The sequence below is a fragment of the Papaver somniferum genome, chromosome 7 (genome assembly GCF_003573695.1).
Source record: "Papaver somniferum cultivar HN1 chromosome 7, ASM357369v1, whole genome shotgun sequence".
Classification (NCBI taxonomy): Eukaryota; Viridiplantae; Streptophyta; class Magnoliopsida; order Ranunculales; family Papaveraceae; genus Papaver; species Papaver somniferum.
Genome location: NC_039364.1, coordinates 8,634,563 through 8,778,741, shown reverse-complemented (window position 1 = coordinate 8,778,741; position 144,179 = coordinate 8,634,563). Strand labels below are relative to the sequence as shown.

The following is a 144,179-nucleotide window of genomic DNA, read 5'->3' as shown; positions in this document are numbered from 1 at the left end:
TTTCTTGTTGAAGCTCAAGAACAATTGCGTTTTCTAAGTCAAAAATCAAAGATTTTGCATTTTCCGTTGATCAGGATTGAATGGAAGATGTTAGACTCGGTTTGTATCACTCGGTGTATCAAGAAATCGGTCATTAATTACAGAGATAGGTATGTCCGCCTAGAAGTAAATTCAAAATTCGAAAATTCAAAAACCTGTTTCAGATTTAGTTACCTTTTTTCTCTATTATTGACCTTGTCAATATCAATTCCAGCATTAACCAATGCAGATATTTTAGCATAAAAATCCTCATATCTCACCCATATTAGGAAATTTCAAATTTCTACTCTTCACCAAAACCCTAAACCTAATTCAGCTGTTTATATACCCCAAAACAGTTCTACAGTTGAAAATTAAACTTTTATACATCATCAAGAAAACAATATGTTTCCTTTCATGGAAAACCAAACCATTATCAAGAACATGTCTCTAGGAAAGGATGTTTCAAAACTCTCTGACAAGCTGGAAGATACTCGTGTGGAAAAGTATCAAGAGAGTACTGGATTGGCTCCTCGAGAACAAAATATCAATAATAAGATGAGGATGAAGAACAAACGGAATTCTCACTCATTGGGAAAATCATTATTGAAGGAAAAATGAATGATAAAAAGGTTGGGAAAAACATTAAATTTATCTGGGATTTCATTCCGGAGGGAGAAGTGAAGGTTCTTGAAGTGGATCCAAATGTTATGATTTTCACCTTTAAAGATTGGGATACGATACGAACAAAGTGGTTATATGTAGACCATGGAGCATAGAAGTTTTCTTGATGGTTTTGCATGAATAATTGGTACAGGTGTATCTGTACTCCTTTAGGGAAATTAGTTTACCTAAAGCTAAGTTTAGGGAAGAATTCTATTCTAGGCAGGAATCCTTGTTTAGGCAGAATTCCTAGTTAGGTGAAGAGTTTTGTTTTAGGCAATACTCTTAGTTTAGGAAATATATTCCTAATAGAAGTCCTTGGTCGGCTGAGTACGATGAAGGATATAAATAAAGGGCTTTGGCTAATAGCTAAGGACACAGATTCTAGACACTGAAAACCTAGAAGAAGCTTGGAACAATACTTATGCAAGCTAGCAAACAGTTTAAGGTTGATCCACTGTTTAGAGAGATTGTGAGCGTAACAAAGAGAGAATTGTAATTGTTTTCTTGTTCATAATCTAGAGAAGATATTTTTCTTCGAATTACTACTTGTGTTCCGTTTTCTAAGTTTCTCGTCTATTATTATTCTCAATTCCGCCTTTATAGTAATATCTACCAAGGTATAGAGATCAATACGTATCAAGTTGGCATCACGAGCTAGGTTAGTTTTTAGGGTAAATCCCTGTGGTTTATGGTTTTCACTAGATCTGTCTACATAAAGCTTGGTGAGGTACTCGAGAAGCTAGAGGACGTTAAGAAAACAAGGGGATCAAGGATAACAAAGTCAGATGGTGATCCTAAGGAAGGCGAACCACAAACTATGGAACAAAAGGTGGCTACGCTGCAAACATACATGAAGTCTATTCAAGTTACCCTTCAGGAGCTGAGTGAATGTATTCGTTCTCATACACCCAAGTCGAAGACGAAGAAAAACATTACACCTACACCTGAATCTTCGGAAAAATATGATTCGGAAGAAGACGATTTAGAAGAAGGAGAAGATGAGGATGAAGATAAGAAGAAAAGTGAGCTTCTTAAAAGTTCTACATCAACTAAACTTCATGGTAAGAATCTGAAAATTGATTTTCGTGTTAATATTCCACTTTACGATGGGAGTGTCGATGTAGAAAAATTGGATGATTGGATTGAACGTCTAGAGACGTATTTTTGTTTCTTTGAATATGGTTCAAAGGAAAATATTGCTTTCGCGGCATTGAAGCTACAAAAGTATGCTCTAACCTGGTGGAAAGCTTATCAAAGACAAAACCTAAGTAAGGGAGCATTGTCGTGGAAAAGATTCAAGGCAGTTGTAAGGAAACAATTTTATCTGGTTGGCTACCTTGAAGAGAGATGGTTCAAGTGGTAGAACTTGAAGCAATCATACAACCAAACTGTACAAGAGTATACTTTGGAATTTCAGAATCAAGCTATGGTTTTGGATTTGGACTTGGAAGATCATGCTATCTATATGAAGTATATTTATGGGTTCCATGAGTATATACAGAAGGAGTTGAAGATGTTTTCGGTGGATACTATCTCCGAACCAATTATAAAAGCTAATGTCATTGAAGGCAGGCTTAAGAAATCTGATTCAAAGGGAAATACTAAGGTGAAATCTGTAGGTACCACTGTGAAAGGAGGTTAAAGGAGCAAAGAAGAAGGGAAGTCTAATGACAAAGAAGGTTTGTCTTGCACCCATTGCAATCAAACAGGTCACGTTGTCGACAAGTGTTGGGTTAAGAACCCTCATCTAAAACCTAAAGGATTGCAGAGGAAAGAAGCCAAGAAGGAAGCACTAGTCACTCAAACTACAAAAGAAGTCCATGGACTAACGGAACCCAGTTCAAAGCTTTCTCTTATGACAGGGGCAAAAGAAAAACCTTCAAAAGATGATCTTAGGGAGCGACTCTTCACAGTGAAGATGCAAGTCAAAACAACACTAGTTGATGTTGTTGTTGACCTAAGAAGTCAGAAGAATTTACTTTCAAATTCTTTGGTGCATAAGTTAGGATTGAAGACTAGCAAACATCCAAAACCATACCCTTTAGGATGGCTTCAAAAGGAATGAGGCTTACAAGTTTCACAGCAGTGCACATTCAAATTTGCTCTAGATGAGTCATATCTTGACGAAGTTACATGTGATGTAGTTCCTTTGGATGTCTTCCAGGTAGTACTAGGTAGTCCTTACCTATGGGATAGAGATGCAACTCTACACAAGAGGGAACAAAAGTACACCTTTACCAAAGATGGAGAAAGTTTTGTGATTCGGTCTATTGATTCTCCTCTTGAAGGAGCAAGCTTTATCACAACCACTCAGGATAAGCGGTTGGTGAATGCTGGCACAAAGTTCATTCTCCTTGTGATCAGTTCTCTTGAAGATGAGCCGAGTAGAGTATGTTTAGCAGCCTTGACTTCTCAACAAGAAGGCGAACTAGAAAGGTTGAAGTTGAAATACAAGGATTTATTTTCTGATGTCACAGGGTTACCACCAAAAAGGAGTGTGGAACATGAAATCATGTTGACCGGGGAGAGTTCTCTGCCTAATGTAGGTCTTTATCGCACGACCGTTGAGGAATCTGATGAGATCAAGAAACAAGTCCAGGAACTCCTAGAATTAGGAATGATAGTGCCAAGTGCTTCACCTTGTGGATCAGCGGTATTGTTGCTACCAAATAAAGATGGAGGCTGGCGTATGTGCATTGATTATAGAGAATTGAACAAGATTACTATCAAGATTCGTTATCCTCTACCTAGGATAGACGACATGATGGATCGATTGGAAAAATCTCGAGTCTTTACAAAGTTGGATTTCAAATACGGATACCACCAAATGAGAGTCCGAGAAGATGATACATGGAAGACTGCTTTCAAAACCAAACAAGCCTTGTTCGAATGGTTGGTGATGCCTTTTGGTTTGTGTAACACTCCAGCGACGTTTATGCGTTTAATGAATGATTTGTTACGACCTTTTATAGAAGATTTTGTGATTGTTTACTTGGATGATATCCTAATATACAGCATAATTTGGGAAGAGCATCTCGTTCACGTTGAGAAGGTGTTTAAATTGTTACATGAAGGCCAGCTGAAGTTGAACGTAAAGAAATGTGAGTTTGGGAAGGAAGAGTTGGTGTATCTCGGTTTCATTGTTGGTAGTGTACAACGGAAGATTGATCCAAGGAAGGTTGAAGTGATCACTAAGTGGCCTAGACCTAGTACCGTAACTGAAATCAGAAGTTTCTTAGGGGATTGTACCTACTTGCGTAAGTTTATCCGGCATTTCTCAAATATTGCAGGACCATTGCATGGTTTGACGGGAACTAAGGAAAAGTTTGAATGGCAGCAAACCCATGAAGACGCTTTTCAGTTACTAAAAAGTAAGATTTCATAAGCACCAGTGTTGACATTGCTTAACTTACAGCGTACTTTTGAAGTTGAGACCGACGCTTCTAATTATGCATTGGGAGGAGTGTTGTTACAAGATGGTAAACCAGTGGAGTACCATTCAGAATTGTTCTCAGGTGCTATTAAGAACTACGCACCTTATGACAAAGAATTTTATGCTTTATATCAATGTATCAAGAATTGGCGAGTGTATCTCTTAGGTAAAGAAGCAGTGGTACATTCAAATCACAAACCATTGGAGTATCTACACGCTCAGGTGAAACTACAACAAGCCCGACACATGAAGTGGATGTCTTACTTGATGAGTTTCAACATTCTCATTAGGTACAAGAATGGAGTAACAAACAAGTTCGCAGATATGTTGTCTCGTCCACCAGTCCGAGCATTATTGGTGGCCACGAGAATTCAACCGATTGTTCCTCAAGATTATGCAGAGTCATACGCATCTAGAAAGGACTTCAATAAGGTGTTAGAAGGTGTAAAGAGTGGTTTGAAAGGCGAGTTTGAACTTCGAGATGGATTGTTATACAAGGTCAGTTACTTTGCATACCAGAAGATGGAGATCGTTTACAGTGGTTGAGAGAGGCGCACACTTCCCGAGTTGCTGGATACTTTGGGATGAATAAAACTCTACTTAAACTCCGTCGCTATATCTTTTGGCCAAAGATGCAAGATGATGTGGCTAAGTTAGTTAGAGGGTGTAAGTTGTGTAGCACATTGGCAGGTCCGGAAGAGTGTATAAAAATGATGCAATGGAAACGGGCCTACAGTAATACCGCAAGTGCACGGTCGTCAGTTGTAGCTCGTGCAAGTACGGGTCGATCCACAGAGATCGGGTGTGTTTCGGAAAAGTGTCTTAGCTAATTGGGTTCCTAGATTTGCTTTAGGCTTAGAAGCCCTTTGGAAGTATTGGGCTTAATGTACTATTGGGTTTGAATGCCCTTTGAATGGATTGGGCTTAGTGGGTTTGTAAACATAAAATGAACTGAGCTTGGGCTCAGTTGTCTTTAAAGTGCAAATGGGCTTTGGTTTTAGAAACTGGTTTGAGCTTTGGGCTTAACAGTTCAACTGTTACTTGGGCTTAACATTTCACTAGGCTTTGGCCTTGGTCTTACAGTTGGGCTCAAATTGTTCTCTGGGTTTTTGGAAGTGAACTGTGAGTTGGGCTTAGGACCTTGGACTCAGTTGGCCTTGGAAGGCAGCAGCAGCTGCAGAAAGGCAGCAGCAGCAACAGAAATGGATTGGCAGCAGCAGGAGCAAGTGCTGCACAGCAGCTACAGGGGAAAGAAGCAATGCAGGGCAAAGAAAGAAGACAGCAGTAAGGGAAGCAACAAGAAAAGCAACAGAGTTGCAGGGAAGTGAAGCAGCAACCCTGTAGTGCAGCAGCAGAAGTGCAACAGTAGGGGGAGCAGAAATGCAGTAGAAGAAAATGTAGAAAAGCAACAGAGTTGCAAGGCCTGGAAGAAACAATCAAGGCAAAAACAAAACAAAGCATGAACAAAGCCAACAGTTGATGATGAAATTGTGGATGACAGGGAGCTAGGGGTTGAATTCACTCTAATGTTTACTGTGTATTCTCCTATAGGAAGTTAAACACAACTATGGTATAATTTCCAAAGCACTAATTGTCTTTCTACAGCACAACTAGTCAAGAGATTATGAATTCAGCTTGAGTTGCAGCTTATCAGCAGCTCATGATCCTAACTACAAAGTATACATGGCATACATTGTGAAAGTGAGGTGATGATGAGCTAAGTTCAGGTTTTACCTAAACTTGTTTAGCTTTCTAGAGCAATGTGGTCAATATACTGCACAATACAACATAAAGCTTCATCAAGTCCCTAGCAGGGTGATTTAGAACATGATAAGCAGCATAACAGTGAGCTAGGGGTGGCACTAACAAGACATTTGCACATTAACAGGCATAATTACACATGAACAGGAGCACTGAACTAACAATACATCAAAACAATTACACAACATGGCAACAAATGCATATTACAACATCATACACAGTACAATAACAAGAAGAAACATATGCAGATGATTAACAGTGCAGCAAAAATTAACAATCAAACTAACCCAATTAGGGGGAAACTTGGCTAGCCAAGAACAGTTTTTACATCCCTAACACTTCCCTTTTATAGTTTACAAAAAATCCTAATTTTTCGAAACCCTAAATTGAAATTAGGGTTTTCTCAAATTCCCAAAATTACTCACTGATTTCGTTGTCCCCTCTGCCTTTTGTCGACAACCCATGCTCCCAATTGCTCTGCCACTCGTCTCCATCGTGTATGAAAGCCATCTGCTACTCGTACTCAAACCCTAGTTCTCTTAGATTTATCTCATAGGGTGAATGAGATAGAGGTGAGAGAAGTAGAGTGATGAGTGATGTTTATGGGGGAAGGGTAGAGGGGTTGTGTGGTTGGAGAGGCTCGAGATGAAGTGGTACAGGAGTTCGAGAAGGAGAAATTGCAGGGGTCTGCAACTGTCGGGGGAAGAAGGGTTTTTGGGTGAAAACGAATGTTTGGCTCGACTGGTGTAGGTGATGGGATATTTGATGATACGGTGTTGAGCGGAATCATCTGAAGTTGATGCGCAGCGAGTGGATGATGATGGTTCGTCACAACTGGGCTGAATCGAACGACTACGATAGAACGTGCTCTGACTGACCGTTGGATTGTGTAGCACAACAAAACTGATGGATCCAGATGGAGTTAGGTGCTGTAGTATGTGTCGAGAGCAGCAAGTTTGATGTCCAACGAATACGAAACCGTAGGATGCGTAGATGATGGATCAGATCGGACGGATGAGAGCTGAGGCGGGCTTTTGGGCTTGGTCTTGGACTTAGGTTTAGAATTTGAGCTTGGGCCTTAATTTTTCTTAGCCCACTTCTTCTCTTAAGAGTAATTTCTTCCTCTTCAAGCCCACCTCTAGTTGATCCGGCTCTTGCGAACATCATTCTTCGATGCCTTTCTGCGGGGCCTTTGCCGTTTCTTTGCTCTTTTTGCTCCGTGAGTTAACCAGGCTTTATTTGGTACCTAAAAATGCAAAATTAATTAATAAAATAATTATTCTTGAAAACAACGAAAACACAGAATATGGGATAAAATGGAGCGTTAGTGCACAAAAGAGAGTTAAATGCCAACAAAAAGGGATAAATATATACAATATTTGGCACTCATCAAATACCCCCAAACCTGAATTTTACTTGTCCTCAAGTAAAACAAACTAAGGAAATCCTAACTATACCACTGTCGCTGGTCTCTCGAATGCATTTAGCGTATGCACTAAGCCTTTTAAACCACTAAGTGTCCCTAGTGGACGAGTTGAAGTCTCGTGAAGGTTTACCAGAGGTGTGCCTACAAAACCTAAGGACAAAATATAAGCTCATATTCCGTCAAATGTGACATGTGCAAAACAGTTTAAGCTCACAGCAAAATGGAGATGTCAATCTAGCTATCGAAGGCACAATCCTAGCACTGATAACAAATAAGGACATGTGATAAGAGTGTAAAGTGTATCTACACATGTGTAAAGAAAGATCTGAAGTTATGACTACTAATCACCAAGAGATAGTTTCTCAGGCTAAGAACTGAGGTCGAAATCTAGCTAGCTGTCCGGACTTTACGAGAATTGTGAATGAGTTGGAGGTATTTCACAATTACTCGCGTTGTACATCAATGGCATACACCCTCCTTGCTTATTACAAAACAACAAAATAACTCTTATTTACATTGACATCTCTTTTTATTTTTGGAACAAGAGATGATGGAATTGATAAATACTTGATTTTTTTTATTTTTTGATTTTTTTTTTTTTTTTTTTTTTATTTTTTTTTTTTTTTTTTTTTTTTTTTTTTTTTTTTTTTTTTTTTTTTTTTTTTTTTTTTTTTTTTTTTTTTTGAACAAGGAAACACTTTTGATACATAACAAGAAGAAACAAAAAATTACATGACACTTTGCAAGAGGTAGCCCTTTTTGATGCACCCAGTTAAATTCGATGGTTGTCTTTCTTAATGTAACCTCCACCTTCTATCCCAACCAACCAAAGAACAAGCTAGTCAAGTTTCGTTCAGTATTCTAAAGTGATTGGCAATCGTAACTTCCTATCCAACACCTTGAAGATCGAGGCCATACATGTATTGGTAGATCGTGCGCGTGCAAATTTCTTATCACTATGTGAATTGTGCTAGAATCAGGGTGCCTAAATATCTAGACTAAGACTCCTAATAAAATACATATTTGCACAAGAGTCAACATTTCAAGGTAAATGAGCTCCATTTTTTATGATTTTTTTTTTTTTTAATTTTTTTGAATTTTGATTTTTAATTTTTTTTGGAATTTTTCAATTTTTTCAAAAAGAAGAAGGAGTTCGTTTTCAATTATAGCATATTATCGTGGTATCTACTCTATACCCCCAAACCTAAACTAAACATTGTCCTCAATGTTTCAAAATATGGAAAGAATTAAAATGCAACATATGGAAAGGGACATGCTGAGTAGAGTAAAAGGAGAGAGAATACCCGATTTCGGCGAAAGCAGAATTAAAACTCCGTTATTCAAGGCAAAAATCCAACATATTTCAGCCGAGATCATATTGGATTAGCAAAATATATACAAAAGGAACAAAAGGGTTTTTAAAATTTTATCTACTGGATTATATACAAAAAATTCACCATACACTAACAATCTAAAGAGTTGAGGATCAACCCAAAAGACGAAGTGTAGACATTTCAACAGCTTCACACAATAATAACAGGAAAGAAACGCAAGTGAAACTGTGAAACAAAATGAGCTACCCCCAAACCTGGATTTTACAGAAGATATAATTTTGAAAACAAAATCGCGCAGTTTTGGGGGTTCATCATGCAAGGTCTAGCTCAAATGAACTGTGCTAGGGACGGGCAAACATGCTAATTTCCAACTGTGGTTCCTCAAATGTATTATATTTGGAAGCAAAATAGTCCAAGAGGACTTGGGAAGCACACAGTTCCAAACCTAGGTTGGATTTCAGAAAAATTGGTTTTACAATATTGGTACAAACCAAATCTAGGTTGGGTGGAAGGCCATCAGATTGTGACTTAGGTAGAAGAATAGGCATATCATTATCAATCAAATCAAAATCTTCTAACTCATCTACACATGTCACATCATGCTCACAATCATCACTCACATTGGCAAGTTCACACTTAGAATCATCAACATCATCAACAGATTCATTCTCATGCATCGGCAAATCAGGAGAAATATCACAATGTGACCTAGGTAGAGAATCAGACACATCAAATATATTTTCATGCATATTAGTGTCTACAGAAGATTCAACTATTCCTATGTCATGTCATCTTCACAGAATAATTGTACGAATCCCATGTCAATATCAAAATCATATGAATTACAATGAGTATTAGAAAAAACAACATTCATGAAGGTCGAGGGCGAGAAGCCATATGTTATTGAACCAACAGGTTCCACAATATTTTCATGTTCTTCTAACACATCATCATAATCATCATAATCATCATCATGGTAGCATGCATATTGGTCCTCATTAAAAGTGGTGGTGTCGTTAGTCGATTCATGTTCCTCTAAATTAGGTTCATATTCAACATCATTTACATGAATGGGACTAGACACTTCATTAGGGACAACATACATTTCCTCATGAATTTCCTCCTTTTGTAGGTGAAGCAAAATCTGATCTAAATATGCCTGAATTCGTGATGTAGATCTATCGAAGTTTTGCTCACTAAGTCTGAAAGCTTCTGTGGTGGAGTCTAAATTCATGGGAGTACAAAATTCTTCATGTTCAAATTGTGGTGAATGGTACATGTATGCATGGTCATTAGGGTCTACAAAATATTGATCGCAACCCTCAAAGGATTGATTATGGTCCCAATGACTACCATTCTCACAATTCATGGGCATTTCATACCTTGGATTTTCTCTAGATTGCCTAAAATTATGCAAAATATGACAATTCTCAACAGGGTGGTCTAAACTACCACATGCGGACATGCATAGATTTCAGGTTGCCTAAGAAAATTAGATGTGACAGATTCCTCATGTGATTGCATTTCTAAAGCTGCGATTCGAGCTTCTAATTGATCGATCAAGATGATTGTGTGAGTGAGGCACTAGCAAAATGTTCATTTTCACGTTGTGGCGAATGATGCATGTGAATAGTCATTAGGGTTCATGTATTGAGGCTCGGGACTTTGAAAATGTCCATAATAATTCCTATGACTATTGACATCATGGTCCGTGGGAGGTTCATAACGTGAAGTTTGTCCATACGCAAGTTCTCTAAGGGATTTATTGTATTCCCCAACTGTAGAAAAAGATCTATACATGATTGGGCTCAAAAGCTAAGTAACTATGTTACAAAGCCCAAATTTGGTTTTTAAAGGGTTTGGATTTTTGGGAAAAATTTGGTTTTTGGGACATTTGGTTTTTGGGGTTTGAAAAGAAATTTGGTTTTTTGTGGGAGCAAGATAAAATTTGGTTTTAAAATCTGGGAGCAAGTAAAATTTGGTTTTTTTTTTTTTTTTTTTTTTTTTTTTTTTTTTTTTTTTTTTTTTAAAAGAAAATAAAATTTGGTTTTTGAATGGGAGCAAGCCCACTGTTTGTTTTGTATCTGCTTTGGCTCCGCTTGGTTGAAAACTTTTGGTGGAACTGAGTCCAAAATCTCGGCCTAGAATTTGGGTACTCGGCCCACTAACGAGTTCAACTAGCGTGATCGGTTACAAGCTCAGCTGGGTTTAAACCCAGAGTCCAAAATACAAGTCCAATGAAAAATTTAAACAAGCCCACAAAATAAATACAAGCCCACAAATTAAACAACAAGCCCAAAATAAATTATTACAAACCCAAAATAGAAAAATAAAAAGCCCAAAAAATTGGGTTAATTATTACAAGCCCACAAATAAAAAATTGGAAGCCCACAGGTTGGGTTCTCTCAATTGAATGGGTTTAGGCTTACCTTTTTAGCACAGCCCAGCTGCTCTGATATTGTTGCAAAAACCCAGTTGGGTTTTGGTTCTTTTCCTTGTGGCGTCCCAGCAGAGGAAAAACAGGTTCAGAATCAGCAGGTCCAATAGCAAATGAAATGAAGCAGATGCAGATGCAAATGCTATGAAATGAAATGCAAAATAGCTAAGAAAAACACAGATAAAACACAGCACCAATCCCCGGCAACGGCGCCAAAAACTTGGCAGGTCCGGAAGAGTGTATAAAAATGATGCGATGAAAACGGGCCTACAGTAATACCGCAAGTGCACGGTCGTCAGTTGTAGCTCGTGCAAGTACGGGTCGATCCACAGAGATCGGGTGTGTTTCGGAAGTGTTTTAGCTAATTGGGTTCCTAGATTTGCTTTGGGCTTAGAAGCCCTTTGGAAGTATTGGGCTTAATGTACTATTGGGTTTGAATGCCCTTTGAATGGATTGGGCTTAGTGGGTTTGTAAACATAAAATGAACTGAGCTTGGGCTCAGTTGTCTTTAAAGTGCAAATGGGCTTTGGTTTTAGAAACTGGTTTGAGCTTTGGGCTTAACAGTTCAACTGTTACTTGGGCTTAACATTTCACTAGGCTTTGGCCTTGGTCTTACAGTTGGGCTCAAATTGTTCTCTGGGTTTTTGGAAGTGAACTGTGAGTTGGGCTTAGGACCTTGGACTCAGTTGGCCTTGGAAGGCAGCAGCAGCTGCAGAAAGGCAGCAGCAGCAGAAGAAGCTGCAGCAGCAACAGAAATGGATTGGCAGCAGCAGGAGCAAGTGCTGCACAGCAGCTACAGGGGAAAGAAGCAATGCAGGGCAAAGAAAGAAGACAGCAGTAAGGGAAGCAACAAGAAAAGCAACAGAGTTGCAGGGAAGTGAAGCAGCAACCCTGTAGTGCAGCAGCAGAAGTGCAACAGTAGGGGGAGCAGAAATGCAGTAGAAGAAAATGTAGAAAAGCAACAGAGTTGCAAGGCCTGGAAGAAACAATCAAGGCAAAAACAAAACAAAGCATGAACAAAGCCAACAGTTGATGATGAAATTGTGGATGACAGGGAGCTAGGGGTTGAATTCACTCTAATGTTTACTGTGTATTCTCCTATAGGAAGTTAAACACAACTATGGTATAATTTCCAAAGCACTAATTGTCTTTCTACAGCACAACTAGTCAAGAGATTATGAATTCAGCTTGAGTTGCAGCTTATCAGCAGCTCATGATCCTAACTACAAAGTATACATGGCATACATTGTGAAAGTGAGGTGATGATGAGCTAAGTTCAGGTTTTACCTAAACTTGTTTAGCTTTCTAGAGCAATGTGGTCAATATACTGCACAATACAACAATAAAGCTTCATCAAGTCCCTAGCAGGGTGATTTAGAACATGATAAGCAGCATAACAGTGAGCTAGGGGTGGCACTAACAAGACATTTGCACATTAACAGGCATAATTACACATGAACAGGAGCACTGAACTAACAATACATCAAAACAATTACACAACATGGCAACAAATGCATATTACAACACATCATACACAGTACAATAACAAGAAGAACATATGCAGATGATTAACAGTGCAGCAAAAATTAACATCAAACTTAACCCAATTAGGGGGAAACTTGGCTAGCCCACAAACACGTTTTTACATCCCTAACACTTCCCTTTTATAGTTTACAAAAAATCCTAATTTTTCGAAACCCTAAATTGAAATTAGGGTTTTCTCAAATTCCCAAAATTACTCACTGATTTCGTTGTCCCCTCTGCCTTTTGTCGACAACCCATGCTCCCAATTGCTCTGCCACTCGTCTCCATCGTGTATGAAAGCCATCTGCTACTCGTACTCAAACCCTAGTTCTCTTAGATTTATCTCATAGGGTGAATGAGATAGAGGTGAGAGAAGTAGAGTGATGAGTGATGTTTATGGGGAAGGGTAGAGGGGTTGTGTGGTTGGAGAGGCTCGAGATGGTGAAGTGGTACAGGAGTTCGAGAAGGAGAAATTGCAGGGGTCTGCAACTGTCGGGGGAAGAAGGGTTTTTGGGTGAAAACGAATGTTTGGCTCGACTGGTGTAGGTGATGGGATATTTGATGATACGGTGTTGAGCGGAATCATCTGAAGTTGATGCGCAGCGAGTGGATGATGATGGTCGTCACAACTGGGCTGAATCGAACGACTACGATAGAACGTGCTCTGACTGACCGTTGGATTGTGTAGCACAACAAAACTGATGGATCCAGATGGAGTTAGGTGCTGTAGTATGTGTCGAGAGCAGCAAGTTTGATGTCCAACGAATACGAAACCGTAGGATGCGTAGATGATGGATCAGATCGGACGGATGAGAGCTGAGGCGGGCTTTTGGGCTTGGTCTTGGACTTAGGTTTAGAATTTGAGCTTGGGCCTTAATTTTTCTTAGCCCACTTCTTCTCTTAAGAGTAATTTCTTCCTCTTCAAGCCCACCTCTAGTTGATCCGGCTCTTGCGAACATCATTCTTCGATGCCTTTCTGCGGGGAGCCTTTGCCGTTTCTTTGCTCTTTTTGCTCCGTGAGTTAACCAGGCTTTATTTGGTACCTAAAAATGCAAAATTAATTAATAAAAGTAATTATTCTTGAAAACAACGAAAACACAGAATATGGGATAAAATGGAGCGTTAGTGCACAAAAGATGAGTTAAATGCCAACAAAAAGGGATAAATATATACAATATTTGGCACTCATCACACATCTAAACCTTCCAACAAGAAACGTGGGTTATATCTACCATTACCAGTACCATCAAGACCTTGGGAGAGTATTTCTATGGATTTTCTTGGTGGGTTACCAAAGACCAAGTCTGGTTATGATTACTTGTTCGTTGTGGTCGACCGATTCAGCAAGATGATTGCATTAATTCCATGTACAAAAACGGTAATGGGAGACGGTGCAGCAAAGCTCTTCTTTGAGCATACGTGGAAGCATTTTGGTTTATCTACTTCGATTATTTCTGATAGGGATAGTCGATTCCTTAGTCATTTTTGGGATTCTTTATGGAAGATGATGGACACTAGGTTGAAGAAGAGTACAGCTTTTCATCCACAAACAGACGGACAAACAAAAGTGGTCAACAGGACTATGGTTCACATTTTAAGGGGATATAATTATAAGCATCCTAAAACTTGGGACGAGAGTTTACCATATCTACAGTTTGCTTTCAATAGAGCAGTTCACAGTTCTTCGGGAAAATCTCCTTTTCGAGACGTGCTATGGTTACTTACCACCTAACCCTTTCGATCTAGTATTTTCTAGTGACACCACAATGGGGGGGGGGAGGAAGTGGGAGGAAGGAAGTGAAAGACAAAAGACACAAAAGTTCTTGGAGAAGATATCTCATATTCATGCAACTGTTGAAGCACAATTAAAGAAGTCACAAGCCAGATACAAAGCAAAACATGACAAGCATCTTGTGCCTTGTAATTTCGGTGTTGGTGCCTTGGTATGGTTAAAGTTAGTTAAGGAACGACTGAAGGGGGAAGGTAAGAAGTTGAAGCCATTGAGGTATGGACCGTTTCGTATTCTCGACCAGATTGGTGACAATGCCTTTCATCTAGATTTGCCACCTTATCTAGGAATGTACTCGGTTATAAATACCGAATACTTGAAGTTGTTTGAACCACCATTACTTGATGATGATGGCGATGACACTATGATCTTACCAAGAGTAGAAGACTTATGGTTTGATAAAGAGGAACCACTCAAGGAAGACTGCATATAGGAGCGAAGAGTGACTAAAACATGACAAGGAGAGAAAGAATCTTTTCTAATTGGATGTAAAGGTCAAGTTCTTAGCAAGGAAAAAGGGAATCTCGAGTTCCCTAACCTTCATTTTTAACTTTCACAGGAGTTCAAGTTCTTAAAAAGGGGACCCATGATACAGGTGTATCCGTACTCCTTTAGGGAACTTAGTTTACCTCAAACTAAGTTGAGGGAATAATCCTATTCTAAGCAGGAATCCTTGTTTAGGCAGAATTCCTAGTTAGGGAAGAGTTTTGTTTTAGGCAATACTCTTAGTTTAGGAAATATATTCCTAATAGAAGTCCTTTTTCGGCTGAGTACGATGAAGACTATAAATAAAGGGCTTTGGCTAATAGCTAAGGACACAGATTCTAGGCACAAAAAACCTAGGAGAAGCTTGGAACAATACTTGTGCAAGCTAGCAAACAATTTAAGTTTGATCCACTTTTTAGAGATATTGTGAGCGTAACAAAGAGAGAATCGTAATTGTTTTCTTTTTCATAATCTAGAGAAGATATTTTTCTTCAAATTACTACTTGTGTTCCGTTTTCTAAGTTTCTCGTCTATTATGATTCTGAATTCTGCCTTTATAGTAATAGATACCAAGGTATAAAGATCAATACGTATCAATATTGTCCATCAATAATGTATAAGGATATAGATTGGGATACTCAGTAATTTTGGATCCAACTGAAGCAATTAATACCTGAACATATTAACCAAAAAGCAGTGAAGGATATGGGAGAGATCATGGGAGAAGTCAGAGCCAAAGAACCAAAGACTGGTCTCCCTCCTACTAGAGAAGTCTTCGAGGTATGCGTGGGGATTAATTTGTCTACTCCACTGCGCATAGGAGGCTTGGAAGTAACAGCAGCAGGATCAACAAGATGGATACACTTTTACTATGAAAGACAGCCTCATAAGATCTGCAAAGAATGCTACATTCTGAAGCATTCAAAAGATGACTATGAAGATATAAAGTTAAAGCTAGATGATATGCACAATGAACCACAGAAGTTCGGTAATCTAAGACTGGGAAAGAAAAAACTTTATGGTGCAAATCCAGTACCTAGCTCGAATCTGAAAAAGAAGAAGATGGTGAAGCATACTCCTTTCATCCCCCAAAAGATGGTCTCATGATTAAAGGTTTTGAGAAAACCAAAGTAGCTGAAGTGTATGCAGAAGCTAGACTTGGGAAAAGACAGAGAAGTGATAACACAACTGATGCTAACCCTTCCATTTATGATGTTAATCAAGCTGTGATTCCTGCACCAGTAACAATAACCACCAAGGAGAAAGGAAAAGTTTTTGAGATTGAACAATATGTATGAGCAAACGGAGGGAATCGGATATAGTTTCTACCCTGTTTTCAATAACTTCAATAGTATCCTCGTTGTTTTCACAAATTATATTTATAATTTTACTTCTTGTGATTTCCAGTTTTTACTTCAAAATATGAAAATTTTGTCTTGGAATTTGTGTGGCTTTGGTAACAGAGATACTAGACAAAACCTGAAAGATTTGATTAGGTCTAATGACCCTGACATCATTTTCCTAATTGAAACAAAAAACCCAGCTAGAAAGATGATCCAATATATTAATCCGTTGAATTTTCCTAACAACTTCCTGGTTAATCCTATTGGTATTTCTGGAGGTCTCTGCTTTTTATTGAGTCTAAATTGAATATCATCTAATGTAAAATTAGGATTGATACTAGAACAGATTACTCCCTGGTAAGTTTCATTTATGGAGCCTTAGATGATTTTCTTAGGAAAAATCAATGGGGTTTTATGTAATGTATTGCTAACCAACTAAATCTGCCTTGGATTGTTATTGGTGATCTTAATTTTGTTCTTAAGAAAGAAGAGAAAATGGGAGGTAATCTAATATCTCAGTCTAAACTAGATTACTTTAATGATTTGTTAAATTGTAATGACTTGAATGATATTCAATTTATAGGGAATCCATTCACATTGACAAACAAAAGACAAGGACATGAACTTGTTCTAGAAAGATTGGATATGGCAGTTGTTGATATGAGTTGGCTTAGTTATTTTCCAGCTGTTGTCACTTATCATTTAATACCACTAGCTAGTGATCATTGCCCTGTCTTACTTTCTACTAATAGAATGGACTCTAAGACCCATAAGCCCTTTAGAGGGAACAAAATGTGGTTTAAGGATCCTTCTTGCAAAGAACTGATTGCTAATAATTGGTCTACTAATGTTCAAGGTTCTAATGCCTTCAAAATTTCTAAAACTCTATTTCATACTAAGTAGATACTTAGAAATTGGAACTACATGCATTTTGGTATCATTAATACTGAAATTAGTTAGTAAGATTAAATCCCAACTTGAGATTTTGCTTTCTAATAACTCTAACCCTCTAGACTCTGATGTTGTTAGATTGCAGAATGATCTAAATTACTGGTATAATGTGGAAGTTGTTCACTGGAAGCAAAGAAGTAAGAATGGCGAGCTTAAATTAGGTGATAGGAATACTGCTTAGTTCCACCATAAGGCAAACTTTAGAAGGAAGAGAACCCAAATAGACTCCATTCAGAATGACTTAGGTATTTGGCTTACTGATAGAAGTGACATATATAGCTAATAAACTGAAGTCTCATTTGAGTAGAACTTCCTCACCAACCTATGCTACTTCTTACCATAATTTCATATTACCATGTATTACTGATGAGGATAATTCTGCTCTGGTAGCTATCCCAACTCTGGAGGAAGTTAAGAAAATTGTTTTTGACATGAAACCTTGGACCACTCCTGGTCCGGATGGTTTCCCTCCAGGGTTTTATCAAACTATGTGGGACACTGTTGGAGATGACCTTACTAGGATGGTTCAGTCTTTTTTTTCACTCTAGACATATTTTAAAACAAATGAACCATAATTTCATTTCTTTGATTTCCAAAAATAGTTTCCCTATGACTGCCATAGACTTTAGGCCAATTTATCTGTGTAATACTTCTTATAAGGTTATTTCTAAACTGTTGGCTTCTAGAATTAAAACTACTTTAGAAAAAACCATTACATCTAACCAAATTGTTTTTGTGTCAGGTAGATGTATCACATACAATATTGTTATTGCCCATGAACTCGTAGATTATATGAAAAGGATTAAATCAACAAAAGGTTGGATGGCTATTAAATTGGATATGTCGAAAGCTTTTGGCCGAATAGAATGTTCCCTCTTGATAAGTATTTTAAAAAATTTAGGTTTCTGTCGAGAGTTCTGTGATATGATTTATTAATGCATCAGTACTGTCTCCACTTCTATTTTGCTTAATGGATCTCCAGGAGATGTTTTCACACCTCAAAGAGGACTTAGACAAGAAGATCCATTATCTCCTTATCTATTTATCCTCTGTATGGAGTCATTTTCTAGATATCTTCTTGTTGATGAGTATAATAATCAAATTCATGGTATAAAAATCAATAAACATTGTCCTGTAGTTTCTCATATTTTTTTGCAGATGACTGTCTTGTGTTTGCTAAAGCTAATGGAAAGGAAGTTATAAACTTAGTGAATATCATAGAACAGTTTAGAAGCTTCTCTGGTCAGTCAATAAATTACCAGAAATCAGGTATTGCCTTTAGAAAAAAGTTCCTAATCACATTAAGAATGAAATTTCTAGTATTTTAAACATCAAAAAGCTTGGTTTAAATGATAAATACCTAGGAGTTCCTTTGCTCTTACAGAAAATAAGACTCAATCATTTGCTCCTCTTATGCATATATGGTGATAGGTTAGCTTGTTGGCAATCTAAGTTGTTGAACCTTCCTGGTAGGACTGTTTTAGTTCAGTCAGTTCTTAGTAGTCTTTCTTCCCATCATATGTCAGTTTTTCCTATTCCTAAAGGTATGACTGATAAATGGATTATATCCAAATGAGTTTTTGGGGAAATAAGAGAAAAGACAAAAAAGGAGGTAATTTCATAAAATGGAAAAAAGTAGCACATCCTAAGGAATTGGGATGACTTAAGATTAAGCAAAATGAAATCATGATTTGGCTCTTCTAGCTAAGCTTTCTTGGAGAATGTTGCATTATCAAGATACCTTGTGGTATAAGATTATGAAAGGGAAGTACTTTCGTTTCATTGATCCTCTTAATGATATTATGAGTGTTAATGGTTCTTGGATTTGGAATGGAGTGTGCAGGGGGTTGGAGATCTTAAAAAGGTATGCAATTTGGGGGTAGGTGATGGGTCTTCCATTTGTATATGGAAAAAAGATGGGTACCTGCCATTTCTTCTTTTGTTAACTCTCAAAACTACTCTGTTAACAAGCAATATATTTCTCAACTTATTGATAATGATGCTAAATGTTGGAAAGTTCCTGTTCTAAAAGCTTTATTTGATAATCAAACTATAGAAGAAATTCCGAAGATTAGGATTCTCTTCTCTGGTGCTGATTGTCTTAGATGGCAGCCAAGCTCCAATGGTAAATTCTCTGTGAAATCATCTTATAAAGCTATTCTTAACACTAGAAATTAGGAAAATGGATTTACTAATACTGTTCCCATCTCTTGAATAGATTCTGGAAGACTAAACTGCCAAATAAGATCCTATAGTTTATTTGGAAATGTCTGCATGACTGTTTGCCCCTAGGTGAAAAACTAGCTAGACATAACAGCAGTAGTAATCCTATGTAAGTATGTGTCCCTTCTGTGACAATAGTATTGAGAATATGCAACATCTGTTTTTTGATTGTATTTTTTCTATAGCTATTTGGGCTGATATTGATAGTGTTTTTCTACCTATTATCACAAATGTTGTGTTTTATGACTGGTTATGTAGTCTTTTCTAGGGCGCTATCCTGCCAGTGAGTTATGATAAGATCTTTGAATGGTTTGGCTTCATATTGTGGGTGCAGGTAAGTTTTTGAGGGACAGAAAGAAAACATGCAACAAGTATCCTTAATGGTTAAATCTGATATTGCAGACCGGAACATGGAAAATTTCATGAAAAATGACATTGTCATTCTTAATATTAGTCATTCTCCTGGTGTTTGGGAGAAGCCAACAAATCCATTTATTAAAATTAATTGTGATGCTTCCTATAACGATTTAGATCATTCAATTGGTATAGGACTAATCAGTCGAAATTTTGATGGCAATCCAGATGGAGCTAGATGTTGTAGGACAAAGGCAATAGATCCAGAGCAAGCAGAGGCAAATGCTTTCCTGGATGCAGTTGTGTGGGCTAAACAAAAAGGAATACAACATGTGCATCTGGAAGGAGACTGCCAGAATGTTATTAATGCTTTGAATGGTAGCTTAGATTCAATAAAATGGACCACAAGAAATTTGGTTAGAGATTGTGGTAGTATTTTAGATTCCTTCGTTAGTTGGAAATGTTCTCATGTTCCTAGAAAGATCAATCATGTTGCTCATAATATTGCCAAGCATGGCATTGACAATGTAATACCAATTGAATGGTCTACTCAAGTCCCGGCTTGGATAATGCAATGTATCCAATGGGATGAACATCTGTAATCTTTTCATTATAAATTCAATCTTTCTTATTATTAAAAAGAAAAAAGCTCCTCTCCCACAACTTTTAAAAGTTGGGAAATTTTGTAAGTGCTTTGAAAAGCACTTTGAAAATATTTTACCAAACACTAATATGAAAAATAATTACTATATATATTTTTTGAAAAATAAAAGCATTACCAAACCTAGCCATACGTGCCTCCAAATATTGCATATATACTTGTAAATTAATAATACTATTGTTATATTATTAGTTTATCTTATCTCTTTGTCTCTTTTCTTTGAAATTTTTTTGTATCTGACCATTTGTTTAACTTTGCAGGGCAACTAGTAAGTGTAGGCCAACATTTAAATCCAACTGTTTTGATTGGTTTTCTTGAAGCGTTTTCTTCTGTTGTGTCATCACACATGTTATCCTTTTTAATTCACGAAGCTGGACAAGATACAACAACAACTGCTATAAATGTTAATGTGTGGAGCAGTTTAATGTGTTTGGTTCCAATCATACTAAGTTTATATGTTGGGTTCTCAGCGATTAGCATAATATATTTCATGTTAGTTTCCACATTCCTTGGAGTTTTATCCCAAACTCTACTTTTATCAACTATTTATATTACAACCGTGTCTACGATAAGTCTCATATGGATCTTGTTATATACCATGGATTGGGGATCGCCGGTGCAAATGTTTTGCACCGGCTTGCGGTGAAGGTTCATTCTTCGGGTGGTTTGGAGTTAACTTATCAGTTGCGTCAGCGGGGTCCTTGATACTGGAATATTTAGTACACCATATGAGATGGTTCACGTCAATCACATTTTCAAACATGTCAATTATATTTGATTTATTATTTATTATTGTTAAATCTTGCTAAGATTTACGTCCAGTATGGATTTCAAGGGTTTGATTAGGTCACCTATGACACTTTGATAATAATTGATTAAATTAATAGAAATATAAAGTTTTAATATCATTGTTTACATCATTAATTTAAATCACAGTCACTATCTTAGCTTAATTTTATTGTCAATAGAGAAGAAGTAAGTATGCATCATCTAGATGCAGTATAAAAAACCTATCACCAAATTCATCATCACAAAGGAACGGTCTTACTTGAATCTGTATTTTCAAATTCACATTGGCTTATCTATCTCACCACCTGATTCTTCCTAAGCAAATTGACCTAAAATATTTTTTATGAATTTGAGACATAAGCTCATAACTAGATAAAAAGATCGTGACAGTGGAAGCTTGAATAAAGGAAGATAATGAAAGGATTATATGTTTGTTCTTTGCTTGTTATTTTATTAGGAAATGGAATGAAAAGGAAAAAAAAAAGATAAGAAATTGTATGGGTCGTATTTCACTAAAATATATGGATGATTTACTCTAAGAAATCTTGAACATTATTCTGTTTGGATCAAAGGCACCCACACCTTGTTAGATAGTGTAAGATTTTAAATCCTTCCTCTAGAATGAATGCATTTATAAAATATTTTTGACGATATTTTATTTTAAATATATTTTTTAATACAATTATACTTGTATATAATTACACATATACCAACAACGTAAACTTATGGATAATATTTCACATAAAGATAAATCAACAATGTCTTCTTCTTCTTCATTCTTACCAAGTTATTCAAAAATGTATCCACTTGTTACATAAAGAACAAAAGAGATACTTTGTAACAACGGTTGCCATTAGTCGTCTAAACCCTCTACAAACATAACTTATAATTGAGAATATATTAGAAGAAAAAAATATGTGATACATGTGGTATCATATGTGGTACACTTGTTGTTACATGTGTTATAACTACATTATACTGAAGTAACTATATCATATTATATCAAAACTTAATATGAAATGAGTACTCTTTTAAAATTGTTTGAAACGAATGCCTTCATGTTGTATTTATAATTTGCGGATACACATAATAAGTATTAGTTCGTAATTGTGAGATCTTTATTATTCAAGTAATATTAGCAAATCTAGGGTTTAATTTCAAGCTGGTGATGGTGTTGTAACTAGTTGTGAAAGTTGTTGTTGGTAGCGGTGAGGTTGAAGGATCAAATTGTAGGAACTGTAGTGGTTCTTATTGGGGATATTGACTCTAAATATATTTTCTTTTAGACATATTCTTGATTCACTATTGCCATGTTATTGGAATACCATCAACACAGTCGGTACTACTGACCACCTTTATTGGTTTGCTTATTGCTGATTTCCTTATCGAGTTGTAGTTACTTAAGTTCTTATACTGATTTTCTTATTGAATTATGTATTAGTTTCTTCAGTTAGATGATTTCTTTATTTAGAGTTATTGTTTTTAGATCAATAGGCTTTATATACTCTCCTATAGAACTATGTAAGACATTCAATCCTCTTTGATACGTTCCATTGAGTTTTTACATAACTCCGAGGGCTAATTCAAAGGGTTTAGGTGGTTGATCTCCAATTCATTGATCATAGTCGATACTAGGATTCATAGTTAGGAACTTTTCACATAGCATTCTTGTTTGTTTTTTTGTTTCCCCTTGCAATCCAATCCAAGTAGAGATTGATTTTTACTAGAAAGCTAGAAAATTTTAAGGTAAAAAGGGTGTCACCGGAGTGTAAAAATAAGTGGTTGATTTGTAACCATTCCATAACCACAAGACCAGACAAGTCTTCGGATTTACCAATGAAAATCTCCAATCTCAGTTGCCCAACAGCTAACCAAAAATTCAAGTAAACCTCTCTGCTCCAAAGTCCACCAAACCACCATTTGTTAACTTCAACAGCAACCTCTGAACAACTAAACACACCAAACCTTTCATTCTACTCAACTAATAATTTTCTAGATCAGACTGGTTCAGGAATCCAAAGATCTCACTGACTACACCAATTCCACAGAAATTGGAGCTTTGATTGCAGAAATCTACACATCAGGTAAACCCCCCAAGTTTCAATTTTTAATTCAAGATCATAGATATAAGAAGTTAAATCTTGTAATGGGTGTATCTTCATTTTCAATTTCAACTCCATCAAACCCAATAGAAGAAGAAGATGAATCACAGAATTCATCTCTTCTCTCATCAAACAAAACCCAGTCTGTAAATCAATCTCAGAATCCAAAAAAGACAATCCTTTTCATTTCTCTGATTATTATAACTTGTATTTCGTTATCAGTTGCAATTGCTTTTGGTTTCCTTTACTATTCTTCAATTAAAAATGTCTCACCTTCCAAGAATGTCTCACCTTCAATGGCAGAAACAGCTAGACCATTAGTCAAACTTAGTCAACCAGTGGTACTATTGATTTCAACTGATGGGTTTAGATTTGGTTATCAATTCAAAACCCCAACACCTAATATTCATAGATTGATTCATAATGGAACTGAAGCTGATTTGGGTTTGATTCCAGTTTTTCCAACTTTGACATTCCCTAACCATTACTCAATTGCTACTGGTCTGTACCCAGCTTATCATGGTATTATCAATAATCATTTTACGTATCCGGGTACCGGTGAGACGTTTTATATGGGTAGTCATGATCCTAAATGGTGGTTAGGTGAACCTATATGGGAGACTGTAATGAATCATGGTTTGAAAGCTGCAACTTATTTTTGGCCTGGTTCCGAGGTAAAGAAAGGTTCGTGGAATTGTTCTTCGGATATGTGTAAGCATTTTAATGGTTCTGTTGCATTTGAAGAAAGGGTTGATACTGTTTTGAAGTACTTTGATTTGCCAGTTAATGAGATACCGAGTTTTATGACTTTGTACTTTGAGGATCCGGATGCGCAAGGTCATAAAGTTGGTCCAGATGATCCACAGATTACAGCTGCTGTAGCTAAGGTTGATAAAATGATTGGTAGGTTGATAGATGGGTTGGAAAAGAGAGGTGTGTTTGAAGATGTTACTATAATTATGGTTGGTGATCACGGAATGGTTGGTACATGTGATAAAAAGATTATATATGTTGATGATTTATCACCGTGGATTGAAATTCCATCGAGTTCTGTTCAAACGTATACGCCAGTGTTGTCTATGTATCCTCCGCCTGGTATTTCAGCTGCAGATACTGTAGCCAAAATGATGGAGGGCTTGAAATCGGGTAAAGTTGATAATGGGATGAACATGAGAGTCTTTCTTAAGGAGGATTTACCAGCTCGTCTTCATTATGCTGCAAGTGAACGGATTCCTCCAATTATTGGTTTACTTGAAGAAGGATTTAAGGTGGAACAGAAGAAAACGAAGCGAAAAGAGTGTGGAGGATCACATGGTTATGACAATGCATTTTTCTCCATGAGAAGTATTTTTATTGGTCATGGTCCTCAGTTTGGTAGAGGTGTAAAGGTTCCATCGTTCGAGAATGTTGAGATTTATAATTTGATTACTTCAGTTTTGAAGATCCAAGGAGCTCCAAACAATGGGACTGAATCATTTGTGAAATCCATTCTTTTGCCTAGTTCGTGAAATGTCAAGCAACCGAGTACTTCTTGAATGATGTTTCTCCACCGTGAAAATTTTGATATCTCTGTAAACAGGTTCTATTCATTCTAGTTAGATGCTGGTTTGCTGCAATTGCTGTTTCATCTATATATGCACACTATTCGGCGCCAAAATGGTATGCTATCAATTAAGTTTAAAGCCATTCTACAAATACTTGTTACGATAAATGGGTTCTGATTCCTGAAGCATTGGAGAACCCAAATAGAAATGAGATGCGTGTGAAATACTAGATGCATATTTAGTTTTGTTACGAGGTCTATAGGTATACTGCATAATGATTATATTCCCATTTATATTGGCAAGCATCTTAGCCGCCAGCAGGGATATACTTTTGTTGTCCCCTGTAAAATTTTAGCACAATTTGTGTACCAGACTATGAATGAATGAAATCACAATTTGCTGGATTACTTCATGACTTTGTTCTTGTATGTTTGCTTAATCAGCATGAATGAATGAAATAACAATTTGCAGGATTATTTCATGACTTGGGTCTTGTATGTTTTCTTAATTGCGAAATCACCTCTATAGCTTGAGCTTCATGTACATACATTGTTCTAAAACAGCTTCACCCCCACCAAAAAAAAAAAAAGAACTCGTGTCTCGTCAAGCTTGGGGTCTCCTTGTCTTCCAGCTTTCTCACCAGACAAGCCTATGGCACGAGTTGAATCAAGTTTAAGCTTCGGTCCCTCAGATGCAGAACCTGAAGGCATGAACCACCAACCTGAGATATACTGTGGCGAACGCACAAGGATGGTGCAGTATTTCTTTTGGCAACATGTGCAGTTGGCCCACTGATATTTTTGTGCCTGCCAACAGAGGAACACACGCATCATACAAGGTGAGCTGAAACTTCACAAATAAGTTAGGATAAGCCCTGAATATTAGCAATTCTTATCCAAATCGGATTAGGATTTGTTATAGTTTGTTACTTATCATTCAAGTTCTGTTTTCCGGATTTTACTTATCATCCAAGTTTTACTTATTATCCTTATCTGATTATGTTTATCCCTTTTTCGTAGAAATCTTGTGAGCCTATAAATACACCCTTGACCCTTGCTAGTTGATCACAGTTTCATACCTATTCTTGTTCATATTCTTCTGCTTTATTCGTCTGAGTTTTCTGTTTTGCTTGATTAGAGAGATAATGGAGATTGATTTGACACCCAAATCGTCTAAGTCTGTATACGGAAGTGATGGCGGATCATACTTCTCATGGTCACCATCTGATCTTCCTATGCTCAAAGAAGGTAACATTGGAGCATCCAAGATTTCTCTCCAGAAGAATGGTTTAGCTATGCCTAGCTATTCTGATTCCGCCAAGGTTGCGTATGTTCTTCAAGGAAGCGGTACTGCTGGTATTATCCTTTATGAAGCTGAGAAGGAGAAGGTGATTGCAGTCAAAGAGGGTGATGCTATTGCTTTACCTTTCGGTGTTGTCACTTGGTGGTTTAACAAAGAAGATACAGAACTTGTTATTTTGTTCATGGGTGATACCTCGAAAGGTCACAAAGCTGGTGAGTTTACCGAATTCGCTTTAACCGGCGCTAATGGCATTTTCACTGGATTTACCACTGAGTTTGTTAGTCGGGCTTGGGATTTGGAAGAAGACAAGGTTAAGGAGCTTGTTGGAAGCCAAAAGAGCACCGGAATCATTAAGTTGAAAGATGGCTTTCAGATGCCAGAGCCTAGTGAGGAAGACAGGAAAGGGATGGCTTTGAACTGCTTAGAAGCGCCTCTTGATGTCGTTATCAAGAACGGCGGGCGTGTTGTGGTTCTGAACACCAAGAACTTGCCATTGGTTGAACAAGTTGGACTTGGAGCTGATCTTGTCAGGATCGATGCTGGATCAATGTGCTCGCCTGGATTCTCCTGTGATTCAGCTTACCAGGTTACATATATTGTTCGGGGTAGCGGCCGTGCTCAGATTGTCGGTGTTGATGGCAAGCGCAAGATGGAGATAAGAGTCCAAGCTGGTAACTTGTTTATTGTCCCAAGGTTCTTCGTGGTCTCGAAAATTGCAGATGAGGAGGGTATGGATTGGTTTTCCATCATCAGTACTCCAAACCCGATATTCTGCCACTTAGCAGGAAAGACATCAGTCTGGAAAGCATTGAATCCTCAAGTTCTTGAAGCTTCATTCAACGTCGCACCCGAAGCAGAGAAGCATTTCCGTTCCAAGAGGACTAATGCTGAAATCTTCTTCCCTGCACCAAACTAAGAAAACTCTGGGGTTTTCCTCTTTAAAATTTCATATTTAGATTCTGTCTTGCAGACTTTAGATTTTGAATATTTTCCTTTGAATATTTTTTAGAATAGATGTTATTAGCTTGATTGCATGCAGTGTTGTGTGTTGTGTTTTGAAGTTTAGCATCCAAAAATTAAACATAGAAACGCCGACTAAGGGGATCGAACCCTTGACCACGGGATTAAAAGTCACGCGCTCTACCACTGAGCTAAGTCGGCCTTTGTCTTGTTGCAGCATTTCTTGCATTCCAACTTGGTTTCTTTGCCTTGAAAAGGATGGATTACTACCCTCCACCTGAAACATTCCCATGAAAATCTGTGAGTCTCAACAGCACGTTAAATTGCAAAAATTCCCACCGAAAATAATAAAGTGTTCTGAATGTTACTCTACCAACTGTTCAACCAGTATGATTATGGAGTACTCGGTAGACTTTTACAAAGTATCAGCACTGAGTAAAACTTTCTTAAAATAATACTCGTTAAAATAATAATCTCTCTAAAATAATAAAATTCTTTAGTCCCAATTAGGCTTGCACAGGTTAAATTTCTTCTCGCTAAAATAATAATCTCTTTAAAATAATAATTTTTTTCGGTCCCAAAGCTATTATTTTAAAGAAGTTTTACTGTAGTTTTTCCAAAAAACTCATTTTGGGGCAACCTATAATCGGAAGGTTGAGTAACCTATGTGACTTCCGATAATGGCTACATCCAAAACACGAACCAAATGGGTATGGTTGGTCGTGTACCCTCAAAACCTATGGAATTTGGCCAAGGTTGAATCTGGGGCTACTTATACTCGGTTTTATAAGTTAGATTATCTACCGATTATAAAAGGGCATATTAGCCGAAATATCCACACAATAATCGGGAACAACTTACTACATATCTATCTAGCTACCGATTATTGTGTAACTAACGTTTTTTGTGTTTGCTACCGATTGTATAAGGGCATATTGGCCATTTCGAAAAATTGAAGATAAGGGGTAGCTTAGATTTACGTTGGATGACCTTTTTTGTCTTTTTGTGTCGCCCCTAATTCTTTTGGAGTCGCCCCTAAAAATGCCAGGCAAAAAATAACTCACAACTAGCAAGGTTGTTTATTTTCAAAGGATCTAATTTGTCAAGTTTGGGGTTGTGGCTGCGCCGTAGAGAAGTTGAGCACTATTGATGTCATCCAACGCCAAGTCTAAGTATTTCGTTCCATGGGATATGTAAGGCCACATGACAGGTTCCTCAAAAGATGAATGACCCAGCCCTAACACATGCCTGATTTCATGTATCTCCACGCCTTCCAAATCAAAGGCATCTTCAGATTCCTCTGAATTAAAATGAACGCTTCTGTGAAAGTAACAACATGATGCGGAAATCAATACTGGTTATGTTCTAAATGGATGCATTTTTTAGAAGATGCAACTCTCATCAACAAAATCTTCGATTGTGGAAAGGGTTATACCGTCATTCTCAGTCATTAAGAAGAAATCTCTTTCCTTTACAGGCCGTCGTGACATTTTTATCAGACTTGTCGTGAAAAAGGGCTCAGGTAAGCTTTTTGATAGTGTTATTACGAGAAAAGAAGATCATTCTTCAGATCTCGTTCATGAAGCCATACATACTGCCAGAATTAAAAATATTACTCATTGGGTACCCATGGAGAACGAATGCTTCATAGGGTAATGAAGAATTACAAATATTTTGGTTTTATTTGACACTTTAGTTTAGAATCTTCTTTAGGACTCATTGCGTTGTGCTCTTTTCATTCGTCAAGGTTTTATCCTTTTGAGTATGGGTTTTCCTTGTCAAGGTTTTTAAGAAGGTAACACATGCGTGTCCAATATTTTTTAGTAGTTTTATAAAAATTTTTTTTTGTAATATCTTTAATTTGTTAGCTAATTATTCCTTGCAATATGTTGTAGATATATCTCCACTAGTCTTCTTCTATTTTAATGTCGGCTCACTTTGAGTCTTAGAGCTTCTCCAATGTCATGTATGTGGAGATAAATGTCAAAATCCACCTAGGATACACATCCTTTTTTCTAAAATTATTCTCCAACCCTGATGTCTTAAACCAATGTATAGATTATTTTGGGTAGACATTTTCAAGGTGAATGTCACCTTGACATTGTCTACCATCCTAGTCAGTTTTTACTTAATTGAATTGACTTTAATATATTAACTAACTATTTTAACTCTAATAAAATCTTAATTATGGAAAATAAAATTTATACTAGTTAAAAGAAGATGTTACATGCAATATTGTTGGAGATTGATTTTTCTCTCTCCCATTTGTAAGGAAAAATAGATTGAGGATGTCTTATTTGTGTTACCACTTAGGAAACACACACAATGACCATTGGAGAAGCTCTTAGTTTTTAATGAAATACCTAATTTAACACAAAAAAAATAAAAAAAATAAAATAATAATAATAATAAATAAATAAATGTTTTAAAGGGGGTTTTAGCGATGATACGGATCTTGTCAGTCTAAATAGGCACCTTTATTTTCACTTTAGGCCTTCTAGAAAGCTATAAGGCTTAGTTTGGTATTACTGCAGTTTTTGTAAAAGTAGTTTACTGCTGTGCGTTGCTGTACTGTGCTGTGAGAAAAAAGCAGTTAAATGTTTGGTAAAAAATTATTTAAAATTAAAGCTAATCAAAGTGTGTTTGTTAAAATTTGAGATTCAACCATTGTTGTTTTAGCAAATAAAAAAAAACAGACATTTCACTGAAAATAGTTTTTATTCAATTTTATTTGGTTTAAAAATAATTAATTTTTAACTATTAAATAAATATATATAATATCAAATTCACTAATTGTCACTAATATTATGATGATTGTTAAAAAAAATAGTCTACTTAAACCACTTTTTAATATATATTGTTGTAGGGCTTGTAGCCCATTGATGTGCGACCCAATATAGTATCTAGGGTTTTTTCCTACATGTATATATATATGATATTTTTCCATGTAACCTGATGATGCTGATAATAGAAATCTCTCTTTGTCTTTTTACTTTTTCCATATTTTCCACTGCATCATGCACGACGACTCTACCAACTGGTGCAATTTTTTTTTTACGCTCAAGATTGGTTATGCATTATTCCTTGAAGATTAGCGTGGTTCTGATCCTTTTTTTTTATCATCATGGATGCGTTACCAGGTATTTCGTTTGAGCAAAGAAATCTCGTTTTCGCAGTTTATATTAGGATTCCACAAATGTATGATTATAAAACATAAATATTTCACCTTTTGATGGTCATGAAATTTTAATATGTACAACAAAATTAGTTATAACTTACTCTGTAAAATTTCAATCAAATTGGAATATGATGCAATCTTCAAAACTAGATTTTAATGAATTTGTGTACGTTCAGGAAAACCCTAATTTATAACAACGTCGAAAAACCTAAGTTTTAGGAATTACAACCCTTAGATTAAGCTGTATTTTTGTTATGTGTTACATATTGGTCTCCTGGAACCACTGTAAAAATTTCATAAAGATCCAACCATGGGCAATACTCCGAAGTACACGATATTTCCAGTTGTGTCCACAAAAAACGTTAACTGGAACAGTCACACGGCATCATGAATATATTTTTATCTGGACGTTGGATTTCCTTGAAATTGTAATATGTTTAGAGAAACATTGTTATGAAGCATCTGTAAAAATTTCATCATGATCGGACTAAGATGCGTTTTTATGTCGATCAGAACAGAACAGAACAGTTGAAAGAAGATTTTTTCAATTTTTAGGGTTAATGATATGTTTTGGACTCATATGCTAATAGTTTCAAGTTTATTATCAATGGGCCTGAGCACTTCATATATAATGGAACATAGTGGATTTTGTTAACCATGACATAGTCAACCCAATGGACCTGGCATTGACCAATATGTTGACCGGGTTCTGATTAAACCAACTCGATTAATATTTGACCTTTTGGAATCAGAAGTACTTGAGCGCCATTAAAGAGCCTCTGATACAGAAGTTAATTGTGTCTACAAGGTATTTACTTCCATCATGAAAACCTTTAACCAATGACGATGCATTGTTCAAAAGATGAAGGCATAACTTCTACGTTTAAGGCGACATATTGATTTCAGACGATGGAATGTTGAAACATTCATGAAATTTTCCCCCCGAATATTTGAATGTTTATTGGAATTTAAAACACTTGTAATATTGGCTCTAGTAGTAACGATACAAAGTAAATGTATTTACTGAGCATGAGACAGACACGTAATTTTGACTCATTGGAATAAGAGTTGGACGCTTGGTATAAGCATTTACTGAGTATGGTACAAGTGATGGAATGGAGGTATCATATAGTAGCAACCAACTAAGAGATATATAGCGAGTTTAAATGACAACAAACTCACAATATGTTAAAAGAAGGTCATACCCCCGCTTGTCAACTTCAGTGGCAATAAGAAACTTACCCAATTAATACACTTACATTTTGATAATTTTTTTATTAATTATCTTTATTCAACTGAATTTTATATGATTTCATTCTGGACTATTGATTGTATGGTAGCTTAGTAAACATTTTTTTTTAAGTTAAAATAACGAATTTTTTTATGCGAAGAACTAAATTCATAGTTTGTACTTATGAAATGAAAAGTATACTATTTTCATAAGACTGAAATACTCTAAAGCACTTGATATATACTCATAAGTACTTGAGTTGAAAGGATCATTCGTACATTATGATGAAAAGTATATCATCCTCATGAACTGTAACACTTTAAAGTAAATGAGATAAATTTTCTTTCGTTACGTAATAAGGCCACACCACTTATTACACGAAGCTGTTAAGGAAATATATTAAATTGCTTGTTGAATTGTTTCCTTATGTAATACCATGCGATGATTGGATCATTACATATAATAGCCGAGCGAAGAAATGCTCAATCTTTTTTGCCTAATTAGTATAAAGATTAAAAGTTACATGAGCTCTGCAAGAACCAAGAGCTAGTCATACTTTGTTAAGTTTCTACGAAGTCTGTGCAAACGGTTATTGAACGAAAACTAACCGTGAGAATGGGAATGCATCTACAAATTACCTCCAATGAATGTGAAAAGAATCACATTTTAGAGAAAATAATGAGTCAATTAGTCTAGTGAACTTTAAATCATTAATACTTGGATAATTGACAATGTAATGTTAGGAATTGACTCACTCAGGTTTTGACATAACCATAAAGACACTTTGGTTGTGATATGATGTTCTGTTTTGAAAGAACTCAAATTGACATCCTTTTATTTGAGTTTACAAAAAAATGGGAATCACAAAGATTGAAAGAACGAAGTGACGACATCTCTCACAATCAACTCTTTCTAAAGTACCAGAAACGCCACCTCCCCCCATTATGCTTTTAAGGTAATAAAGTATGTCACTTATTTTACAAAGTCATTCTTTAGTAAAAAGAATTGAGACCATCATAAAATGAAAATGGTAAACAACCCATTTTTGAAAAAAAAAGAAAAAAGAAGAAGCAAGGTTATATATGTGGACATATCCATACAGAATGCGGTCCATTCAAGTGCTTTATGGCTCTGGTGGATAATTAAAAGAGTTGAATTAATTATTGTTCACAAGAAATTATGCGTTTTTGAAACAATTCTAGAATATATTATACAATCTAAGGTCTCACCAACCTTGTAATTTCTAGATATTTTACATAAAAAGGATTTGATGGATATTGCGTGTTTAATAGGATCATTGTAGAGCATCCTATACCCCGTGGTCTCGCAGAGGCTACCATCAAAGGTTATATATGGTGTCTAAGGATAGGTTATGCGTAGCAACCTTCTTATAAATGCTTGGTATTACACGCATATTTACTTAATTCATTTTAGAACCCAATATTAGTCAACCTTGTATGTGTACTAGTTTGTAACTGAATTTAAGCCTGACATTCGTGTTCTTACGCATTTTTGGTTTCACTATATATGTGCTACTACGAATACACATAGTACTATGATGGATCTTCAAAAAATTTAAGTAGTTATGTTAGAAATGAGTTCCCAACAATTATCCGCGTTTCAAACCTTTTTGCATCTCTTATCGCTAGATTTGCGGGTTATCACTTTAACGAGTCAGTCTTCCCATCATTAGGGGGAGCCAGTCTTCCCGTGGAGCTTGTTTGAGTCCCTACAAAGATTTGTGCCATTTGAACACATGATTCGGAAAGTTAGGATCTACATAACCTGCTGGCTGCTTCATGTAGACTTCTTCCTGCAAATCCCCATGTAAAAACGCATTCTCCGCATCCAATTGTCGCAACTCCCAGTTATGCATTACAGCAATTGACAATACCAGTCTAATTGTGCATGGTTTCACCACTGGGCTAAAGGTCTCACTGTACTCAATCCCTTCTAGATGATTATAGCCTTTGGCAACTAAACGAGCTTTGTCACAATTAATGGTTCCATCTGGATTTCTTTTGATGCGGAAAACCCATTTTGAACCAACAATATTCATCCCGTTCTCATATTTTACAAGTGAATACTTACCATTTCGTAGCAAAGCATTGATTTGTACATCCATTGTATTTCTCCATTTAGGGTCTAAACGCGCCTTGGAGTAGCAGGTTGGCTCCATGAACTCTGAATCTTCTAGTGGATATTTTGTTGCTGTCAAACACAGTCGCTGCACAGGTTTTGTGATTCCAGATTTGGCCCTAGTTCTCATGGAATGTTGCGGAGGTTGAAGTTGAGAAGCGAAAGTATTACTAGGCATAGTAATCTCGAGTTGACTATTCTCGGAGTTTGCACTGTTAACAACATCTTGTGCAGTACTGATGGTTGCTGATTGCATCGAATTTTCTAACACTGGAATGTGAACATCTGACGCTGTAAATGCTGGTGAAGGCTGTTGCTGAGCTGTGATTGTTGGCAGGACTGGAACATTTGCTGCTGCTCTTAATTGTCTGAAAATAGGGGATGAAAACAACCTTGTGCTAGGAGACGGAGATGGTAGACTGCTCAAGGGACTTTGTTGCTGCTGTGGGTCGAATAAAAATGTGTTTTCTTCGAACCTGACATGACGAGAAATGTATACGCAATTTGTTTGTCGATGAAGACACATATATCCCTTATGAGAACTATTATAACCAATGAACACACAAGCTACAGACCTTGGTTCTAATTTATTTGAATTGTAAGAACGTATACAAGGATAAACCAAACATCCAAATACTTTCAGAAATGAGTAATCCGGTGTTTTGTTAAATAATAGCTCTAGTGGAGTTTTGCAGATATTCTGTGATTTAGGTAGCCTATTGATTAAGTAGCATGAGGTTTGGAAAGCTTCAGGACAAAATTTTTTCGGCATTTGAGCATGAAAGAGTAGAGCTAAACCTGACTCATTTACATGGCCTATTCTACGTTCAGCAAGACCGTTTTGTGGAGATGTGTGAGGATATGAAAAACGATGCAAAATACCAGAATCATTGAGAAAGGCAGTGAACTTTTTGTATTCACCTACATTATCAGATTGGAAAACCTTTATTCTGTGGTTTGTAATATTTTCCACCTGTTTTTAAACTGTGCAAAAGTTGCTAAAGCATCTGATTTTTGGACAAGAGGAAAAACCCATGTATAATGTGAAAAAGCATCCATTAAAAGCATATAGTAACGGAATCCATTCCTAGACATATGAGGAGAAACTCAAATGTCAGAGAGGACCAAACTTAATGGTTTATCAAAGATAGTACTACTAATTGGAAATGGAAGTTTCTTGCTCTTACTAATGTGGCAAGAATGACAAAAATCAAAAGTTTTATTTGACAACGTAAGAGAGAAATTATTGATGACTCGATGGACAGTCCTCAGCATTGGATGTCCTAATTTTTGGTACCAAACTGGCAGAGAATTGGTTATGAATGACTGTGGTTGTAGTTGAGTCTTTCCAGTGCAAACATCATCAAACACATATAGTCCATTGTTATTCCTCCCCCGCAGCAGCGTTGTCCCCGTGCTTTTGTCCTTTACAACAAAGAGATTTTTGTGAAATTCAAAAAATACATCATTGTCTTTACAAAATTGATGTACTGAAATAAGATTTCTTTGTATTGTTGGCACATGATAAATATTATTGAGATGAAAACTTCTTTTGTCATGAGTAAAAGTTGTTTTACCGACATTTGCAATTGGGAGAGCATTACCATTTCCAACATGGACTTGTTCAGTGCCATCGTACTCATGAGGGATGCTGATATTTTTGATGTCAGCTGTCAAGTGATGGGTTGCACCTGTGTCTGTAACCTAGCTGTTATCTCCATGTCCTTGAGGAAGTGCAATATAGGCAGCAGGTGCATGTTGTTGTGGCACAAAATCTTTGTCAAAACGATACCAGCAGCGAAATGCACCATGATTTCTTCGACCACAGAGTTGACAGGGACCTTGTGCGGGTTGGTTGTTTGTCCTTGGACGCTGTTGATTACGATTTGGACCATTTGGTGGATTGTTTCTGAATCTTCTATGATCAGGCCTTGGCGATGAAGAGGATGCTCCAGATGTAACCAAATTATCCAATGGTTGCTGTAGCAAATCTTGTTGCTCCTCCAGCCGCATGTCATAGGTAAGGAGATGCGCTTTGAATGTCTCCATATCCACATCAATGGCAGTTCCCAATGCAGTAACGACTGGGTCATAACTTTGATTGAGTCCATTAACAAGAACAGACTTCATATCTTCAGAGGATACATTGTATCCACAAGATGCAAGACCATCATATAAATTCTTAGCTTGAGAAAAGTATTGCTGCATTGTGAGATTACCTTTCTGAAGATTGTGTAGTTGTCTGCGAAGCTGCATCTGATGAGCAGATGTTTTTGGGGAAAACTTCCTTTCTAGAGTATCCCAGACTGCTTTTGATGTCTCAAGACCTGTGACTTTGCCAATCACAGTTTCAGATAATGAAGAGACAAGCCAACCCAACAGAAGTTGATCGACGTCTTCATGCTTTATAAATTCAGGATTAATGGCTTCTGAATTTGGAAGGCTTCGTGGGGGAACTGCCTTTGTCCCATCAATGAAACCAATGAGTTTGTATCCTCTCAGAATGGGTTTGAACAAGGTTTTCCAGAAAATATAATTAGTTTCGGCGAGTTTAAGTGTGATAAGATGGTTGATGTGAACATTCTGAAGAGTTGCAATATCTGCCATTTGACGAAAGGTTTTTTTTGTTTTGTTTTGTGGATTGCGTGGTTTTTGGATCGTAGGCTGATACCAACACAAGAGTTTGGTTTTGGTTTATCTTCCACAATGAATCTGTGGAGATCAAAACAATCTATTTATATTTGTATTTCTGTTTTTACAAGGTCAGATACAGTTTCTACTTTTTAGGAAACTACTTATACAAAGACTAGGAAATATATACGGAAGATTAGACTAGGTTTGGTAGTCAGTTGTGCTGGTGACTTGAACTGGTCAGTTCGGAAATTATTGGTGAACTGTTGCTTCTATCCTTGACAGAAGATACGAAGATAATGCAGTCAGTTCAAGGAGATAGAAAGCGGTGAACTGGTTTCATCTTGAAATTGGATAACAAGGGACTTTTCCGTGAATCTGCTTTTGTCGGCATTGTATTAGTAAGTTTTTATATTATAAATTATTGTTAGTCTTCCTTTATATAGTTGATCCAACTTTATGTGGGAGTTTTATTTGTTTTGGTTAAGCAATATAAATTGTGCATTTTGTTAGTAACTTGATTCTATTTGAATGGGTTAATCTGATTTATGGTGCAGTGACTTGTAACGTTTGCTTACATGGTAATCGAACAAGTATAGGTAATGTTAGGGATCCAAATTGATACTTTTTTTTACTTTTTACTTGTTATGTTAGTGTTGTGGATGCTATGATATTGCAAAAACTGTTTGTTTGGACAAAATACTACTTTGAAGTTTGTCTTCGTTCCTTGGTATATTTTCGCAAGAACCTACAAGCAGAATTCTCAGTGATAACACGTTTCCATTCTGCCATTAACTTTGTTATTGTATCTTGTTATGTTAGTGTTATAATTGATATGATAATACCAAATGAAGTGTTAGTTTGAACAAAAATCTGCACCGAATTTTGTCTTCTTCACAATTTAATCTTACAAGATTCTTCAAGCAGAGTTCTCCATGATAACTAACACACTTTGTAATTGTATCCCATATATTTGTAACATCATTGTGTAAAACAGAACGAACAGAAGTATCGTTGGATTATTTCTAAACCTGGGTCTTGTATGTTTCTCTATATTGAAATCTTCTTTATACTTTGAGTTTGATCTTGCAAATGCTGCACAGGAAAAAGGACATCCTAGTTGCTTTCTTTTTCTTTTATGAAAAATTCAGAGGTTCGAGCGAGAGGGTCAGATTCTCTCATCAAGGAGTACTAGTGTATTCGCTTTGGTCCTTGTTTCTAGCCAGTTGCAACTGTCTTGTGGATACTGCTAACAGTTTCAAGGTTCCTGAAAAAGAATTATGCAGTGCACATCATGCAGAGCTTGAAATGCGTGAGATAATGTGTTCCAGTGACCAGATACTCATTCACAAATCTCTCTAGTAGCAAGAGCGGACCCTGTTTGGAACAGCTTCATCCAGGTAAAGAAACTTGTAATTTATCAAGCTTGATTTTTTCTTTTATGCCTTTTCAGTAATTGCTTATGTAACGAGGCTATGGCACGACCTCAGTCAAGTTTAAGCTAGGCTGCTTGACAACACTGTTTTGCAGCTACTTTTTGTGGGGCTTTCCTGGAGGTGAACACGGATTATGCAAGGTTAGGAATTCTTGTCCTCGATTAACTCTTTCTGTGATATATGTAACCTGCTAAAATGCTATCATTCTATAGTCATCCAGAACTGGATTAAGATTCGGTTGATTATCTTAAAGATTTCGTTCCCGGATTTAATTCCTAAAGGTGAAAAGAAAAATCTGCTAAATGTTCAGACCTCCATAGAACTTTCTTGTACTCTCCGCTACCTCATAAATTCCTTGGAGAAGCTTGGAAAATATATACAACAGATGGGGAAATGTTTCGCTGCTGGAGTATTCTAAAAATTGGATCTTGTGTGTTCCTCTAGCTATATAAATCTTCTTTGTACTTGAGTTTGATCTCACAATTGTTGCACGCAAAAAAAAAAACTCTCTAATTTGTGTTTTTGCATGTATGAAAAACTCAAAATTTTAGATTAGAGCAATAGGGTTGAAGGAGCACTGGTGACTGGTGTTTTATGTTCTCTTTGTTTCTATTTCTTTTTTGTTGTTTCTTAATTTTTTTCATTTTCTATTTCTTTTTTGTTGTTTGTTAGACTAATCACGGTGACGAAAGAGATCTTTGGGAAGGGTGTTTCTTCACAGTCTGGAGAATGATTATAGGCCACGGATGTTAGGCTCTACAAGTTCTGATAATGCATCTCCCCTGCTAGAGTAACTCGGGTAGTAGAAAAATTGCTAACGTTTTCTTGTATGTTTATTATCTTCGTACTATGATATTTATACCAGAAATCATCAAAGAATCAAGAACTAAGATCTTTCTTCTTGCAATTTAAGGTTCTATATTTTTGATATTATTATTTGTTGTGCAGGTTTTTCGATCATGCATGCACGTGTCGTAGTTGTTGTAGCCGGGCATACTAATGCAATATCAAGCGATAAACTCATTGTGCAAATATTTTTTTAGGTAAAACTTAAGTACTATCTGATTCATAAATCAGAACTAAGGTTGATAGTAAATTTTTTCCATTCATTCAACTGTCAAATTTCTTCTACAGCGTTTTCTGTAAATTTTGGTTTACCAAACAGTAAGGGTCTCTCATGCATCAAGGATTGTCTTGCATGTTTTGCAATTGATTACTTTTTTTTTATGACTCAAAATCGGATTTTTTTCGCTCCAAAGTCTTATATATGTAGGGTCATGATGATTCGGAGATGTTGGTTCCACATCCAATATAAGTAATTAATTACCGATTACTATCGGATTTTTGAGTTGTTGGTTCTTTAAGTGTTTGATTCAATGTTATCCTGAATATAAAAACTGAGTTTTAGCGAGTTTTAAATTTGTTTTAATTATAATTAGTTTTTTATTTTTTATAAGTTAGTAGTACCAGTAGTCCGGGAACAAGAACGTACAACTTCCCAATGTGCCACTTTCCGGCCTAAAAGAACATAAAGTTCTGTTGAAAAGAGTTCTCGGAAGTATTAAAAACTCTTGAAGAAACTGACTATGGAAAGATAAAATCAAACTTCTACTGTCTAATTAAAATTTTCAACCGTTTAAAGTGTCCATTTCATTTTTGTGGGTAACATGACATCATTCTACTTTTTGTTTGAGAGATCTCTATGACATCAACTCTATAAGCAGTTGTTTATTGTTGGTTTGGTTCTTTGAAGTATCTCGGGTACTCGGGCCAGGCATACAATGACCATTTTTTGGTCAGAGAAAATGTGTACAAGTGGATACATTTTAGTAAACATAAATATTATAAATTCCCAGTACATCATCTCATATACGACGTACTAATGTAAGACTCTCTTATATGTATAGATCAGAAATATATGATATTCTTCTTAGACTACTATGTAGATCAAATTCTCTATATTCTCTATTATTAATATTGGACTTCTTATTTACTTTAAATGGGACGGAGACGATTATGCATTATATGTTTTTTAATATAGTGCTCGGAAAAGGTCATCTAAGCTAGACCAATGTAGTTATGCATATTCAAATTTTTAAAACCGATTAGAAATTTTAATTACGGGCAAACTCATATTTTCAAAATATTGATATGCACACATTGCCCCGAAAAACAAAATGCGTTAAGGTTGTAGTTTTTAGATTTTTAATTGCACATTCTAAGAAGATTACGTGGCATTATAATATAAAATTACTGTTTAGTTGAATTTATGAAAATAATTGCTACAGTAGAACCTCTCTATATTAATATTTTTGGGCATCCACAAAATTACTATTAATATAAGGAAAGGTTATTAATATAAAGAGGTACCCATAGAAAATATAAAATTTAAGTTCAATGTATGTGCAATGTATTTGTAAAAATATACAATCCGTGAATCATCCTTTTATTGTGAAAAATAGGATATATATACGTTTTTATAGTTCCTATATTTATAAGTACATGTATATATCTTGGAATTCGTAGTTCCAAGAAGCTTGGAAGCTTTAAACATGCTCGACAATTTGGAAATATTTTGTCTTCAACAAGAAAGTGTCTAAGTTGATGAAATCACAAGTTAAAAGATTTTGTATTCCAAAAAATTACTTCTTTTCTCAAACAACTATAGATAAGTATTTTGTTTAATCATAACGTTAATGTAACTAAATATATATTTTTTAATATAATATTGATTATTACTATTCGGAGGTAAATTTTTTAAGGAGGAACTCGAAAATATCATTCATATTAAAACGGAGAGGTATTACTATTTCTTACTGCCCCAAGTTGGGACCATAAAAGGTTCTACTGTATAAGCTATTAATTTTATAAATCACTTTATAGTTAATTAATGGTTCTTTCACAAGCTTCTGATTTATGAAGGGGAGACTTTAGGTAGTCCGAGATAAAACTTATAAATTTGATATTCTCTTTATTCGAGAGACAATGGACATGGTCAGATTTTCGAGTACATATTTTTAGTATGCATCACGAAGGGGGAAGGTAAGGATTTCACAAAAATTAGAATACAGAGTGTGTGGGATACCTAGTCAAAACCAATATCTCTTTGCAAAAAAATTCGCAACTGCGAAAAGAAGTTGCGACCATCTAATTTCACAACTGTGTCAAACATTTGCGAACTTTTGACGTTGCAACAGTTAGAAACTGTTGCGACCGAAAATTTGCAACGACAACGTAGCCGTTGCGAAGAACTGCAACATCGACTTCGTAACAGAGCTGAACTGTTGCGACCCCACTTTGCAACTGGTACTACTGTTGCTAATCACTAAATTTGGTGAGTGTCAGTTAGGTTGGCTTTGCAGTAAATCATGCAGTCATCAACAAACAGAAGATGGCTGATAGGGGGAGCAACTCTGCATATTTTGAGGCCAGTAATGATGCCTAAATCAAATGAAGAAGAGTTATTGATAGAGCTTCCATGCAGAATAGGAACAGATAAGGAGAACGAGAATCTCCTTGCCTTAGACCTCTGGATGGTTTAAATAATTTGTCAGGAGATCCATTAATAAGAACATCAGAGGTGGAAGTTGAGATACACTGCATTATTTTATTGCACCATTTTTCATCAATACGAGTTTTCTTCATAATAGCAATCAAGGATGTCCAGTCAGCTCTATCAAAAGCTTTTTCCATATCAATTTTGATGCCCATAAATCCAGCATTTCCTTTTTTTCCTCTTTTTGATCTCATAGTATGTATGATTTCATGAGCAATGGCTATATTATCAGAGATTTTTCTTCCAGGGATGAAGGCAGACTGATAAGGAGATATGATATTGTGCAGGTAAGGTTTCATTCTATGAGCTAGGAGTTTAGATATGATTTTATAAGTGGTGTTGCATAGACTGATAGGTATGAATTGGCTGGGAGTGGTTGATGAGTCTATTTTGGGAATTAGAGCTATAAAGGTGGCATTCATTTCTTTCAGCAAATGACCAGAGGAGAAAAAGTGTTGAACCATTTTGACAATATCATTGCCAATGATGTCCCAGTTGATTTTGAAGAAGTTTGGAGGGAAACCATCTAGTCCTGGAGCTTTGTCATTTGCCATACTGAAGAGGATAACTTTAATTTCAGTAGTTCTGGTTTTTTTTTTAACATTAGGTTGTCATCGAGGGATATGATTTGAAGGATAAGGTTGACAATTTCTGAGGAGGTGTTAACAGTTTCAGTAGTAGCCATTTTGGAAAAGTGGTTTTTGAAACAATTTTTGATATCTTGATGGTCAGTAAACTAGTTTCCCTCCTCATCTTGAATTGTATCAACTTTATTTCTCCTTGTTCTGCTCTTAGTGGTTCTGTGGAAGTATCCTGTGTTCTGGTCTCCCAGTTTTATTAGTTGATTTCCGCTTTTGGTTTTCCAAAATTTCTCTTCAATGTCTTGCCATTTTTGAAGTTCTCCCCTTGCACTTGATAGAGCCTCTCCTCTATCTCCTCTAAAGTAATAAGTGTGAATCCAAGTTAAATGTTGTTTGCATTCATCTATGTTGGTTTTGATATTGCCATATACCTCCTTGTTCAAGACTCTGAGTTGTAACTTTATGTCTTTGAGCTTTCTGGCTATAGAGAAGGCACTTGAAGCAGGGGTAGTTTTTGTCCAACAGTCAGCAATGATTTTCCTGCAATCCTCATGATCTAAACAAGGACCAAAGAACTTGAAAGGAATCTTACTATTTTTCCAGTGAGGATTAGAATTAAGCAAGATAGGATGATGATCAGAACTTATAGCCAACATGTTAGTGATAGTGGTGTTTGGGTATATAATCAGCCAATCATCATTAGCTAGAACCCTGTCCAATCTTTGTTCAATAAGATCAAATCCCTTTCTTTTGTTTGACCAAGTGAAAAGACAGCCAGTAAAGCCAAGATCAATGAGATCAAGATTTAGGATCTTTTCATTGAAAATGGATGAGTGCTGAATTTTTCGGAGTCATGAAGGACTAGATTTAAGTCCTTCATAACCAACCAAGGAAACTTATTGAAACCAGTAGTATTTTCAAGGTGTTTCCAAGAGTGAAGTTTGGAAATGGTATCATAAGGATTTCCATAGTAACCTGTGAACATCCATGGGGGGCTATTGGCAATTCTGATTTTAGTATTTATATGGTTAATAGAGCAGTCTAGGATTTCAATAGAAACACTGCTTTTCCATATTAATGCTAAGCCACCAGCAGTGCCACTTGCCCCACCTGGATTTACATACCAGAAATTGTTGATTCCTAAAGCATGCAATATTTTTTTGAGTTTTTCACTCTTAAGTCTAGTTTCAGAGAGGAAGACAATGTCTGGGTTAAGTTTGTTGAGCATATCATTAAGGTATATTTGAGTATCCCAAAAGTAAGATACTGCTGGATAATTAGATAAGATCCTTCTAGTGATATTTTAAAAATGTTTATCAATCAAGATAAACCCAAATTTAAGCAAGTGTTGATGTCTTATAAGGGAATAAAGAGGCAAGTTGAGAGAAAATACCAGAATGCCAGCTGAGGAGCAGTCTAAAATGTCATTAGCCAAAGTAGTATGATGGTTGTCCATCTGTTCCTGAGTGAAGTCATTCAGGTCTTTGTATCTCTTGATGCTTGTCATGTCCATGTTGTTGTTATCTTCATTGAGAATAAACTTCTTTATCTTGATGTCAGGAGTTTGACTTGGAGAAGCTTTGAGAGAAATGTCATCAAGTTTCTCAAAAGAGTGGTCCTTTTTCTTAGCCTTCCAAGAAGCTTTCTTTTCCAGTTTTGCTTCAGCCTCCAAATTAGCTTTGATTTGAGCCAATGTAGGTAGAGTATTAAAAGGAAAGTGCATTGGAGTGTTGGAATCTGGAAAGATTTGTTCAGCAGCAGCGATTTCCTCATCCTTCTTGCTTGGGGTATTATTATTGATGTTGAATGTTGTTTTAGAAGCAGCTTTCCATTTTGGCAGTTTTTTATTGTAAGATCAAGCTATCTTCCTTGCTAATTCCAATCTTTTGTTTCTAATTTTGCAGGCTAAAACATCTGGATGAGGGGAGTCATTTGCTTCAGGATGGATTGGCTGTGCAACAAAGGTGATATGGTTACTTGAGGTAGAGTCAATATTAGCTATTGACTTTTCCATCTCCAATCTTTTAGCATGTTTCATTTTTGCTTCAACTCAGCAGCTGTATCTGCATCTGAGTAATGTCTGTGTAAGATATTCTTTCCAACTTGAACAGTTTTTTGTCTAGGAGTTATAGGTGGAGGGGCAGGTTGAGGGGTTGGAAGGTGGTGATAATCAGGATTGTTTTGATTTGGAGGGGTTGGGAAAGGGGGACTAGGATGATCCAGGATTCTACAGACTTTACATAACTTGATACCATTAAGAGCATAAGCACATTCCAACCAGTGAGACTGAGTGATAATTTCAAAAGCTTATACACCAAACTTTAGAGATCTAGTTACATTGATTGTAACTTTTACTTCCAAGTTTTTTTCAAATATGTCTCTACCATATGGTTTTTTTGAACCTTGATAAATTCCAATTGGTCTGATGATGTTTGGTATGTCTGGGATTATGTGAGTTGGTATTCTCTTGACAAGAAGCCAGATCATAACTTTAGAAAAAAATTTCCTTATCAATGAGGTCAGGACCATTAGTAGGAACACCAACTAGAACCATCAGCTTTTCAAATACTCCTCTAGTGCCACCATTTCTCAAAGTTGAGTAGTCTTCTTCATGAGTAGTTCTAAGAACGTAGAAGTTTCTTCTTTTGTTCCAAACTTCAGCCTCAATTATGCTGAGCATTTCCCAGTTAGCATTAATGAAGTTACTGACTCTTGAAGTTTGAAAGAAGATGTTACTACAAAGTTTCCCAATGAAGTATCCTTTCCAGTCTTGAACTTTCTTAGCTTTGATATTCTCAGCATTGATGAAGACCTTTGGAAATAAATCCTCAGGGATGGTTAAGGCAGTGTTCATTTTTTCTACTAGTTTTTATATTAATTGAGGGTTTGAGTTTGAGGAGGAGGCCGCCATAGACCAGAGTTTTTGAGTCCAGGAGATAAGAATGATGAGAGGGTTATGCTCACATGGGGTAGTATAGGTAAGATGAGGGGCCATGTGGATGATGTTGATATGAAAAACTTTAATTTGAATTTTTTTTGCTGTATGGAAGTGATTTTTTTCGTAACTGAATTGGATGACAATTGCAGCAGAAGTAATGTGATCCTTGTACTTGTGATTGGGACAGGTTGTTGAGGGCTTGTCGACTTGGACCATCATGGCTAATGGCATTTGGAGGCATAACCTTTCAAATATAACGGCATACAGAGAAGAACTATTAGGCTTATGGCCTTTATCAGAAATTGAAATTAGGTAAGAGTGAAGAGTTTTTACCGTTGTGATAAATAATGGTTTTTACAAAGGGTGGCAGCCAGTTGGTCTCTTGAATCAAATTACTTACCATGTCCATGATTTTCATGAGCTCAAATTTGTTGCGAGACGTTTCAGCCCAATTGTAACTTGAATCAAGTTGCATCTGGTTACTGATTACAGCCTGTGAGCGGGGAATGCCACCTCGGACAATAGAAGGTTGAGATTTGAAAACTGTTGCTCTTTCCAATCTAAATGAAACCACTGAGAGAGGTAGTTCTTTCAGTTTCTCATTCAATTTTTCTAAAGAAGAGTCAAGCGATAATTTGAAAATTTGATGTCGAGTAGCTTTCCAAGTGAAGATCGTACGTTGAGTATCAGTAAGATGGTAGAGGGACAGAGCATTACTGATGAAATCTAAGGCAGACCAAAGAGAGCCAAATTGATGTCTCTCAAGCATCAGGTAAGCAACTTTGCACTTCAAGTAAATTACCATGTTTATTATTGGTTGTTTTGATTGAGTGTAAATATGGGTATTGAAATTGATTAATGATTGTGTAATGGTGTAACATAATTTTAGGTTGGGGCTGGAGAAGTTGATGGATTTGCTCCAGATATTGTTAGAAGCGAGGATCAAGGTTTTTCTGGTGGCAATGTTACAAATGAAAGCTTCATAAGTGGTGCTGAAAGGCATGCACAGGCTGAGAATGATTTGCAACAGCAACCAAGGGAATGAGGTCGCTTGGAGAACAACCGACTTATGAGTGCATCCTGATCGAGGGAGATTTGTTATCAATGAAGATGTTGTTCTGGTGGGGGATCAGAGAGTTGTCTGTGGAGGAGCACGCCAGGGATTTTTCTCTGCACCAGTTCCTGAAGAAGCCCAGTCTCAGATACATTTGAATGATTCTCCTCCTTTCCCTGTTGGCGCCGTCAATTTCCCTAATTTGTTCATGCTTGCACCTGATCTTCGCCAGATGGCTGCCGATGTTGCAATGATAGCTAGAGCTGGTCTTGGAGAGATTACCCAGCCCCATGAAGTCCCATTTAGTGAGCCTTTGCCTGCTGGGGTAAGTGCCAGATCTTTTGCTATCAATTGAAGGTAACTTGGGAAGAATATACTCATTTTTCTATTCCCACTTCTGACTCAGAGGTGCCAGATCCGGCACTTACCCCAGCAGGCAAAGCCTCTAACGTGAACTAAAAGTGGGAAGAATAGACTCATTTTTCTTACCAGCAAAAGAATATTTCTTCTTCATCATCTAATGTCGATATTTTTGTTACCAATTGAAGAGTCATGTTGTGAAGAGGTCATCCTCGTGACAGTCTTCCTAAGGGTTCATTTCTTAGCCTTTGGATGTGACATCATAGATATGTTCGCATCTCGAGATAAAGTTAGAAAATTTAAATATATTTATTTTATCTTATTTTATTTTATATCCATATATTTTATCTCATTTGTTCCTTTAGCCCCTCTAGCAAACCAATCAATTGATTTGTGATACGTGAGAAGAAAACTCTTATTTTGATTAATGGGGGTTGAATAATTGGATTAGAGGGAGAATAAGAAGAACCGATAGGAAGTTAGCGACAATTGTTAAAGTTTTTGAAGCCAAACAAAGTTGTAGTAGTGTTATTAGATTGAGGACGCTTACTGGATGCGCAAGGCTGTCATCTCTCGTGATTTTGATGAGGGTCATCACCTAGTTCCAGGGATTAACAAGTACCCCAAGAAGGTAACTTGCAAGGGATTTCGATGAGTCGATGCTTTCATCAAGCTGGTGAACTATAACTACAACATGCCTATAAGTAACATCCTTAATATTTTAAGGATGTCTTGATTCCATGTTTCTAACTTCTCTTGACAAGAAGATTACAACTGCCTACAGATTTACCTTTATGCCGTTTAATAATAACAATAAGCGTGTTCGTATTTTCTTTGCTCGAGCATCTAGTGACGTGTATTTATGCCAGTGTTTGTCTACGAGGGTTGATACCTTAACTTTTATCTTACACCATTCTTTCTGGCAGTATTAGTTATGATGTACTTATTGAAGAGCAAGATCAACAAAGCTCTGACGCATCTATCCAAATGATCATCGAACCCACATTCTAGGTTTAGGAATCTAGAAAATATAATATAGGGATTGTATTCTTGTGTGCATGAGATTTAGTGTTTGGTTAATCATAAGGACTAAGTAATAAATTTAATTAAATGTAGGATCTAGGATATAAAAATAAAAAAGATAAAGTAAAATAAGAAATATATTTATATTTTCTAATTTTGTCTCGAAATGCAAACATATTTATGATGTTACATCCAAAAGCTAAGAGGTGCACCCTTACAAAAAAATGTCACCGGAATGACCTTGTCACAACACTACTCACCAATTGAATTGAAGTTGTGCCTATGTAGCCGAATGTTTGAAATATGTAAGTTAGTTGTTTAGGCATAAAATCCTGATTCCATCTAAAAGCCTTTTGTTTTGTAGTGCAAGTAAACGGATCGGCTACGATCTGATCGAGCCACATACTTTGGCTTCTCTTTATATGTTGATGCGTATTATAAAATTGAAAACAAAGTCTCAAAACCGTATTATTACACAATTGTTGAACTAAAAAAAAATTTAACTTCCTATTTTTTCTCATAAAGTGAATGCTTTTCAGGAATTCTTGGAGGGGGCAGGTTTTTAAGTTATCCATGTTAGAAGGAGGGGCAGGTAAGCCAGCAAATCCTGATTGTAGTTGACAATGTCGTCCCATATATTTGCTGCAGTTCAGCAGGTTAGTTAAGCTGTCCCATGTACTATGCAGAGATCAGCATAGACTTTTCAATCTAAATACTAGTAATATATAGAGTTTGTTAAGCTTAATTGAACAAGTGACACTACTTGCAAATGAATATTCCTATATCTTAAGTACTTATTTAACGCGCTAACTTAAAAAAAGCTATTAAAACCTAAACCACATGGCTTGTGACAGGTAAATCGGAATTGTCAAAGACTAATTCAATTGGCCTGTCAGCGTTCTAACTTATCATTCAGCTCAAGTTTCTCCATCCATGTAATAATGTCTGAAAATGATCTAGTATGTGTTTTTCTTTTCTTACGACATGTAATGGTTGAACTTCTAGTTAGATCTGTGTGTGAATCCTTAATAAACACCGTTTAACTGGGGACCCTAGAAAGTAATTAGTGGCTACTAGTTACAGGACAAAAAAGATCATCAAATAGTAATCGATGGTTATCTCTTGTCCTAATTTTTTTTAATGGCTAAACTGCCTCTAAATGTTTAGCGTTAATAGTTAGTTAAATTAATTAGTGTGGTTAGATTAAAATCAGAATCTTTTAGAATTAAAATTTAAAAATAAAAAGGATTTATGAAGAGATGTTGTCATCTCAAGGGTGTCGATGAAGATCCTATCGATCAGAACGAAGAAACCAATTCTTAAAATGAAGAACACGAAGTTCAAAAATATTCTGGTAAATTTCTTATACTCTTCAAATTGTCTAGATGGTGCTCTAAGTGGTTGATCCATACACACTATGCCAGAACTCAGAGAAAGAGTCGTCATTGTCGAGGGATATATACCCCAAAGATTCTGGAAAGTCGTCAATTAATTGACACCATCATTGACGATTCAAACCTGCAAATTTTTCAGGTTATGAAAAATCGTCATGGTAATACGATAATCCCTGACGACTCTAACAAGGATCGTCATCCAAAAATTTAACATGTAAACGATCCTAAAATTCCAAATGACGGCCTGCAATTTTTTTCAGGTTATAAAAAATCGTCATGGTAATATGGTAAACGCTGACGACTCTAATAAGGGTCGTCACCCAAAAATTTTACACGTAAATGATCCTCAAATTCCAAATGACGACCCTATGATAACTGGTAACGACCCTCAAGTTGCGAATGACGACTCTCTAAACTTAAATTGACGACTCTATGATAAACTTTCTCTGTTTATAGTGTCGTGGAGGAAAGCATGACTTAAGTTGACGACTCAATGCTTTCTCTGTTTATAGTGCCATGGAGGAAAACATTATTTGGCAAACATAACAAAGGCCCGTTAGCTTCAAAGCCCTTTGTAGCAAAATTCTGATGATAATAACTAGAAAAAAAGTGAGTAAGCATTAAAATCATCACAGTTCTTTAAGGTTATTTGGATGCACATTATTCGTACACGTAAATGTTATTGTTGAAGTTACTCTTGAACTTAGCTTCTAATTAATCTCTGCATTTTTCTCTATAAGAGCCTTTGTTCCATGTTTCACTTGCCATGTACTTTGATCGCCTTTGCAGCTATAATGGCCACTACTCTGAAGATGATGGCGCTATTCACCGTCTTTTGCTTTCTCTTCTTTGTCGAGGTTAAATTTTTCTACGTTTCATCATGCATGCCTTTGTTTTTTTTTTATGATTTGTTTCTAATGATAGAATGATAGTAGATAGACAAAGCTTCTGATCTTCAACTGCTTATTGTATTTAATTTGTTTGCATAGTACCAGCTCCACGTCAAAAGTGAAGGATTCCATCCAGCGGAAGCGCTAAAAATGAGTAAGAATTAGAAAAGTTCATGCAAATGACGACTCTTTAAGACTTAAGTTGACGACACTTTCCATATTTAGGACAGAAAGCTGTTTGTTTTGTACATAGAGTCGTTAATTTTTAAAAAGTGGTCGGTGGCAAAGAATCGTCATTTGTTTCTATGTTTCTATATTATGGCAACCGACTCTAAACTAGAACAAAAAAAAATGAAAAACCAGAATTAGGGTCGTTATCTCCCTCCTCATATATCCTAACGATTTTTCATAATTTCTACATGTATATTAAAAATCGTTAGGCTTTAGGGATTTTCGGATTGACGACCATTTAACTATAATTATTTTTTTTTTCTTCGTGTCGTTAATGGAAGAGAAGATAATTGAGAGAGGGAGAAGGGAGGAGAAGAAATTCCGATTTTTTTATCAAAAGATTAAGGGTGAATAGAATTTTAAGTTTTATTATTAGTAAAAGGCAAAATAATATTTTCACTACGTATTGGAACTCTACGATAAATGGAGTGGGTATTAATTCGGCAGGCCCCCAAATGTTTTCCAGGGCACCCAATTAAGCGGTGTTAATAAATAGTAAAGCACAACTGGACAATCTCTACACCAATAATGATATCGGAGAGACTAGAAGCTAATTTTAGTGTAGGTGTCGAACAATTGAATTGATTAGCCGGTTGTAGTTAAGTGGTATGCTGATGAAATGTTGATCACAATTAATACAGCCGATGTTAGCAAGAGGTCTCTCAAAATCTTCATTTTGGATAGTGCACGCTCTATTTGATTCTCTGTAAGAATTTTGAGTTTCTTTTCAGATCCATCTTTCTCCAGAATATTCTTGAGATTACTGCATCTGTTCCAAAGATAAAGATGAATTAAATTTCTCTCCTTCATATTTTTGTCAGAGATAACAATGGCTGAAATTCTTGTCAGTGCTTTAAGCGAGGCTTTAATCGGTAAGCTGGTTGCCATTGCCTCAAATGAGATTTCTCTTGTTTGGGGTGTCCGAGATAGAATGTCAAAACTTCAAAGAACTTTGCGCAGCATTCACGCTGTAGTAACTGATGCGGAGAGACAGCAAATAGAGAAACAGACAGTCAAGCGGTGGCTCGAAAATCTTAAAGATATTGTCTACGAAGCTGAAGACATACTGGACGAATTTTAGTATGAAGCTTTAAAGGATAAATTGGAAATGCAAGACTGCTCCTGGAACAAGTTCAAAAACTTCTTCTCATGCTCGAATCCTCTGTGGTTCAATTTCAAGATGGTTCATAAGATCAAAGATCTTAACCAACTGTTAGATCAAGTTTCAAAGGATAAAGACAATTTTAGTTTGAATATTTCTGAGAGTAGTTATAATAAGAGTAGTTCAAAATACAGAGAAACTCATTCGCTTGTAGATGTTTCTATGTTTGTTGGAAGAGAAAAGGATAAGTCAAGGCTAATAGATTTGTTGTTGGATAGCTCAGCAAATCAACAACTCTATCGTATTATTCTTATTGTTTCCATGGGAGGAGTTGGTAAAACTGCACTTACTAAAATCATCTATAGCGATTATGGTGTAAAGAAACATTTTGAAAAACGAATTTAGGTATGTGTATCCGACAACTCTAGCCCTTTCCAAGTTTTTAAGCAGCTTTTGGAATCTATTAATGGGGAGAAAAAAGAATATCCAAACTTGGATGTCATGTTGAACATTCTCAAAGAGAATTTCCAGAATAACCGATATCTGATAGTGCTCGATGACAAGTGGAACGATGATCACAATGAGTGGGACGATATGTTAAATGATCTGTTGCTCCTCAGCGCACAAGGAAGCAAAGTTATCATAATTAACCTCGCGAAGCAATGAAGTTGTATCCTCGATAAGTTACTTATATAGGTAAGTCTTTTATCAAAAGAAAAAATACAATCATATTCGTTATGATTTGTTTCTGGATTTTGCACACCAGTTTTTGGGAAGGATAACATTGGGAAATACAAAGTTTGGAATAAATTCTGTGTGGCAAGGTCTCACATATTTGCAGGAAAAATCTCACTTCTTTATTGTGGTAGATGATTGATCTTGGTTGACTTGACGTTATACTTTCCTTGTTAGCAGTTATAATTAGCATACTTTTGTTGTTTGTTGCATGTACCAGTGATAAATTATTTATATTTACTAACCTTTGAACAGGTATAGTTTGGTTGAATTGTCCAAGGACGACTGTTGAACTATGTTGGAGAATATTGCTTTTGGTCCGGAAGAAGCAGGAAAGACCCTAAATTTGATCAAGATTGGGAAAAACATTTGTAACTACTCAGAATCCAGTAGCACACCCAAGTAGAACACAACACAGATCTAAGACATGACGAGAATAATAGATAAGAAAATCTTTATTAATTAGTCACTCAAAATAGTGAAGATACAGACTCTCAAGTATAAGGAGACCCTAATTTCACTCTCTAAGCTAGGCTCTTCCTTCTCTCTCCCCTCCCTCATACATTGTCCAGGGACCTCTATTTATAGACCATTTTTTCCTAGTGGTGTATGTACGGCTCATTTTACCTTGCCACGTTCTCGTGGGGGTGCTTTGTATCTCGCCCAGACCATTTTCCATAAAGTTTTCCCCTTTCTTTCGCTGACAACTTTGGGTGCTTGTCGGGACAGCTGTCTCTTTTCTTGTCCGATAATTTATTTACTTCACAGATTATCTTCCCGGCCAAGTAAGCTTATTTCGCTTATCTATAGTTCGTGATCGGTATCTTGCCGAGCACTCCAACTGATCCTCCGTAGCTTAAATTCTTCCTATAAGTTATTTCGTCATAGGATGCCTCTTCTTCGTGCTTTATGTCATGGAGAGATGACTCTGACATTTGAGTTGACAAGTCACTGACTGGGATCTTTGACTGAGATTCATCAGACCTATTTCGTGCCTTCCTGTGAGGCCACGTGGCGAGCCTATTTTGTGTACCTACATTTTGCCTTTTCTTATTTCGTTCGAATTATACGACAATGGAATAAGAATCGGTTGAGATTCCCTGGCTGCCACGTTCTCCGTGTTCCGGTTTTCACGCGACCACGTTCTTTTGGCAACCGATTGTTACCGGTCAAGTTTCCTCGAACGTGTCGACCAACTTGCTTTACCGGTAATTCTCCGCTCACTATAAATATCTCTCTTCAGCCTTAGTTTTGGGTTTCTTCTTCCTTCTCTTCTAGTAAACCCAAGCTATTACTTCTTTTACTCATGTTCTTCCCCTTCATCGTTTCCCTTCGTTCCTCGTACTTTCTTACTTTTACTTCATCGCTATGGCTTGAAATAATGTCTCAACATCTAACACACTCAAAACCTTCGAGGAATTCCCGGGTGATTTCCAAAAGATATGTTTATCTTTAACCCCTGATGTTGATTCTTCCGCGAGTCCTCCTGTATCTGCTACTCAAAACATGGAGCTGAACTACCAGTGGATTCAGTCTGATACTTGGTTAGCCAACAAGATAATCATCACTGTTGGTCAGGTAAGAGATGGGTTGTCCTTTCCTCTTTATAATCCTTCTAACCCCATTTTTCTCGAGATTTTGAACAAGCTTCAGTGTGGGGTCTTTCAGCTTTGTGGGAATGTAATTCGCATTTCCAGCGAGTTTGCAATTTGCTCAGAAAACGGCATTTCGCCGACAAGAGCTGAGGAATTCAATCCTCGCGACTACAACGCGGACTCTTTCGCGGCTAATTACTCCGAGAGGTTTATAAGCACTAGGAGCATCAGGAGTGGGGCATTGAGCTCCTCCAGAAGACTTCCTCGTCCTCGTCCAAAACTCTTCCTTTAAGCGTGAACCCTCTCAAATTGGAGAAAGACGAAGACTTGACGACTTTCCCTTTGGTGGTAGGGGGGCCTTTGGTCTGGGGTGTCGACGAAAAGGGGATTCCTAGAACGGGTCCTCTTCCAAAACATCATCATCTCTCTGGTTGCGATCCCTGGAAGCTTCGCTGGTCCGTGCCAGCCGAGGTACCATTTCTTTTCTTAAACCTACGTTTTGCCTTTGACTTTATCGGTTCTCATCCCTTGTTCTTTTGATTCAGTACGAGATGCATGTTGCTGGTCTACTCAAAGACCACAAGGAAAGGGATGTTGCTATTGAGTCTTCTGCTCTGAAACAGGTAGCCATTTCGCCCCTTACTCCCTTTTGGTGTGACAACTTTGGATTCTAACCCTCTATCCTTCGCAGGATAATATTCCTCTCGTCAAGCAACCTCCTTCTGAATCATCCAAGGGATGGAAAAGGCGTGATCATCTTGTTCCACCTCCTCCTGCTGAGGTATCTTTACCTCGTCCAAATTGTCATCTTATGTACTTCGTCCCACTCAACCCATCTATTGAAAATACTGGAATCGTATTTTGTGTGTTGCCATGTATCCCACTTATCAATTGATTACATTGAGCTTGTTATTTCGCAGATTGATGCCTTAGCTGTTCCCTCTTCTGGCGAGCCCAAGAGGCGACGCAGGGGATTGGAATTGGAGGCTTTGACCGCTGTTAGGAGTTCTGTTGCTGCTCCAAGTCCCAAATGGTATATATATACGCAGATCATCAACCATACATACACCTGTCTCTCTGCCCCATGGCCCCCATCAACCTCTTTGTATTTAAGGTGTTAGTTCAAAAAGCCTTTAAGAGCACTAAAAACAAAATGTATCTCCTCCCATTTACTGTCCAAGAACAATATATATAGTATCATCAGTGTACGTAACGTAAGTGAGAAAAAGATAGTTTCTATTTCCTTTGACCGAGCGAATCCTTCCATGGCAAGACTATAAAGCATAGGAGAGAGCGGATCACCTTTGGCGTTCACCCCTTTAGAACCAAATCAACGATCCTAGTTACCATATTTGGACAAGCAAACACCAAGAAAGAAAAAAAAAAATCAAAATTACTGTAGATGTCATATGAGTACAGCCCAAGTTTTTAAACTAAAGGTATCATAACCTGGGAAATTACAACTACATGATGCTGCATACCCAAACTTGTTATTCTGGTGATGGGTGATACCTCAAAAGGCCAAAGAGCTGATGGATTCAGCGAATATGCCCCAACTGGTGCTAACGGTATATTCACTGGATTTACAACTGAGTTTGTTGGCCGAGCTTGGGATTTGGAAGAAGACAACGTTAAGGAGCTTGTTGGAAGCCAAAAGAGCATTGGGATTATTAAGGTGTAGGATGGTTTTTAAGATGCCTGATCCTAGCGAGGAAGATCGAAAAGAGATGGCTTTGAACAGCTCGGAAGCACCCTGGATGTCGATGTTCAAGAACGGCGGTTGAACAGGTTGGAGTTGGTGCTGATCTTGTCAGAAATTGATGCAGGATCAATGATGTGCTCGCCTGGATTTCATGTGATTCAGCCTACCAGGTTACATATGTTATCCGTGGTAGCGGTTGTACTCAGATCATCGGATTTAATGGTAAGCGCAAACTGGAAATAAGAGTAAAGGGTAGTACCCAGAAACCTAGAAGCGTTTCCATTAAAAATGCTGAAATTTTCTTCCCTGCACTAAACTAAGAAGATTATGAGGATTTCCACTATTCTGCAGCAATTTTTCTTTAGTTTTATTTAGTCTTTTCCATTTTTTAAGATGGAGTTTTATTTGATTAATTTTATATAAAAATATATTTAAATCTAACATTAAAATTCACAAAAATTGAAATAAAATCACATCGAATGCAGTTGTTTTGATCTTCAGGTTTAGTTTGTGTAAACCAAAAAGTTGAAAAAGAAATAAAAATATATAAAAAAATTAAAACGCCGACTAAGGGGATCGAACCCTTGACCACGGGATTAAAAGTCACGCGCTCTACCACTGAGCTAAGTCGGCTGTTTCTTTCATCAACAGTTCCTGGAATTTACACTTGAACTTTATTTTCCTCTTAAAGCAGTAAATTTCACTTCTGGCTACGGTAATATCTATCTATCCCTTACATTATCTGAATGTAGGAATTACCTATAGCTACTAGTTTGGTGATACTAGTTAGTGGCAGGTCCACCCATTAAAGCCCAGTAAGCATAGGTCCATAATTAAAAGAAAATATGAAATTGGACCTAATTTTTTAAGCCTAGGTCATATACACGTGCGGACACATGTGACGTATTATCATAATTCCCAAAACACCCCGCACTATATAAAAACGGATATTGACGTTTTTTTCTTTTCATTCTCTATCTTCTCTTCATTTGTGTAGAGAGAGAAATCAAGAAATCTTTTCAGATCCCCGATTTCTCAAACCCTAAATCACAAAATGGCAACAAAAAATCCATCGAAAACCCTAGTGAATCTCTTCAGATTTCACCGATCTTTGATTACATCCTCCTCATCATCACCTCAATCTCAAAAGCTTATTGTGAAAACTCAGGCATTCTCATCGCCATCTGATTCATCATCATCAGCATCGAAAGGTTTGATTAGATTACCTGAAAGAAGGAAAGTGTATACAGTAAACAGATCACCACATATTGATAAGAAATCAAGAGAACAATTTGAGATGAGAATTAAGAGTCAATATCAGGTTATTAAAGTATCACCAGGCGAATTGCAGAATAAGTATTTTTGGTTGAAGAGGCAGCGGTTGTCTGGTGCTCAGTTTGAGCTTCAGTTTAATACTAAGACTCGCCTGGATCTTAAACGGGTAAGTCCTAATATGAACCCTAAATCTCTCTTTTCAGCTTCATTGATTTGTGTCTTAATTTGATTTGTTGTTATTAGTCTGCGTAATTCTAAATTTGTTGTTAATTCATGATTTGTTTGTGTTTTGTTCAAATTCTTGGGTTTAACTTTTAACCAAGAAAGATGAAATTTAGGCTACTGGACTAATCAAATGAAAGAGGACACACTTACTTTGGAGTAATTCAACCAAGAATTTTTAGTCTAAAATCTCTGAACCTGTATTGCATTTTGGATTCTCGTATTCCTTTTTTATTATTTCAGCTTCATGGATTTTGTGGCTTGATTTGATTTGTTGTTATTGTTTTATGTTCTACAGATTTACTTGAATCAGTGGTTTTTTTTGTGTATTGTTCGCATTTTAGAGATTAATTAAGGTAGTTTTAACTAGATGAAATGTAGGTTAGTTGACAAGCCTAATCAAACTTGTATTGAGAACAGACTTTTTTTCGACTAATTCGATCCTTTGCTGTCTTGAATTAATCTGTAATTTCCTTCCTGGAAGAATTCATAATGAAATTGTTAAATATCGAAATTTTGGATCGAAAGACATGATTTGAAACTTAAATTAGTGTCAATCCCGTTTCCTGTTTGGAAGGTGGAATTGAATTGCCATGAAAGGATTTTGTGATTAGTTGTCACATTTTTTAGTCTTATCCGTCAGTACATATACGAAATACTGTAATATTTGTTTCGATCCTCTTATTTTTCATAGATCTATTACCTATTCTTGTCATGCAGTTGATTTGTTGTTCATGAATCTTCAGTACATATGTCGCATACTGATAGGAAATGTTATTTTGGATGTGCTTTGTCTCATTTTTTAGTCTTATCCGTCAGTACATATACAAAATACTATAATATATGTTTCGATACTCTTATTTTTCATAGTTCTGTCACCTATTCTTGTCATGCAATTGAGTTTGGCCACTTCTTTGACATGAAGTTCAGTTTTTAGTTCATGATTCCGCAGTACGTATATGTCAAACTGATATAAACTTTTTCTAATTTTGTTTTATTCACAATTTTGCTACTTCTTTGATCATTGATTAATTTATTTAATTTGTATGATCCTACAATGTATGTGATGTAATACGTTTTCTAATTTATTTATCATTGATTCTTACAGATTTGTACTCTACCTGGAAGCAGTGCAGTAAATATGTACTCGAATTTGTAAGCATTCAGATATATAATCGGATTTGTAAGCAATACGACAGATATGTACTCAGATTTCTAAGCAGTGCGACAGATATGTACTCAAATTTGTAAGCAGTGTAGCAAATATGTACTCGAATTTTTAAGCAGTGTACCAGATATGTACTCAAATTTGTAAGCAGTGTAGACACACACATTTGGTAGTAATGGGCATTATGGACATTTCCATGTTTTAATTAATTTTGGACCTCCGGATGAAAAAAAAATCCGGTTGGACCCTACTATAAATAACTATATGGGCCTAGGACCAAACAAGAAATTTTCCTATCTGAATTTGGCACCATTGGGAATCATTAAATGAAAATTACCAAAAATAGATACCATAAAATTTAAAGATTCCATGATTAATTCAGTCAATTTAGAGTATTTAATGATAATTTAATTATGGTTGAAACTTTTTAATGGAATTGTCTATTAATAAGACAAACTTAACAAGAAATTCGTTGAAATTCTCTTGGAATGCCGCGTGAACACACGTTGGAGTTTAGTATAAATTCTCCTCTAAAGAGCCATGACATTCACAAGAGCCATAATATCAAAGTAGCCAAGTAGGAGAAAATTAATAGTTTAATTTAAATGAGGGTCTAAAATTCTATGTGTCAAAAAAAAAAAAAAATTTCACCCTCTATTGGAGATGCTCTAAGTGATCCAGATTTTTCTGCCTAAAAAAACGGTCAATAGTTTGCATTATGATGGAAATTTTTCTTTATAAATTCAAACTCAAGTTTTGGCTCAATACCTATTTTATAGTCCTAAATTTATTATGTGAATCAAAATACATCGTGTGAAAATATGTTTCCGTCCTAAATCACTATCTTGATCTAAATGAATATGCTTCTCATCCCTGGAATAATTTGTTAAGATAGAGAACATGACCCAGATCTCTACATTTATAAACCCAATGCTAGAGAGTTTTTTTCTAGTTCGTCCAATCCCCTCACGAGATTCTCCTTGATTAAATTGGGCTTAAAGATAGAATCATTGTGATCTAAAATAAAATTTTACAAGCCATATATACCAGTTTGAATATCAATCGTTGATCGCATGCAGGGAAAAATCCACCGACTCCTTTAATAAGTTGGGCCTTTCATTAAAAAAAGTTCTAATCCCTTGGCCCTTAGCCATGGGTTGTGCCTCAGAATACCCATGAAAACTCTCTAAACCGATTCAGGTTTCAAATCGGTTTCATCCAGGTTACATACATAAATTTTTTGACCTTCTGAATCTTCACGGGATCCACCACACCACACATATCTCAGTCCAAACAAAGAAATATCAGAAATAGAATCAGCTTTCCATTTTTTAGGAAAAAATTCAGGATTTTAATGGAGTTTCATTGAACACTTGATGGAGATTTTCACAAGAAATTAACGATTTTCAACAAGGGTTTATCCATAAAGTTTCTGATTTTTTTTCCAGCTCCATCAATGGCCGATGTTCTTGGTTTATCTCTTCATTCACTCAATTCTGCTTCTTTTTCGCCATTATCATCTCCTATTATTTCTTCCTAACTTAGATCTTCCACTTCACTACAACCTGTTCCAACGAGAGTTTCAGATAAAATGTCAGTAAGATATATGTATATGAAACGGGCTTTGGTTGAAGGTGCATATAGCGGAGCCAGAGATGCACCGGTAAGCTTCAAAGGTTAGCAGGTAAAACATATATGATGTGAAAGCATCATTATGCCACGAGCTTAGGAATCAACATTGCAGCGTTGCAAAACTAAGATTAGTGCAACATCATGGTGCAAAACGAATGAAAGGTCAATGATGCACACTCTTGCGCATCATTTTTAAAAGATATCCTTTGTCTTATACGAAATAGGATTTGCTTGGTTTTGGCATTGCAACGCGAGTTGGCTTTAGTTTCTAGTCCCGATGTTGATGAACTAAATTACGTGCTTGATCCTTGATCAAGGTACGGAGAAGGGTACCTCGGCAGCCACAATGACTTGAAGCGTTAGTGGTCCATCACCTTGCCGCTCATATCATCTAATTGCGAGGTCATTGCGACATTATGGTAACTCATATCATCTGGATTGGCAATGCAATGCAAGAAATGATTTTTACCATACTTGATGAGGTAGATTGTGTCAGAACACTGCTCATCCGAAATCACAAGTGTTTATATCTCAAGCTTGTTTGTCAATTTTAGTTGTCAAAACTATAAGTTTTGATTTCTAGTCTACTTATATCTATGTCTCGGATTAGGATAGAATGTGTAATTGAACTTTAGACTTCACGACGTTCATCTATTGAAGACGAATAACTACTGAGACAAAAGTCTTATAGCTATATAGACTTTACTTGTGGAACTTCATCAACAAAATGTATGTGGAGACTTGAACTCATCTATCACTCAAAATTCTATTTATATTCTATCTCCTACTGAGACAAAAGTCTTATAGCTATATAGACTTTACTTTATACACATTTGATATTTCGAGATGAGTTTAACTCGCTTAAATAATTCTCGAAATATGTGTTAGTAAGCTTTTTCTTTAACCAAGTTCATCTTATATTCTTGATGAAAGTCAAAATATGATCATGTGAAAATCACCTGGTAACATCTTATATGATTTGTGTGAGACAGTCATTTGATGTAGACTCGGAATGTTTCGTATTGATCGTTTGATCACTTGAAAAATTGCTTTAAAACTAATAGTTTGTGTAAGACAGTTATTCACGTCTTCAAAGAATGTTTCAATGATTAAAATGGGAGTTTAGAACTTTTAGCCATTTATTAGATATACCATAGTATGCGTACTTGTATGCTAACTGTTGCAAGTTATTCCAAGTCCGGGAACTTAGTATGCATACCCGTATGCGTACTGGTTTATCAGTTGAACTCCGAAAACTTAGTATGGATACCCGTATGCGTACTGGCGTAATAGTTCAGGTCCGGGATTTTGGTATGCATACCCGTTTGCATACTAAGTTAACTGAGTTCAGTCGTGAACGATAGTATGCGTACCCATTCGCATACTGGCGGACAGACCAAGTCCAGAACTCTAAGTATCCGTATCCGTTTGCATACTTTAGTAGGTTAAGTTCTAAAATCGGTTGTTCATGAACAAATACATTTATATAGTAAGGAATACAATCTTTGCAAACTGTGGCTAACATGTTCTTGAATCGATTCGAGTGATTGAAAATTGATTTTGCTTCAATTGTGTCTTGTATACTTCTATGAGAATATAAATGATTGAACAACTCTATTACTAGTTTCATTTGAATCATTTGAACTAGTTGTGGTTAAGATGAACAAGGTTAATATGAAATTGTTCATATGGATAACTTAGGTTAACTACTATTGAGCCAACAAAGTGTACACGTTCAGGTATCGTTATCCATATAAATGAAGGTATGTTTCATTTGTGTGTAACAAGCTAAGTTCTTCATCTAACGGTGAATATTGAATGCTTTGTTAACAAGGTAACATTGATTGCAAACCCTGATTTTAAGACTATATAAGGGAGAACTCTAGCAACTGGGAAACCGAATCACCACACCACCTGTGTGATACTAGTTGCAACTAGAGTCCATTCTCCTTTAACCTAGGTTTTTCTAAAACCATTATAGAATAACGACTTAAAGACTTCATTGGGATTATGAAGCCAGAACCAACTATTTTCTCTGTAGTTTCATGTTTTGATCTTACTTTGTTTTATCGTGAGTAATATCTTGTCTAAGATTTTCTTGACATTTGACCTCCGACAGGTAAGATAAAAATTAATCACAAACATCTTCGTCTCATCGTTTGTGATTCCACAATATCTTGTTTCGCTTCCATATGATTAAGATTATAGTGAGGTGATTGATATTACTAGGATGTTCTTCGGGAATATAAGGCTAGTGCAATAATTGGTTCCTATTAACCTTGATTTATCAAAAGAAGGAACAAAAACTCGTAGGTATTTCTGCGGCAGACAAATTTATGTATTCAGTAGACTTCTCTATGTGAGACAGATTTGTTTATCAAGTCTTCGACTTTGGGTCGTAGCAACTCTTAATTGTGGGTGAGATCAGCTAAGGGAATCAAGTGCGTAAAGTCCTGCTGAGATTCAGAGGTGTAAGGAACGCGACTGTACCTTGATCAGTGTGAGATTGATTATGGCTCAACTACATTCCAGTCCGAAGTTAACTTGTAGTAGTCTAGAGTCTGTAGAGGCTTGATACAGTGTGGTGTTCAAATCTGGACTAGGTCCCGGGGTTTTTCTGCATTTTCGGTTTCCTCCTAAATAAAATTCTGGTGTTTGTGTTATTTATTTTTCGCATTATATTTTCTATATAATTGAAATATCACAAGTTATGCGTAGATCAATCAATTAGATAATCCAACCTTTGGTTGTTGATATAAATTGATTGACACTTGAACATTGGTCTTTGGTACCATTCAAGTTGTTTCTCATAACAATCAGGCTCGTGGATTCTATCTGTTTGATTTGCTGATTACATTGAGAAACAGAGATATAACTCTTGGATGTATTTCCATTGATTGAGTCTGATTGTCTGGTCGATTCTCTTGGAAATATATTGGATTTAGTCCATAATGATTGACGAAACGAAATATTTGGTGTGGCTGTTGTACGCACGCTTTTTCAATTGGTTTCAGAGCAGGCAAACACGTGTAAGACCTCATAAGTCTGTGTTTATAGCAATCTGACTCTATGGACAGAAACACTATCTCTATAAACGTACCACTAGTCTTTGATGGCTCGAATTACTTATGGTGGAAAATTGTTATGAGTGCCTTACTTCAAGCGCGTGATTTCAATCATAAGGTTGGTGTAGTTAATGTCTATGATCCTCCGGTTGTTATAGAATGCGATGTAACTGTCCCAAAGTATATTGGTGCATATGATCCTGCCGAGATTCTCGTTACAAAGGAAAATTCGGACGGGTTGAATGCTATCAAATATGCCATTACCCCAGATCTTCAACACCATGTGACTAGGTGCATTAAGTTTAAAGAATCCTAGGATATCTTAGAAACTGAATTGAAAGGAAATTCCTCTGAGAAAGAAGCTAGGCTTCAAAACCTAAATTCTGATTGGGAAAATCTTCGTATGGATGATGAAGATTCATTTGATGAGTTTAATCACAAAGTGTCTGAAATTGTTAATGAATCTTTTGCATTAGGTAAGACTATCCCTGAAAAGGACATTATGATGAAAATTCTCATATTGTTGCTAGCAAAATACGATTCTAAGAAACATGCCATTGTTGAAGGAATTAACCTTAATACATTATGAAGAAACACTCAGGTTGGGAAGTTAAATATATTTGATCATGAGCATACATCCAAATCTAGGAAGGATATTGCTTTCAAAGAACAGAAAAACATTAAATTGCTTGACAAAAGTAAAAGTGTTGGAAACTGTGTTGTTGATCCTATTAAGACTGATTCATCGGATGAAGATCTTGACAACTCAGTTTCACTGATCACAAGACAGTTTAGATATCTTCTTTTGAAGAGAAGTAAACAGTTCATCAGAGATAAACCCTGGTCATCAGTCAAGCCTCATGACCGTGCTCCACCTAAAAACAGGGACACAGTTGATACTGATGACGAGGATATGTCATAGTGTTTTAAGTTTAAAGGTTTTGGTCATTTTGCTAATGAGTGTCCAATTCGTGGAAAATACACTAGGAATAAAGGTCTTGCTGCAACTCTTGATGAAATATCTGATCACTATGATTCAAATGAAGATGTAAAATCAAGTGTTGCACTTCTTGGTGAAAATATTGATTTTGATAATTGTAACAATACGTACATCAATCTTGATATTCTTCTTGGAAAAACTTCGTCAACCACTATGGAGGATAAAATGGATTTTTCCATGTCTACTGAAAATTCTATTTCACATGTTTCAGGTACCTCATTTTGTTTAGCAGCATGCTCAACTATGGTGTCTAAACCGTCCTCCACATTTATATGTTGTTATTGTACTTTTAGAGGTCATGAATCTCTAAGTGTTTCAAGTACAAACATAAAATAAGATATGTTAACAAACTTCAACGGAGAGAAAATCGATTAGCAAACAAGCTCAAACTTGTTCAGAAGTCAAATTCATCTGAGCTAAGTAAACTCAATTCTTCTGAAAAAGTTAATTTCTAAAGAATTGATTAGACCTCTCCGGAAAAGAACAAGGTCTAAACATTGTGTGAAAAAGGGTATTCAAAATTCCATACAAGAATTGAATGGAGGACAAATTATTGTTCACCCCAACACAACTTAACTGTGTTGAAAGTACATCTTGTCTCGTGTGCCTGGTCAAAGAGACAAGATTTGTGCATTGTTCAGGCTTTAAGAAAAGAATTTTTTTTGTTTTTGATTTTTTCTTTTGGTTTTCTGGAATCTGTTGATCTTTTCATATCAGAAATTGATATTGAAAAGGATTTCCATTTTTGATTATTGAAAGAGGGTTACATTCAAAAATTCAGCTTTTTTGGGATGTGAATTGGTCGTGTGTGAATCCTTTTACCCGTATAAAGTTTTCGTAACCTTACATTCATTTTTACTTCCTTGAAAACTCTTTTTATCACAAGACTGCTTGTAGAGTCTGTCTTGTGTATTCACACAATCCCATCGTTGGAATGGAGACTCCAAGCATCATGTCTGCTGATGGAAAAGATATTAATGTGATTGTTAAACCATCAATCATGAAGGAAAAAGATGAATCTCATTCCTATACAACTTTAAAGAGAAAAATGAAGAATATGAAGAAACCAAGGGATATCCCCTCTAATCTTTAGAAGTTTTCTGGTGTTCTTGAAGAGTTGAAGGAAACAAGGAAAGAGATTCAACAAATAAAGGCTATAGTTTTAAGAACTCTTGAAATTCAGAAGGCCCTGGTTCTGCATCAGTCAAGAAGGTTTGTTGGAATTGGCTCATTTCTTGATGAACCTTATGTTCCAATGGATGTTGACGACAAGGAGTTCGGGGACGATAAATTTTTTTCAGAGGTTTTAATATCTAGGAAATTTCTTATGAGAATTTATTCTTGTTTTTGATAAGGATAACTAGGGTTTGGAATAACAATTATTGTGATTACACATAGCTATTGCCAACGATTTTCATCTTGCAATATTATTAGATTTATTTATTTAAATTCTAAAGTTTATTCGAAAAATGATTTTTCAATATTAATCTTTATTGGTTTCATATATTGCAAATTTATGTTGTTTGATATATATGTTTACGTCCGAGAACTATGATTGTCCCATATATGTCAAAAGTTAAATCTATTATGTCATTATGCAAATATTGATGGAAGATAGAATGAACTTTGATGTCAAAGATTAAGTCTATGGTATCATTATGCAAATATTGATGAAAAATAGAAGGAATCTTTGAATATTCCGCAGTATTGATATTTCCCTGATCCACTTCTATGTGAAAGTACTGTATGGCTCCGTAAGTTTTCTTATGTTGAACATTTCCGATTAAATTAATCATTGAGGTTCCTTCTGGTTAATTTAATTGAGTTTTCTGGATACAAATTCATATTTCATGATTTTTGTTAATGTCCAAAGAAATCCTTCTTTTCTTGTAAAAGTAAGGTCGCTCTTGTTGTTCCTTTAGGAATGACATTTTATGGGGGAGAGTTCTTAATTGAACTCGTGCTTAGTTTCCAAATTTTGTGAGGAGTATTGTAGGAGTTATCTTGTATCTTTATAAACTCCTTGATGGTTCTAAGTTTCGACTATGTGAAATCATCGAAATAAAGTTGATATGTTCTCTTTTAGTTATGAAGTATCTCTATGAGAATTTCGTTATGATCCTGCTAATTTTCATAACGTGCATTTTGCTCATGTCCTTGATAGGCTCGTTTTTTTCATTTTTTTTTTCTTTTCTTCTTGTTACAAGGGAGATAGAGGTCTGGTCTGGTCACCCGTGAAATGTTTAGGTTGGCACCCTACAAGCTAAATGAGAACGTACAAGCTACATCTATATAGGCACCCTAATTGTTGATTTGGGCCTCCGAGGGGAAGCTAAAAATCCCACTAACCTACATCTCGCCATTTCATTTCAGCTTTACACTCTCTAGAAACCGAAAAATCCCCCAAATTTTCAATCTTTAAACCCTAGATTTCTGCAAATCCTTATTTCAATGGATTATTTCAAGATTCTTCCTTCTGAGATCACAGTAGACATCTTAAGTAGGGTACCCACCGAATCAATTATGGAATGCAAATCGGTCTGCAAAACTTGGAACAAACTTGTTTCTCGTCATCCTTCCTTCTCCAAGATCCACTTCCATCATCATCTTAATCATCCTTCTGATACTGGTAAGTTGGGATTTCTTGCTTTGACTGATGCGAATAATGCAAATAGTGTTCCGAAATTTCGTTAGTTTGAATATAATGTCAACCATGATCAGTCAACAACACCCATTGAGAAGATTACAAGGGTTAATTTTACCAATCCAATTACTGGTGGTATTAGATTTCTTGGCTCGATTAATGGTATAATCTGTTTTGCTGGATCGCAATCTTTCGGAGAAGAACCTATTTGTATCTGTAATCCCATCACCGAAGATTATGTTATGCTTCCTGACATTAAAACAGATATATATCACCAATGTGTTTGTTGCATGTACGCATTTGGTTATGTTTCTTCAACCAATGAGTACAAAGATATGGGAATAATGAGGAGGGCCAAGTTTGTACAATTACGCATATACACTTTAGGCAGTGGAAATGGATGGAGAATCCTTGGAAAGTTCCCTTCTGAATTCGACCCACATTCTTTGCAACAACCTATCTTTTTCAATGAAGCAGTTTATTGGATGGGTAGTCGATTAGGAACGATCGTAACCTTCGAGGAAAAGTTTTGTGAAAATCTTTCACCACCTCCTTTGCCACAGTATAATCTTTGGATATATAATAAAATCGGGGTTCTGGATGGTTATTTGTTTTTTGCTGTTTATCTAGTTGTCGGAGGAGCCCAATATTGGGACATATGGCTATTAAGATCGAAGAATGACAATATTGGCCTGAAAGAGCAAGAGGAACATTTGTCATTGGCTTGGAGTAAAGAGTTTAGGGTTGACAGCAGTGAATTATTAGCCGTTACAAAGAGTGACGGTGTTTTAACTCATGAAAGTTTCAACCTTAACGTTTATGACACAAAAGATTTAACCTCGAACACGATTGTGGAGTTTGAAGAGCGGTTTTGTAGAATGTATCCTCACAAGAACACCTTGGTTTCGTTGAAAGAATTAGTGGAAGAAGATACAAAGAAAATGGAGTCAGTTCAAGGAGATAGAAAGCAGTGAACTCTTGAAATTGGATAAGGACCTTTCTGTGAACCTGCTGCTGTCGGCATTATATGTAACCTGCTAAAACACTTTCATTTTTATAGAAAGCAGTGAACTCTTGAAATTGGAGGTGAACACGGGTTACACAAGGTTAGGAATTCTTGTCCTAGATTAACTCTTTCTGTGATATATGTAACCTGCTAAAACACTATCATTTTTATAGTTATCCAGAACTGGATTAAGATTTGGTTGATTATCTCAAAGTTTCCCTTTCCGGATTTTAATTCCTAAAGGTGAAAAGAGAAATCTGCTTAATGTTCAGAACTCCAAAGAACGTTCATGAACGCTCTGCTACATCCTTAATTCCTTGGAGAAGCTTGGAAAATATATAAGCCTATAAATATAGCCTACAACTTGATCTTTTTCTGCGTACTTTCATACCCATTCTTCTTCTTTTTCTTTTTGCCGAGCAATATATACTTCTGATTTTATTTCTGAGTTTTTTGTTTTGTAATGGAGATTGATTTGACACTCAAACTGTCGAAGTCTGTGTTTGGAGGTGATGGTGGACTCAATGATTGCTCTTCAGAAGAATGGTTTGGCAATATGCCTAGCTATTTTGATTCTGCCAAGGTTGCTTGTGTTCTTCCAGGAGGCGGTACTGCCGATATTAATCCTTTATGAAGCTGAGGAGGAGAATGTGATTGCAGTCCAAGAGGTGAAAATGAAGACACCAAACTTCTTATTCTGGTGATGGGTGATACCTGAAAAGGCCAAAAAAGCTGATGTATTCAGCGAATATGCCCCAACTGGTGCTACTGCTATATTCACTGGATTTATTACTGAGTTTGTTGGAGCTTGGGATTTGGAAGAAGACAAGGTTAAGGAGCTTGTTGGAAGCCTAAAGAGCATTAGGATTATTAAGCCTAGTTAGGAAGATCGAAAAGGGATGGCTTTGAACTTCTCAGAAGCACCCTGGATGTCACGGCGGTTGAACAGGTTGGAGTTGGTGCTGATCTTGTCAGAAACAATGATGTGCTCGCCTGGATTTCATGTGATTCATCCTACCAGGTTACATATGTTATCCGTGGTAGCGGTTGTACTCAGATCATCGGATTTAATGGTAAGCGCAAACTGGAAATAAGAGTAAAGGCTAGTACCCAGAAACCTAGAAGCGTTTCCATTACAAATGCTGAAATTTTCTTCGCTGCACCAAACTAAGAAGATTATTTGATTAATTTTCAGATGGAGTTGAGTTTTATTTGATTAATTTTCAGAAATTTCACTATGTTGACATTGGTTTGAGTGTGAATGAATTTTCAGTTTGTTTTGGTAATTTGATGTTATTACCAAGAATGCAGTTGTTTTGATCTTCAGGTTTAGTCGAGTTAAACAAAAAGTTGAACAAAAAACAAAAAAATATTTTTTAAAACGCCGACTAAGGGGATCGAACCCTTGACCACGGGATTAAAAGTCACGCGCTCTACCACTGAGCTAAGTCGGCTGTTTCTTTGTTCAACAGTTCCTGGAATTTGCACTTGAACTTTATTTTCCTCTTAAAGCAGTAAATTTCACTTCTGGCTACGGTAATATCTATCTATCCCTTACATTATCTGAATTTCGCAGCATTGGGAATTAAGGCTGCACAAGAACCGGTCACTAGTCCCTGTACCGGACTGGAATCGAAAGAACCGGATCGAAACCGAACCGGTAGCGGAGTAAACGGTACAGGGATCGGGATTGAAAATTAGGAACCGGAGTATACCGGTACAAGCACTGGTTCTGGGGGCAGTACCGGCAGGAACCGGACCGAAAGAACCGGTTAATATCAACCGTTGAGATCTTAATTATTTTTAATCCTATCCGTCCATCTTAGGTTTAGAGAATCCTATTATCTAATCTCCGAGTAACTCTTTTACTCTCATTTTTCTTTTTCGTTTTTTTTTTCTCTAAAGAGCAGCCTACTGCCGTTCATCTTCATCTAATTTCTCTGAACTTCACTCACCAATCACCATCATTATTAAGTCTTACTAGTTAGTAGTTACTAGTTACTACACAAAAGGTAAATCGATTCTCTAATCGTTTCGATTTCCTTTTTGTTTCTGTTTTAAAACCAAACCCTAGAAATTGGAAACGATTTTAATTTTTTAACAGTATCGCTTGACTAATCAACTAACCCTAGTGTTTATACTTCATACTCAAACAGGAGAAGTGCCGAGGTTACCAATTTATCCTTCGTCTATCAATCTATCACTGATACTTCGATTTGTTCGTCTCTCAATCAATCTGTCACCGATACTTTACTTATTCTTCATTCGTCTCATGGATGATTATAGATTTGATTATTGGAGTTTTCATATTATGGGTATGATTTGATTTAAGATTTGTTGAGTTGTTGAAAAGTTTCTTCCCTGTTCAATGTTTCAATAGATGAGTCATTTTTTCTTATTCAGAAACTTGATGAGTACACATGAGTGTGACTGTGTGGTGTCATGATGGTTTGATTTTGGAATTATAAAAGATTATGAGTATGATTTGATTTAAAAAATAAATATAAAAAATTAACAGGGGCTTGTGCACTGTTGAAGTTCAAAGTTCTTGTAGTTAAAAGAATATATTCTTTGTATGTGTATGTCTCATTGGAAGCACTTTTGGAGTAACAAAAGTGTGAAAAGGAGAAACAAATAAGGATTATTCTTTGTATGATTTTTGAGGTCATCGGATGGATTATAATCATCATTTTGATTGTTTTATATTTGCTTATCTTGTTAATTACTCAGTTTGGTGGTAGTGGTGGTAGTTAGAGTGAGTTTCGTTGAAGTAATGTTTGTGTTTCGAGATTTGTATTTATGGGAAGCATGCCAATTCAGTTACTGACTTAATGTATGTTCTTGCTTTCTGACAGTTAGTGTTTTTCCTTATATAATTAGGTATTATTTGTATTATCTCAATCTAACATTGTGTTTCTGTTTATAATGTATTAATGTTTGTTAGATGACCATACCAAATGCAACTCCAACTTTAAATGCAACTTCAACTCCAACTACAAGTACAAATCAACACACAGAGGTTGGATCATCCTCTCAAGCTTCATCTCACACAAATGAAGATGAAACTAAAACCCCAACAAGTACAGCTGAAGCAGTTGAAGTTGGTGATAGCAAAAAGAAGCACGACAAAGTGAGATCTGAAGTTTGGTTGGAAATGACTAGGATAAATGAAACTCAAACCGAATGTCATCATTGCCACAAAACATATGCTACACACAATGACATAAATGACACTTCTGGATTACGAAAGCATTTGGATAGATGTCCAAGAAATCCTAAAAAGAAGAAAGATAAGGGACAACAATCTCTTTTGATGCCAACCCCAAAACCAGGTCAGGATGGTAAACTTATTACTCATACTTACAGTTATGATAGGTTAAGAAGGCGTCTTGTTGAGTGGATAATTAAGGATGAAATAGCTTTTTTAAAAGTAGAAGGGTCAGGCTTTGTGGCAATTATGCAAGAGGCAAATCCTAGGTTCAAGGTTTCAGGACGTATGACAATTTATATGGATATGTTAAAGATCTATGTAGAAGATAAGAATAACCTAAAAACTTACTTCTTGACATCTAAGCAGAGCGTATCTTTGAAAACGGACACATGGACATCACCAAATAATTTTAATTATATTTGTGTAACCGTTCACTACATTGATCAAAAATGGAAAATACATAAGAGAATACTCATGTTTTGTCAAATTGAAGGTCACACAGGTAATGCAATCAGTGAGAAGCTGGTGGATTGTTTGAAGGATTGCGGTCTAGAAGATGTATTTGATATCACTCTAGACAATGTCAGCGCCAAAAAAATAGTTATGATTCAGCTGAGACAAGTTGTTGCTAGCTGGACAGGATCACCAATTTGAGTTAAATATTTACGTGTAAGATTCTCAATTTTTTTCTTCTTTCATTGTGCATTTGTTCTCATGAATGAAACATGAAAACCCGTTATCTCTTTATCTCATTTTTTTTTCTTCTTTTCATTGTGAACTCTATAACTGACTAATTTTCCTTGATTATTTGTTATCAGGTGAGGTGTGCAGCCCATGTTCTTGCTCTTATCATAAAAGATGCAGTACGTCTCTTTAATGAATCGTTTAAAAGGATAAGCTCATTTGTAAATATGTTCTTATTTCTCCTTCTAGGTATGAAAAATTTAAACAATGTGCTTCCCTAGCAAAGGTAGATTACAAGAAAGCACTGACTTTAGATGTGTACACCTGATGGAATACCACTTACTTGATGTTAGATGCTTCTGAAAGATATAAAAAAGTTTTTGCAATGTTAGCACAGATTGATAAGGACTTTCAAGAGAAGTTTATTTTTGAGCAACACAAGGAATCTGTTTTACCCAGTGATGTTGATATTGATGAAGCTATAGCTAGTGATGAAGTGGTTGAGGAGTTAGATCCAACATGCAAGAACAAGGCAAAGAAGAATAAGAAGAAACAGACACATGCTCCTTATAAAGAAGATTAGAAATATGCTAGAGGTCTTGTGAAGTGTTTAAAGGTATTCTTCGATGCAACTGTCAGTTTTTCTGCTTCTACACAAGTCACTACTCATACTTTCTTATTGCAATTGGTACTCATCCATGAACAATTAATTGAATTTAAAAATAATGTAGCATCAGATCCCTTTATTGCACGTATGTCTCGTCTTATGTTTGCTAAGTACCATAAGTATTGGGGTGTGTATGAAAGAATGAATTATGTTATGTTTTTTGCTCATCTGTTGGATCCAATAGAGAAACAAAAGGGGCTGGAATTTACTGTTAACTGTTTGTTTGAGAACAATTCGTTGGAGGTTCAAAGAATTATGAGAAAGGTGAAATTAGAATTTCAGGAACTCTTTGAAAAGTATAGGTCAGTGTATTCAAATCATGAGGAGGGGTCATATAGTGATGCTCCGGTGGTTTCCAATTCAGTTAGCGTGCAATCTCAAGGTTTGAAGGCAAGAATTCAATCAAGGAAGAGACATCATTGGGACAACCCAAGTTGTGTTGAAGAAGCAAAAATAACAGAGTTAGATAGGTACTTGACAGATGTGATAGATTGTGGAATGCGTGAAGTAGATCAAGATGACCAGTTTGACATATTGGCTTGGTGGCCGGATAATGCAAACAGGTATAAGGTACTTTCGTATATGGCAAGAGATATATTAGCCATGCCCGTGTCTTCAATTTCCTCTGAATCAGCTTTTAGCACTGGGAAGGTGCGCTTAATCCATGGAGAGCTTCTTTATCGACATAGACAGTTGAGGCATTGCTCTGTACACAAAGCTTCTTACAAAAACCCATTGTTCTTGATCTTATATGTGATTATATACCTGATGATGATGGTGAAGATGCGACAGGTAACATATTAGTTTTTTTTTTTTGTTTTTGTTTTTGTTTGTTTTCTTGTATTGGTACTTACTTTCTTGGTTATCTTTTTTATGCATGTTGTAGTCATAATTGAATCTCCCCTGAAAACTTGAAGTTCATTGTAAATCCAAACGGAGAAATGGAAGGTTGGTAGTCTTTTTTTAACTTTTGTTCCTTCAATGTTTTACTGAGACATAACGTATGATATATGGTCAAAAGTAATCTGTTGTGCATTCATTTCTTTAGAAGGTCCTAAGACTCGAATCATATCATTGTTACAATATCTCGTAAATCTGCTATCATGTGAAACACATAGACCTTTTTATATTTTGTATTGCTCTTTAGTTTTTTATATCTTGTATTGCTCTTGTATTTCTCTGGATCCTTGTGTATTTGCTTCCCCTCTACTTGGTGTTTACCAGATTATGTCAATTTGATGTGTTTTGTTTCGACTCACAGGTGCAGGCAAAAACCAATCAACCTGCGAATCAACATGATGAATTAATGTTGGAACATATTGCGATGTCTCTTATGTCCAATATATACTAGTATATCACTCCTAAGTCACTAAACTCCACTGACAAGGCTGATATACCCACATCCCAGTAAATGTGAAGAAGATATTTTATGTTTCCAAATATAGCATATATTCCTTTCTTGTCGTAGACAGACTTATGAAAATATTATTTTCACTTTTTAGTATTTTGTAATGTTGATAATTGAACTTAAGTATGTAATAAAATGAACTTATGGAAATGTTGAACTTAAGCATGTAATGTTGAAGGTTGAACTTATGAAAATGTTGTTCTAGTATTTTTTTAATGTTTTTCAGGTAAGAACCCGATACCGGTCTTGTACCTGACTGGTCTTACAGGTACTGGTACAAGTCCAGCTACAGGTCCTCAAAATGAGGTACCGGTAAACACCAGGTACAGGGATCGGTTCCATAAGAAAACCGGGCCGTACCAGACCATGTGCAACATTATTGGGAATCATTAAATGAAATTTACCAAAAATAGATACCATGAAAGTTATAGATTCCATGATTAATTAAGTCAATTTAGAGTATTTAATGATAATTTAATTATAGCACCCCGGCTACGATGTGACCTTTTTTATTTTTTGACACATATTTAACTAAAAAAAACCTGCCCCTCCAGATCCCCTTAATTGTTCTGTTTTTCGAGAAAAGTAGGAAGTTAAAAAAAAAAGTTAAAAAGTTACGTAATAAAACTGTTTTCCAAGTTTTTTCCTACTTTATACGACGTGTCATTATTTTTAAGAGGGAAGTATGTGGCCCGACCACATCTTAGCCGCACCGTAATTATGATAATAAAAATCTAATAGAATTGTCCAAAAATGCCGTGTAAACGCACTTTAGAGTTTAGTACAAATTCCCCTCTAGAGAGCCATGATATTTACAAGAGCCACGAGGAGAAACTTATTAGAGAGAGAGGGATTCACAGTTAAAAATGGAAGTGAAAAGCCTCAAATTCATTGTTGTAATGTTGTTGTTGTTGATGGGAACCTCCATAGGGAATAGCAGTCCTCCAGCAAATTCCTTCTCAGAATGTTATCAAAAGTGTGTAGATCAATGTTGTTTGGGTCTGAGTTACGAATGTATAATTTTATGTTCCCCTGTATGTAGGGCTGCACAAGACCCGCCCACGATACCCAAACCCACCCGTATCCGCTAAATCCGTGGGTTTTTAATCCATACCCGCCCGTTGTGGGTGCGGGGTTGGTTATGAAAAAAAAACCGCTGTCTGTGGGTGCGAGGTTGGTTTAATCTAATACCCGCCCAAAAAACCCGCAGATTATATACCATTAGATAAAACTAATCCTAGTCGTCCATTATGAAACCCTAATACTAGTAGATAGGATAACTGATAACCCTCATTCACTTTCTACACTCTTCTCTCTGTTCGGCCTCTCCTCTTCTTCCTCCTCAGTTCTCCTTCTTCACCTACGAACGACAATTACCAGAAATCTTCACCAGAAATCGACAACAACAACTTCGAATCTTCACCAGAAATCGACAACAATCGAAAAATCAACAGATTCAACACTTAATCTTCATCTGTGAACTTCCTAGATATGAATATTTTGGGGGGTTTTGGTTTTTTTTTCTCCCTTAATCAAGGAGAATAGAAGTTACTCTAAATACTTGAATATAAAGCGGGTTTAAACCCGTTTAAACCCATACCCGCCCAACCCGTAGCGGGCGGGTAACAAAACCCGCCCGCTGTTTGTGGGTGCGGGGTTGGTTATGAAAAAAAAAACCCGCAGTCTATGGGTGCGAGGTTGGTTTTAGCTTATACCCGCCCATACCCGCCCATGTGCAGCCCTACCTGTATGTTCCGTAGATTTCATTCCGTAGGAGTCGTCTCCGTCTCCACCTCCGCCGAGTGAGAACCATGAGGAATTCCCTAAGCATTGATTCTGCTTCTACCAACTGCTATTATAATTACCCCGTAAAACATACCCTCGTATGTATACTCTTGATATTTTTATTTCTTGGTTTTACCTTTTTCTTAGCTCTTATCACATCAATGAATTAACTTTTGGTGTTATTGGTGCGTGCAGGTGGAGAGGAAGTGGAAGGATGTGTTGCATTCTATTTTTAGGATAGATACTCACCTTATTTAATATATTTCCTAGTTTATAGGTCTTTCCTATACTGAAAATATTAAACTCTATATATACTATAAGTTGTGTAACCAATTGAGTAACCTAAATAATAAGAGAATCTTTTATATCTTTATCTTTGAACTTGGTATTTCAGAGCTAGGGTTCTTGAATCATGGGAAATGATTCAGAGCTATATGAGAGATCCGGAAAACTAAAACATAAACAGAAGATGGAAACATCTAACAAATCTGCCCCATTATTGTTCAATCTGAAGGTGCAGCATTCAAGGCATGAATTATTCTTGATGAAACCAACTATGATTTATGGTCACAAATCATGGAGATGCATATCGCTGAGAAAGAAAAAAGTTCTTTTGTTCTAGGTAAGACAAAAAGACCTACTGAAGAAGACGAGGGATATGAAAAGTGGTACATAGATAATCAAAAAGTCAAGAGATGGTTGTTGATGTCCATGTCACCAGAAATCATGAAGAGACATATTCGATTACCTACTGCTCGAGGTATTTGGGAAACACTATCTAAAGCCTTTTATGATGGAGATGATGAACTACGGGTATTTACTATCAATCAACGAGCATTTTCTTCAAAACAAAATGGCAGAGCACTCTCTATTTATTACGGAGATCTAAGTGAAATCTTTGGAGAGTTGGATCACCGTGATAAAGTGGTTATGGAGAATACAGATATTGAAACCTACCGAAAATCAATTCAGCGTCTAAGGGTGCATATCTTCCTTGCTGGGTTAGATGAAAGTTTTGAGCAGATGCGTGGTGAAATCTTGAGAAAGGATCCTATTCCTTAATTGGAATTATGTTATGCACTTGTTTGTCGTGAATAGAGCTGGCAAACAAGCCAAAACCCGCGGGTTAGCCCGTGCCCGACCCGTGAAAACCCGAACCCGGCTCGGCTTGTTTCAAAACAAGCCGAGTTCGGGTTGGAGAAATATCGGCTTGTGAGTAAACGGGTTAACCAGTCCCGACCCGTAAACCCGCGGGTACAACCCGTAAACCCATCTACCTTATTAATAAGTCATATAACACTAATAACAGACCCTGTTCTTCTTTTACTCGAACTCCTTCCTGCTATGATTCTTCTGATCAGCTCAATGATCCATCTCGAGTCATTCACAACAGTCCATACTCGAGAAACAACTACTCCATCATCACTAATTCACTATCACGAGAATCTTCTTCAAAGCAAACTCCATCACCTTTTGATGATGGCAGCAGCACAACTCCATAACCCATCGATGCACTGAATCTATCTTACGCCATTGCTGTCATCAGGTCGAGTAACAATAGCTCTCTTATTGTTCTCTATGGAAGGAGAAGCTACTGATATTTATTGGTATGCTCGGTTTTGTATGGGAGTTTGGGAAGAACATTGGGTTTCTGTCGGAGTTGGAAAACTGGATTGGAGTTACGGCCGTCGATCAACATCAATGAAGATGGGAGTAGTGTTGGCAGCAGTCAGGGGAAGGAACTAATGGCTGTAGTGTATGACGGAAGTTGGTTGTTGCTTCCATTGAACTGAAGGATGGACGTCTCTGTGATGTTGTTGACGATCGTACATAGCTGTGACGGTTGGCAGAGATGATGAGATGTGGATGGAAATGAGAATGAAGTTGTATCGAGTTTGGGTTGTTGCCGGTATATCTCGACAGGATGATGATGCAAGGATAACTTCAGCCCGAGTTCAACTAAGAATACATGCTCGCTGCCATGCATGGAAGTGTGTTATTGAGTCTCGGATGATTGATGGCAGTTGATGTTCTCGGTGATTTTATGAATCAAGCGATGGTAGATGATGATAGAGAGAGTTCGAATGAAACAAGAAATCAGAGAAGAGAACTCGACTAGCAGTGATGAATGATGGTGGAGTATGAGAAAGTGAATAGAGATGTTGCAGTAATGGTGAAACTGGCAGCTAGGATGAAACTGGATGGCAAATGGGCGGGCTAACCCGTGAACCCGCAAGTTAAACCCGTTATGGGCACGGGTTGAAGAAATGATAACCCGTGTAAAATTTCAACCCGCGGGTTTCAACCCGTATTAACCCGAACCCGTGAAACCCGCAACGGGCAAGTCCCGACCCGCCCGTTTTCCAGCTCTACTCGTGAATCTATTCGACGTACAACGATGGTTAAAGAATCAGAAGCAATTGAACCTCTGCTATGGTAACTCGGAACTGGTACAATCAAAAGGGATCCTTTCAGGGACATTCAAAGGAGGTGGACAAGTTTACACTCAAGTGTACCCATTGTAATCAAACTAAAAATACAAAAAATATTTGTTTTGAGTTGGTTGGATATCCGGAATGGTGGAATCAACGTCTCGATAGGAAGGAGTTAAAAAGGAATTTTAATGTTGTTCCGGCTTCAATAAAGAAACAAAAGGATTTTATGGTAACATCTGCATTAGTTGCAAGAGCAGGTAATGATGGTAAGGTTTTAAATATTTCTTCACTTGTTTCGAATAATTCATGGATAGTTGATTCTGGTGCTACAGACCATATGACATTTGATTATAGACAAATTTCATCCATTAAACCATTTATACAAAAAACAGTTTCCACTGCAAATGGCTCACAAGCTCCAATTAATGGCGAAGGATCAGTATCCCTCACTGAAACTTTGAACTTAGATTCTGTCTTGGTAGTTCCCACCTTAGATTGTAATATGTTATCAGTTTCCCATATAAATAATACTTTACATTGTGTGGTAACTTTTTGGCCTGACTCTTGTGTATTTAAGGACATCAAAACGAGGAAAACGATTGGTTATGGTGTTAAGCGTGGGAAGCTATATTACTTGGATTTGGTGTCGAGTAGTTCTGATAAGTTGCGTCAAACTCTACTTGTTGATGGTTCCGAGGGGGAGAGACATAAATCTCAAATCTTGTTATGGCATCGACGATTAGGACATGCGTCGTTTGGATACTTTAAAAAGTTATTTCCTAGTTTGTTTGCAAAACTTGATATCTCTAGTTTTCATTGTGAAGTATGTAAACTTGCAAAAAGCCATCGAGCTTCTTTTCCACTATCTTTCAATAAGAGTCCAGTTCCTTTTGTGGTTATACATTCTGATGTTTAGGGGCCATCTAAAGTCAATACTTTGGGTGGTTTAAAGTGGTTTGTTACGTTTATTGATGATTGCACCAGGATGACATGGGTGTGTCTAATGAAGACTAAAAGTGAAGTTACTTCGTTATTTCAACGGTTTTATAAAATGATTAGTACTCAGTACAACAAAAAAGTTCAAGTACTGCGTAGTGATAATGGTGGTGAATATATGGATTCTGACCTTCAACAATTCATCAAAATACATGTTCTAATATACCTCAGCAAAATGGAATAGCTGAGAAAAAAAATTGTCACCTATTGGAAGTTGTTCGTGCTTCATTGATAGAAGCACATATGCCATTGTCATACTGGGGTGAGGCACTTACTTCTGAACATATCTTATAAATAGAGTACCTTCTAATACCATTGTGTTTCAGACACCATATCAAGATCTTACTGAAGCAGTTGTCGCTCCTACTGTTCCAAATTTACTACCTCAGGTGTTTAGTTGTGTAACTTTTGTACATATATACAAGAGTCAGCGTGATAAGTTGGCTCCTCGAGCTTCGAAATGTGTATTTGTAGGATACGCAACAACACAAAAGGGATACCGTTTTTATCATCCTCCAACTAAACGAATGTTCGTTACTTTGGATGTTGTATTTCATGAAGATTTCATGTATTTTTCATGTGAGTTTGAACTTCAGAGGGAGTACCACAAGGAAATTCATACTCTTAACTATGGTGACGATATATGTAATACTGATAAATTTGTTATTACTATCCCTGATGATATAATCAGTCGATCTGTTGATGAAGAAATTATAAGAGATGAATAAGTTTCGAGAGAAGAAACAAAAACAGGAAATGCAGTATATGATCAAAATACTGAAATTCAAAAGAAGTTCTAAGAAAAGAAATTCAAGAGTCTACAGTACTTCAAGAAGATGAAACACCTAACCAATCATCTTCCGAGGATGTTCTTGAACTGTCAAGAAAATAACTTCTGAATCGTATAACAAAGGTATTCCTAAACCCACATATGAACCAGAAATCTCTAATAAGGTCAAGTACCCTATGAGCCATCATGTCTCTACCCCCCGTTTGCCTGAAACAAATAAGGCATTAGTGAATCAACTATCTACTGTTTTTATTCATAACAATGTGCAGGAAGCATTAGCTCATCCAAAATGGAAGGCGGCGATGGACAAAGAAGAGAAATCCTTAAGAGAAAATGGTACTTGGGATTATGTTGATTGTCCAGAAGGAAAAAAGATTATGGGATGTCGTTGGGTCTTCAACATTAAATACAAGGAAAATGGTGAGATTAAACGCTATAAAGCAAGATTAGTTGTTAAGGGATACAACCAAACTTATGAAATAGATTATACTGAAACTTTTGCTCCTGTAGCTAAAATCAACATAGTGCGAGTCTTGTTTTCTCTCGCTGCAAATTGGACTGGCCTTTACAGCAGTTCGATTAAAAAATGCCTTTTTGCATGGTGAATTATCTGATAAATACATGGAGCTTCCACCAGGTATTCCGATTTCTTCATCCCATGGTAAAAAGGTATGTAAGTTAAACAAATCATAGTATGGACTGAAACAATCTCCAAGAGCATGGTTTGGAAGATTTACCAAGTCTATGAGGAACTTTGGATATCATCATAGTAACTTTGATCATAATTTTTTCATAAAGAAAAGGAAAGATAAAATTACAACTGTCATCATATATGTGGATGATATGGTGGTGACAGGAAATGATGCAGAAGAGAGAAGATCTCTACATAACTACTTGTCTAAGGAATTTTCTTGGGATTGAAGTATCTCGATCTAGTAAAGGAATTTTCTTGTCACAAAGAAAATATATCCTTGATTTATTACAAGAAGTTGGCATGTCAGCATGTCAACCAGTTCATACACCTATGGAAGGAAGGGTGAAACTATGTATTGAGCCTGATCAAGTACCTATTGATAAAGGAAGATATCAAAGACTTGTGGGAAGATTGATGTATCTATCTCACACGAGGCCAGATCTTGCTTATGCACTTAGTGTTGTTAGCCAATTTATGCACAATCCAGGCGAGCAACACATGGATGCATTTATGCGTATCTTGCGATATTTGAAGTCTGCTCACGGAAAAGGGATTTTATTCTCTAAAATGAAGATTGTCGAAGAATTGTGGCATATACAGATTCAGACTATGCAGGAGAAATAGATAGCAGACGTTCTACTGCGGGCTACTTTACCTTTATGGGAGGTAACCTAGTTACATGGAGAAGCAAAAAACATGATGTTGTTTCACGTTCAAGTGCAGAGGCTGAATTTAGAGGTATGGGGAACGGTATTTGTGAAACTTTGTGGTTAAAGTTTCTTCTCAAAGATTTGGGAACCAATTCTTTTGTATTTTGATAATAAAGTTGCGCGTGATATAGCTCATAATCCTGTACAACATGATCGTACTAAACATGTGGAGGTTGATATATTTTTCATCAAAGAGAAGCTTGAGAAGAATATTATTGAGCTGCCGCCGATTCGTTCAGAAGATTAGCTTGTTGACATCCTTACTCACTCAGTATCGAGTAAGAAGTACTTAAGTTTTTTGAAAAAGTTGGGCATGTGTGATATCTATGCACCAACTTGAAGGGGAGTGTTGCATTCTATTTTTAGGATAGATACTCACCTTATTTAATTTATTTCCTAGTTTATAGGTCTTCCCATATTGAACTCTGTATATACCATCAGCTGTGTAACTAATTGAGTAACCTAAATAATAAGATATTCTTTTATATCTTTATTTTTGAACTGGATGTTTAAATTCCTGGCTACGTGTAATCAGAAGTTAGGACTGCATGATAATCGCATAAAAGAGAAGATTCATTACTTGTTTACAGTTTAATAAGCTATGAATTAATATAAATGGGACTTTTCTATTTGGTGGTATGTTTTATTTATTTTTTTTACCATTTAACCTTCAGTTCTGGTTGCCTTTTGGTTTCCTAGTATCATGAGACAGAACCCTGTGACATAAAAATATGTCATGTGACCACAAGGTTGAAAATCTTCCCGGGGGTCTAAATTTTGCTCCATAGCCCAAAATCTACCTGAGTGACCCAACTATTTTGACCTAAATTTTGGCTCTAAATATCGGCAGGTAACCAAAAATCAACAAAGTGACCTAAATTCTCTCATTTCGAACCAAAATCTCCCGTATAAATCTAAAACTAGTTTATCCTATGATTCAAAATTTATTTCATGACCTCTTATATGGATCATGAACGAACCAATGATAACATCATGACTCAAAATTTGTATCGTACCACAGGAACTTCAACTCTGACTTGAAGTTAACCACGTACACCAAAGAAGGTTTGTAGGTACGCATTTGGTTCCCGCACTCCCAAAGAAAATGTGCATTTTGCTCATTTCCTTAGCTCTTTTTGTTCTTCTTTTTCTATATTTTTTTTCTTTTTCTTTTTCTTTTTTACATGGGAGATAGAGGTCTGGTCTGGTCACCGGTGACATGTTTAGATTGGCACCATACAAGCTGTAAATGATTTTCTATATAGGCATGTATGCTTAAACAAAAGAATCTATATAGGCACCTTAATTGTTGATTTGGGCCTCCGAGGGAAAGCTAAAAATCCTATTAAGTGCAAAAAATATCATCTCGCCAGTCGCCATTTCATTTCAGCTTTACTCTTTCTCCAAACCAAAAAATCCCCCAATTTCCAATCTCTATTTCTGAAACTTATTTTCTGCATATCTTTATTTCAATGGATTATTTCAGGTTTCTCCCAGCAGAAATAACATTGGATATATTAATTAGAGTATCCACATAATCAGTCATTGAATCCAAATTTGTATGCAAAACATGGAAAAATCTTATTTCTCATCATCCTTCCTTCTCCAAGATGCACTTCCATCATCATCTTAATCATCCTTCTGATTCCGGTAAGTTGGGTTTTCTTGCTCTTAATGGAAACAGTATTCCGAAATTTCATTATTTTGAGTATAATGAGAACAATGAGTCAACTGAACCCATTCAGAGAATTACAAGGATTAATCTAACCACTCCATTTGGGCGTATTAGTTTTCTTGGTTCGTTTAATGGTTTAATCTGTTTTGCTCGATATGGTGGACCTGTTTGTATCTGTAACCCCATCACTAAAGAGTATGTTCTGCTTCCTAAAATTAAAAGAGATTGTTGTGATACTGATCGGTGTGTTAATTGGATGAGGCATTTGGTTATGTTTCTTCAACCAAAGAGTACAAAGTTATGTTTCTTCTACATCGAGTTTGTAGAAGTTTACATATATACTTTAGGGAGTGGAAATGGCTGGAGAAACCTTGGAAAGTTCAATTGTGGAATAAGTCTATATCATACGGAAAAAGGCGTCCTTGCCAATGGAGCTCTTTATTTTATGGGTGGTCAATTAGGAACGATCTTATCTTTCGATTTGTTCGAGGAAAAGTTTTGTGAAAATCTTCCACCACTTCCTTTGACACCATACGGTCACTCGTATACTTATCATAAAATAGGGGTTTTAGATGGGTTTCTGTATTTTGCTATTTTGCAAGTTTCCAAAAGGAAAAACAGTCATGAGATATGGCTATTAAGAAAGAAGAACGACAACCCTGACATGAAAGAGGAAGAGGAACACCAGTCGTGGATTTGGAGTAAAGAGTTTAGGATCAACAAGGAGACTTATTAGCTGTTACGAAAAGCGGCGTTGTTTTAAGTTACTTTGATAACAATTAAAGTCTGTGGGCATCCAACTCAAAACCAATTGGCAATGAGTGGAGAGGCTCTTTCATATTATATTTTAAGTTATTAAGGGGACATTAACAGTGTGGGACTATTATCCTCAACACGCTCCCTCACGTGTAGCCTCGTTGGGCCTAACACGTGGACCTACATTGTGCGGTGATCATTGGGCCTACTCACACACGGGCCTGGCTCTGATACCAAATTAAAGTCTGTGGGCATCCAACTCAAAACCAATTGGCAATGAGTGGAGAGGCCCTTTCATATTATATTTTAAGTTATTAAGGGGACATTAACAGTGTGGGACTATTATCCTCAACAATAACTATCTCAACCTTTCTGACACAAAAGCTCCAACCTCGAAAACGCTTGTGGAATTTAAGGAACGATTTCATAGAGTATATCCTCACAAGAACACTTTAGTTTCCTTGAAAGAATTAGGGGAAGAAGATATAAAGATAATGGAGTCAATTGAAGGAGATAGAAAGCTCTGAACTGGTTGTGTCTTGAAATTGAAGAACAAGGGACCTTTCTGTGGACTTACAGCTATTAGCATTGTCTCAGTGAGTTTTAAATGTTTTAAATTTCTTGGTTGTCTGTCTGTCTTTATATCATATGATGCAACTTTATGGAGTGTTACTTGTTTTAGGTTAAGATATATTAGTTTCTTTATTCTTAGTTCATTTAGCTTATTAACTTGATCTTATTCGAACGGGTGAATGTGATGTTTACTACAGTGACAAATCCTTGTATGTTAGTGTTGTAATCGCTATCACACCGGAGTTTGTTTTCATTCATCAATAAAACCTACAAGCAGTGTTCTCTATGACAGAATGTTTCCATTCTGTCATTAACTTTTTGATTGTATATCCTGTTAACTTGTTACATCATTTGGGTAAAAACCTACGGATGAAAGACTCGCTGGATTATTTCTAAACTCGGGTCTTGTATGTTTCTCTGTATTGAAATCTTCTCTATATGTTGAGTTTGATTTGACGTCGCAAATGTTGCACGGAAAATGGACACTTAGTTGCTTTCTTTTTCGGAAAATGGGTCATTTGTCTAAATATTTTTAAAACACGGTTCAAATGGACGAGTAAAAAATAGTTTGGGTGAAATGGACACAAAAAAAATAGCAAGGATGAAACTGGATTCATCCTGACTTAAACTTAAAAATAGCAAGGATGAAACTGAATGCATCCTGATGTAAATTAAAAATAAGAAAAAATATTTGAAAATGGGTAGGATGAAACTGTTTACATCCTGACTATTTTTACATTGTTGTCCATTTAACCAGTATCAAAATCTAACTGTCCTTTTCATCCAAAAATTATTGATTTTGGTCTTTTTAACCAAATTTGTGTTTCTTTTTCTTTTATGAAAAATTGAAAACTTGGGAGGTTTGAGCAAGAGGGTCAGATTCTCTCATCTAGGAGCAATGGCGTATATGCTTTGGTCCTTGTTTCTAGCCATTTGCAACTGTCCTGTGGATACTGCTAACAGTTTCAAGGTTTTTGAAAAGGAATTATGCAGTGCACATAGTGAAGAGCTTGAAATGCGTGAGATAATGTGTTCCGCTCGTTCAACAAAACTCTCTAGTAGCAAGAGTGTACCAGCTTCATCCAGGTAAAAGAGACGAGTTTATGGGACGACGTGAAAACTGAGGTTCTGTAATTTGCGTTGTATGGCAATCGTGATTCGTGGGCTCATCATAAGGTAGAGATGTTGCACCCTTTCTTTGCAGCTAACTTTTGTGGGGCTTGAAAAACTGAGGTTCTCAAATCTTGTCCTATACCAATTCTTTTGGGATATATATAACCTACTAAGACCCTATAATTTTATAGTTATCTAAGGGTGTAAATAATACCCGAAAATACTCGGTATGTTTGTACCTGTCCGAGTCCGCCTGTATCCGAAGTAGCCCGAAGCCTGTTATGGCCAGTCATGGGCCACCCGGTCTGGCCTGGACTAATTTATTGAGCGGTCTCGGGCTTTGTAATTAATTATGATGCCCGGCCTGAAAGCCTTTTATGTACCATTAATCATTTAATATCCTCTTAAAAAGACTTAAAAGTTACCATTTTATAATTGTCAATTTTGTGTCAAGAAAACTAAATCGTATAGTTGTTTTTACTTATAATTAACCTTTTCAAAACATTAATGATAATGTATTTTCTTATTAGAAAGTTTATTGTACTCTTATTAATTATTTATTATAGATTAAAATTAAAAGTTTGTCATTGTAATTTAAATATAAAATAATACTATCACTTACGATATATAATGTTATAAAGGAAAGGATATTGTATTAGAAATAAATAAATTTAATACCATTTATTTGAAAATTTAAACTTAAAATAAAAAAAGAAAAAAATTTCAAAATAGTGGTCTGTCCGGCCCTATCTGACCTGCCCGTATAAAAAACAGATTTTGGGTGGTCTTTGGATAACAAACTATCCACTTTTGTCCGGCCTGAATTTGTGTATCCAGAAGTGGATTATGACTCGGTTTATTATCTCAATGTTTCCCTTTCCTGATTTTAATTCCTAAATGTGAAAAGAGAAATCTTCTTAATGTTCAGAACTCCAAAGAACTTTCATGAACTCCACTTGAGTTTGATCTCGCAATTGTTACACGGAGAAAGAACTCTATAATATATCTCGCAAGGTTAGAATATCTTGTCCTGGCATAGCTCTTTTTTCTGAATACATGAAAATACTAGTTGATTTGAACCATGAATATTTCATACAGAAAAATTAAAACGCCGACTAAGGGGATCGAACCCTTGACCACGGGATTAAAAGTCACGCGCTCTACCACTGAGCTAAGTCGGCCACTGTTTTGCTTCCTCATTTCTGGAATTTGCTTTTGTCTGAATTTCGCTCGTCCAAGGATCATGGTGAAAACTTCCAAAGCAGTAAAATAAATCATTTCTGGCTACGTTATCTGAATTTGGCCCCCTCTTGAAAATCATTAAATGAGAATTGCCAAAAATAGAGACCCTAGATGATAAAGATCTCATTATTAATCCAGTCAATTAAAGTATTAATGATAATTTAATTATGGTAGAAAAAGTTTAATGGGAATTGTCCAAAAACAAGGTAAACATAACACGAAATTTAATCAATTTTCTTGGAATGTCGCGTGAACACATTTTAGAGTTTATTATAAATTCCCCTATAAAGAGCCATAAGAGCCAAAATATCAAAGTAGCCAAGTAGGAGAAAGTTATTAGAGAGAGGAGGGAAAAACAATCTTTTCACGATCGAAGATGGAAATGAAAAGTGTCAAGTTTATAGTCATAATGTTGTTGTTGATGGGAACCTCCACAGGGAATAGCAGTCCTCCAGCAAATTCCTTCTCGGAATGTTATCAAAAATGTGTTGATAAATGTTGTTTAGATCTGGGTGATGGATGTCTAAACCATTGTGACTCTGAATGTTCCGATGATTGCACACTCCGTCTCCGCCGAGTGAGAACCAAGAATTCCCTAAACATTGATTGTGCTTCTACCAACTGCTATTATCAATACTCCGCAAAACCCTAGTATGTTTGTATATACATATTTATATACTCCTGCTATTTTCCTTTCCTGCGTTTACCTTTTTCTTAGAGCGTTCACAATGGACAACTAAACCCAAATATAGTGTCCAGTTGATAGGCATAGTGGGACGGACCATCGATCAAAATTTGATCAAAGACTAAAATCCAGACCAAATTTGGTCTGCGACCAAGACCAAACCCAAATATAGTCGGGCGTTTATATAGTCCACGCCCCATAACCAGGCGGACGTATAGTCCACGTCCCACCCCAGGCGGACGTATAATCCACGCCCCACACCAGGCGAACGTATAATGCACGCCCGTCTTTTTTTTTTTTTTTAATCTTTTGTGTGGGGCGGGCTTAATACCTCCGCCCCACTCTTTACAAACTTCAAATGCATGGGGCGGGCATAATACCTCCGCCCCACTTTTTCTCTTTTTTATTTTTTTTTTCTACACCGGGCGAACGTATACTCCCCGCCCTACACCAGGCGTTGGTATATTCTACGCCCCACACCAGGCGTTGGTATAATGTCCGTCTGACCAAATTTAGTTTTTCCATCGTAGGGTCACACACCAGATTAAACCCAAAATTTGGTATTTTTTTTCCTCTTTGGTCTTTGGTTATACTCGCACCACTGCAGTTGCTCTTAGCTCTTATCATATCAATTAACTTTTGGTGTAATTGGTGCTTGCAGGTGGAGAGGAAGTGTAAGAATGCTTAAACTCCTGCTCTGGCTGCTCAAAAGTTAGGGCTGATGATCTGCATGATGGTCGCATAAAAGAGAATATTCATTGCTTGTTTTCGATTCAATAAGCTATAAATTAATATAAATGGGATTTTCTATTTGGTATCGATGTTTTAATATATTTTTGTTTTGTTGCGTATTTTTACCATTGAAGTTTGGGATCTAGTTGTTTTCCGGTTTCCTAGTGTCACATATGACATAAAATTCTAAACCTGGGCCTCATCCATGGGTTGTGCCTCAAGATACCCATAAGAACTCTGAAACCGGTTCAGGTATCGGTCTCATCCGGGTCACACACCTAGAAATTTTGTCTGACCTTTTGAATCTTCTTCACAGGATCCACCACACCACACATATCCCAGTCCACACAAAGAAATATGAGAAATAGAATCAGACTTCCATTCAGTTTAGCAAAAAAATCAGGGTTCTAATGGAGTTTCAGTGAGACCGTTGATGGAGATTTTCACTACATATTAACAATTTCCATAAAGTTTTGATTTTTTTCGGCTCCATCAATGGCTGATGTTCTTAGTTTATCTCTTCACTCACTAAATTCTTCTTCTTCATCATCTCCTTTTGTTTCTTCCTTAGTTAGATTTTCCACTTCACTACAACCTGTTCTAAGGAGAGTTTCTGATAAAATTGTTTGTTCTTCAATTGGAAGTTCTTCAGCTGGTTTTCCTCTTGTACTTCAACAACAGAAATTGGTTTCTTGGAAGGTAATTGTAGAATTGGGTTTTTTTGTTCGATAATTTGAGTTTAATTTTGAAGCCCCTTTACTTGGAATTGTGTTTTTAACCATTATCTAGTACAAAATTTGTATTTTTAATCAATGGTGTAGCTTCAAATTGGGTGTTTTATGCTGAAAAGTAGTACTCTTTGATTCTGCTGGACTTACTATGTTAATTATGTTTGGACTAGGATAATTCTTCCATTTGGTGGTTCATTGAGTGATGTTAATAGAAATTTTACTGCTTAGGTATTTGAATTGTTTGGTTATGAACTTATTATCTGAATTAGCTCTCTGATGTGCGTTGTTGATAAGGTGTCTTCAAATGTTGTAAATTGAAGTTCTTCTATCTTGGATTTGTTATGGAAATGGGTCTATATTGTTTGTTTATGCATGCTTGGAGTTGTGGAGTGAATGTTTGTTGTTCAATGTGTTGCTTTAGGTACATGCAGGTATTGCGGAAGCTGAAGGTCCAAAATGGTGGGAAAGAAATACGAGTCCGAATATGATTGACATTCATTCTACAGAAGAGTTTTTGAATGCATTAAGTCAAGCCGGAGAAAAACTAGTTATTGCTGAATTTTATGGCACTTGGTGTGGTTCTTGCCGGGCTTTATTTCCCAAGGTGACTTTTATAGAATAGAACAACATTTTCTCACATTCATAATGGTTCAACACAAAATCATAAGCAAAAAATGATGCTTAGGGAACCTATGAAATTTACTTGCGTTGATGGGTTTCCTAAGTAAATTTGACAATTTGTTTTATGTGTCATCCTTATGCTCAAGTTCTTCACCCCGTAATGTTTGTTTGGAGGAAATTGATAGTCTCAGCATTGTGGCTGTAACTTATTGTCCGAGGAACTTATTGTCTTGTCATCACCTGTCCTCACATTTACTTTCTGTCTCTTTCAGTTTTGTAGAATTGCTCAAGAACATAAAGACATTGTATTCCTTAAAGTGGACTTTGATAAAAACAAACCAATGTGTAAAAGTTTGAATGTAAAGGTTCTACCCTTTTTCCACTTCTATCGTGGTGCAGATGGACTACTGGAATCCTTTTCATGTTCACTTGCAAAGGTAAGTTAAAGTTTATGCAGCCCTTCAATGAGTTCATGTTTGCTACTTTCTTTTATTACTTAAAATAAGTGCTGCAATAGGTGTATAAATACTATCTTTAGTTGGTTGTATCAATTAGGTTCCTATACAAGGTCGATTTTTATGAAACTTGAAACCTTGGAGACCACTACATGGCGACTTCAATGACTTTCAAGATGTTTGGCATGTTTTCGTAGATAAATCCTACGTTCATGACTGCCTAAATTCATATTATGTTTTTCCACAACTTGCAGTTTCAGAAATTAAAGGATGCTATTGCAAAACATAACACCGCTCGTTGTAGTATTGGTCCACCTGTAGGTGTTGGAGAAATTACCTTTCCTGAATCTTCTCCCCCTGCTCCAAAGGATGAAGCAGCAGAAGCTAGTTCAAGATAGCCCACCTGTCCTTCCCTTGCCATTTTATCTTCCCTTGTCCAGACGCGTGGATCTTCATTCATTTCATGTTAGCTTATCTAAACCTAATATGTATATTTTAGTTTTATTTATAGTAGAAGTTGATAGGAATTCAGAATCAATTGTTCTGCAACATTCTTGTCATTGTTTTTCCATCTGTAATTTTTTGTATCTCAAACTGGTTTTATTGAAATGGAAATGTCCTTCCTGTTTGTGATCCTTGTTTCCGTTGACACTACTACTACTGCAGGATAATTTTCATGAATTGCTATTAGTCTTTATTGTCTCTTACTCATGGTAATTAAGAATGTACAAATGGCAGAACAATTAGCTCCCTGCAAATGCTTAATATGTACAGATGGCAGAATAACTAGCTCCTGGCAGATACTTATATGAGCATCTTATTTGTTTTAATCTTCAAAAGAATGTTGACCTAGGAGTTGCTGAATTACGTGGTATGTATGTTGGTAAAATCTTCTTACTATGGGTACTGTAATACTTTTTATGTGGTGCAAACTGCTGGTAGAACCATTGATCTCTTCCCTTTGATGGGGGTTGTGGTGTCAGGGAAGTTGCCTCCATCTTCAGTAGTATCTTCAATTGAACCATCCTTCGATACATTTATCGGGTAAGTCACCAAATGAATAGCTTCCATGTCTGCTACCTCTTCTGCACTGTAAACACTCCACATCTTGTCTCCTATTGCTCGCATGGTCCTCACACAGTCCAAACCGTGGGGCTCATTGAAGCAGTGCTCAACACGATTGGTATGCTCGTACCAGAGTGACATCCGGTAAGCATGAACATCCCCATTACACTGTTTGTTTCCTACATATTTTGGTTGGTAGCATCCTATTGCAATCTCTGTGTCTCGTCTTCCATCCATTGATCTTTGGTTGATGTTTGCAGACCCAATCAAGATATACGTGTCGTCAACTGAAAAAACGCGCAGCAAGAAAGAATCAGAGATTGAATAAAAATCAGAACTCAACCTAAATGATGCAAAATGAGTCTTACCAATCATAATCTTGGAATGAACATAAACCATGAACCTCCTATGCATCTGGGCGCTCCAGTATGGTGTATCTGGTTGGGGAGAATGGGGAGGTACAAACTCCTCTCCGTCCTTCTTCTCTCTGTTGGCAAGGCAGAAAAAATTCAGGTAATCCTTTGGGTGCAATAGTTCACCGCTCTCTTGGATTGCCTCTCCTATCAATTTATACATCATGCTCATCGTTTGTCTTGTCCAATAAAGCATCTCCTGAACAGGTTCGCTATTTGGTAATCCTTCTGGCCGCATAGGTATCACTATATATACAGCAAATCTTTCTTTTGCTTTAATCTTCTTTACCACCTTTAGAGCAATTTCTACAGGGATCAAGTTATTGCAGCCACAATTCCTATCCTTCTCCCACATGTGGCAACCTCCTATAAAATACTGGTTCTCGATGTAAATAAACCTCTCTGCACGCCTGATTGCTTCTACATATGCTTCATGGATGCTGCATTCTACTGCAATGTTGTCTGGCAAAGACACTGAAACCCTATCGATCGACCTGAAGACTTGAACTTTCCAGTTCGCTACTTGATTTTCCACTTGCTGAGGTTGGGAATTATGTAATAAATTTGGAATGTCGTTTGTCTGAATAAGAAGAGAAGGATTGCATTGTTTGGTCCAGCGCTGCTCAAAATTGCTCAACACATCCCAAGCTGCTTCACCAGTGAGGCAAGCATGAGCATCATGCCAGGGTTCTCTGGGTCCGCCTTTTTGGAGGCAGGCACCAGCTATGCTGGTTTGGTAGAAATCCAGTACATGTGATTCATTGTTAAGTGTTCGAAACAACGAATGATCTTCTGTATCATAGCGTCCATCACAGAGATCCACGCCACCGATGAAACTCGTAAGTTCTCTACTACTACTATTAATGTACTTGTTACCAAATTTGGCTGATAGAAAATTTGCTTGTGTGTCCACGGTTATGGTCTTCTGATGGTGAGCAAAGAATGTAGGGAAATCATTGTGTAATCTAGGGCACAATCTGCATATAACCTTAGATTGTTTGAAGTAATCAAAAGCATCTTCATCATGGGTTCCCATGACTCCTTTGTTCTTGATAAATGGTAACGATGTTTCATCATTCCAAAGCATGATTCTCACAGCAACTCCTTCTTCTGCCTTTTGTTTTAACAGATCCCCGATCTTTACTCCTCTTGCTTGTGGGATATCAGCTTCATGGTCTCGAACCTATTAAGAACACATTGGATTAGCAAAACCAGTCAATGATAGGTATGAATAAATCAGCACTCAAATCCTACTTACCAGCACCATTTTAGGATTGAAAGACCATCCTGCTATATAAATCAAATGCTTAGCACCATTAATGGCCTTAAAAACATCCACCCACAACTTTCTCGGGCCTTCTCCATGAAAATCTACTGGTGGTTGGAAAGTAGGGTGATGGTGAACATCTTGATACAGTATGACGTTGCAGTTAGATCTCTGAGGAAAACTAGCATTTTTAAGTCCTGCAAACTTGTCATGATTCAGTACTTTATCCCAAGTTGGTTCATGGTTTGCATGTTTAAACCATAGCATGAACTGAACCCTTAGCTCAGGGTTTGGTTTTCCTTTCTCCGATAAGGTAGAAAAGTTACCCTCAAATAAGGTTGAATCTTCTATCATTTTACGAGCAGAAATATGAATCTTTCCCAAAGTTGACCCGCACTGGGTCTTCATTGTTATAGTAATTGTTGAATCTGCAGGATGAGCACACAGTATTTGGAAGGTCTGATTCCATGTTCGGTCGCTAACTTGTTTTGTCTCTGCTACTTTTTTCTCGTTTATTTTGATTGTTATATAGGTAGCCTTCTCACCTAAACATGCACACTGGGATAAGAATTTGTTAGAATATGACAAATCTGAATATGACAAGAATGTGTTGATTTACAAATCTGAACGTTGTAATTGCATGTCCAGATAAACATATACTTACATTGAAGGGAAACACTGGTACGTAAGGAGTTGCGTGGAAGATGGTAGCTTCAAGGGTTCCATGGAAGAACTTATTCTGCTTAGACTCCACTGACATTATAAATAGTCCTTCAAATCAATCTTTAGTTTTTGAATGAAGAAAAGAAACGAATTCAACTGGTTGCGCCTTGTTCTGGTAAGTTTTATGTTGAGTTTGATGAAACTTAGAGACCGAACTGATTTGGTTTTTATAGAAACCTGACAGCAAAATGGAAAAAGGTAGGCAGTTTGGAGGGAAGAAAAATTGTTGAACGTTTCAGTTTGTTATGTCTTAGACACAACCATCAAGTATATCTTACTTTATGTATTGCATCATCTCTGCATTTAACTTAGATTCAAATCAACCCTTCTCATTTCCCATAAGAAATAAACACATATTCGGTATTCCATTACTGTAGCAAGTGAGGAAAAAACAAGAGACTTTTTTTTTCTTGCTTTCTATTTCAGCTCAAATATTTACAAGAACTCAGGCTCGGTCAGAACCACTTGAAACTAGACTACATAAATTTCATACAACCTGTCTCATGGATGAATGAGATGTCAGAAAAATGTCTACTTTTTGGCCATTTCTGTTTGGAGCTGACTCCATCTGATTCTAAGGAGGGTCACAAAATCAGATGTACAGTATGTTTTTTTCTAACTCAGCTGACTCGTCTAAGTCCGATTCATCTAAAAATCAGACTCATTATATCTAACTCAAAAGTTGGTTTATTAGAGTTTTTCTGTGCCTCTGACCATTACACCCGGCTGAAAATTACTAATGCTTCGTCGAAAACTCTTGAATCCGTTTAAATACGTGCTTAACGAATCAGATACAAAACTCAAATACACTCGAGTCAGATTCATAAGCAGACACCAGAAAAATGGAAAAACAAACAATCTGACATCTGATTCGAGCTGAGTGGTGTCAAGATCCAAACGAACAAGGTGTGTTACATCATATCTGGTCGACATGATAGTCATGTATTGAATTAGGAGCAGGATACGTCCCTGTGAGGAGGGTGATGATTCATGCAGTGATTCACGCAACAAGACAACTGGTGCTAACTCTCCTGTTAATTCTTGGGCATCATGGAAAGATTGTGAAGATATTATTTTCCTTTCAGTTTGCAAATTGCTTCACACTTTCTCTCAACTCAAGTCATTTTCATTACATGTTTATTACGCTAACACTTAGTTGATTTTTCTGATTTTTCTGAGTGGTGGATTTTTTTTTTTTTTTTGAATCATAAAATTAAGTCAACAAAATACACAAATAAAATAATTACTTGAAAGAAGAGAAAAAAAGAAAAGTAAAAACAAGAAAATCTTTGACTTCATAAATTCTCTCATTCTCTTCTTTTTCTTTTGTTGTTCTTCATGTTTTGATTCTTCTTCTTTTTTCTAGGTTTATTACATCACAATGTCATATTCATGGTAATGGAAAATTTATTCCCATAATTTCTTTCACATCAGAGCTCCTCTACTACTGTCGTTGTGTTGAAAAAAATTGATTCTGATTTCTTACACACTCCATGGAACACTAATTTGATACTTTCATTTTTATCACTATGTTTACTATCAAAGAGCTCTGTCTTTTTTTTCTTTTCTCTTTTATCTGATAAAAATTTTTTATACCAAAATGAGATGAACTTGTCTGATGAAAAATAGAATTGAAAATGTAACAAAATTACGATTACGAAAATATTGACAAAATCAAATGAAAAAAATTCTTCCATAAAGACGGCCAATCATATATTTAGAATTAGCCGTCCTACCTTGTGCCTTCCCCTTGTTGCCAAATAAGGAATTCACCATTTTTGACTAAATTCTTTCTCCAAAATAAAATGCTCATGGATGAATAACTATTAAGAAACATAATTATTTGGTTTTTCAACAAAGCCAATAACAGTCAACAGAAGTCAATAACAGTCAATCTTCAGTTTCAGTTCACAACCAATAGAAACCTCGTGTTTTGTCTACCCATGTTACAAATGAGTGTAACGTTTCTCACCAGGACAAAATAATGACACTGATTAAAGAAAAGTCTCTCCTGATTTGACTCATTGACTCCCTTATTCACCTAGACTTTCATGAGCCAACTTTTTTTCTTTCTTTCATCACTTTAAACAAACAAAGGAGAAGTGTAACTGCTCAATTATGCTCCCCAGGTCTCAATATCTCACTCAATCTCATCTCATTTTGGTAATTCAAACAAACCCATTTCTGCAATTTGTTGTTTCTCTAGTTCAATTGATGAAATGCATGCCAATTTTTGGAGAATTTTTTTTGAATTTTTTTTTCATTGAGTAATTCATGAATTAGCTTAATTGAAAGATGGGTTCTTTTCTCTGATTCATTTAATTCATTTTCTACCTAAAAAGGTCTGATTTTTCTTTGAGAATTCTAAGAATCTTAATTTATTTATTTTTCTGAAATTTTTGTGATTTTTTTTTTCCTGATGATGTTGTCTGATATCTGTGGCTCAAGTTTGTTTCTATCATTACCAGATGATGTATTCAATGTTGTGTCTGATTCATTATCTCCAAGAGATTTATGTTCAATCAGTTTATGTTGTAAGAATCTGAAAACCCTTGTATCTTCAGAGAAAGTATGGTTTTCACAGTGTGAAAGCTTTAAAATTGTTAAGTCCCAAGATCTTGTTGAATGGAGAAATGGTGTTTCATCTTATAAATGTCTATGTAAGTTTATGTTCAGTGTACAACCTTTACTTGGAATATGGGTTCATCAAAACCCTGAGCTTGGCAATGTAGTGTATGTCATGCCGGGTTTTTTATCTGTTGTTGGTTGCCGAATTTTGCCACAAGAGCTTGGTCCTTTAGGGATTGAAGATGGTCCTCTTTTGTGGGCACCGGTTTTTGAGATCATCAGCGATGAGGATGGGGGGTTGGCATTTTTCCTTCATGGGCAAGAGCGCGATGGTGAGTACTTCTATCCGGGTTCACTTAAACCTGTTGATAGGAGTTGTAATGTTTTGTTACTTGAGGTTGAGCCGAGAATGCAAAGTAATGGGTGTAAGTTTTTGCATAGCAAGAGCCTTGTGCATCCTCATTTGGATTGGGAGTCTGTGAGACAGATTCGTAGGTCAGATGGTGGTGGGTTCAGCAGGTCACAAAGGGTGTCTGGACCGAACAGTTCTGTAGTTGCATTTAACCGGTTGTCATTTGTGGACAGACGGAAATTGCTTGAACTTGTAACTGGTCAAGTAGGTGTGAAGGTTCCTGATTTAGCTTCTGGTCCATTGTTTCCTCAACTAAGCGACCGTGATGGCTTAAAGAAAGAATTATTGCTTCTGTCAGAAAGAAGGTTACTACTCATGCAAATGTATCGGCATGGTGGAGGTTACGCAGATTGGCAAACAATGTCTGGGATGCCTTCAGATACTAGGGTGGTTACAAGCAAGCTAAAGAAGAGTCTTGAACGCCCAAGTAGTACCGGTGCACTGCTTAATGGGGATGAAATTCATTTGCACAATTCAAAGAGGAGAAGTGTTGCTGGTTACTTTAAGGACAGCCTAAAGCAGATACTTGGCAGATCTAATTCGACTGGCGGGGGTGTAATTTCGAAAAACGGTTCTTCGAGCTCAGAAAGTAAACACGCACAGCTTCACGATTTTCTTAGGTCGGGTGACATGATAGGGCTTAGTCTACATGCTTCAAGTACAAAGCTATCTACTTACAGAGCATGGCCAAACATGCACGATAACAAATATGCCCTCTACAAGTTGCCAACGAGGACCCCGACGTCTGGTCAAGAGTATGCTGGCTTATGGGGTGGAACTTTTGGATGGCCACCTGGGAGACCTAGTGAAGATAAGCCTGGAAAAGCCTTGTTCTTTCTTTTGCTTTCTTATGAAGAATCTGAGGGGCAGCAGCTTCTGATTGCAACCAAAATATTAGAAGGTACCCATTATGTTCTTCATCCAAATGGTTCGGCAATGTTTGTTGTGAAGGTCGACGATCCATCAACAGATCCATTCCCGTTAGACACGGATGGGAATTCCTCTACTTTGGACATCAAACATGCTTATACAGGGGAAGGTATTGCAAATGGCTATGGTTTTCGGTATCCCGGATCTAAGCCTGGTTCTTTATTTGTAATCCAAGATGGTCTCCTTGCATTTGTTTGGAAGGAATCTAGAGCTGTCTTAACCCTGCAGCGGATCAACCTGCAAGAGCTCTTGAGGAAAGGCGAAAGGGTTCCTGCTTTACCTCCTATAGTGAACTTCACATATCTGACGAAATCATACTCGAATGTATTCACAAGCTTCTCCAACCCCACAAATTGCTTAAGCTCGTCAAGGTAACACAGTTCTTTCATATGGTATTCAAGCTTTTGACGGTTTCCAATCTATTCAGCTTCATTCGCCTTCTGACGATGAGTTTGTTATGCTACGATCATTCTAGCACCAAAATGCCTAGTATTACAATATGAATATTGAGAGCTGCTGTTGTTTTCTCACGGGCCAGAGAACCCGAGTATATACTAGGAAAATAGATGTCATATCATGATTACTGTGTATAAACCACCTACACAGCAGGAAAAGGGAGAAAACTTATCTCGCTTTGTTGGCTTTAGTAATTTTTAGCTCAGCATTGTAATCCAAAGTATTCAGTTGAATATTATGTTCCTTCTAATTGTTTAATTTATTGTGCTTTGTAATGCTCTTTCCCATCAAATTATATTTTCAGTTGAAACTAGTTTAAGACCAACAGGGGAGCAAGATCAAGGTGCCTGCTGAAATTTTTGGTCTCATTGAATGCTGAAATTTCAGCAGTTCCTTTATTTTGCTAAGCTTGTTTTTATTTGGTTTTGCAGTACATCATCATAATCCCTTTTGGGCATACTAAGTACTCCCTCCGTCCCGCTATTAGATGAGCTGGTTTAAGTTTGCACAAAGTAAGGAAGGGAAAAGAGTATTTTTTTAGTATTTTTATAATTATACAATTATGGATAATAATTAGTGAAATTTTGAAATGATTTATCTCTCAAATTACGCCACGGATGTTCGTAAACTTCATATCATTGAAAAGCATTTTAAAACAGTTACTTAACGAGTATAAACATGCCTATCAAATTATGCATGTTTCTTATATGAACAAATCAATTAAAAAGATAATTTTAAAAATATCTCATATTTTAATGATATAGTTCATCTATCAAAAATACATGGCACAGTTTGGATAACTTTGCCTATGTAATCATCTTTAAGATTAACAATAAGGACCAAAGTATTGAGTTAATGAAGGTTGTCATTTCCATGATACTCAAATGTTTGTGAGATACCATGTTTCTTTTGATGCTGACACACATTCAAGGTTCGTCATCAGAAATCAGAAGAAGTCTCTCAAAAATTCACAAGAGATACTTATGAGATGCGTGAGATATTAAGTAGGAAATATCTGGAGCAGTCAATCACACTATTTATATTTAGCCTTCTGTAGTTCGTCTTCGTCTTCTTTTGTGATGTTTACAATAAGGGATTAAACTTTTAATTCGATGATGCCTACAGTAACTGCTCTCTTAAGTTAACTGCAGGTTCATTTGAGTTATTGGGGGGGTTTGATGTATTTTTTGGTTGGTCTATTTTGTTACAATTTACCTATTATTGCTGCCATCAAAATTAAGTACTGATTAATTGGGTTTTATCAGTTATCTTTAATTCTTCAGCAGTATTACTCGACTTTGAGTGGGGTTTTGATATAATTTATTCTGTTGTGCATATTAATAACAGATTTATTATCACAAATTTAACGTTATAGTAATTTGAAGTATGTTCATTCTCATTGCAGGTGAACCGATTGGCCTAGCTACCAAAATTATCAAAGCTGTGTTTGCGAAAGTGGATCTACAAGTCTCTAACCTCAGTTTCAGCATTGTCACTGCAATGCGTTTATTTATTTATTTTTGCTTAAAGGCAACATCTGTCCATATTATACCTATTTTCTTCATACAGATAGGGGAGATCGTGGTGCCACGACAAATTCAGTAGTGTTTAAGCTTAGAAAATTGAAGTCAAAGCAAGCCTCCATTATCTTAAAATATAAAGGATGAAACCATTATAAGAACTGTAAATTTAATTCCTCACAAAAACATTGTGCTGTATTCTAGGTATTAATATACAATACTCTCAAGTACTTATCCCACTATCTTCCATATAACACCGTTGTCATTGTATTTTTATTTATACTTGATACTCGGTAATTAACACTACTACTGTTTAAGACTCCACAAGTTTTGTTAAATGACCATTCTTTTCAATATCTTTAGCAGGTTTCAAGTTATCTCTGTTAAGAAACTTATTCTGTAATTCTTCATGATATAAGAGCAACTACTTCTGATTTTCATGAAAACTCTCCACCAACCAATGCACAAAGTCCAACAACAACCCTTTAAAGGTAATTGTTAATACATTGCTGATAGAATTTAAATGCTGGCATAGTGTTTTTTGATTTAATTTGGAAAATGGTAGGTATATTAAAGTTGGCTTAATGTTCCAGGTTCGCAAGATTCTATAATGAGAACCCCTCCTATCCTACAGAACGATGAATGGCCAGTTGTATGAATTCCGTTGAATCCTTCACAAATGTAGCCAATACAAAATTCAGCACCTCCACTACCTGGTAGAAAATTGTGTGCCTCCATCAATGTTTTTAATATAAATTCAGATCTTCCACTAATGTTGACGATACAAATTTCAGCATCTTCAATGACGTCTGGAGCTTCCACCTATGTTTCCAGTGAAAATTTCAACACACACAACTGCCTCCAATGACGTTGCCACCAGTAAAAAATTCAATACCTCTTCAAACTTTCCTAGAACTCATCACGAACCTTTGTATTGCCGATACAAAATTTACCAGTGCCTCCACCAATGTTTATGATACAAAATTCACCACTGTCACTGACGTCGCCAGCATGCATTCAAGCACCACCACCAATGCCCCATTTAGTGTTTTCACCCTCCCAACCAGCAGCACCTATCATACATTAACACTGTGTATGTTTTTCTCCCCCTGCCATTTTTGTACATTTGTGCTCAACTGTTTTTATATATACTCTTGACGTCTAAGGTCGAGGCACTCAGCAAGTTGCACACTTTCTAACTCAAATACCTTTGTTGTTTGGTAGAGTGGTAGACTCCTGTTGTTACTCCCGTATCAGCACCTCCTTCCAGAGTCGGTTAGCAGAACATGAGTCTATGGGACATAATAATGTCCCTGCATCAATCAGCTAGCCAATACTCTTTACTGATCAATTAAATTGTTGTCCTAACGATTGATTGTTAATATTATAAGAAAAAAAAACTAAGTTATTTTGCATAATATGTTTATTCTAAATCGATGGCTGTGGTTATCCCCTAAGACACAATCTCATTAACTCTACCTTAATGAAATTTAATTTATTATTGCATGCCGTTTCTCTTATTCTCGACGATGGTTTTGACTTTTCAGTGTTCCAAACCCAAATACGATCTTACAGTAAGGAAACCAAAAGGAAGATGCATCCTTCTATATTCTCCTAGTCGGTGCAGCTTCCTGGTAAGAATAATAAAAGTATAATCTCATTCCTTTGATTTCTTTTCAAGTCTTCGCAAACAAAAAAACTCAAAAGAATTGAGGGATCGATTCAATCGAACCCCATGAATAAGGAGATGGTTATTCACCCTTTTATGTGGTTTTGCTTTGAATTCTAAGTTGATTGAATAAATTAGAATGATCGTGTTTTGTTTGTTTGGTGTTGTGTGTGTTTATGAAATGGTGATGTTCATTGTAATTAAAAACTTCTGAATTTAGTACACCAAATCAAGTTCGCTCTTTCCTATTCTAATATTGAAATTTACAATTGCAAGGAATCAATCGGGAGATCATTATTCCCTTTTATGTTGTCTAGCTTTGAAGTATCAAGTCAAATGGATTGAATTGATTAGGATGGGTGGATTTTTTTTTGCTGGGTGTCGTGACTTACTTGAGTTTTGATGAAATAGTGATGGTTCGAATTAAGTTGTACAAATAATAATTTCTTGACTTGGATTCTCTTTTTGGGTATGATTTTTTCGAAACTTATGAACTTTGATTTATTTGGTTTTGATTTTGTTGGTATCTGAATGTAACAGAGTAGCTAAATTGGATCAAGGATGAGTAACCTGAGGGGGCATGTGAATGTGTCAAAATAAGGAAAAGTCCGAGAGTTCACCTCCATAAATGACTCCAGGCGCATAAAACTGATTTTGCAATGCGCTTGCTCCAATTCAGGTGATTGTTACTATCTCGGTATACTAATGATGGGTTTGAGTCTTTGATCTAATCAGAGAAGAAAACAAAGGATGACTTAGATACATTCACCTTCGAATGTTTATATCAAAGACCAGTGATAGTACATTGATACCGTAAGAACTATGCTATTTTTACAGGAATAAATCTACGGATGAAGTGAAGCACAACGCCTCCTTGATATGCACGTATGTCGTTTCATTGTTGTGGTGATGAATGCTATAAACGCCTCATTCATTCAATGCATTTTCAGACGATAACAGGGGAGATGGAATCCATTTGTTTCTCATACCATTGGAAGAAATCTATGTAGCCTTACTCTATGGGGATTAGAGAGATCCGAGCCTAGGAAATTTTTTCTGCTGTGGTGAGTATTCAGGAAGTTTATTTCTATCGAAAAACTTATTGATACGATGATACTATATAGCCAAGGATTTTTTTCTTTTAAAGAAAATTAGGGTTTTTATCGAATATAATTTGCTTTTATTCTCAGCTAAAAACTTAAAGTTGATATTTCTCCTGAATCTGAATTGAGAACAACGTGGGAGAGATGTAAATGTAATGTTGGAACTTCTCACAGTAGGAGACAGAAGTCCTACGACAGGTGAACCAAACACTTTGTTTCTTTCAAATATTTTCATAGGTTAATCGAGGGGAGCCTTTTCTCGGTGACATGAGAAATACTTTATCATTTCAATAAAAACATAATAGGTGACAGACAGACAGCTTGCACATCATATAAGTAGTTATTTTAGATTGAGAAAAGACGATGCTAACACAGATATGCAGTTTGAAATATCCAAGAAAAACTGATCTTTTACCTCTTTTTGTTCTTGAGTTTACAAAATACGGAAAAGAACCAAAGTCCAAACAAGCAAAGCTAGAAAATGTCGTCTTTCTTCTCTAGATCTATTTCTAGAAGGCTATGTTACGTATCTAGTTAAATATATAATTGGATTATCTGAATGTGAAAATAAAAGTTAATTTTAAAGTCTTACAATGTATCGATTACGCTACACTCAATTCTATCAATTCAAGTTAGTTATACAATATATCTCTTAATTTGGCACGTAGTTGATTTTTTGCTGCCATGTTATGTTCTATCCTGCCTAATTTTGTGACTCACCTTCAACCTTATTTTTCATCTGAAGTGCTTTTTGATTTTCAAGGTTCTTTTCATTTTTTCCTGTGATGATTAATACAATTCTTATTTTTCATAGTTTCATGGGTCATTTAAATTAGTTGAGATATAATTCCTTAATTAAATTCATGAAATTGTTTCTTTACAGACAGGACTGTCTCTCGCCCACTAAATTCATCAGTAACTTAAATTAATAACCCCAGCAGTGCCTCCGGCTTTTAAAGTGTTTTTGTTGTATCATGGACTTACATTTTAGTTCAATTTTTCTTCAGGATCAAGGCCAAGCCAGAGCTCAGGCGGCATTCATATCATGAATTAAGGGATGGGATTCCAACGTTGAATGTGTTTAATACAAAGAAACAACTGACAACTGACCCCCTAGCTTCGCAGTTAACAGATCAACCACCATGTTCTTAGTCCCGTCTGGGTCTGATATCCCGGTCGATACATACGTAAAGAAATATGTATACAATTGTCTTACCCTATGACTATAAACAAGTGACAGGGACAGTCAGTTAAGTATATCAGTTGTAGGATAATGGTTTCCAACCATTGCCATCTTTAGATACACAACAGCCCGAATAATGAGGTTGCTGAAGACAAGAAACAAAATCCAAGAAATGACCCTAAATGTGGTATACCCTGAACTACTATCACTACAAAAAAAAAAAAAGGGTTCTAGGGACGGCCACTTCTCAAAAAACCGTCCCTAGAAAGGAGCAGTTGGGACACTCCAACTTAGCCGTCCCTAGTGTGTGTATTTGGGACGGCTGGCAAAAAACCATCCCAATTATTTCATTACTAGGGACGAATTTCTTCTTCCGTCCCCAGTAGTTAGATTCATTCAAGGGATGGCATTATGCCGTTGGTAATATAACTATCTTACACCCAATACACAATAAAACATTCCCCATTTTTTACTTTGGTTATATCGTCGAAGAAAAACTTCCCCTGTGAATTGAATCTCTCGATTTCACCTTCTTCCTATTCTGCTGAAAAACTTCCTCTGTGACTTAAATCTCTCGATCTGAAGCTAAATCTCAGGTAAATTCGTTCGTGCTAGCATATCTCGTTGATTTGATTTTAGGGTTTGCAGGTTAAGTTTTGAAAATCTCGTTGTTGTTTGTGGTTTTCGATGTTAGGGTTTTCAAATCAGAATTACAATTACAAGAGCACACTCTCCCTATCTCCGTCGATTTTGGGTTTGAATTCAGGTAAATTCTTAAATCACAAATGGAAATCAGAATTTCTTCAACAAATTAGTACTACTGATATGAAAATCTCTCTTATAGTGCCCTAGAAATGTTTACAAATAACTTAAATCACATCTTATTTACATTGATTTGTGTTAGTGCCCTAAAAATGTTTAGCAAACCAATTCCTCAGGTATCCTTAGGGCAATTGTTTTGTTACTGATGCTTCTATTTCTGCTTTATGATTGCACAATCATCCGAGTAATACCCTGACTAAGAAACATTTTGCACTGTAGAGTCTAACCAGGTTTATTCTTCAATTTTGAAAGTTGTTATTGTTAGTATATACAGTCCTGCATCACTTGGGGATTCAGATTTGTTTGTGTGTGAGGCTATATGCTGAGCACAATATTTTCCTTCAATTTCCGTATATTCAGTTGTTATTTTTAGCTTCCATCATCTGTTAGTAGCAGGTCATGTACCTCTTTTTGTGCTAGAATTGCATCTGTTTTGCAAAACTTTTCCTATGATTGCAAGATTACTCGTGATTAATCTGTAGCTTTCAATTTATTTTGTTTTTCTCAGACCTCATTGTAAACAATTAGGATGTGCTGGGTTGGAGTTTGGCATTTGGTAGTTGTTTAGGTGACAACTTTCAAAATTTACAGAAAAGTTAGCTAGAAATGGTGGGGATGAAGGGGGTTCTTGATGCCTTATGTGATCGTCACTGGTTAGATTTGGTTGCTTTGTGCTCCCTGAACTATTCTCTATCTAGTGTACTATATCCCTGTCTAATGTACTACATCTGTCTTCATATCTAGCCTGTACTTAATTTATTTTATTTCTATCAATGTACTCACTGAATTAAGGTGTGTTGCGCCAGGTGCATATTGCTGGTGTTAGCGATTAGGTTCATTTCATCCCAGGATCATTCTCTGGCTTACATGCTCATAATCGTCGATTGTGTTAACTTATAAAGGTAATGGTGGGGACAAGGAAGAATCAGAAGATGAAGATTACGTAGATGGGGTTACAGATGAAGATGATGGTAGTGATGGTGATAGTGATAGTGAAGATGATGGTGATAGTGTTGACCTGAACAATTGAATCGATGTTGATTAAACTAGATATTTGTAACTTAGGATTTTTTATTTGCGAACTAGATCTGTACATGTTTGAACCTTTATTTGTGCTTATTATTTGTGATATTGTTTGATGAGTTTTTTAGTAAATCAGTTGTTTTCTATAACATCATTGGTTCCCTTTATGTCTCTATTTCTATTTGGTAAATGTTTGTAGGATGACTGATCAAGAAGGGACAACTGGAAAGAGGGTGCGAGGGAAAGGAGAGTTGTCTTTCCTACAAGAAATCGAAGAGGGAGAGACGCTATCAGTGGAAAACTTCACCGTCAGCCTTCTGGGGAGCACAAATCAAATTTAGCTCATTATACCGGTAAACTAGCTAGAGATGGTCACATGCTGCCATTGTCCGTATCCAGTTGGAAGTATATGCCGCCTCATCGGATTCAGAGAGTTATGGATGATATAAAGGTGAAGTTCAATGCCCTTCAAATTATTTGGTAATAATTCAGGACAGTAGTTAAAGTTGACATTTATTGGTTTCATCTAATTGGTTTCATTTTGTTCAAGTTTGCATCAAATTTATTGATGGAGCCATTCATTTCCTAATAATTGTGTTGTTTTTGTGTTTAATGACAGAACGTATTTGACTACCCCCAGCAACTTGATGTTCCCATCAGGAGTAGGCTCAATGAATACTGGAGGGAACTCAAACACACAATGAAATCATTAGGGTTTGATGCAACAAGAAGTGAAGCTCAAAATCTTCGATACCGACCCGAAGGTGTTGTAGAAAGTCAGTGGGGGCCATTAGTTAAAACGTGGAGTACCGAGAAAAATGAAGTACGTATTTTTCCTGTAGTCTGTTAGGGTTCTGTATCATCTTTATAACCTGTAGTCTGTATGACATTATACTATAGTGCTTTCTGTATCGTCTTGGTTGTCAGACTCGTTTTGACCTGGTTCCCTAACTCACAGCAAGCATCGTTTGTTATTATTATGTTGTTTTGAAACAGGAGTTGGTAGCTAAGAATAAAGAAAATAGGTCCGAACAAAGAACTCAGCACACTGGTGGCTCCAAGCCTCATATGGAATATGCAAAAGAGGTAAATCTTCTGTTCAGTTTGATCTTGGTGAGGGTGTTTCGTATGTTATATACAAATGCAACCAAGAGCACTAAATTTCATTTTACAGATGCTAGCCGAAACAGAAAGATTTCCTGAACGGCATGGAGTATTTCGAAGGACCAGGACAAAGAAAAGGAAAACATCAGACCAGAAGTGATGGATCCTGTTGCTGCTGAACTATACGTATACCTTTATACTTTTGAGTTTTCTTTCGGGTCATCTGTTTTTTGTATTTGTAATTCGAATTGGCCTAACTTTTGAGATTGATTTACTTCAAGGGTCGAATGGTGGAAATACACAACCAGGCTAGCCAACCTAGATCTGGAGTCGTTTTAGGTGGTCGAAATGATGCATTTGCGGCTGTAATGGGACCAGATAGACGTGGTCGGGTTCGTTTCTTTGGCAGCACTGTGAAGCCGAAACAGTTTTGGGGCGAGTCATCATCATCAAATAAAGGGTTGCAGAATTGGAGGCTCAAGTTGCGGCATTACCGCCAAACCATAACAATGAAGGACTCGAGGTATCACATCATTCACTCTTTTTTTGGAAGTATTTCATATAGACTCAGAAGTATGACACAGTTTGGCATGACACGTATTTCACCATAGAATCATGGACCACTTATTTCTGAAATGAGTACCCCGCATAACACCCCAGAAGTACCCCGCATAATAGGAAGACCTGAACCAATTCCATTAGCAAGATTTTAATCTATCTATATAAAAAACATCAAAATAGATGAGGTGAACATCAGGACATGACACATTCAGAACTTTAACATTTGAAAATAGGACACCGCAAGAAGATGAATGAGACTAAACTTAGATTGTTGACTAAGAAGATGATGTATTGAGTAGATTGATGATGTTGTTTACAACAAATTCTGTTTTTTGGAGGATATGTGACAACAAAGGTGCAGGAAGGGTTCTAATCCGCTACAGTAGCTTATTACATTTGCTGTTGAAGAAAAATAGCACCCAAATTGTAGTTAACAGATGATACACAGACACTATTTACTGTAGAGAGAATATGAAAATCTAAATTTTTTCTTGTTTTTTGAGAACAACTTGTTTTTGAGAATGGGTGGGTCTCTTTTGTAAACAAATAACTTGGTTTTTTGAGAATCTATACAACAAATTCTTCTATGTATCCATCTCTGATTCTCTGTTTTGTGGATGTATAGCATTCTAATCCTAGTTGTCTCTGGTTTTATGATGTATGGCATCTAATATGCATGAGGGGATGGCATTCTGCCAATTAAAACAAGGAATGGGGGTTTGGTAATATTCAAATATTAGGGACGGTTTCTTAACCGTCCCTACTGTTTCAATTTATACTGGGGACCGTGGTAGGCCTCAAAGATATTATATTTAAATGCAAAATGATCCCCGGCAGCGGCGCCAAAAACTTGGTAGGCCCGGAGATGGGTAAAATTGAAGCGTAATGAAACGGGCCTACAGTAATACCGCAAGTGCACGGTCGTCGGTTGTAGCTCGTGCAAGTACGGGTCGATCCACAGAGACTGGGTGTGTTTTGGAGTGTTTAGCTATTTTGGGTTCTAGTTTGCTATTGGGCTCTAAATTTGCTTTGGGCTTAGTGGGTTTGTTTGTAATGATGAAGTGCTTGAGGCCTTGGGCCTTTGAATTGAACTGAGCCTTGGACTCAGTTGGTCTTAAAATGAATTGAACTGGGCTTGATAATGAACAGTTCACTTGTGAACTGGGCTTGGTTTCAGTAAACTGAACTTGGGCTCAGTTTTTGGAATTACCAGTGAGTGGGCTTTGAGTGTCAATGGGCTTTGAGTACCCTTGACAGAGAACTAGGCCTTTAGTGGACTGAACTTGAGCTTGATTTAGCTAGGCCTTTGGGCTTGCCTTAACCTAAACTGTGGCTGGGCCTAGGAGAGAAAGCAGCAGCAGCAAACAAGGCTGGAGAAGTGAAGGCAACAGGAGAAGAAGTAGCAGCAGCACAAGGCAAAGAAAGCAGCAGCAGCAGCAGTACTACACAGCAGCTGCACAAGCACTGAGTAGCAGGGTTGCAGCAGTGCAAGGCAAGTGGTGGCACTAAGCCAAGGTAACAGTGGCAATGAGGCAATATAGCAAAGGCAATGCAGTAAATAAAACAAGACAATGAAGACAATGAAGAAAACAAGCAGAGAACAATGCAAAATGAACCAAGGCCTAAGCCAAGGGCAGGGAAGATGAGAAGCTATCAGTGGTGACAATGCAAGGCCAAGGCATACAAATGGAATGGAAAGGGAATTAGCTTGCTATGAGCACTAATTTCTCCCATTGCTCAATCAAAACAATGCATCCTAAGCATACAAATGGAATGGGAAATAGAATTAGCTTGCTATGAGCACTAATTTCTCCCATTGCTCAATCAAAACAATGCTTCAAAGCTTCTAGCCTAACATTCCATCACTTCTTGACAATGAATTGAAACACAGTTGAGCATTTAAACTAACATTAACATTAAACAGAATTAACACTAACAGGATTATGCACTAGAAATTAACTAGAATTGAAGAAACTAAACATCACAACATAAAACTAAAATTGACTTCACACACATTAACAGAAATGAAATTGAACTCAAAACAACATACAACATCCAACTGTCAACTGTAATAAAGAACTGGAATTGAAATTGCAAGTGGAACATGAACATAAAACAAAGCATCAAATTGAACTAAAACATGACAGTTGAGGTCCTGGCTAGTCCAGGCCTCTTAAGCATGAAACTGGCTAACCCAGTCTGCCTTTCTACACCACACCCATTCTCTATTTATAGTTACAAGCTTCAATTTCCCTAAATACCTAATTCCCCCAAAATTAGGGTTTGTTCTTCCCCAAATTACATAAAATAGAAATTAGGTTGTCTCAATTACCTAATCCATCGTGATAGTCGCAACCCATGATGCCAATTCTCTTTCTCTACCTCTCCATAGCCTTGTTGTCCTCGATTGATGACATGCAATCACTCTCACCAATTCCACACGTCACTGAGGTCGTGTGATGTTGATGAAGGGATTGAAAATCATCATGGATAGTTGGTGGTGAAGGTGGGTTGCGTTTGTAAGGTGATTTGGTGGAGGTTAGGTGGTAGAGATGGTGGTGACAGAGGTGGAGAAGGTGGTGGTGTACGGTGGCGGACGTGGGTTTTCTGCAGAGGAATGGGGGAGAAGAGGGAGGAGAGATCGATATGGGTTAGGGTAGGGAGCTGTTTGGTTTAGGGTATAGTGTTCGGTCACTATGGTGTGTAGCGGGATCATCGAGTTCGATGTTTGGCGAATCTCGACCGTGGGATGTGGAGATGAAAGATCAATCTGACGGTGAGATGAAGTGGATCCTGCAGAGACCGTTGGATTATACAATACAACAAAATTAACGACACCAGATGGAGTTAGGTGTTGTAGTGTTAAGCGGAAATATCTGGGTTTGATGCGCAGGCAAAGAAGCGATCGTTGGATTCAACTACAATCTAATCTGAAGGCTTGGAATTTAGGCACTATGGTGTTTTGCAGGAGCTTCAGATTTTGATGCGCGATGAAGGAGCGACCATCGGATGATGAGATGGATCCAATCCGACGGCTGAAGATGGAGGCGGTTTTGGTTATAGAAAATGGGTTTGGGTAAGGGTTTTGGGCCTTGGGTATGCCAAGCCCATATCTTCTTTAAGAACAATTCTTCCTTCTTGAGCCCATTCCTAGCTTTTTGGACGTGCGCTCCATTCTTTGCGGCTTCCTTGCGTAATTTCTTCCGGCTTTTCACCACTCTTCAACTCTTTTCCGCTCCGCAATTCATCCAGACTTTATTTATTACCTAAAAATATAAAATTAAGTAAGAAAAATATTTATTCTTGAAAACAATGAAAATACAGAATATGGGATAAAATGTAGAATTACTGCACAAAAGATGAGTTAAATACCAACAAAAAGGGATAGATATATACAATATTTGGCACTCATCAAATACCCCCAAACCTGAATTTTACTTGTCCTCAAGTAAAACAAAACTAAGGAAATACTAACTATACCACTGTCGCTGGTCTCTCGAATGCATTTAGCGTATGCACTAAGCCTTTTAAACCACTAAGTGTCCCTAGTGGACGAGTTGAAGTCTCGTGAAGGTTTGCTTAGAACGTACCTACAAAGTTCTAGGTCAAAATATAAGCTCAGATTCCATCAAATGTGACATGTGCAAAACAGTTAAGCTCACAGCAAAATGGAGATGTCAATCTAGCTATCAAAGGCACAATCCTAGCACTGATAACAAATAAAGACATGTGATAAGAGTGTAAAGTGTATCTACACATGTGTAAAGAAAGATCTGAAGTTATGACTACTAATCACCAAGAGATAGTTTCTTAGGCTAAGAACTGAGGTCGAAATCTAGCTAGCTGTCCGGACTTTACGAGAATTGTGAATGAGTTGGAGGTATTTCACAATTACTCGCGTTGTACATCAATGGCATACACCCTTCCTTGCTTATTACAATAAAACAAAAGATGACTCTTTACATGACTCTTATTTACATTGACTACTCTCTTTTATTTTTGGAACAAGAGAGAATGGAATTGATAAATACTTGATTTTTTTGTATTTTTCTGATATTTGTTTTTCTTTTTTTTATTTTTTTCTGAATATATACATCGTTTTTTTTTTTTTTTTTTTTTTTTTTTTTTTTTTTGAACTGAAACACTTTTGATACATAACAAAAGGAAACAAAAATTACATGACACTTTGCAAGAGGTAGCCCTTTTTGATGCACCCAGTTAAATTCGATGGTTGTCTTTCTTAATGTAACCTCCACCTTCTATCCCAACCAACCAAAGAACAAGCTAGTCAAGTTTCGTTCAGTATTCTAAAGTGATTGGCAATCGTAACTTCCTATCAAACACCTTGAAGATCGAGGCCATACATGTATTGGTAGATCGTGCGCGTGCAAATTTCTTATCACTATGTGAATTGTGCTAGAATCAGGGTGCCTAAATATCTAGACTAAGACTCCTAATAAAAATACATATTTGCACAAGAGTCAACATTTCAAGGTAAATGAGCTCCATTTTTTATGATTTTTTAATTTTTTAATTTTTTTTGAATTTTGATTTTTCAATTTTTTTTTTTTTTTGGAATTTTTCAATTTTTTCAAAAAGAAGAAGGAGTTCGTTTTCAATTATGGCAAATTATCGTGGTATCTACTCTATACCCCCAAACCTAAACTAAACATTGTCCTCAATGTTTCAAAATATGGAAAGAATTAAAATGCAACATATGGAAAGGGACATGCTGAGTAGAGTAAAAGGAGAGAGAATACCCGATTTCGGCGAAAGCAGAATTAAAACTCCGTTATTCAAGGCAAAAATCCAACATATTTCAGCCGAGATCATATTGGATTAGCAAAATATATACAAAAGGAACAAAAGGGTTTTTAAGAAATTTTAGCTACTGGATTATATACAAAAAATTCACCATACACCAAAAGTCTAAAGAGTTGAGGATCAACCCAAAAGAAAAAGTGTAGAGACATAGAAAGTTTCAAAACACTAAAATTGGACTGAAATGGGAGTGAGAGTGAAAAACCGAATGAATCACCCCTAAACCAAAATTTTTCAACAGGTTCACTTTTAAGCACAAAATCTAACAATTTTAGGGGTTCAGGATTCAAAAGGTCTAACTCATAATGGACTGTTTTCAGGATGGGCAAAGAAATGCATTCCAACTGTGGCTCTTTAAAAGTGTTATATTTTGAAACAAAATAGTCCAAGAGGACTTGGGAAGCATACAGTTCCAATCCTAGATTAGGAATTTTCAGAAAAATTGGTTTTACAATATTGGTACAAACCAAATCTAGGTTGGGTGGAAGGCCATCAGATTGTGACTTAGGTAGAAGAATAGGCATATCATTATCAATCAAATCAAAATCTTCTAACTCATCTACACATGTCACATCATGCTCACAATCATCAATCAAATTGGCAAGATCACAATCAGAATTATCAACATCATCAACAGATTTATTCTCGTGTATCGGCAAATCAGGAGAAATATCACAATGTGACCTAGGTAGAGAATCAGACACATCAAATATATTTTCATGCATATTAGTGTCTACAGAAGATTCAACTATTCCTATGTCATGCTCATCTTCACAGAATAATTGTACGAATCCCATGTCAATATCAAAATCATATGAATTACAATGAGTATTAGAAAGAACAACATTCATGAAGGTCGAGGGCGAGAAGCCATATGTTATTGAACCAACAGGTTCCACAATATTTTCATGTTCTTCTAACATATCATCATAATCATCATAATCATCATCATGGTAGCATGCATATTGGTCCTCATTAACAGTGGTGGTGTCATTAGTCGATTCATGTTCCTCTAAATTAGGTTCATATTCAACATTATTTACATGAATGGGACTAGACACTTCATTAGGGACAACATACATTTCCTCATGAATTTCCTCCTTTTGTCGGTGAAGCAAAATCTGATCTAAATATGCATGAATTCGTGCTGTAGATCTATCATAGTCTTGCTTACAGAGTCTTAAAGCTTCTGTGGTGGAGTCTAAATTCATGGGGGTACAAAATTCTTCATGTTCAAACTGTGATGAATGGTACATGTGTGCATGGTCATTAGGGTTTACAAAATATTGATCGCAACCCTCAAAGGATTGATTATGGTCCCAATGACTACCATTCTCACAATTTATGGGCATTTCATACCTTGGATTTTCTCTAGATTGCCTAAAATTATGCAAAATATGACAATTCTCAACAGGGTGGTCTAAACTACCACATGCGGGACATGCATAGATTTCAGGTTGCCTAAGAAAATTAGATGTGACAGATTCCTCATGTGATTGCATTTCTAAAGCTGTGATTCGAGCTTCTATTTGATCCATAAGTGATGATTGTGTGAGTGAGGCACTAGCAAAATGTTCATTTTCACGTTGCGACAAATGATGCATGTATGAATAGTCATTAGGGTTCATGTATTGCGGCTCGGGACTTTGAAAATGTCCATAATAATTCCTATGACTATTGACATCATGGTCCGTGGAAGGTTCATAACGTGGCACATGCCCATAAGCAAGTTCTCTAAGAGTTTTATTTCCATCCCCAGGAGCAGACCAAAATCCAGACATGATTGGCTCAAAAACTAAGTAACTATGTTACAAAGCCCAAAATTTGGTTTTTTAAAGGGTTTGGATTTTTGGGAAAAATTTGGTTTTGGTGGGAGACATTTGAAAATTTGGTTTTGAAATGGGAGTAAAATAAAACTTTTGGTTTAAGATGGGATAAAGAAAAAAAAATTTGGTTTAAAATGGGAGCAAGTAAAATTTGGTTTTTGGATGGGAGAAAAGTAAAAAATTTGGGTTTTTTTTTTTTTTTTTTTTTTTTTAAAAAAGAAAATAAAATTTGGTTTTTGAAATGGGAGCACGCCCACTGTTGGTTTTATGTTTGCTTTGGCTCCGCTTGGTTGAAAACTTTTGGTGGAACTGAGTCCAAAATCTCGGCCTAGAATTTGGGTACTCGGCCCACTAACGAGTTCAACTAGCGTGATCGGTTACAAGCTCAGCTGGGTTTAAAAACCCAGAATACAAAATACAAGTCCAAATTAAACAAGCTCACAAAAATTAAATACAAGCCCACAAATTAAACAAACAAGCCCACAAATAAATTATTACAAACCCAACAGAAAATAAGAGAAGCCCAAAAATTGGCTTTAATATTACATGCCCACAATTAAAAATTGGAAGCCCACAATTCGGGTTCTCTTAAATGGGTTACCTTTTAAGAACAGCCCAGCTGCTCTGATATTGTTGCAAAAACCCAGTTGGGCTTTGGTTCTTTTCCTTGGTGGCGTCCCAGCAGAGGAAAAACAGGTTCAGAACAGCAGGTCCAACAGCAAATGAAGTGAAGCAGATGCAGATGCAAATGCTATGCAGTGAAATGCAAAAATAGCTAATAAAAAACACAGACCCAAGTCCCCGGCAGCGGCGCCAAAAACTTGGTAGGCCCGGAGATGGGTAAAATTGAAGCGTAATGAAACGGGCCTACAGTAATACCGCAAGTGCACGGTCGTCGGTTGTAGCTCGTGCAAGTACGGGTCGATCCACAGAGACTGGGTGTGTTTTGGAGTGTTTAGCTATTTTGGGTTCTAGTTTGCTATTGGGCTCTAAATTTTCTTTGGGCTTAGTGGGTTTGTTTGTAATGATGAAGTGCTTGAGGCCTTGGGCCTTTGAATTGAACTGAGCCTTGGACTCAGTTGGTCTTAAAATGAATTGAACTGGGCTTGATAATGAACAGTTCACTTGTGAACTGGGCTTGGTTTCAGTAAACTGAACTTGGGCTCAGTTTTTGGAATTACCAGTGAGTGGGCTTTGAGTGTCAATGGGCTTTGAGTACCCTTGACAGAGAACTAGGCCTTTAGTGGACTGAACTTGAGCTTGATTTAGCTAGGCCTTTGGGCTTGCCTTAACCTAAACTGTGGCTGGGCCTAGGAGAGAAAGCAGCAGCAGCAAACAAGGCTGGAGAAGTGAAGGCAACAGGAGAAGAAGTAGCAGCAGCACAAGGCAAAGAAAGCAGCAGCAGCAGTACTACACAGCAGCTGCACAAGCACTGAGTAGCAGGGTTGCAGCAGTGCAAGGCAAGTGGTGGAACTAAGCCAAGGTAACAGTGGCAATGAGGCAATATAGCAAAGGCAATGCAGTAAATAAAACAAGACAATGAAGACAATGAAGAAAACAAGCAGAGAACAATGCAAAATGAACCAAGGCCTAAGCCAAGGGCAGGGAAGATGAGAAGCTATCAGTGGTGACAATGCAAGGCCAAGGCATACAAATGGAATGGAAAGGGAATTAGCTTGCTATGAGCACTAATTTCTCCCATTGCTCAATCAAAACAATGCATCATAAGCATACAAATGGAATGGGAAAGAGAATTAGCTTGCTATGAGCACTAATTTCTCCCATTGCTCAATCAAAACAATGCTTCAAAGCTTCTAGCCTAACATTCCATCACTTCTTGACAATGAATTGAAACACAGTTGAGCATTTAAACTAACATTAACATTAAACAGAATTAACACTAACAGGATTATGCACTAGAAATTAACTAGAATTGAAGAAACTAAACATCACAGCATAAAACTAAAATTGACTTCACACACATTAACATAAATGAAATTGAACTCAAAACAACATACAACATCCAACTGTCAACTGTAATAAAGAACTGGAATTGAAATTGCAAGTGGAACATGAACATAAAACAAAGCATCAAATTGAACTAAAACATGACAGTTGAGGTCCTGGCTAGTCCAGGCCTCTTAAGCATGAAACTGGCTAACCCAATCTGCCTTTCTACACCACACCCATTCTCTATTTATAGTTACAAGCTTCAATTTCCCTAAATACCTAATTCCCCCAAAATTAGGGTTTGTTCTTCCCCAAATTACACAAAATAGAAATTAGGTTGTCTCAATTACCTAATCCATCGTGATAGTCGCAACCCATGATGCCAATTCTCTTTCTCTACCTCTCCATAGCCTTGTTGTCCTCGATTGATGACATGCAATCACTCTCACCAATTCCACACGTCACTGAGGTCGTGTGATGTTGATGAAGGGATTGAAAATCATCATGGATAGTTGGTGGTGAAGGTGGGTTGCGTTTGTAAGGTGATTTGGTGGAGGTTAGGTGGTAGAGATGGTGGTGACAGAGGTGGAGAAGGTGGTGGTGTACGGTGGCGGACGTGGGTTTTCTGCAGAGGAATGGGGGAGAAGAGGGAGGAGAGATCGATATGGGTTAGGGTAGGGAGCTGTTTGGTTTAGGGTATAGTGTTCGGTCACTATGGTGTGTAGCGGGATCATCGAGTTCGATGTTTGGCGAATCTCGACCGTGGGATGTGGAGATGAAAGATCAATCTGACGGTGAGATGAAGTGGATCCTGCAGAGACCGTTGGATTATACAATACAACAAAATTAACGACACCAGATGGAGTTAGGTGTTGTAGTGTTAAGCGGAAATATCTGGGTTTGATGCGCAGGCAAAGAAGCGATCGTTGGATTCAACTACAATCTAATCTGAAGGCTTGGAATTTAGGCACTATGGTGTTTTGCAGGAGCTTCAGATTTTGATGCGCGATGAAGGAGCGACCATCGGATGATGAGATGGATCCAATCCGACGACTGAAGATGGAGGCGGTTTTGGTTATAGAAAATGGGTTTGGGTAAGGGTTTTGGGCCTTGGGTATGCCAAGCCCATATCTTCTTTAAGAACAATTCTTCCTTCTTGAGCCCATTCCTAGCTTTTTGGACGTGCGCTCCATTCTTTGCGGCTTCCTTGCGTAATTTCTTCCGGCTTTTCACCACTCTTCAACTCTTTTCCGCTCCGCAATTCATCCAGACTTTATTTATTACCTAAAAATATAAAATTAAGTAAGAAAAATATTTATTCTTGAAAACAATGAAAATACAGAATATGGGATAAAATGTAGAATTACTGCACAAAAGATGAGTTAAATGCCAACAAAAAGGGATAGATATATACAATATTTGGCACTCATCAGACCGTTTTGTTAAACCATCCCTATTATGATGCACTTGGGACGGTTTTAACCTGTTTTATCTGCGGTTTCGAAACCGTCCCTAGAAATATTAGTGACGGCTAATAGGAACCGTCCCTAGAAATATTGGTGACGGCCAGTCAGAACCGTCCCTAGAAGGTTAAACCGTCCCAAGTAATATTAGCGACGGTGGATGAGGGGAAGGTACTAAAACCGTCCCTAATCACTTTCTGGGACGGCTTTAGGCCTCTTGGAACGCTTTTTTGACCGTCCCAAGAGACCTTCTGTTTTGTAGTGTATTACGAGGTAAGTTGGAATTGGAAAATAACCACATTATAGTACACTAACACCAAAATGTATACTTTAATGAATCTAATCAGCAGTGTGATGGGAGAATTGCAGGTTGCTAAGAGGTGAATCAAAAAGGTAACCCAGACGGCACTAAAGACTATGAATATGCATTTTTGTGAACAAACCATTTGTTATTCTGTATGTAGCAGGCTGCTTAGGAGAAAGCTTCAGCTAAACCAATAATTAATTCTCACTATATTTTTTGTCTTTGGAGATTTCTTTACTTGAAATACAACAAGAAGTGCAGTATCAAATTTACCAATATACTTTTAACCATTTCCTATTAAGGTTTTTGACTAAAATGAATAGTTACAGTCGATACCACACACAGGTAAAAGACTCATATATACCTGCTGGGTGGAACTATCTGACGTTAAACAATTTTCTAACTAAGTTTAAAAAGTCTTCACTATTTTCAATTTCAAAACACAGTCCATGTCTTTGAAACCACCTGTGTTAAAGGAGGTCTGGCCGCAGTTCATCGACAATACACCAACCATGATGACATAAAAAATAGAAGAAAACTAATTGGATTGGTGGAGGTCGTTTAAGCTTATTTTTTAAGCATGAATTTTTTTAGCCAATGTACAACCACTGTAAGATTTTGATTTTTTTCTTACAAGCCCAAGTTAATATGTAGTTCCACCTATGATTACACCTCAAACATTAGGAGCATTATCCTTAAAAATAGAAAAAAACATTATCCTTAAAATAGAAAAAATATCATATGGGGGTTTTCGCCATTGGCAAGAACCCGCATTCATATAAAATCAAGGCACGGGTTAAGTCCTAGTCTATAATACAAAAAAGAATGGGTTTTTGAGCTGGGATTGATGTATAACATTTTGGGAGATAAATATTGTATCCGACTACCCGAGTCTGATCTCAGCCAATGGCATCTGATGGATATAAGAGTTGTAATCTTTTTTCATCATGAATATACTTTGAGTGGGTTCCCTCATAATTAGGTTCATAAATAAAAATTAAACATATTTTTTAAGACCATTAGATTTAATTGTCTCATTGTTTACATTATATTCTCCGTCTGCAAGTAAATAAATATTTTAATAAATTAATAGATAAAACGCCAAAAAATCTTCAAAATCAAGAGTCAAAAATTTCAATTAAATCCACAAAATTAAATGAAAACTAAGTTATTCTCCAGTCATTTAAGAATTGTACATGAAAACACCAATTATAGAGAAAACCCATAAATCAATTGTCTTTTTATTTAAATCATGCATCGGAATAATATTATATTAAAGAAAAAATAGTAGAAAAAATATAAGTAATTTATAAAGAACAAAATCTTATAGCATGCCCAGATGAGAAATAAATTAAAGCACAAAATCGTTGATATGAAGACGTTTAGTGAAAGAATCGCAACCACAATTTTCGTTTCTATGAATTTTCCCCTTCAATTGATAAACATGTGCAAAGAATCACAATTACATATTGATCATGTCTCCTCAGCCACGTATGATACATAAAATCCTTGAATGGCCTTCTCCAAAATTTTCAGTTAACATGAGATGGAAAATCAAGAGTGGATTAAAAACCCATTCGCTTGATATATAATCCACATCACTAGGAAATTTGAACGGTTTCATTAACTTATGTGAAGTAAAAATCAAAGTTGTACTGGGGATCTACGAAATTTGAGGGAGGTTGTTAGTTTCGAGAAAATGAGTAACTTTTGGGAAAGCGAAATAAGGCTCACGCAAAATTTGGACTGAAATATCGTCAGAATATTCATTTATTTTAATAGCTTCTACGCAGGACAAATGCCGACCTTTTTTCACTCTAATTTTTCATATTTTGATTTTGGAATGATAGGGAAGCAGATGTACGAATAATATCATAAACATATACAGACCATCTGTATTAATCCTAAAAAAATTACTAAGAACTAATAAAAAATATGTTGGACTCGACCTAACCAGAAGATACATTAGAGGCCAACTATATTGCCGCTAGAGGCAACAGTTAAATACCACGTTACCCTTTTTCTTTTTGTTTTTTTATAAATATTATTAGAACATGATATTATAGGTGATTTAGGTTGTATACAGGATTCACCATGTTAGTAAATCATGTTGTAATAAGTGTCGTTATGGCACGGGTTATCTCTAGAATTTTGGTGATGTATACGGCCAATTTTATTACGTTTGCGTAGACATTATTTTTGCTGGAAACAAAATAGAGAACTCTCTGAGAATTGAATGATTAAAAGGATGGGAAAAAAATTACATCAGCTGTAAACAGTGCCGTTAAGGCACATGGTTTCGTTCATCATAATGATCTGAATACAACACAAAACAATTTCAAAGACCACCAACCTTTGGGGATAGACTAAAAAAAAATATTATTTTAAGGGAAAAGTAAAATAATATACCTGGCATTTTTATCAGATATTATTACTTTAATCAACTACAAATGTAACCGAATTTATAATTATTTGGATGGTAATTATCTTAGATTTTGATATCTACAAATTCTTTTGGGATCAAATAATTCTATCATATTTTGTAGTATTTATTTAAATTATTATGACCAAAAATTATTCTGACTCATACGACACGGGTTATTTCTAGTTATGTGACAAAATCTAAAAGTAAATAGGTCAACTAATAGTGAGACGCGAAGAGTACATTTTATACTCATAACGAGTATACAACAAGGAACAGGGCCGGCTTTGAAGCCCATCAGGTTGTGCTTCTGCACAAGGTGGACAACTTTTTTGAACTATGATTTTTGGCATACCAAAAACTTCCAAGGCATACAAAATAGTTTTCCCATCCTAGGTGACCTTATAAGGGGTGTCTATTGAGTAGTTCAATTACCTATATACTCTTGAACCTAAAATCAAAAAATAAACTATCCTAAACATCTCTTCTTCTTCCTCCAGCTAAACCACCTTCCTTTTTTCTCGGATTATTTTTTTCATCACTGTAATTAATTATCGATTCGTGAAATTTCGATCATCGGTTACATTGAACTATATAATAGATCGTACAAAGAAAAAAGCAAACGTCAGGTGTTCTAAATCCTCTTCCAATCCATGAATTAAAGAAGAAGAATCAATTGAAGATGAAGTTATAAAAACTATAATTGAACCAGAAATTGAATCGGAAATTCAACCATTTGAAGCTCCAAATACTGAAATGAGGATAAGAAGGTATTCCCTACAAACCCAATCTTTTATTTGTTGTTTTTCATGGATTGAATGGGTTAAATTGCTAAAAACTTAGGGTTTTTGACGATTACAGTAGCGGGTTCGGCTGATAATTGAGTTGAGTTTTGAGCCGAACTGTTCTTGAAATTTTACACGGAAAGTGTCTATGAACAGTTCGGCTAAACCGTAAATGTCAATTTTTAGCCGAACCCCAAAATGTGTATTGAATACGTCCCAGAACAGTGTCAGGTTCGGCTAATACCTTGCAAACCTTCCCGGCCGAACCTGAGAAGTGAAATTTACCCCAGGTAGTTATCAGGTTCGGCTGACTAGATTAGATCACTTTCAAGCCGAACCTCTCTTTGTAAACACTTCGAAAATATTGATTTGCAGGCTCTAGGTTCGGCTTGCTCGTGTTGTTGAATTATCAGCCGAACCTTCTCTTTGCACACTCAAGTTTTTCGATCTTGTTTTGGCCATAACTTTTTCGTGCGATGTCGGAATGACCTCATTCTTTTTGCGTTATGTTTTTCTTTTCATTCTCTTGAAGTTGAAGATAAGATCTAATTTATTTTAATGAGTTTAATATGGACATTGGTATCCAATATTCTTATCCAACGTTGAAGATAAGATCTAATTCATTATCCGATATTGATCTTCTTTGTTCATGGACTTATTCTTGAGGTTGAAAACGATCTTGAAAGGGAAATTTCTTTTCTTCGTCTTCGTCCTATTCTTTCTCCCGGTCTTCTCAACGTACAGTACCCTTTTTAACCTTGCTAGCGCCGGTTCCACTACGCTCACAAATCATTTCAAACCGATCCCATCGGCTTTGTTGTCCTTTAACTAGTACACAATTTATCTTCATCGCGTGTTCCTCAAGCCAATCCAGAACTTCTGGTATAGTTTTCCATATCTACGTTCATTCCAAAACAAGTAATTTGTAAGAAAAACTTTGGAATATTCCGACAACATTAAGGTAAACAAAAGGTTCTTACATACCAAATCATTTTGGAAGTGATCCTTTGGTATCCTCGTGAATTATGTCTACTGGATCAGGTTGATTTTCCATGGGTCCAAGCACGATCTACAAAGAATATCACAAGGTTAAACACTAGAAAGGGAATATAATAACAAGGTTCGGCGCATTCGATAATCACATTATGTGCCGAACAATAAACATTTACAGGTTTCGGCTTATACGATATCCTCAATATGTGCCGAACCACGAACAATATTTTAACCCAAAAATTAACAAATTCATATTCGGCTCAGACGATAATCATATTATGTGCCGAACCTTGAACATAAGAGGTTTCGGCTGATACGATATTCTCCATATGTGCCGAACTAGTAACAATATTTCAACCCAGAAATTAAAAAATTATGTTCGGCACATACAATTTTGGGTATATAAGCCGAATTAGTAATGATTCTATTCCGGGCTATTCAGGATGTTGGTCGGCTTACTATGAAACTTTCATATAAGCCGAACTAGTGTCTAGCAAAAGGGTTGGAATTGGAAATTATAGGTTCGGCGCATGCAGTAAACAGATTCAGTAAGCCGAACCGTTCATCAATTGGTAGATTCGGCTCATAGATGTGAGTCGAACCTCAACATGTTTCGCCGAACCATGATTCAAAAAACCTAACTTTTGATAATTGAGAGCTATAGAAGTGAGATTAAGTATAGGATATAAGTGTACCTGTGTATTAGAAGCATTGGGTTCCTCATCAATGTCTTCATCATCATGATTTGGCTCATAAAAATCATCATCTTGAGTTTGAGTTTGAGCTTGAGTTTGAGTGGGTGTAAAATCATTCTCATAATCTAAGAAATCAGCCATTTCTGGATCATTGTTGTAGTTGATATGTATTTTCCTAGGTTTTATAGATGAATGATGACCCTCCTCATCCTCCATTGAATCAAGAATTAGAATTTTCTCACTTTCTCCTTCTCTTTCTCTCCTTCTTAACCAAACCAAAACTTTGATTTTTTTTCCTCAAATTTTTCATCTAAACAACTCTTATAATTCTGAAAATTATTTTAATCACTAAACAAAATATTTAATCACTAATCAAGATTATTAACACTAATACGTAAAGGGCAGATTTGCCATTAAAAAAATTTGGGTTAAGGGGTTATCTGATTTTGCTATTTCACAACCTTTTTTGTCTTCATTCAATATGCCTTGGAAGATTTTGATATGCCCAATATTATGGTTCACTTTTTTTTTGTTTTTAAGCAACTTTGGGCTTGTTTTTCGATGGCCCAAATTTACTCCCTAGCAAACACGTCCTTGATTCAGGTGGTATAACGAAGAATTTTATTCGAAATTTTAAATTCGTCTTCTCCCAACTACACAAATACACCGTACGTCCCAAATTAATTGAGCTATTTATAGTTTAAGTATTTTTTTCAATTATACCCTTATGGATAATAAGTAGTGACATTTAGAAATGATTTATCTCTTAAACTATACCACGGTTTTTCGTAAATTTTATACCGTTCACTTACCTAACGAATACAAACATGGCTATCAAATTATACATATTTCTTATATTAACAATAATTAAAAGGTTAGTTTTAGAAATATCCCCTTGATTAGTGAGATAGCTCAATTATTTATGGGACAAAATTTAAAACTACTTAGCTCAATTAATTTGTGACGGAGAGAATATGATATATACAAGAATCAAGATCGAGAGTTACCGCTTATCACCCAAAACCCAACTCTAAAAGACTTGAACTACAATCGGAGTATGTGACAGCGAGAGAGAGAAACCAAAAAATTAGTCCAAGCATTGTGTTTCCATTATTCCACATAATTGCATCCACTGATTCATACGATTCGTATACATTCAGATTCAGAGGTGTTCGGTTTTTATGGTTTTTCAATTTAAAATATTCGATGATTTGATTGTCACGTACTACAAGGAAAAGGACATTCTTATACCCTTTTTATAGCGAGTGTCTGAAGTACATGTATACAAATTTGTCACTGGTTTTCACTGAACATTGGTTCTACATTGTTTTGTTGTGACATAGCTTGTGTTGGTAATCCTGGTGCTGCTGGTTTTAAATTGGTTGTCAGAGATCATTTATGTCATATAATTTGGAACTTTCATGTGCCACAAACTATATTACAGGAGTAACTGCAGTAGTGTGTGGTATTGCGTTAGCTAATGAATGAAATCTGCAACACATCAATATGCCAGAGGTCAAGTGTCTTGGTTTATAAAGAACAAGATGACTTAAAGCAGTTGGTAAAGTTATTTCAATTAAGCTTTGTCATTGCTTCGTAGATGTAAATTTTCCTGCAGATACAATTTCCAAAAGAGGTGCAAAACTAGCAACAGGTGTTAAATTTGTAGGCCTATGCTTCCTTCCAAGAATTATAAAAGTGAAAAATACTAGAATCACCCAACTAAATGGGTTCTATATTTTCAAGCCCCACCAAATGGATTCATTACTATAAACTGCATAATTAAACTTTTTGATATTTCTAGGCCCAGAACTTTAGATTTCAGGGCTTGGTAATAAAGTTTAGGGTTTGGAAGAAATTAGTAATACCAAAAATACCCTTGACTATATATACCTAATAAAATAGGCTATGAGTTTCATTTCCAGATTCATTTCCTGTTTCACTTTCTCTCTCTCGGCAAAAGATCTCTCGGCAAAATTGTATCTGCATCTTCCTTTCACTAGATTTTCTCTTCATGATATTAAATCTTCCGAATTCGAATTGTTTCTTCACAAAATCGTTGCATTGAAGAACAACAAACAAGTGCGTTGATTTTTGATTCGCTGTATTGAAGACGAGAGGAAGAACAACACATATTTCCCAGAAAATCGTTGAATTGATTCAGTTGTTTTCAGATCTGACGAGAGGAAGACGCTGCATTGAAGAACAACAAATAGGTTTGTATCAATTTTTATTTTCTGTTTGTATAAAATAGGTTTGATTCACTAGTTTTTTCTGATCTATTTTTTAATTTCGATTTTCTACTGATTATCGTTTTTTTTGCTTGGATTTTGCTGAGTCTGAGAAGAGGAAGAAAACAGGTTGGAATAGAGAAATCAACATAGTGTGTTTTTGATCTAGTCTTGAATTCCATTGATTTCGATTTTTATGATTTGGATCTTTCTTATTTTGTTTTTATATTTTTTGATTTGGTTGATACTGAGAACAAGAAGAGAAATAATATTGTTTCAGAAGAAGGAAAACAACAAATCTAGGTATGAATTTTATTTGGCTTGATTTCAAAACTTTTTTCATTTTTTTTTCGATTATTTGTTGTTCTTGCATGTCCGATCCGAGAATTTTTTGTGAATTTGTTGTTTATATTTTGTTGATACTGAGAGGAGGATGAAGAAACAATTTTGTTTCAGAAGGACAACTTCAAATTGATGTAGACATGCTGTTTTTTGTTACAGTATGTGTAACTTGAGGTTACACATATGTATCTTGTTGTATTTTTAGCATGAAATTTGTATTTTTCTGTTGTTTTTTGTGAATTTGTTGTGAGTTTTTTATTTGATACTGAGAAGAGGATGAAGAAACAATGTTGTTTCAGAAGAACAACTTCAAATTGATGATGTAGACATGCTGTTTTTTTATACAGTATGTGTAACATAAGGTTACACATGTATATCATGTTGTATATTTAGCATGGAATTTGTATATATATCTTTTTGTTGTTTTTGTTTTTTGTGAATTTCTTGTGAGTTTTTGTTTGATACTGAGAAGAGGATGAAGAAACAATGTTGTTGCAGAAGAACAACTTCAAATTGATGATGTAGACATGCTGTTTTTTGTTATACAGTATGTGGAACATATGTATCATGTTGTATTTTTAGCATGGAATTTGTATTTTTCTGTTGTTTTTTGTTTTTTGTGAATTGTTGTGAATTTTTTGTTTGACCAAATGAAGTTTCAGAAAAATAAGGTTCTTAATGACTCTATACATTTTTTACGTGTATGTATAGATTGCAGGGAGTGGTGGAGTTGATATTGATACCACAAAAGTGGTTAAGCAGATGAGGATGGTGTTGTCGAGTGAGCTTCAGGTAAACATGACTCATAAAATTTGATTGTGATTTTCACATTTCTAGGTATCCATATATGTTGGCATATGGATGTCTAACTGCTAGTTATCTGAAACCTGTAACTAGCAGGATGTGTAACTGCTAGTTACACATCCTAGGATATAAAGTTTATGTTCTATATTTGCAGGTTCTTATGAAAAGGTATATCATGAATATTGGAATGACTAGATAACATTGGTTGTAAGTTGTTTTATGGCCATCTTGTTCTTAGTAAAGGGCCATCATTCAGTTTGGATGATGATCTAGCAGTAACTAGCAGGATGTGTAACTAGCAGTTACACATCCTGGGATATAAAGTTTATGTTCTATATATTGAAGGTTCTTATGAAAAGGGATATCATAAGAAACTAAGTGGATGCGTAACTTCTAATTACACAAGCTATATAGATAAGATAATTGTTGCTTACCTTCTAGGTACACAAACTAAGTGGATGCATAAATTCTAGTTACACAAGCTAAATAGATGTGTAATTTCTAGTTACACATCCTAGGATATAAAGTTTATGTTCTATATTTGCAGGTTCTTATGAAAAGGTATATCAATCATATTGGAATTACTAGATAACATTGGTTGGAAGTTTCTTTATGGCCAGCTTGTTCTCAGTAAAGGGCCATCATTCAGTTTGGAGATGATCTAACAGTAACTAGCAGGATGTGTAACCAGCAGTTACACATCCTGGGATATAAAGTTTATGTTCTATATATTGAAGGTTCTTATGAAAAGGGATATCATAAGAAACTAAGTGGATGTGTAACTTCTAGTTACACAAGCTACATAGATAGGATAATTGTTGCTTACCTTCTAGGTACACAAACTAAGTGGATGTGTAACTTCTAGTTACCCAAGCTAAATAGATGTGTAATTTCTAGTTACACATGCTAATTAGATGTGGGATTTCGAGCTACACATGCTAATTAGATGTGTAACTTTTACTTACACATACTGATTTTGGGTACAGATACTAATATGAATGTGTAACTCCTAATTACACATGTTATATGCATGTGTAACTGCTAGCTACACTAGTCAGATGTTTTGTGAAACGGAATATACATTGTTGTATTTATACGGAAGTTGTATTTATACGTACCTGAGAAGTGTTCTAGCTTCTTGATTACTTACGACTAGCTACTTCTTTTTCTTGAAAGGTAGTATATGGATATAGGTCTGGAATGGTTTCACTTAACTCATACATCTGTTTAACTGCACATCACACAAGCCATATGCATGACAATTTGCACGTTTAACTAGCATTGGCAGACTATGGATGTGTAACTAGTAGTTACACATGCTAATTAAATATGTAACTTCTAGGTACACAAGCCACATAAATGTGTATCTACTAGTTACACATGCAAATTAGATGTGTAACTTATAGTTACACATGCTAATTTGATGGGATATGCATATGTAACTTATAGTTACACATGCTAATTTGATGGGATATGCATATGTAACTTTTACTTACACATACTGATTTTGGGTACACATATCAATATGTATGTGTAACTCCTAGTTACACTAGTCATATGCATGTGTAACTGCTAGCTACACTAGCCAGGTGAATGTGTATCTCCTAGTTACACATGTTATATGCATGTGTAACTCTCAGTTACACAATTCAGATGCATGTGTAACCGCTAGCTACACTAGTCAGATGCTTGTGAAACTGAAATATACATTGTTTTATGTACTGTTCATTTTAATCGTATAAATACTGATTGCTTGTTGTTATATTTCAGGTTTTAGATAACTTCATAAAAGCTAATTGCTTAAACGTGGTAATGGTCTCGCTGGAACTGGAGTTGACGCTGAATACACAAGTCAGATGCATGTGTAACTCCTAGTTACATAATTCAGATGCATGTGTATCTGCAAGTTACACATGTTAATTAGATGTGTAACTTTTACTTACACATACTGATTTTGGGTACACATATCAATATGTATGTGTAACTCCTAGTTACACTAGTCATATGCATGTGTAACTGCTAGCTGCACTAGCCAGATGAATGTGTATCTCCTAGTTACACATGTTATATGCATGTGTAACTCTCAGTTACACAATTCAGATGCATGTGTAACCGCTAGCTACACTAGTCAGATGCTTGTGAAACTGAAATATACATTGTTTTATGTACTGTTCATTTTAATCGTATAAATACTGATTGCTTGTTGTTATATTTCAGGTTTTAGATAACTTCATAAAAGCTAATTGCTTAAACGTGGTAATGGTCTCGCTGGAACTGGAGTTGACGCTGAATACACAAGTCAGATGCATGTGTAACTCTCAGTTACACTAGATAGACACATATGTAACTCTCAATTACACTAAACAGATGCGTGTTTAACTTCTAGTTACACATGCTAAGAAATTATTGTAAATGAATATTAAAGTAATAACTTTTTTTTTTGTGTTTTTTTTTTGATGTCTATTTATTTGCATATATATACAAGTGTAACTTTGCATTACACATATCATAAGGATGTGTAACTTCTGGTTACACATGCCATATGCATGTGTAACTTCTGTTTACACCTTCACACTGTATTTTAATAATTTCGGGCTTAGATTTAATAATTTTGGGCCTAGATTTAAATTTTATTTAATTATGGGCTTGACAATATGCATAAGGGTATCAAGGTCTTTTAAAAACTCGGGGCCTAGATTTAAACTTTTTTTAATTAAGGGCCTCATATTATGGGTTATCCATGGGTTGGGCCTGAGCCTAATTTATAAAATGCCTGATGTTAAGTATTACATGTTCGGGTTGCTGGGCTTGTATCTTAGGGCTTTGAATTATACGAAGTCTTTTGTGTTTGGACATGTAACTGGCCTTCTTTTTTTTTTGGTTTTTTTATTTTCCCTTTAATTTTGGTCATTCTTTCTCTCATTTTTTTATAGTAACCAATAAGAACACAAGTGCGATGCATATGCATGAATTTGTCTTATTTAACAATATTAAATTTGAAAACAACAAAATCTTTCGCGTAAAATAAAAATTTACTATTCTTATTTGTTCTCGTTACGTGGATAATTCAAAGAGGTTTTCAAATATATAAACTTTATAAAAATCTGGTGTATCTTTCGAAACATATTAAGTTTTTAAATATTTTAAACTATTTTTAAAACGATGGAATTTTTGTAAATATGTATATTTTGAGTTTTTTTTTTTTAAATCAATGTTATTTAATATAGTTATATCCTTTATTTTTATTGAAATTACATGATATTATAGAGCTTGGTACTTTCAATGAGGCCACCTTAATAATTTAGGGGTGTCCTACCAAAAATATCACTTTTTTTTATATTGGTATATAACATTTTCTTCAGATCAATAAAAATTGGCGTGATTAAACTAGCCTGCTTTAGACATTAAACATGCTTATACAGGGGAAGGTATTGCAAATGGTTATGGTTTCCGGTATCCTCGATCTAAACCTGATTCTCTATTTGTAATTCAAGATGATCTCCTAGCATTTGTTCGGAAGGAATATGAAGATGTCCTAACTCTACATAGGATCAACCTGCAAGAGCTCTTGATGAAAGGAGATAGGGTTCCAACTTTACCTCTACAGTGAACTTCACATATATGATAAAAATAGATTATGGGCCCCACTTTTGGCCCATCCCCTACAAATCTCCGGGGGGTCCCCTAACAGTCCTTGGATTTCTTTGTTGTGCAGAACGTGGTACACACATTCGGTGTGTATCATTATTGAACCAAAAAGTGATCATCCAACGACATACATTTTTTAAACAGTGGTTCTAAGCGTACCCCTAAATAAACCACTTTAAAACCGCCTAGATACAAATAAGTGGGGGTCTCATGCTCTGGAAATTTGTAGGAGGTCGTTTTTGTGAGGCTGCACTAAAGAGTTTGTGAAGAGACGGTTTTTATTGTTGTCCGTTTCGGCGATACACCAAGAATTTTTGCCTTTTAAAAAAATGACCACTTTCCAGGGAAGTTAGAGAATGTCGTTTTCCATTACCTATTTCACCTGCTAGCTTTCAAGGATTTTAAAAGTGATTTGGATCCATGCGATTATTATTTTTCTTATTTCTATGAGCAAACGAGGGTGGTTTACTCTGGAAATATTCTCGGATACAAGATCACCAATGAGCGTCAATTTTTAGACATATCCACATCTTCGGTGAGCTCTTTCCAGCTTACTCCAACATTTTAAAATCACACGGTAACGGGCTTCATTTTGTTTTGGCATAAACTATATCTTAATCTAAATTATTTGAGTAAGGAAGTTTCATCATTGCCTTTCATATCCGCTTCTTGAGATGGACATTCACTTAAATTTTCATGGTCCATTTGTTGTTATATACTCTTTGTTATGAATCACTTGTATTTTCATGAATCACTTGGTAAACATGAGTCTCGAAAACCAATTAGAGGTCACCAGTTATTTATTTGCTTAGGCAGTGCTCATTAACTACCTATATATACCTTGATCTTTATAACATTAAGGAATGATGGAAAGAGATTCATAAGTGGATTAATGCGGAGGATAAAGTGACGGAAAGCCGAACTATCAGTATCGGGAAGGATCGAGCGAAGAGTGTTTTCCTTCGCAACAAGGACGCTTAAGCGGTCTGGCCACGCCGACGGGATATCTAATGTCTGCAGCATTCACGGTCTAAACGGTGCGATTAGCTCACGTCCAAAACCACCCAACCCGAATAAAGGGAACAAAGAGTCATTTTCATCGGAAAGAGATTCATAGTAGAACTGGGCCTTCTTCATGGGGAGTGTCAAAAAACTCAAAAATACTACTCCTCTGGAGTTGCTCTTTGGACAGTCCGGGGAATTTTTCTTAGCAATTACTTATTAAAGGGTGAAATTGTTGATTGTTTGTAAAGTTGAATTTGACTGACCGGATTGACCATGATCCCGTTCCTGGCTAGACTTTTCGTAGTTTTTTTTATCGTTCAGAAGTACTTGCATACGTTACACAAGTTTGTATTATAGTTTTTTTGGAAAAGCACTCTACTGCTGACTATTCTCGTGTTGACAAAATTCATTGTTTTGAGATTTGAGAAAAAGTCGTTAAGCGTAAAGTATAATCTAAATGCCAAAATAAATTTAAAAAGTAATCAAATTTTGTTTGGTAAATTGTGAGATTCAACTGTTATAGAGAAATCCTTACATTATTGGTTATTTTTAAGTGGTTCACCCCAATATCTTGAATTTTATATTTTGGAACGCTAGAACTACAATTCTTAATTGTCTTAACTTTCTTAAACCTCGTCAAATGGAAAAAATGAATTTTCTAACTCTCCGTAATGTAGCGAGAGTTAAAATGCACGGGCACATGTATACCAATTTTAGTCAACTGCACTTGACATTATTTAGTCAACGGTTAACATTACAATTTTCGAATGTATGTTTGTGGGACTCAATGAGTCCTCATTTGACCAATGCTACTATTTTCAAGGATAAAAAAGGTATAACACGGTTACTAAAAGTTCAAAATCTTATTTTTGGAATTTCCGATCAGGAACAGTAAGTGCGAGAATTTCACCATTTTTTAGGTCCTGTTACAGTAAACAGCACCCTAGTACTGCTGGTTTTAAAGTGGTTGTCAGATATCATTTATGTCATGTAATTTGCAACTCTTTCCTATGGCATAGGCATTGCCACAAACTATATTGCAGGAGTAATTGCAGGAGCGTGTGCTATTGATTTAACTAATGAATTGAATCTGCAACACATCATGATGAATTCTGATTAAACAGTGATAACTGAATATGCTAGAGGTCAAGTGTCGTGGTGTATAAAGAATAAAATGGCTTACAACAGTTGGTAAAGTTATTTCAATTAAGCTTTGTCATCGCTTCATATAAACAAATTTTTGTGCGGATACAGTTTCCAAAAGAGGTGCTCAACTAGCAACAGGTGAAAGACATGTTCATTTTGGTAGGCTTATCTTCCTTCCAAGAATTGAGATGTCTGATGTTGAGTATTACATGTTTGGCTAGCTGGGCCTGTATGTTAGGTGCTTGAATTATATGAAGTCTTTTGTATTTGGACATATCTAGCTAGAGGTGAGCAATTGGTCCGTAATCCGCGGATTTAACCGGGACCAATCGTAGTTTTGCGGATGGATGTCCAAACCGTTCCCTAGTGAGTTGGATGAGGATGTGATTTTTGGAATCCAATGGATAACAGATTGGGTGTGGATGCAACCTTGAAAATCCGTTGGACATCCATAGCCGTTAGGTTAAGGATTGGGTGTGGATGCAACCTTAAAAGTGTTTGCTTGGAATGTTGTTCATGGAACTTTTATATTTATATACATATATAGAAATTAGAATGTGTAGGTTCTATAAAAAATCGCTTATGTTGATTTTATTTTTGCATTATTAATTTTAATTAAAACAAATGTATTGGATTATCCGTACTCGATCCTCTCATCCGTGTATCCATTGGATGAGACTGCCAAATTTGAAATCCGTAAATAATTGGATTGGATGCGGATGAGGTAAAAACCGGTCCATACCAGCCCATGCTCACCCCTATATGTAGCTGGCCATTCTTTCTCTTATATTCTTTTTATAGTTATTTTCTTCAGATCAATAAAAATTGGCGTGATTTAGCTGGCCTGCTTTAGACATAAAATATGCTTATACATGGGAAGGATATTGCAAATGGTTATGGTTTCCGGTATGCCGGATCTAAGCTTGGTTCCCTATTTTTAATCCAAGATGGTCTCCTTGCGTTTGTTTGGAAGGAATCTAGAGCTGTCTTAACTCTACAGAGGATCAACCTGCAAAAGCTCTTGACGAAAGGCGAAAGGGTTCCTGCTTTACCTGTGAACTTCACATATCTGACGAAATCATGCTCTAATGTATTTAAAAGCTTCTCCAACCCCACAAGTTGCTTCAGCTCATCAAGGTAACACAGTTCGTTTATATGGGTATTTAAGCTAGGGGAAAATTAGGAATATCCCCCAATACGGGGTGCTATATTGGAGGTGTGTCCCAACGTTAAAAATAGTTGGGATAATGCCACATTCCGTTAACATTGTTATCCAGTTAAGTCACATGTATAAGGCACCATCACCACCAAGACCTCCGCCGGGACCATCTGAATTTTAAACCCTGAACCCTAAACCCCGTATCTTGAATTTTAAACCCTGAATTCTGAAGTATTTTTTTGTCTTTTTTTTCTTCGCGTGTGCGGGGTGGGCTAACACATGTTATTTAACTGGATTTTTAACGGAATTTAACATTTTTCCAAACTTTTAAATGTTGGAGTAGATTTCCAACATTGCATCCCTATTAGGACATTTTCCCAATTTTCCCTTTAAGCTATTGAAGATTTCCAATATATCCAGCTTCACTTGACTTCTTAAGATAATTATGCTATGCTACGATCATTCAACAAAATGCCTAGTATTCGAGTATATAATATGAAAAATAATAGTTGTTGTTGTTTTCTTATTGCCGACAAAACCCGAGTATATATAATATGAAAATAAATGTCATAGTTTAGGAACCCACATGATTCCTATGTAAACCTAAAACCTACATAGGAAAAGGGAGTAAGCTTGTCGTTTTATTGGCTTCGGTAATTTTTAGTTCAGCTGTGTAATCCAAAGCATTCAGTTGAATATTATGTTCCTTCTAATTGTTTAATTTCTTCCGCTTTGTAATGCTTTTTAATTAATTTTTCGTTTAAATCCTATCTAAAACCAGTTTAAGACCCCACAGTGAGGAAGATCAAGGTGGCTGCTGAAAAAAATTGTCATCCTAAATTACTGAAATTTCAGCAGTTACATCATTTTACTATCCGCACATCCAATTTCTTTTATCATTAGTTTCCAGGTACACTCCCTTTCTAAGTGCCTGAATACTAAATTGTGTCGCTCTGTGTTTTGAAGCAAATATCTCTGTCAATATATAGTTTAAGAAGAATATACCGATACTATCAACCTATCAGCACTGATATGCTTCCATCAAAAGAAAAAAAAAAATATACGTTCACAATGTTTAAAAGCTAATTATGAACTAACTAGCCTAACTACTTAATCAAGATCTGATGACATGAGTGAAACATAAAGGATCGTTTCTTGCTTTCACGAGTAGTTATTATCTCTTAGTTTCTAGTTTACTCCAACATCTTCAAGTGTTCTAAAGAGAGTCTTTCAAGAAAGACTGCAATAATATGGGTTTCATTCCTTTCCGGCTTGAACTGTCTTACGCTGAATTATGTGATTAAAAAGTTCCATCACTACATTTTATATTTGCTATGTGAGACGACGCTCACTTGATTTTCATTGTCTATTTGTGGTATTCTTTTTAACATGAATTATATACACTACACATGAGTCTCACTAACCATTATTAAAGGCCACTAATTTACTTAGGCAGCGCTCAGTAACAATCTATGTTTATTTTTTACCACCGGAAGCGGAAGTGCACCTGAGTTTCGGTTACCAATCAGAGGACATTATTTATTTACATAGAGTATTCATTCATTAATTATCCACATTATCTCTGTATATGATATGAAAATAGATGTCGTAGTTTTGATTCATCCTACATGATTCCAATGTAAACCACCTACACAAGAAAAGGGAGAAAACTTATCGCTTTGTTGGTTGTAGTAGTTTTTAGCTCAGCTGTGTTATCCAAAGAATTCAGTTGAATATTATGTTCCTTCTAATTGTTTAATTTTATGCTTTGTAATGCTTTTTTCATTGAAATATTATTTTCAGTTGAAACCAGTTTAAGATAGACCAACAATCTAGAAAGACCAAGGTGCCAGCTTAAAATTTTTGTCTCATTGAATGCATAAATTTCAGCAGTGAAGCTTGTATTCAGTGGGAAAGCATCATTGACATGGTTAAAATGACGTTATCTAGACATTCGGCACCATTTTTATTTTGTAAAACTCAAACGATGCTAATTTTTTGGTGACATATCCTTATAAAACTCTATATTTCTAGCGAAAATGAGCATATTCCAAGAAGTGTAAGATCACCATCTATCTATCGCTTTAAAAAATAATCTGTTAAAAAATTAAAATTTATGGATGATGAGATATCATATCTCATATTGCGGTGGAATGCAAAAATTTATAAAAGTAACGTGTCACCAAAAAAAAATAGTTTCTAATTTATAAGCATTTGGATTCTATTGAAAAGAATAGGGCGTGAAAATATTATCATTCTAACCATGTTACTATCTCCTCCCCGTATTTAATTGCATCAAATATGACATTTTTTAATAAACCCATCAGGATTGGTTTTGCAGTACGCCATATTCATCCCTTCGGGCATACTAAATACCTTATATAATGGAGTTCTGCTACTAAATTATTTTAGCTGGTCCAACCATCTCACATAATACCGATACCAAACAATTCAAGCAGATCCCAACAAATGTAAAAAAATAACTTTAGAAAATAGTATTAATCTTCGGAATGTTACAAATACTAACAAGAAATTTGAATATTGACTATAATCTCAGTTTAAGCCCAACTGTTACAAGTAACTGTGCTTTAAGAATCTTTTGACTCTAAAATTAGGAAGACTAGTTTGTCACCCGTGCGACGCACGGGTCTGTTTAAATTCATTAAAAAAATAAAAATATGGCCATAATTTGTTTTTTTGAAGAAAACTCGGGATCAGTTTTTTGAATTAGAATAGGGGGTGTAGCTAGCTGATAATATGGCCATAATTTGTTTTTTTTTTCTTTTTCTTTTTCCTGAGCATTATATTATATACTCTTTAATATGACCACAATAGTTTGTTAATTCAATTATTTTTGAGAATCTGCTTCAGATTATAGTCGCCATCAATGGTTAAGTAAAATAACCACGTGGAAGTCCAAAACCAATGGTTAAATATTCTATTGTACTGGAAATAAGTATTAAATAAGAACTGAATATAAGTTGGAAGTCCAAAACCATAAGAACTAAAATGAAATAAATATTCTAATGCGCCGTCAACGCCTCTTATGGTTCCTGTAAAGAAAAACATTACCACTTTGGCATTAGTTTGTCTGGTTTTCTATACGTTTGTCTGGTTTTCTATACGATGCTATTTACATAGTAATAATCACAATTAATTTTCCGTACCTTCTCGATGTTCTAGAAAGTTACATTACAACAAATTTTGTAGTTGTTCTTACAACAGTAAAATTGTGCAGGAATGCTTATCTTTTACCTTCAAGTGAACCTCGTACCTACATGTACCAATAAGGTTAAATATATTAACATTATGTTCAACCTCTTTAGAACCTCTCATATGCACTGTGGTTTTTGTGATGCCACACAATGAGTAGTAAGTGCTCCCACGAATAATCTTGTAAACACATACATTACATGTTATATAATCCCATGGATTTCCTACAACCAAGCCACCTAACTTTGCAGTGCTAGCTATTTTTCGAACACATGTGTATTTCTTTCCTTGTCGCCACAAGATGTTACCACACTGTTTAAATCTTTCAGTAACTTGGTTTCCATGAAGATATAGTATCCATGAGAATAAGAAAATCACTGATAAGAGTTCTTTTTTTTTCTTTTTTTATTTTGAAGCAAATAGGAGTTAGACATAATGTCAGCATTAAAAAACAATTTATGCCATCTTATTTTAATCACAGATCCAATTACAAAGAACAAAGATAACAGAGTTAGCAAAAGCAAAAAAAATAATCTCAACATAGAATATTCAAGATACCTAAACGTGTTCTAGAAAATTTATGAACCCGGATTTTTGTCTATATTTGCGATCTTTTAATCACTCTCTAAAACAGGAAAAATAAATAAATCGAACCCTAGTTCTCCAGCAAAAAAGAAAACAGAAACCCAATTATTGCATTGATATTTTTTGCTTTAGTCTTTGGTATGCATACAATATCACAAAAATTCCTCTCTTCTTGTATTACAGCTTGGATCAAATAATCACCTAATGCTGTTGCATCAAAAAGTTGCATTCTTAAATAGGCCTCAACTAATATCCAAGTTCCTAAGCAGCATTATCATGGTGCCGCTACCGAGCATTTTTAATGCAACCACATTTAAATTTGCAAATTGCTAAAGGGAAATGAAAAGGAATAGATAATACAACTTGAAAAAAGAAAAGAGAGTGTAAGAGCGTTAACACAAAAAAAATTGTTAGTATTTACCCAGGTCATCACTCGAACCCTCGAACAAATAACACGGATTCATCAAAGCCATGCTTCAGTTTTCTGATTTTGATGATCTACACATCTACACCAGGCTACTACAACAAGTAAAATTGAAGGTTAAAATCAAATAACCATAGAAAAAAAAAAACAAGATTAGTTTGCCACCTCTAATATTGATATTGCCGATAGATCGAAGTTTATGTACCAAATGTACAAATCTTTGTAATTACCGTTGGACCAACCTGTATCGAATCACTGGCAGAGCCTTTATAAAAGAATTGACATACACATTAGAAAGAATCAAGAAAACAATCGCGTGATGCCCCCTACACCATAATAACGACTAATATGAAATTAAGAGTGTGGCCAGAAGCAGGAACTACACCATATAGATTTTTATAGATATTACTTAATCTTGTTGGAGTCACGTACATGCAACATACACAGAAGATTTGAGATGATTACAAAATCGGGAATGTAAATCCAAAGATAATGAATACAAGGAATGATCAAAACAAAACACAGTTGGAGAAAGAAACGTATAAAGTATTTCATAAAAATACTTGGAAGGATTAACAAATATATTGAATAGGGAACTTTGATAATTCTTCAAAAAGGTGGAAAATGAGCAATCACTACAGGCCTTAGGTTGGAGTAGGATCTCCAAGGGAATACAAACTGATTTACCTTGAGTATAGGGACAAAGTAAACATTTTAATGCTCGGATTCTTTCTCTGGCAAGAAAACCTCTCATTGAACACAAATCCTACATTATAAATTTAATGATCAAAAAGCATCAAAGGTAGTAGCATGGGAGATTGTCAACCTCATCTTGTGTACCGTCCAAAATAAGATAATTGCCTTTTTTTTCTCAGAATAAAGATGACAACTGCAAGTATATGAAATAGGACTTAAAGGTTTAGACCGAAGAACATGTTTCCTAAAATTATTCTTTAGCCGTTCTTTTTTATTTCATGGATTTTAAGAAGTAACCAAAACCGAAAGTAGCAACAAAAAAAAAACAGCTAAGAGAGTACACCATCATTTTTTACGCCTCTGGGATCAACTCCAATTGAGTAACCCGATTTTGAGTTTTCCTTATTTTGGGATCAGCTCCAAATAAATCAAGAATCCTGTAAACATGTTTACGGCTAAGATAAAGAATGTAAAGCGAGTGAAATTTTATCCGAGCTGTTGTATTCATGGTAGAAAAGTAACACCAACCAAACAAACTTTTCACTATATCTGCAAAACCAAAGACAACCAGCTTATCAGACGAAGAATCATAAATACTGGAACCCTAAAAAATAAATCACATGCAAAGCAAACTAGCGGAAAAGACAACCGCATAATTATAAAAACTGAAACCCTAAAAAATAAAACAAATGCAAAGCGGCATCGAATGAGTGAGTCTTGGAATCCTAGTTAGTAAGTTCGCGAATGATTCGCGAATCATTCGCGAATTTTTCCGTATCACGAATTTTACCGTCTTATTCGCGTACGTTTGCAACTCCGAACCCAAGTCGCGTATTATGTGGCATTTCCGGATTATTCGCGAACCGTTCACGAATTTTACGTATCCCGAATGATACGTCCGCTTAATTCGCCATAAATTCTTTAGCTTTTACTTTTTAAAGACTCCACTTTTTGAGCTTTACTGCCTCCCGAGCATACACGACCGAATATTAAAAGTGTTGAAATTTTTATGAAACAAAAACGACTGAAGAGATTTGAAGGTGAAGGTGAGAGAGATCTCAAACTCACTGACCAAGCATCTAAACCACCATACGACGTCCTCTTGGATAACTAATGTTGTATATATTATTAATATCATCATATTAAGTTTATTTTTTCTTTAAATAACTCACACATATGCATAAAAATTGGTCTATGACCTTATAAATACAAATTATTTGTTATATATAGATACCGAATTTTCAGAGCCGAACTCACATTTATAAATCGAATTATACACGTACGTATGCCGTTCCGAATTACTGACGAATCACGTCCCGTTGACCGAATTTTGGACCGAATCTGGATTTTACAAAACCGTATAATACTCGTACGTTTGTCGTTCCGTACGTTTGCCGAATCCCGAATTGCTAACTAGGCTTGGAATGAGCTTTTATATATAGGGAGATGAAAAGCAATTTTTGGAATGAACGTTATATTTACCAATAAAAACCTAAAAATATTATTTTATCTTTGTCTTATTGGCATATTTTTAGAAAAATATCCAGAATTTTACTTTAACTTCTAGATTAGCAGTATTAAAGTTTATACTATTCTGTATTTAATTTTGTATTATTTTGTATTGAAAATAATATCATTCTTTATTTATTCTTATATTTATATTTTTGGATAAATTATTTGATGCAATAATTTGTCCAAAAATACTATAATCTTAACTACACGTCCAAAAATATAATTTTTATTTTTGTTTTGTTTTGTTTTTCATTTTATGGAAAAATAATATTGGGAAAACTAATTTTGAAATTCTTTCATTGTTGTCTCTTGCGATCTCTATCTTGTTCTTACAATTTTGTTTAATGTTATGTATTGTTATCATAATTTTTTATTAACGATGGTCTGTTTTTGACAATTCTACAGGATTATTGATCATTTTTTTTTGCTGGAGAGAAAGCAATTTTTAATCTACATGTAAGTATTCGTAACTCTACCCAATTTTGTTTTAAATTTTAATCATTGACCTAAATTTGATCGTTCTCTTTAAATTTCATTGAAATTGTAAATATATATTGCAGCTAGTGCTAGTATTATTATCAGTTTCTTGCAACTATAAAATTTATAACTGGACAATGGACACTTATTAACTTATTATTATTATCGTTATTTTATGATCAATTTAATTCTGTGATCTAATCTTGATGAAAAGTACATATTTTGATGCAATTTTATTTTAATTTATTTGTATATTTTAATAATAGAAATAAATATTTTTCTATCCGATTTTTATGTTGTTTTTTGGTAACATCAATCTATTAATTAATTCAAAAAATATGAAAAATATTTTCCTTTCCAAAATCAAAAAATATTACAGAAAAAATAAATAATGGTGGGACCAGAATCAACCAGAAGCTCTGATTAACCACGTCGCTCGAAAAAATTCTGTTTTTATAACTGGAGAATGGACACTTGGTAACTTATTATTATTATCGTTATTTTATGATCGATTTAATTTTGTGATCTAATCTTGATGAAAAGTACATATTTTGATGCAATTCTATTTTAATTTATTTGTATATTTTAATAATAGAAATAAATATGTTTCTATCCGATTTTTATATTTTTTTTTGGTAACATTAATCTATTAATTAATTCAAAAAATCTGAAAAATATTTTCCTTTCCAAAATCTAAAAATATTACAGAAAAAATAAATAATGGTGGGACCAGAATCGACCGGAACTTCAATTAACCACGTCGCTCGAAAAAAAATTCTGTTTTTATATAAAGAATAGGTCCAAGTATATGATTATAACGTCAAGAAGTGATCCAACATATATGTTTCAAAAAAGACCACTTTATAGGGAAGTTAGATAATGTCGATTTTCTTTACAATAAGCAAATGATGGCATTTTATTTGCACAATACTCGCTGATATTAGATCACCAATTACCATCAACTTTTATAGTTATTTGTATCTTGGGTTGAATATCTTCCCTTTCCAGTTTCCTTGGACATCTGAAAATCACTGCAGGACTGGGCTTTATTTTGTTTCGGCTTAATCTATACTGTTTAATTAAGGAAGTTTCATCACTGCCTTTTATATTCACTACTTGGGACATAGTACAACATTCACTTGAAATCCATGGTCCGTTGTTATTTAGTACTAGTTTGTCACCCGTGCTACGCACGGGTCTATTTTTTGCTGATGGAATATTAGAATCATATTTTAAAACTAACTCTATTATAATTTTTCTTATAAAAAACTGAAAACGATCGTATAAATTCATGGACCCAAAAATTCGTAAATCTGATAAACGTTGAATAAATTAATAAAGAAATGTGCGGTTGGAAAATAATTAGAACTTGCAGCCTATCATTTTTAAAGTCTGTAATATTTGCAGGTTATATGCTTTTTGGTTTATGGATGGATAAAAATCAGAAGTTAGTTTGGGTACATAATTTTAAGTAGTCAAAAACAAACCAAAGAATACAAAAAGAAATCATGGAGAGAGAAAATACGTAAATAATTTTCCTTAAACTATCAAATATACCCTTTATTTTTTTATAATCATAAACTCATTTCTAATATAAACTTAATTCGAAATCTTAAATATTATCATCATATATAAGTAAAAAATCCATTCAATATCTTTGTATTAATCATCATTCATTTTTTAAATAAAAACATCTACTCCCTCCGTTTCAAAAAGACAGTTCGTTTTGACTTTGTCAGGATATTAAGGAGACCATAGTAGTTCACATTCCTACTCTTAATTACTTGCCTAATTTATTTCAATAAAAATGTTATAAATAAAAACTACTAAAAAGTTATTATGGGATTGTAAATAGGAAATGTATATTGTCTTCAAAAATGAATGAAGGATATATATTTCTTTCCTTAGTTATACAGATTTAATTTAATATTATACAGATTTCAGTAATATTTTAGATTGGGTCCCATTGAAAAAAATTATGAATATAATAAACTCAAGGGTATGTTAAAGAGTTCATTTGAAAAATATGACTATAAACAGAAGCTGGATTTTGAGACAAACCAAAATGGAATAGAGGACGGTCTTTCTGAAACAGAGGGAGTATTCACTATAACTTAATTCAAAATCTTAAATATTATCAATATATATAAGTAAAAAATCCATTCAATATCTTTGTATTAATCATCATTGATTTTTAAATAAAAACATCTATTTAATATCTTTGTATTAATTTTAGTTTTGGTAATAAAATAACATTAAATATGGCTAGTCAACGGTTAGTCATGACATTTTATACGATTTGCTTATTTTGACAAAATCAATTAGGACTGTTAATTTAGGATGGAGGGAGTAGTGTTAGTAAAAATTAATTAGGCCCGCGTAAAATCAATTAGAACTGTTGATATTTTGCCTACGGGTTGTGCAAGGCTTGATCAGACCGGCGTAAAAGCTATGTCCTATATTTGGGAGCTAACATTGTCTCATATCCAAATCCGGTGCTTGCTACTGGAAAATGAGTTTCGTTTCTCGGTTCTCAGAGTAGTATTAGTTAAGGGTTTGAGAACAAACATCCGGGTCTCTCGAGGGGCATCTTTCACGGAGATTATATCGTCCAAATTAATCCACAGTTAGTCGTTAAGAGATCTTTGAACTTCCCCTTGAGTCCTTGACTGCCTAAAATGCAGGGATAACAAACTAAACAATGTAAAACAGGAGACAGATAGATTTTGTTACATAGTGTATAATGTCCATAAATGATGCTGCAAAAAATTTGTTCGTTGACTTGTCACGTCTGCAAAGCAATTGACTTTCATCCTTAATGTCCTCTTGTTATTTATTTTTTTTAATAAAAAGAAACAATCCCAAGCTCCTAGTGAAACACTGTTGTAAAATAATTGGGCTATAGAAGTGGAATAATTCTACGCATACATCTAATTTTTTTTAAAACAACCTCCGTCACATCCTTTGGGGATTTGCAGGGGGCCATTTTTGAACCCGACATGTGAGAAAATGTGAGCAGTTGTTTTAGTATTGTCCATGGCGGCAATACGCCAAGAGTTTTTGATAAAAGTGAGATGACTGCATGACGTCGCCAACATGAGTGTAAGCTTGTCATTTTTGTAAATGGTTAAGAGGCTGAACATTCATAAAGTAAATTAGAATCGGCACTCACAGATCGAAAATGTTTCATATATACATTTATACACCTATCTGTTATTGGTTAGACATGGCTTTTGAGTAAGAAAAACTACTGACCATTTCTAAATCTAAAATTGAAATGGTTCATTTATAGTAACCATTTCCGATGGTTGGGCTTGAGCGGAAATTTTTCCACTGGTACACTTGCGTTTCTTGACTTTGGACGTCGTAACACCTAGTCGACCCGGTATTTGTTACTGGAAAAGGCTTTGGATTTGGATTTGGACACTTGCATCTCTTGAAACAAAGAAAAGGGTGTCTGCTCCATCTTTAGGTTCACCTTGCTACAACCTTGTGGCTAGTTACTACCATGCTCTAGTGTCACTAATGATCTCCATTAAATATTGTCCAAATGGATCAAAATCTAAATAGAATCACTTAAATAAAAGGATGCATACTGCTAGTTAATTAGTATGTAGTCCTATCTGTCCGGTAGTAGATGTGGCTTGTTACAACTCCACTAAGCTCTCCTTTGAGCTGACCAAATCCTGAGTTGAACTGTGGAAGAGGAATCATTGTGCTGTTTCAGCCTAAAATAGTCGTTTTCTCTGCCTCGCTAGCCTACTTCTTGTTCCCAGTTCCCAGCTAGAATATATACATCATTTCTGGTTTAATAAATATGAGATCCGATTTCTTGATATCCAAATTTTTGCTCAAAAATCAAAAAGACATTACATGCTTACTTACTTGTTTATGAGATCGAAAGCCAGCATAGTCTCCCTAACTCATTTGTTATTACATGTTTGCAACTCCATGCAACTCCATGAAAGCAAAGCATGCGCCAAGAGATAGTGTGTCCTCCAACAATTAAGATCAACAGCAGCACCTCAACCACACTTGTTCTGGTAAGAAGGTAGACTAATCAAACATTCAAAAGTAAAGTAGACGTCAGTGGTGGATCAACATACCTTTCTTCTGGTACTTGACCTACAACCCGGAGGAAAAATCACAAAAACATAACACAACATAAAGTACAAAAAAGTTTCAGAGTATAAGGGCATTAACAAAACATTTTACCCGTGTCATAAGTCGTACAAGAGAACTAATATCACAGATTCATCAAAATCCAAAGAAGCCAAAGCCATGCCAGAATTTTCTGATTCTGTAGATCTATATGAACCTGCAGCAGTGAAAGTAAAATAGGAATGTTTAAACATAGTTGTAACATTAGAAAACAAAAATATCAAGATTACTTTCATCAAGAATTAGACTTTCAATTCTCATCTTTGCATAACAGCACGTCTTTGATACTGTCAAAGACTGCCAATGCCTCCTGTTTTGTACTTTACCACCTAGGCATTAGTTGATCTGGTTTTCTATATAATGCTATTCATAGTAATAATTCTAATTTATTTTCCTTTCCTACTCAAGATATTCTATAAAGTTACATTGCATTAACTTCTGTGTTACTATTCCCGGAGCACGGCAGCAGTAAACATTGTGCTCGCTGTTATCTTAAAGTGAACCTCTCAATAAAGTTATATGTACAGACATTGTGTTCGAAACCTAGAAATTCTCTCTTGCGTACTGTGGTCAAAGTTCGAAAAGATAACAAAATATTTGTTATGAAAAAGGTAAAAAATTACTCACAATAGAAGGAATACATGATTGGTGTGGGAAACGTAGCACAAAACTGCAAGTATAGCTATTAAACATTTGAAACTAAGCAATGCTCTATAAAATAGATGCCCTCATGATCTATTTTATAGAGCATTGCTTGGTTTACCCGTGCATTTACCTTAAATACGATTTATTTATACCATATTAAGGAATTTTTGTTATGTGGATTTCTAAAATAGGTATGTACTTACTACAAATATGTTACGTGGATTTCTAAGATAGGTATGTATTTACTACAAATAGGCAATCAAAAATTTACAAAATAGTTTTAAAACATTTTTGCAAAATTTACTGGAGAGGTTATGAACCCTGTTTGTGAAGGAAAAAAATTTTCAAACCCGAAATTGAGAAAGTTAATCACTCATTGAAGGAAAAAAATATATCAAACCTTAATTATACTGTAGACACGGTTCCCGGTTGCATTGAATTTTTTTTACTTTAACTTCGCCTCTTCACTGCGAGGAGGTATCATCCACATCTACAAAACACAATCAACAAAAAATATGCAAATAAAAAAAAACGCAGGAATATATACTCGTTAAGAACACTAAAATTCCAGTTTTTCATTGTGAGGTAGTATCACCAACATCTTCTAAACGACTCTTCAATGCGATGAGGTATCATCAATATCTTCAAAACAAAATCATAAAAAAGAAAAAAAAAACAAGAATGCCAAAAATCAGGGTTAACGATTGTATACCTTTCATGGCCACAAAGTTTAAGAAACTGACCGACATCAATACTCATGAGCTCTCACTGCTGCGAATGCAAAATAATCAGAAGAACTAAAACAACTGGAAAACTAAAAAACAACATGGGATCTGGTGTTGGCCCGAGTGTTTTATATAGAGAATGACCAACCCTAAAAGTTCTCAAAAAAAGAGGTCGTCTTTTGGAAATAAAATCAATTAATATCTCAAAAATTTACATAAATTTTGGGTATCCAGTATATTTTCACATAAGCCTAATTACTCACAAAATATTTGGGACAAAAAAAAACCCGGCGCATCTTTTACATTCTAAGAATAAAAAAGATTTTATTTTTCTTTTGGAATGTGTAACATTAAAAGAAATTTGTCGGAAAAAAACTGAGTTTTTCGTTTTCCTCTTCCCATTAACATTTTGTTGCTCTTATCACGTTTTTTTTTATTCCCTTGTTCCTCCCATGATTTTGTGTTTCAATTTTG

General features: G+C 35.9%; 6 protein-coding genes, 1 long non-coding RNA gene, 4 other non-coding genes and 1 pseudogene across 14 annotated transcripts; 7 read left to right on the top strand and 5 right to left on the bottom strand.

Moving 5' to 3' along the window:
• Nucleotides 1-23,051: 23,051 nt before the first annotated feature.
• LOC113295221 (ectonucleotide pyrophosphatase/phosphodiesterase family member 3-like) lies at nucleotides 23,052-25,248 on the top strand. The gene has a single exon (XM_026543569.1). It carries the CDS (start codon nucleotides 23,342-23,344, stop codon nucleotides 24,803-24,805), a length of 1,464 nt encoding a protein of 487 aa, XP_026399354.1. The 5' UTR covers nucleotides 23,052-23,341; the 3' UTR covers nucleotides 24,806-25,248.
• A 121-nt stretch (nucleotides 25,249-25,369) lies between these two features.
• On the top strand, nucleotides 25,370-27,169 carry LOC113295222 (glutelin type-D 1-like). The gene is made up of 2 exons (XM_026543570.1): nucleotides 25,370-25,679; nucleotides 25,979-27,169. The coding sequence occupies exon 2, from the start codon at nucleotides 25,986-25,988 to the stop codon at nucleotides 27,057-27,059; it is 1,074 nt and encodes a 357-aa protein (XP_026399355.1). The 5' UTR covers nucleotides 25,370-25,679; nucleotides 25,979-25,985; the 3' UTR covers nucleotides 27,060-27,169.
• Nucleotides 27,170-27,232: 63 nt separating this feature from the next.
• TRNAK-UUU lies at nucleotides 27,233-27,304 on the bottom strand. The gene has a single exon. It is a non-coding gene; the product is annotated as a tRNA-Lys (tRNA).
• Nucleotides 27,305-50,925: 23,621 nt separating this feature from the next.
• LOC113294021 (disease resistance protein RGA2-like) lies at nucleotides 50,926-51,252 on the top strand. Its single transcript, XM_026542451.1, has one exon. It carries the CDS (start codon nucleotides 50,926-50,928, stop codon nucleotides 51,250-51,252), a length of 327 nt encoding a protein of 108 aa, XP_026398236.1.
• Nucleotides 51,253-53,088: 1,836 nt separating this feature from the next.
• LOC113294020 lies at nucleotides 53,089-55,199 on the top strand (annotated as a pseudogene).
• Nucleotides 55,200-55,440: 241 nt separating this feature from the next.
• TRNAK-UUU lies at nucleotides 55,441-55,512 on the bottom strand. Its single transcript has one exon. It is a non-coding gene; the product is annotated as a tRNA-Lys (tRNA).
• A 12,761-nt stretch (nucleotides 55,513-68,273) lies between these two features.
• TRNAK-UUU lies at nucleotides 68,274-68,345 on the bottom strand. The gene has a single exon. It is a non-coding gene; the product is annotated as a tRNA-Lys (tRNA).
• A 17,152-nt stretch (nucleotides 68,346-85,497) lies between these two features.
• On the bottom strand, nucleotides 85,498-85,569 carry TRNAK-UUU. Its single transcript has one exon. It is a non-coding gene; the product is annotated as a tRNA-Lys (tRNA).
• A 1,806-nt stretch (nucleotides 85,570-87,375) lies between these two features.
• Nucleotides 87,376-89,487, top strand: LOC113295214 (thioredoxin-like 2, chloroplastic). The gene is made up of 4 exons (XM_026543561.1): nucleotides 87,376-87,746; nucleotides 88,200-88,382; nucleotides 88,672-88,836; nucleotides 89,109-89,487. Exons 1-4 carry the CDS (start codon nucleotides 87,543-87,545, stop codon nucleotides 89,250-89,252), a joined length of 696 nt encoding a protein of 231 aa, XP_026399346.1. The 5' UTR covers nucleotides 87,376-87,542; the 3' UTR covers nucleotides 89,253-89,487.
• Nucleotides 89,488-89,535: 48 nt separating this feature from the next.
• Nucleotides 89,536-92,526, bottom strand: LOC113295213 (phospholipase D alpha 4-like). 2 transcript variants are annotated; one of them, XM_026543559.1, is made up of 4 exons: nucleotides 92,264-92,526; nucleotides 91,591-92,157; nucleotides 90,288-91,515; nucleotides 89,536-90,206 (listed from the first exon to the last, which is right to left on the bottom strand). In XM_026543559.1, the coding sequence occupies exons 1-4, from the start codon at nucleotides 92,357-92,359 to the stop codon at nucleotides 89,773-89,775; spliced, it is 2,325 nt and encodes a 774-aa protein (XP_026399344.1). In that variant the 5' UTR covers nucleotides 92,360-92,526; the 3' UTR covers nucleotides 89,536-89,772. The 2 variants fall into 2 exon arrangements, with proteins under 2 accessions (XP_026399344.1, XP_026399343.1); XM_026543558.1 differs by having other exon boundaries at nucleotides 89,536-91,515.
• Nucleotides 92,527-94,401: 1,875 nt separating this feature from the next.
• Nucleotides 94,402-96,963, top strand: LOC113295212 (F-box protein At5g39450-like). 2 transcript variants are annotated; one of them, XM_026543557.1, is made up of 2 exons: nucleotides 94,402-94,485; nucleotides 94,791-96,963. In XM_026543557.1, exon 2 carries the CDS (start codon nucleotides 94,991-94,993, stop codon nucleotides 96,605-96,607), a length of 1,617 nt encoding a protein of 538 aa, XP_026399342.1. In that variant the 5' UTR covers nucleotides 94,402-94,485; nucleotides 94,791-94,990; the 3' UTR covers nucleotides 96,608-96,963. The 2 variants fall into 2 exon arrangements, with proteins under 2 accessions (XP_026399342.1, XP_026399341.1); XM_026543556.1 differs by having other exon boundaries at nucleotides 94,406-96,963.
• Nucleotides 96,964-98,002: 1,039 nt separating this feature from the next.
• LOC113292667 lies at nucleotides 98,003-102,225 on the top strand. Of its 2 annotated transcripts, XR_003331816.1 has the most exons (7): nucleotides 98,003-98,699; nucleotides 98,802-98,924; nucleotides 99,003-99,301; nucleotides 99,756-99,842; nucleotides 100,418-100,556; nucleotides 100,715-100,941; nucleotides 101,988-102,225. It is a non-coding gene; the product is annotated as an uncharacterized LOC113292667 (long non-coding RNA). The 2 variants fall into 2 exon arrangements; XR_003331817.1 differs by lacking the exon at nucleotides 101,988-102,225 and having other exon boundaries at nucleotides 100,715-101,060.
• Nucleotides 102,226-144,179: the final 41,954 nt, after the last annotated feature.

Bases quoted from the DNA above. Each gene is read 5' to 3' on its own strand.
- LOC113295221 (XM_026543569.1), top strand. From the start codon at position 23,342: ATGGGTGTATCTTCATTTTCAATTTCAACTCCATCAAACCCAATAGAA.
- LOC113295222 (XM_026543570.1), top strand. From the start codon at position 25,986: ATGGAGATTGATTTGACACCCAAATCGTCTAAGTCTGTATACGGAAGT.
- LOC113294021 (XM_026542451.1), top strand. From the start codon at position 50,926: ATGGTTCATAAGATCAAAGATCTTAACCAACTGTTAGATCAAGTTTCA.
- LOC113295214 (XM_026543561.1), top strand. From the start codon at position 87,543: ATGGCTGATGTTCTTAGTTTATCTCTTCACTCACTAAATTCTTCTTCT. The intron at 87,747-88,199 runs GTAATTGTAGAA...GTGTTGCTTTAG, and splicing joins AGAAATTGGTTTCTTGGAAG to GTACATGCAGGTATTGCGGA. The intron at 88,383-88,671 runs GTGACTTTTATA...TGTCTCTTTCAG, and splicing joins GCCGGGCTTTATTTCCCAAG to TTTTGTAGAATTGCTCAAGA.
- LOC113295213 (XM_026543558.1), bottom strand. From the start codon at position 92,359: ATGTCAGTGGAGTCTAAGCAGAATAAGTTCTTCCATGGAACCCTTGAA. The intron at 92,158-92,263 runs GTAAGTATATGT...TTCTTATCCCAG, and splicing joins TACCAGTGTTTCCCTTCAAT to TGTGCATGTTTAGGTGAGAA. The intron at 91,516-91,590 runs GTAAGTAGGATT...TGTTCTTAATAG, and splicing joins TCAATCCTAAAATGGTGCTG to GTTCGAGACCATGAAGCTGA.
- LOC113295212 (XM_026543556.1), top strand. From the start codon at position 94,742: ATGATGTTGTCTGATATCTGTGGCTCAAGTTTGTTTCTATCATTACCA.